This window comes from Zea mays, chromosome 9 (genome assembly GCF_902167145.1).
Source record: "Zea mays cultivar B73 chromosome 9, Zm-B73-REFERENCE-NAM-5.0, whole genome shotgun sequence".
Lineage (NCBI taxonomy): Eukaryota > Viridiplantae > Streptophyta > Magnoliopsida > Poales > Poaceae > Zea > Zea mays.
In genome coordinates, this window is record NC_050104.1 from 55618189 (window position 1) to 55762367 (window position 144179).

The window sequence follows — 144179 nt, forward strand, 5'->3', positions numbered from 1 at the left end:
TCCTCCCTCTCAGCGGGGAACAAACCAATGGGGTGGGTAGCCAGCTCCAAAGGATGGAATCCGCAGAAAGTAGTCAATCCATGCAGAGCGATCGCCTCGATTATGTCCTATGCTCGGTATCCGAAAGACTCTGAATCCAAAGAGCGCCAGCCTGGCTGCAGGGGATGAGGCTCCAAAGTCATCCTCACCCTACAGCGAGGCACTCGGTGCTTCTCGAACTGCTGTACCGCGTACTGAGGGGGTGTCGCGTACCCGGCCCCCTGAAGTACCTCCCACAAAATGCGGGGAAAGCCCTCTCGTGCAAGTCCGTCCGTGTGGGTCAGTGCATTTCCGTCATCGGAGGATCCGTGGGAAGTCATCTGTGTACGGTTAAGCGTAAGTAAAAGAAAAAGAATTATAAAAAGAACAAAGAAAAATAAAACTCAGCCCTTCTCTTGTTAAATGAAAAGGCACTGGAGACCTAGTTGGTTGTTATCTTGTTTTTAAGTCCTTTACTCAGTTATCCATTTGCTTAATTATGAATGCATGCATGCTCGTCCTCTGTGGTGGTACAAGCTCCGATACCAGCTGTGGCGGAACTGCCCGAATTATTTCAACTTAAGGGCCTAAGCCCCGCCTTAGAGGCTAGACCACACTTAAATGGGAATAACCCGTCAATCCCTCGGATCTAGTCCGACATGGCCACTGACAGGATCAAGTACCACAATCTCACTCGAAGGTGAGTCACAGAGCAAATACAATAAAGCACAAAACCATACATGCCAGAGTATTAAATTATTACATCACCATCATCATCATCGGAGTTTTTGCAAAAGTAATCATCATTGTTCGAAGTGCAGCGGAAATGAACTAACGGTAAATAAATGGAGAGATGGGGAAGCCTGTCCCATCACTCCTCATGCTCCTCCTCAGCCAAGGCAGGGTCCCACTCGACAGTCCAACCCGGTGGCAAGGTGGACGGCCAAGTTATTCCAGCAACCATTTCCTCCAGAGAACCTATAAAAAATTATGCCACAAGCAAGGCTGAGTATACTAATACTCAGCTAGACTTACCCGGTGTGAGGAGTCTACTCCTCTACCTCTAGACATGCAGCTGTTTGGCTGTGGGGTTTGGTTGCCAAAAGCACTAGCTGAGTTTCTAAATCAAGATTTTAACTTAGTCAAAATTAAGTGTGACTCTCTTAAGGCTAAAAGTGAACTATCTATTCATACATGGTAGCAAGCATTATTAGCAATCAACATCTTATATCAACTCATCATATTTCCGCTTGTTACTCAATGCAGTACAATGGATCAAGCAGTCTCATTAGCTGCGAGAAGCAGACGATTCGAATCGAGTTTTTATCCTTGCAAGGTAAACCTAAACACACGACATGTAGGGGCACTCCGTCCCCACACACATCAACCGTCCCCATCGATTCCCCGTCAGCAGATCAGGGCTCACCGCCTTGGCGTACAATGCCTCACTGACCCCGACTGGTCGTCGTGCAGTGACCGCACTTGTACCCACCATAACCGGAATGGGAGACCTCGTCTCAGGTCGCGTGAGGGGTAAAGTCCACTGCCAGGTTCAATCAGGTACTAGGCTTACCGATTTACCATATTTCTCGGCATGTGCTTAATACGTTCAAACGCTTGACACAGGTTTCCGCACGTTAATCCTTATTCCATTTTCCATCCCGTAAACAACCAATCCCCATGGATTGTTGTCCACCAACTAGTATCATGACAGTGTGAAAGTGGGTACAATCAATTTCCTGATCTCGCGCGAGTGCTAGAAAAATCACTCGTCTTCTACCGAGATCCTAATTAAATAAAGCAACTACTCGACCTGTCATACTAGTATTCATTTCAAAAGGATTCCTGAGATCATGCAACTAGGGTTTCAAACAATTCCTACACTTAAGTGCACAATCAATCCTACAATCATTAAGTGAAGTAAAATAGCATAAATAACAGGTTATGCATAAAACCGGGGCTTGCCTTCTAAAGCAGTGGCAGGCAGGTCCTCTGGTGCAGGCTCGGGTGCTGGATCTGGGGCTACCTCCTGAGCAGCTCCTTGCTCCGGCACGAGGATGTACTCTCCGTCAGCAAGATTACAGTCTATCGAAATGCAATGAACATGTATGTCATGATTATGCAAGATTTAAGAACATTAAGCTAAAAGAAAACTAAGTCAAGAATAATCTTAGGGTTTCCTCGTTATGTGGGGCTTCTAGTGGTATATATATACATAGACTTATTACCTTTTAAGCTTAGGTTTTCTTTTAGGATAACATAGTGGATTTGTATGGTCTTTATAGATTTCAGTGGACAATCTTATAAAGGTTTTAGGACGACATTAATTTCCATTATTATTTTCCTTTCTTTAATTTCTATTTTAGGTTTTCTAGGGTAGGTTTGAACTATGACAGTGTTTTAATAATTTCCAAAAATTCTGTAAAAATTACAGTGGGTTGTCATTTGTTATTCTAGCTTGTTTTAAGAAGTTGAGGCTTAAAGTACAAAGGCTAGGCTTTAAACAAAAATAACAATAGTTAGGCAAAATGGGCCACTTTACACTACACCTCTTAGTTAGGGGTAGGTTCTGTCCTAAAGGTTATTTTTGCTGGCATCCCATAGTAATAATAGGCCTCTGTGCTAAAAATCTCAGAAAACTAAGGGGTGGTTATTTAGTTATGATTTTCTTAAGTTTAATGTCAAAAAGGCTCTTTCTACTACATTATTATGTGAAAAATGTCAAACAACAGATTTCAAATTTTTCCCAAATTCTCCTTAATCAAACATTAGTTATCCCAAGAGTGGGGGTGTTTTTACCTTGGGGTTATTTTTGTAGAGTTTTTCTAAGTTTCACTTGTTTTATTAAAACAAAAGGGATCCTACTTATTTTATACTAAAACAGGGTGTGATATATTTTTTCAGTGAACTATATTGAACAAGTATCCTAACAAAAATAGAGGTACTCTCTGGTTCATTAATTAAATTACATTTTCTATTTTCCTTATCCTTAAGTATATTATACAATAAGGGGTAAAACTAACTTAAATGGAGTGGACAGAGAGGTTTAGCATTTTTAATTGGTTTAGTAGGTAGATACAAACTTCTCAAAATTTTTCTAACCCCAGTCAACTAGTGCAACTAATTTTGGCCCTATTATTAAGCTTTTGGTCAAAACTATAATTAAATCAGAGCTTTATAGTTTTCTATAGTACATAGGAGGTTTTATATTTTTCTTAAGTAGGTTACATTATTTAGAGTCTGACAAAATTGGTTTGACCAAATTTGGATGTTTTAAACAGAAGTTATGCATTTTCAAAGTTTCTGTCCAATTTAAAAACAGATTTAATAAAGGTTTTCTGGAAAAACAGTTTACACCGAGGTCCCTGGGTTTAAACTAAATCCACCTTCGCAAATCTACCCCCACGCCACTATTCCCCTGTGTCTCTGACATTTCACAAAACCCCCTGACCTTCTCTCCCTCTCACCCGCAGTCCTTCCCCTTATGCAAACAGTAACCGCGGGAAAGAAAAGGGTGGCCGGCTTACCGGCGGCGAGGGAGGTCCGGCAAAGGGTGGGGTAGGCTCGGGGAGACTCTGGCGGTCACGTCGAGGTACGGCTTGACGTCGGAGATGGCCGGAATCGCCCGGTCCACGCATGCAGGCGGGTGTCCTCGTCGGCGGCGAGTATACCGGCCAAACCACGGCGAACTGGTTCAATCCGAGGGCATGGTGAGCTTCACGGGGTAACGTAGCGACCGTGTGCACAAGGAATCGAAGGATGGTGGAGTGGTTTACCCGGTCCACGTACTCCGGCGGGGTTGAGAGCTCCGGCGAGCGTGGACTGGCCTCTCCGGCGAAGCAAACTCCGATTCCTCGCTCGGGGAACTTCACGGAGGTGTGCACAGTCTTCTCCGAGGGCTGGACGGGGTTGGGAATGGCTCCACTGGCCGGTCTACGGTGACAGAGGGATTGGGCGGCCGCGGACTCGCTGCGCACGGGCAAACGGCGACGAGCTAGACTCCGGTGAGGTTTGAGGGTGCGCGGAAGGGTACAATCTAAGTCTGGGAGGGTTTTATAAGCGCGGGCGCGGGCCATGGCGCTGGCTTGGCTCGGGCGCGGCGCTGGGCATGCGGGGGCGCGCGTGAGCGTGCTCAGGCGCGGGCAGAAGGCGTCGAACACGTGGAGGTGTTTTTCTTCTAGTGTTCAAACGTCTCCAGAGATCGCAAACGTGCGAATCTTGCCATGAATCCGGCGCAGGCCTCTTCCTGGCACCTAGGGCTATCTCACATGTGTGAGTTCCAATGGAGGATACGCCCTAGATCAGGAGATAGACGGGCGCCAAATCTGGCTTGTCTCACTGCCCACCTTGCGACAAAACTGATGTCAAGAGCTGTCAAACGTCCGAGTCTCGGTCTCCACTTTTTCCAGGGGGTGCCTTAGGTGGTATACCACATTTTTGGTATAGAACCCAAGTGGTTTTGGCGCCATCTTCAAAGTGAACACGGTTGAATTTTAACTTAGGGTTAGAATTTGACTTAGAGGGAAATAGAGAGCTCTAGCTCTCTCTCCACTTGGAGATTTGAATTGGGGTTTCTCCAGGGGTCTTTTTGCAAAATTTCCCTCCGTTAATTGATGGTTATAAAGTTGCTTAGGGTTTGGGTAAAAGTTACACATACTTTGCATACTTGATCACTCTCTTTCTCCCCTTACCTAGGGTTTTGGAAGACAGGGTTTTAGAAGAGGTCTAGGGTTCTTCTCCCCTCTTATCCAATGTAGTAGTAAGTGAGCAAGGATTGGAGTAATGCTTCTCATGTCATTGGCAACTTTATTAGCACTTGATCTCCAAGTTCTCAAGTGTTGCCCTAAGCCTTTACCCCTTGTGATCACAGCTTCTAGTGCCAAGGTAACACCTGGGGTGTTACAAGTATTCTGCTATATTTCCATGTGAGATACCAGAGGGGCTGCCACATACGAGGAATTGAGCACCAAATTGATCATATTCCTGGTGCATCTTTGCCAAACCGTGCGCCATATAGGACAAATCCGGAGGAAACAAAAGAAATTCAGTGACAAGTGCAAGAACTACTCGACAAAGGTTACATGCGTGTGCTGTTTCGGTTATTTTAGTGCCTAAGAAAGATGGAACATGGCGTATGTGTATTGATTGTAGAGCTATTAATAATATCACCATACAGTATCGACACCCTATTCCACGTTTAGATGATATGCTTGATGAATTGAGTGGTGCTATCCTGTTTTCTAAAGTTGATTTGCGTAGTGGGTACCACTAGATTCGTATGAAATTGGGAGATGAATGGAAAACTGCTTTCAAAACTAAATCGGATTGTATGAGTGGTTAGTCATGCCTTTCGGGTTAACTATTGCACCTAGCACTTTCATGAGATTAATGAACGAGGTTTTGCGTGCCTTCATTGGAAAATTTGTGGTAGTATACTTTGATGACATATTGATCTACAGAAAATCTATGGATGAACATGTTGATCACTTGCGTTCTGTTTTTAATGCTTTACGAGATGCACGTTTATTTGGTAACCTTGAGAAGTGCACATTTTGCACCGATCGAGTTTGAACCAGGAGATTTAGTTTGGTTGCATTTGAGAAAGGAAAGGTTTCCTGAATTGCGAAACTCTAAATTGTTGCCTCGAGCCGATGGACCGTTTAAAGTGCTAGATAAAATTAACGACAATGCATATAGGCTAGATCTGCCTACAGACTTTAAGGTTAGCCCCACATTTAACATTGCAGATTTAAAGCCCTACTTGGGAGAGGAAGTTGAGCTTGAGTCGAGGACGACTCAAATGCAAGAAGGGGAGAATGATGAAGACATCCACACTACTGATACATCTATGCCAATACAAGTACCAATTTCTGGTTCCATTGCTCGCGCTCGTGCTCGTCAACTCAACCATCAGGTGATTACACTCTTTTTAGTTCATGTCCGTCATATTTAGACCATGGAGACCCGTGCACTCTTGTTTTGCTTAGGAACCAGAGAGAAGACCGAAAGGGAAAAGGATTTGAACATGTTGGATTCAGACTACAGAAGAACACCAACTTGTGACGGTCACCACGGTCACATGCGGGCTCGGATTGGAATGTTCAAGCACTACATGGAAAGCTTATCAAGTCTACTTTCATATGAATCTAGAATGATAGTCATATCTGTTCTGAGGCTGCTGTAATCATTGTTTCCTTACTGAGACATTTCTTGCCTTTTCTGCCCATGGTGTTGCGTCACCCTATTTTGGCCCAATGGGTCGTGTATCGAGTTGGGTCCATTAGGGATGCATCCTAGGGTTGCAGCACGACCCCAATACCCTTGTGGTCATCCTCCCATGTTTATAAACCCACTAGCCGCCACCAAGAACAGCAGGTTTTGTTTAGATCAAGTTTAGCTCTCGCTACTTGCTTGTAAGCGCGCGTGCTGGTTCAGCCGCCCGTTTTCTTGTCTTCGGAACCCGACCATATTAGTGTTTGAGTTTGAACCTACATTTACATCTAGTAGTTCAGTACTTGTTCTTGCAAGTTCTTCGATTGCTTACAGGACGAGTGCCCTAGTGGCCGGGGTGTCGCGCTCCACAATATCGTGACAGCCATAGGAGGTGGTGTATCGGTTGCTAAGGCGCATCGTCTTTGTAAGGCTGTAGTGTGGCGGAACTGCCCGAATTGTTCCAACTTAAGTGCCTAAGTCCCGCCTTAGAGGCTAGACCACACTTAAATGGGAATAACCCGTCAATCCCTCGGATCTAGTCTGACGAGGCCACTGACAGGATCAAGTACCACAGTCTCACTCGATGGTGAGTCACAGAGCAAATACAATAAAGCATAAAACCATACATTAAGGAGTACTAAACTTATTACATCATCATCGGAGTTTTAGCAAAAGTAGTCATCATTGTTCGAAGTGCAGCGGAATAAAACTAACGGTAAATAAACAGAGAGATGGGGAAGCCTGTCCCATCACTCCTCATGCCCCTCCTCAGCCGAGGTAGGGTCCCACTCGACTGTCGAACCCGGTGGTCCAGAGACCATGTCCTCCAGAGAACCTGTAAAATTATGCCACAAGCAAAGCTGAGTATACTAATACTCAGCTAGACTTACCTGGTGTGAGGAGTCTACTCCTCTACCTCTAGACATGCAGCTGTTTGGCTGAGGGGTTTGGTTGCCAAAAGCACTAGGTGAGTTTATAAATCAAGTTTTAGCTTTGTCAAGTTTTAGTGTGACTCTCTTAAGACTAAATGTATACCTATCTAATCATACATGGTATCAAACATTTAGAATTCAACAACTTTTGCCAAGTCATCACATTTCCACTTGTTACTCAATGTAGCAGCATGGATCAAGCAGTCTCATTAGCTGTGAGAAGCAGACGATTCGAATCAAGTTTTTATCCTTGCAAGGTAAACCTAAACACACGACGTGGCGAGGCACTTCGTCCCCACACACATCAACCGTCCCCCTCGATTCCCCGTCAGCAGATCAGGGCTCACCGCCTTGGCGTACAATGCCTCACTGACCCCGACTGCCGTCATGCAGTGACCGCACTTGTACCCACCATAACCAGAATGGGAGACCACGTCTCAGGTCGCGTGAGGGGTAAAGTCCACTGCCAGGTTCAATCAGGTACTAGGCTTACCGATTTACCATATTTCTCGGCATGTGTTTAGTACGTTCAAACGCTTGACACACGGTACCACACCTTAATCCTTATTCCAATTTCTGTCTCGTAGACAACGCATTCCCATGGACCGTTGTCCACAGACTATCATCATTACGTCATCAGAATGGATACAATCAATTCCTGACCTCGCGCGAGTGCTAGAAAAATCACTCGACTTCTACTGAGATCCCTAATTAATAAAGCAGCTACTTGACCTAGCATACTAGTATCCATCACAAAAAGGATTCCTGAGATCATGCAACTAGGGTTTCAAACAACTCCTACACTTAAGTGCACAATACAAGCCTACAATCATTAAGTGCAGTAAAATAATATATAGAACTGGTTATGCATAAAACCGGGGCTTGCCTTCCAAAGCAGGGGTAGGCAGATCCTCTGGGGCAGGCTCTGGTGCTGGATCCGGGGCTACCTCCTGAGCAACTCCTTGCTCCGGCACGAGGACGTACTCTCCATCAGCGAGGTTGCAATCTATCGAATGCAATGAATAATAATATGTATGCCATGATTATGCAGGATTTAGTAATCATTATGCTAAGTGAAGAAAAACTAAGTTAGTTAGTAACTTAGGGTTTCCTGATTACACGGGGCTCTTAGTGGTTTATGCTTAGCAATTTAGGTTTGGGTTTTGTCTAGGGATAAGCACAGTGGATTGAAACTTGGATTTCCCTTAGATGTTTTAGTAGGCATTTAAGGGGTTTTGCTGGTTGGGTTAGGCTAACATTAATCTCCACTATTAATTCCCCTTTTTTATTTTCTATTTATGAATTCTAGTGTGGGTTTGAACTACAACAGTGATTTAACTTTTTCCAAAAATTCTATAAAAATTACAGTGGGTTACTAGTTGTCACTGTAATCTATCCTATAAATTTGAGGTGGATACTGATTCAGATACTACTTGTGCAAAATTAACAAAGATAAGTTTTAAAAGGGCATTTTACACTATAGCTGTGATTTAATTGAGGTCTCTGTGCCAAATTTTATTTTTGTCCAGATACATAGGTGATGTTAGGCCTTTGTGTTAAGAATCACAGAAAAAGGCTTAATGGATATTTAGTTGTGAATTTCCAAAGTTTTATGCCAAAAAGTTGCTTATAACTAACTTGTTATTTTAAAAATATCAAACAACAGATTCCATATTTTTCCTATGTTCATAATAACAAAACATTAGTTATCCCAAGGTTTGGGGTGTTTTCTCCTCAGGGTTATTTTTCTAGGGTTTTTCTAAGGTTTCCTTGTTTTTCTAATTTAAAAGGTATCACATTTCTTTTGCACTAAACAAGGGTATAATAATTTTTCTAGTGAACTACACTGAATAAGGAAGCTAACAAAAATGTGGGTGCTTCCTGGTTTTTATTTTAAACCACCTTTTATATTTTCTTCAACTTTAAGCAAAAAGTGATTTAAATGGCAAACTCTACCATAATGGGGTGTATAGAGGGGTTTATTATTTTTAAACATGTTAGGAAACGATTAAGTACCTCTCTAAATTTTCTTAACCCCAGTCAAATAGTGTGGCTATTTTTTCCTTATTTCTTTTAGCTTTTGACCAGTTAATCATTTAAATCAAAACTTTAAAGTTTTCTATAACACTTAGGGGTTTTATATTTTTCCTAAGTAGTTTACATTATTTAGGATCTGGCAAAATTGGTTTGACTCGATTTGGGTAAACCAAACTGAAGTTATGAATTTTTCAAGTTCTGTTTGGACTTAAATCAGAATATTTAAAAGGTTTCCTAGAAAACTACTTTGCATCGAAGACCCTGGGTTCTTTCTAAACTAATTACTTCAGTTATACCCTTGCGCTACTATTCCTCTGAGTCACTGACAGCGCACAAAACCCCCTGGCCTTTTCTCCTTCTCCCCCGAGGTCCCTCACCTTATGTAAACAGTGACCGCGGAAAGGAAAAGGGTGGCGCGGCTTACCGGCGGCGAGAGAGGTCCGACGAGGGGCGGGGTTGGCTTCGGGAGATCCTGGCGGTCACAGCGAGGTACGGCTCGACGACGGTGGTTGCCGGAATCGGCCGGTCCACGTGCGCAGGCGGGTGAACTCGTCGGCGGCGAGTGCTCCGGCCTAACCACGGCGATCTAGTTCAGTTAAACGGCACGATGAGCTCCTCGGGATGACGTAGAGGCTATGTGCGCAGGGAATCGGAAAATGGTGCATAGACTTACCCGGTCTACGTTCACCAGCGATCGGGTGAAGTCCGTCGACCGTGGACTGGGTTCTCCGGCGAGGCAAAGTCCGATTCCTTGCTTGGGGAGCTTCACCGAGGCATGCACGGTCTACTCCGAGGGTCGGGCGCGGCTGGGAAAGGCTCTGCTGGCCGGTCTATGGTGGCGGGGGATCGGGTGGCCGCGGGCACGCCGTGCGCGGGGCAATGCCGGAGATCTGGTGCTCCAGTGAGGTCGAGCGCGCGCGGAGGAGTACGGTCGACGTCTCTGGGGGCTTTATAGACGCGGGTGCGGGCAACGGCGCCGGCTCGGCTTTGGCGCGACGCGGGGCACGCAGGGGCGCGCGTCGGACATGCTCTGGCGTGCTCAGAGCGCGTCGAACACGTGGCTCTTTGTTTCTGTTCTTGTTCTACCCTCTGCTGAGCGGCCAAAACGTGCGAATCTTGCCCTAAGACCTGTGAGAGATCTCTTCCCTGCACCTAGGGCTACCTAGTTCATGTGAGTTCCAAGGGGAGATGTGGCCGGGTTAGAGAGATATGGGGGTGGGAAGTTGTCTTTGTCCTAGCTGTCCAAACCGAGACAAAACTTGTGCCAAGTCGTGTCAAACGACTGAGGCTTGGGTTCAAACTTTTCCAGGGTGTTGTAGAGGTATTTTGGTGCCACTTTGTCAATTGGGCCAAGTGGTTTTAAGTTTGGGATCAAGGTGAACATGTTTGATCTTTGGAAAGGGGGTGGTTTTGGACTTTGAAGAATTCTGATTTTTCTCTTATGCTCAACCCTTTTGTGAATCTTTTGGGGTTTTTCTGAATTCTTTTTGGGGTCACTTTCTTACTATCATTTGTAGGGTATTAAGTGTACTACATCTTTTATAATTGGCCCAAGTCATGATCATGCGGTTTTCATACCCTTTTGTTCATACTTACTTCTAGTGCTCCACTTGTCCAAAGGGGTTTGAATTAGGGTTTGGTCAATTCTCCCCATTATATGTGCATGATAAGTTAAGGCATGACATCTAAGATGGGTGGCACTTACTTAGGGTCTTGAGTTCCAAGTTTGGTGTACTTTGCTCCAGTTAAGCCATATGTGATGATGGGCTTGGCTTGTGTAGTCTTGAGTGAAAACCCTAAGTAACACCTAGGGTGTTACAGCCCTCCCCCCTTAAAGGAATCTCGTCCCGAGATTTTAGTTAGAGTCCTTTGGAGGGGTGCCATGAAGGTGTGCTGGTATGTGGTTTCTTCCTTTATCCCAGTTTCTCTAGTTAACTGCTCTTCGAATGTCATTCTCTTTGCGACTTTAGAAGGATGTCCTTTTTGAGTCATTTCTAAGGTTTACCACACCTTTAGCATCTAAGTTTTTCTTATATTTGAATTCGAAGGGCAGGTGGGGGTGGGGTTTTGGATTACGTACCGACTCCGTTGGGCAGAAAGTCGGGGAAGCGAGAACGTAGAAAATCCTCAGTCTCCCACGTAGCTTCTTCTAGTGAGTGGTGACTCCACTGAACCTTATACATTTTGATCGACTTTGCCCGCATTGATCTCTCCTTTTGGTCCAATACCTTGACGGGGTGCTCTTGATAAGACAAGTCTGGTTCTATGTCAATTTCTAGTTCAGGTAGCACTTCAGTGGGTAAGCGGACACATTTCCGTAGCTGGGATTAAGGCTGACAATGGGCTATAATTTTTGCACTATAAGATTTAAGGATCGAAGCGGGTTAGGATCGGGCTTTATTTCTAGTTATTTTTGAACTATAATTTATTTAGGGCCTTGACATTTTGTGAAGAACTATTTGGATCACGATCCATTACCACCCCTAGCTGGGATACATGGAACACATCATGAACTGCTGATATGTGGGGTGGAAACTTCAACTGATATGCTACGGGTCCACAAGTTTCCTTGATCTCATAGGGTCCAATGTAGCGAGGAGCTAACTTGCCCTTGATTCCAAATCTCTGGACACCTTTGGTGGGTGATACCTTAAGATAAACATGATCTCCCACTTCAAACTGTAGAGGATTCCTTCTCTTGTCATGATAGCTCTTTTGCCTGGCCTGGGCAGCTTCTAGGTTCTTCTTAATAACTCTGACCTTTTCCTCTGCTTCAAGTACCAAGTCTGGTCCAAATATCTCCCTCTCTCCTGCTTGAGACCAATTCAGCGGGGTCCTACACCTTCTTCCATACAAGGCTTCAAAAGGTGCCATCTTCAAACTGGACTGGTAGATGTTATTATAGGAGAATTCTGCCAAAGAAAGACACTTGTCCCAATCCTTTCCATAGTGTAGCACACATGCCCTCAACATGTCTTCCAAAATCTGATTTACTCTTTCTGTTTGGCCATCTGTTTGCGGATGGTACGCTGAGCTTCTGATTACATGGGTTCCAAGTGACTCCTGTAATTGCTCCCAAAATCGTGCCACAAATGGTGCTCCTCTGTCCGACACTATAGTCTGTGGTATCCCATGCAAGCGAACTATCTGGTCAATGTAGATTTTTGCATAGTTCTCCGTCATGTGGGTGGTGTGTACCGACAAGAAATGAGCCGTCTTGGTCAATCTATCCACAATGACCCAAATGGAATCATGGTGTCGGGAGGTATTGGGCAATCCCACGATAAAATCCATGCAAATGTCCTCCCATTTCTAAGATGGTATGGGAAGGGGTTGCAAAGGGCCTGCTACCTTCACATGACTGGCCTTGATTCTCTGGCAGGTGTCACATTCAGAGATATACTTAGCAATTTCCCTCTTCATTCTGGTCCACCAGTATAAGAATCTGAGATCATGATACATCTTGTTACTGCCGGGGTGCATGGAGAATTTTGAAAGGTGAGCTTCATCCAATATCTTCTTTCTGAGCTCAGGGTTCTTGGGAACAACCAATCGGTCTCCAAACCATAGGATTCCTTTGCTGTCCTGACGGAAGCATTTGTATTTTTCTGCCTTCTACTTGATCATTTCCTTAATGACCTGAACACCCTTGTCACCAATCTGTGCCATGACTATTTGCTCTTGTAATGTGGGCTCCACTAAAATATAATTTAAAGCACCGGAGGAAACAACTTCTAGGTTTAGTTTGCACAACTCATCACATAGGGTGGTGACTCTTGCATTCATGTTCATACAATTGCACTGGGCCTTCCTGCTTAAAGCATCTGCCACAACATTGGCTTTACCAGGATGGTAATGCACCTCTAAATCATAGTCCTTGATTAGCTCTAACCATCTTCTTTGCCTCATATTAAGATCAGCCTGGGTGAAGATATATTTGAGACTCTTATGATCAGTGTAAATGTTACAGTGAGCTCCCATCAAGTAATGTCTCCATATCTTGAGAGCATGAACCACAGCTGCTAACTCCAGATCGTGTGTGGGGTAGTTCTGCTCATGGGGTCTAAGTGCTCGGGAGGCATAAGCAATGACTCGGTTGTCCTGCATTAAGACACATCCCAAACCAGTACCAGAAGCATCACAATAAACTTCAAAGGGCTTGGTGTTATCAGGTTGAGCTAGCACTGGTGCTGTTGTCAAATGTTGCCTTAGTGTATGAAAGGCATCCTCACACTTCTGGCTCCAATCATACTTGACTCCCTTCTTCAACATTTCAGTCATTGGCTTGGCAATTCTGGAGAATTCTAGAATGAATCGTCGATAATACCCTGCCAATCCCAGAAAACTCCGATTCTGTCTCACTGTGGTAGGAGGTTTCCAATCCATTACTTCTTGTACCTTCTCAGGATCAACTGATATCCCATCCTGAGAAATTGTGTGACCCAAGAATTTAATTTCCCTTAACCAGAAATCACACTTAGACAACTTAGCATAAAGACGATGATCGTGCAGTCGCTGAAGCACGATGTGTAGATGCTCAGTATGCTCGTCTTCATTCTTGGAATAGACCAGAATATCATCAATGAAAACCACCACAAATTTGTCCAGCTCTAGCATGAATACTGAGTTCATTAGATACATGAAATATGTCGGGGCATTGGTCAGCCCAAAAGACATCACCCAAAACTCATAGAGCCCATATCTGGTAGAGAAAGCCGTCTTCGGAATATCACTGGCACGTATCTTGATTTGATGGTAGCCCGAGCGAAGGTCTATCTTGGAGAACACTTTGGCTCCCACCAACTGATCAAACAAAACATCAATGCGGGGTAGTGGGTATTTGTTCTTGATGGTCACCGCATTGAGAGGGCGGTAATCGACACACATTCTCAGACTTTCATCCTTCTTTACAAACAAGGCTGGACAGCCCCATGGTGAAGTACTTGGGCGAATAAACCCCTTGTCCAACAACTCTTGCAGTTGCTTTTTCAATTCTGCCAATTCCGCTGGAGGCATCCTATAAGGTCTCTTGGATATAGGTGCAGTTCCAGGTTGCAATTCTATTGCGGACTCGATGTCTCTATCGGGTGGCATCCCTGGCAATTCATCCGGAAAAACATATGGGTAGTCACAGACCACAGGGATTCTCTCAACCGGGGACTCTATCATAGTGAATGCACAGGAGCGGGTACAACCCTGATCAGGTAAATATAACGTGGTTTCGCCACAAGTCGGCGAGTGCACCTCAATGGCCCTAGCTGCAATATCAATTACTGCCTGATGTCTTGTTAACCAGTCAGTTCCCAATATGATATCCACGCTATCCAAACCCAATATGAGGAGGGTGGTTTTAATTATCAGACTACCAAACCTTATAGGCACATGTCTGTTGATTTGATAGGTGGCAACCCTGCCTCCTGGTGTTGAAATTGTAATACCCCCATTGGTGTGGTGAAAAGGTAATTGGCACTTGGCACTAAATTTTGCACTGATAAAACTATGTGATGCACCAGAATCGAAAAGAATAATAGCAGGATAATTCAAAACTAAAAAGATACCAGTCATGACGGGTGCTCCCTCTGGAATGTCAGCCATGGTGGTGAAGTTCAGTCTGCCTTGCCTCACTTGCACCTTCTGCCTCTTGCCTTGGTTCTGGTTGGCATTCTGCCCCTGCCTCTGCTGGTTTCTGGGGCAATTCTTAGCATAATGTCCGGTGTTACCACAAGTAAAACACCTGTTGTCATTGGCCTGACGGTACTACTGCTGCTGTGGTTGATTGTTCCTCTGCACTGGAAACTAGGTGTGGTTGGGTGCCTGCTGCTGCTGCTGTGGTCGGATCACCCAACGTCCTTGCTGCTGCTGAGGCCCCTGTTCTGAGTGTCAGATACGATCCTGAAGTGTTGGGGCTGAGCTGAAGGTCCTACCACATGGGTCTTCCTCTTCTTTTCTGCCTGACGAGCTGTGATACAGTCCTCCTGAGAAATGGCCATGTTGACTAACTCATTGTAGCTGTTGGCCCTGACTGTGTTGAGACGGTCACGGAGCTTAATGCTGAGCCCCCTCCTGAACTTGTCCCTCTTCTTCTCATCGGTGTCTGCATGATACCCGGCATACTGGCACAGGTCATTGAAGGCCTGAGCATACTGTAACACTGTCCAGTTTCCCTGAGTGAGTGCCAGAAACTCATTGACCTTGCGGTCCGTAATGCCTGCTGGTATATGGTGCCCCCTGAAAGCTGCCTTGAACTCTCTCCATTCCACCTCATGATCAGCTGGCTGCATAGCAAGAAAGTGGTCCCACCATGTCCGCGCGGGTCCGCGAACCTGCTGGGTGGCGAATCTGACCTTAGTCACCTCTGAACAAATTCCATGGAGTAGCGGGAATTTGGATTCCACTACCCTCAGCCATACATCAGCATCAAGTGGGTGCTTGGCCCTGGTGAACAACGGTGGCTGGGTACTGAGGAACTCCTGATAAGTGACTGCTGCGGGGTGACGCTGATGATCACCACCACCATAATGCTGAGGTGGCGGCTGACGCTGCGCCAACTGTCGTAGAATCTCGTTCTACTGAGCCATCAGCTCCTGCATAGTAGGAGGTGGTGGCGGTGGTGGAGGAATGCGCTCATTCTGTCCACGACGCGCTCTTCCTACCATCTGAAAAATCATGTATATTCTCAACATCACATCTCTGAGGTTCACGGTTCAATCGTGGTGAAAGAGTCAAAAAGGGTAAAACCAATATATTCTTGCATAATTATAACAGATCCCACATGGCTTAAACTTTTCTTCTTAAATTAAAACTGGCATCATTCATCAGCCATACTTCCAAAAGAGTTTGTCATGATTACATCAGTAACTCAAAAGACTCAACTCTATCTAGCCTAGTACCCCAAGGGTGCAAAAGCTAAGCTAGCTTCGAGGAGTTCTACCATCACCGACTTCTAACTCTATCCTTGCGACCTAGTGGGCAAACGAGGCAACGCTTGACTCGGGGGAAGGTGGTCTCCCAGAGCCAGCAGTGTCCAAGCTGGAGGCAGGCTCCTCTCCTCCCTCGATGTCGACATCCTCTTTGGCCTCCATGTCCTGGATCTCCTGGTGGTGCATATCCAGATGCTGGTTAGCCTCCGCGAGCTGCTGCTGAGTGTTGATTAGCTGATCCTCGAGAACCTCAATGGTGTTCTCCCTGGTTCCCACTAACACCTGAAGCTCTTGGATCTCATTAGACAATTGTTCCACCTGTAGGTCTTTTTCCACCATTTCAGTGGACAAGTCTACCACAAGTTCCTCTCTGTTATCCAAAGTGATCTTGGTTGCCTCCAACAATGCCATTAGATGGGACATTGCCTCTCCACGCATCACTTGCAGACGATACAGGGCATTCATGCACTGCACCGTCAAGTGAGCAGTCTGACCTGGATAGATAGCCCATATATCCTTGGCATGCTCCACTCGATCCTTCCACATTGGGTCGTCCTCCTTTTCCACATGGAACAAACCAATGGGGTGAGTGGACAGCTCCAAGGGGTGGAATCCGCAGAAGGTGGTCAGTCCGTGAAGAGCAATTACCTCCATAGTATCCTCAGCCCTGTATCCAAAAGACTCAGAGTCCAGCGAACGCCAGCCTGGCTGTAGGGGATGAGGCTCCAAAGTCATCCTCACCCTACAGCGGGGCACTCGGTGCTTCTCGAACAGCTGCACCGCGTACTGGGGAGGGGTCGTGTAACCAGCTCCCTGAAGTACCTCCCACAAGATACGGGGGAAACCCTCTCGTGCAAGCCCGTTAGTGTGGGACTGTGCATTTCCTTCATCCGAGGATCCGTGAGAAGTCATCTGTGTACGGTTAAGCGTAAGTAAAAGAAAAAGAATTATAAAATCAAAAGGGATCGCAACTCAGCCTCTCTATGACTACGACAATGGTACTGGGGTACTAAAATTGTCATCATTGTATATTTAAGTTCTTACCCGATTATTAAATAGTTTAATTTAAGAATGCATGCATGCTCATCCTAAACGACCTCACATCAACTTAGAGGGAATAGGAAGGAACTCCCATCCCTTATAGTAGCCTGTAGGGCTTACTTAATTAGCCACCTAGCTACCCCTCTATCATCCTAAGGCTTCGCGTCCTAGGTCTATCCTTATCGCCCTGATGATCTATCTAGCATTTGTTTCTAACCAGTTTTACATTGAAAAGGATGGTATTTACAGTTTATTGTTTCCTCTGTGGTGGTACGAGCTCTGAAACCAGCTGTTGCGGAACTGCCCGAATTGTTCCAACATAAGTGCCTAAGTCCCGCCTTAGAGGCTAGACCACACTTAAATGGGAATAACCCGTCAATCCCTCGGATCTAGTCCGACGAGGCCACTGACAGGATCAAGTACCACAGTCTCACTCGATGGTGAGTCATAGAGCAAATACAATAAAGCATAAAACCATACATTAAGGAGTACTAAACTTATTACATCATCATTGGAGTTTTAGCAAAAGTAGTCATCATTGTTCGAAGTGTAGCGGAATAAAACTAACGGTAAATAAACAGAGAGATGGGGAAGCCTGTCCCATCACTCCTCATGCCCCTCCTCAGTCGAGGTAGGGTCCCACTCGACTGTCCAACCCAGTGGCAAGATGGACGGCCAAGTCACTCCAGCAACCATGTCCTCCAGAGAACCTGTAAAATTATGACACAAGCAAGGCTGAGTATACTAATACTCAGCTAGACTTACCCGGTGTGAGGAGTCTACTCCTCTACCTCTAGACATGCAGCTGTTTGGCTGAGGGGTTTGGTTGCCAAAAGCACTAGCTGAGTTTATAAATCAAGTTTTAGCTTTGTCAAGTTTTAGTGTGACTCTCTTAAGACTAAATGTATACCTATCTAATCATACATGGTATCAAACATTTAGAAATCAACAACTTTTGCCAAGTCATCACATTTCCACTTGTTACTCAATGTAGCAGCATGGATCAAGCAGTCTCATTAGCTGCGAGAAGCAGACGATTCGAATCGAGTTTTTATCCTTGCAAGGTAAACCTAAACACAAGACGTGGCGAGGCAATCTGTCCCCACACACATCAATCGTCCCCCTCGATTCCCCGTCAGCAGATCAGGGCTCACCGCCTTGGCGTACAATGCCTCACTGACCCCGACTGCCGTCGTGCAGTGACCGCACTTGTACCCACCATAACCGGAATGGGAGACCACGTCTCAGGTCGCGTGAGGGGTAAAGTCCACTGCCAGGTTCAATCAGGTACTAGGCTTACCGATTTACCATATTTCTCGGCATGTGTTTAGTACGTTCAAACGCTTGACACACGGTACCACACCTTAATCCTTATTCCAATTTCCGTCTCGTAGACAACGCATCCCCATGGACCATTGTCCACAAACTATCATCATTACGATATCAAAATGGATACAATCAATTCCTGACCTCGCGTGAGTGCTAGAAAAATCACTCGACTTCTACCGAGATCCCTAATTAATAAAGCAGCTACTCGACCTAGCATACTAGTATCCATCACAAAAAGGATTCCTGAGATCATGCAACTAGTGTTTCAAACAACTCCTACACTTAAGTGCACAATACAATCCTACAATCATTAAGTGCAGTAAAATAATATATAGAACTGGTTATGCATAAAACCGGGGCTTGCCTTCCAAAGCTGGGGCAGGCAGATCCTCTGGGGCAGGCTCTGGTGCTGGATCCGGGGCTACCTCCTGAACGATGTACTCTCCGTCAGCGAGGTTGCAATCTATCGAATGCAATGAATAAGAATATGTATGCCATGATTATGCAGGAGTTAGTAATCATTATGCTAAGTGAAGAAAAACTAAGTTAGTTAGTAACTTAGGGTTTCCTAATTACACGGGGCTCTTAGTGGTTTATGCTTAGCAATTTATGTTTGGGTTTTGTCTAGGGATAAGCACAGTGGATTGAAACTTGGATTTCCCTTAGATGTTTTAGTAGGCATTTAAGGGATTTTGCTGGTTGGGTTAGGGTAACATTAATCTCCACTATTAATTCCCCTTTTTCATTTTCTATTTATGAATTCTAGTGTGGGTTTGAACTACAACAGTGATTTAACTTTTTCCAAACATTCTGTAAAAATTACAGTGGGTTACTAGTTGTCACTGTAATCTATCCTATAAATTTGAGGTGGATACTGATTCAGATACTACTTGTGCAAAATTAACAAAGATAAGTTTTAAAAGGGCATTTTACACTATAGCTGTGATTTAATTGAGGTCTCTGTGCCAAAATTTATTTTTGTCCAGATACATAGGTGATGTTAGGCCTTTGTGTTAAGAATCACAGAAAAAGGCCTACAGGATATTTAGTTGTGAATTTCCAAAGTTTTATGCCAAAAAGGTGCTTATAACTAACTTGTTATTTGAAAAATATCAAACAACAGATTCCGTATTTTTCCTATGTTCATAATAACAAAACATTAGTTATCCCAAGGTTTGGGGTGTTTTCTGTTTAGAGTTATTTTTCTAGGGTTTTTCTAAGGTTTCCTTGTTTTTCTAATTTAAAAGGTATCTCCTTTCTTTTGCACTAAACAAGGGTATAATAAATTTTTTAGTGAACTACACTGAATAAGGGAGCTAAAAAAAATGTGGGTGCTTCCTGGTTCTTATTTTAAACCACATTTTATATTTTCTTCAACTTTAAGCAAAAAGTGATTTAAATGGCAAACTCTACCTTAATGGGGTGTACAGAGGGGTTTATTATTTTTAAACAGGTTAGGAAATGATTAAGTACCTCTCTAAATTTTCTTAACCCCAGTCAAATAGTGTAGCTATTTTTTCCTTATTTCTTTTAGCTCTTGACCAGTTAATCATTTAAATCAAAACTTTAAAGTTTTCTGTAACACTTAGGGGTTTTATATTTTTCCTAAGTAGTTTACATTATTTAGGATCTGGCAAAATTGGTTTGACTCGATTTGGGTAAACCAAACTGAAGTTATGAATTTTTCAAGTTCTGTTTGGACTTAAATCAGAATATTTAAAAGGTTTCCTAGAAAACTACTTTGCATCGAAGACCCTGGGTTCTTTCTAAACTAATTACTTCAGTTATACCCTTGCGCTACTATTCCTCTGAGTCACTGACAGCGCACAAAACCCCCTGGCCTTTTCTCCTTCTCCCCCGAGGTCCCTACCCTTATGTAAACAGTGACCGCGGAAAGGAAAAGGGTGGCGCGGCTTACCGGCGGCGAGAGAGGTCCAGCGAGAGGCAGGGTTGGCTTCGGGAGATCCTGGCGGTCACAGCGAGGTACGTCTCGACGGCGGTGGTGGCCGGAATCGGCCGGTCCACGTGCGCAGGCGGGTGAACTTATCGGCGGCGAGTGCTCCGGCCTAACCACGGCAATCTAGTTCAATTAAACGGCACGATGAGCTCCACGGGATGACGTAGAGGCTATGTGCGCAGGGAATCGGAAAATGGTGCAGAGACTTACCCGGTCTACGTTCACCGGCGATCGGGTGAAGTCCGGCGACCGTGGACTGGCTTCTCCGGCGAGACAAAGTCCGATTCCTTGCTTGGGGAGCTTCACTGAGGCATGCACAGTCTACTCCGAGGGTTGGGCGCGGCTGGGAAAGGCTCTGCTGGCCGGTCTACGGTGGCGGGGGATCGGGTGGCCGCGGGCACGCCGTGCGCGGGGCAATGCCGGTGATCTGGTGCTTCGTTGTGGTCGAGCGCGCGCGGAGGAGTACGGTCGACGTCTCTGGGGGCTTTATAGGCGCGGGCGCGGGCAACGGCACCAGCTCGGCTTTGGCGCGACGCGGGGGCGCGCGTCGGGCGTGCTCTGGTGAGCTCAGAGCGCGTCGAACACGTGGCTCTTTGTTTCTGTTCTTGTTCTACCCTCTGCTGAGCAGCCAAAACGTGCGAATCTTGCCCTAAGACCTGTGAGAGATCTCTTCCCTGCACCTAGGGCTACCTAGTTCATGTGAGTTCCAAGGGGAGATGTGGTCGGGTTAGAGAGATATGGGGGTGGGATGTTGTCTTTGTCCTAGCTGTCCAAACCGAGACAAAACTTGTGCCAAGTCGTGTCAAACGACTTAGGGTTGGGTTCAAACTTTTCCAGGGTGTTTTAGAGGTATTTTGGCGCCACTTTGTCAATTGGGCCAAGTGGTTTTAAGTTTGGGATCAAGGTGAACATGTTTGATCTTTGGAAAGGGGGTGGTTTTGGACTTAGAAGAATTCTGATTTTTCTCTTATGCTCAACCCTTTTGTGAATCTTTTGGGGTTTTTCTGAGTTCTTTTTGGGGTCACTTTTTACTATCATTTGTAGGGTATTAAGTGTACTACATCTTTTATAATTGGCCCAAGTCATGATCATGTGGTTTTCATACCCTTTTGTTCATACTTACTTCTAGTGCTCCACTTGTCCAAAGGGGTTTGAATTAGGGTTTGGGCAATTCTCCCCATTATATGTGCATGATAAGTTAAGGCATGACATCTAAGATGGGTGGCACTTACTTAGGGTCTTGAGTTCCAAGTTTGGTGTACTTTGCTCCAGTTAAGCCATATGTGATGATGGGCTTGGCTTGTGTAGTCTTGAGTGAAAACCCTAAGTAACACCTGGGGTGTTACATGTAGTCGGGTCGTGAACGTCGTCTCCTCCACCAATCGAGTTGTTCCACACCCTCTCATCGAAAGATCGGGTATTCACCCAACGGGTGCACATCATGAGGCTATGGATGGGATGAGTCTTTTGATTGATGGCTTGAGGTGTTATGGTGGCATGTATTTATATAGGCTGGGAGGTGGGTAGTTACATGATAGATCTAATCTGGTACTTATCTGTTACAACCATATCCTATATATTAGGAACTCTAACAAACTCGAAAAAAATATGTTACATGATAGATCTAACAAACTCGAAAAACAATCATACTCTATCTATTAGGAACTCTAACAAACTCGAAACCAAATCCGTCTAATCTGGTACTTATCTGTTACAATCCTATCCTATCTGTTAGGAACTCTAACTTATCTCTTTTATTCCAATAATATTGTTGTTATTTGTACTAATCATATTAGTCCTTCAATTTAAATAAATCTTAGAATATATTTTTATTTAAATTTTTTAATTTATTTTTTTGGATGTTACACGCGAGCTGAAAGGAGTATTTTCTTAAATATCTTATTGCGATATCCTAATTTATATCAACTTTATCTAAAGGATGTCGTGTACAAACAAACCAACCAAACATACATCGATCCATTATATTAGCATATATTTCTAATTTTTGCTTTCTATTTTAAATTTAAATTCAAGTCTAATTTAGAGACGAGTTAAACTTTCTATTTCAAGCATAAATTGCAACAAACAAAAACCCAACATGAATGCAAAACAATTTATTAATTAATTTATCCATTTAAGCAAATAAAAATTAGTAGGAATAATTCATGTAAGATATTTTACAATAATAATTATTTAAGAAAATATTCAAACACATAGCCACATTTTAGAAGTACAATAAAATAAATTTATAATCTTCACAAAAGATATATTTTTTTATGTAAATCTATATTAAGAGATAGTTTAACTTAATTCTTTTTTGGAGAATAAATCTTTAACACAAAGGATAGTTCACATAAGAATCTTTTAGATAATCTATTATTTGAAAACACATTTATTTAAATCATGAAATGAGTTTTCCTAATTTATCAAAAATAGGATTTTGGAGTGTTACAAATTCTACCCCCTTAAAAATAATCTCGTCCTCAAGATTAGTAAGAAAGGGATGTAAAAAGCCTTATTTATAGTTTAGCTTTTAGTTTCTAATTAGTTTGAGAATAAGAAGTTTCATGTTAATTAGAAAGTGATTAGGAAAGCATGGGTATCTTCTATGCCTAGCCACTTTTTAGGCAATATGAGATTTGGTTAGAGCAAGGATAGATGATGGTAAGAAGTACTGGGTAACGAAAGACTTCATCCTGGTTGGTGGATCATGACTACTTTCGTGATCCAATTGACTCTTTTATCCTTTGCTGATGAGGTTAATCTCTATCCTTTTTGGGTCTTGGTGTCTCCATTCGAGTTAGGAACATGTGGTTAAGACAGATTTGTAGATGACAAGTAGGTAGAGTAGCTAGTTTAGTTGGTGGCTATGAGTTACATGAGATTAGTCAGAATCTGGTTTGGTTGTTTGCTTCTAGATTGGTTGGACAGGTTATGTAACCTATTATGTAGGTCAAGTTGTTGTTCATGGCCAAATTGGTATATGGCCCCAAATTTAGGTTAAAACAGGTTTATAGCCTATGACTAAAATTCACGGAAGTCCAGACTTCACGGAGGATGAGCCAGGCACAATTTGGTTCAGGAACAGGATATGTGTTCCTGAGATTGACAGCCTCCGTGAAACCATCCTGAAGGAAGCCTATGACTCTGATTACTCTATTCATCCTAGTAGCACCAAGATGTATCAAGATCTGAAGCAAAAGTATTGGTGGTATGGGCTGAAAAGAGATGTAGCTGCACACGTGGATGTATGTGATGCAAAAGTAGCTGCACACGTGTCAAAGAGTCAAAGCTTGTCACACCCGAATTTTAGGGGCACCAAAACCTGGGCGCGAAATAATCACCAAGTGTGCTAGGAACAAGTCTTACACATATGATGACTCATGGTACAGTAATGAATGTCACAACATTAATATATAACAGAGTTCTATAAAAAATAGTTAAATAATTACATCATACGAAGACAATGATCCAGCAACCAAAGTTGATTGGGAGATGACGGCCTAGACCTTTCACGATCTCATTGCAGCATCCTCCACGCGCCTCATCTTGTGGTACCTGTTCTTGACCTGGGGGATGTAAGTACAACAAGGGTGAGCTCACATACGTTCATCGCTCAACAAGTTGTGGGGAATAATGTGCATGAACTCACCAAAGGTGGGAGTTCATGTGAAGTGTAAGGCTTACCAAAGGAGATGGTTAAAGCTGAGCATCACATTTAGAATTGGTCAAAATTTTATTAGCAGTTACTAATACTACCTTTAGATTAGTTTTGTTTCGTCCCATAGTCCACAAAAAGCCAAAAAAATTACGATCAGTTTATTCTGACCTAAAACCATCGCCTTAGCCTTTGCACAATTCAGTTTTAGAGTCCGCATTTCTGAGTTCGTGTTCTAGTTGAGTTTGGTTGCTAGATTAGATTTGTTTTGGTTCAGTTGGATTGTGTCCATCCGCTTCCATCCTACAAAACCGACCCTATCTACAAAACAGATCCTATCTCTACAACCGACCCTATCCAGAAAACAGAGTCTATCTCTACAACCGACCCTATCCACAAAACAGATCCTATCTCTAAAACCGACCATATCCACAAAACAGATCCTGTATCTAAACCAATCATATCTAGAAAACAATACCTATCTCTAAAATTGACCCTGTGCTCCATAGCCGCCGCTTCGGTTCCTGCTGATTTGTGCCTTTGAAAACCATAACTTGAGTTACCTTCCATAAAACAGGCATAACTTTTCGCTCGGTGCTCCGTTTGAGCTCAAATTTTTACAGCAGATTCCTGACTCCATTCCGGGGTGACCCAAACTGTTTGGTTCGGTCAAAAAATTCAAAAAAAATCGGGAAGATAATTAAAAAAATTGTTTAAGTGTTTTCAGGAATTTCAGAGATCCTTTGTGAATTTCTCTAGGCCACAATACAACTCTGTTTCAAGTGAAATTTTGTGTGCTTCCATCCTTTGTGTTTTTGGATCAGTGGTAAAAAATCAGAATATTTAGAGCTCTTTTCATGGTACTCCTTTTGAAACGCGCCTTTGATTTCTACTAGTGCTGAAAAATCTGCCCTATTTACAGAACTGCCTTTCCAACTAGATACTTATACCTCCTTTCTTGTGCTTTGGTCCAAATGTTCTTTTACATTTTCTAGGACAACAACTAGGACGAGTACTTGGAACACTAATTCAACATTGCTATCTGTTACTGACTTGTGTGCCACATATATATATTTAGTCAGCCTTCCCATAGCTCCAATTTTCTCTCGAGCAGAACATGTACTCCTTTGCAATCACACCCACGCTGCAGTGCTGGTAAGAACATTGTAAGAGCGGGGTAAGACACTTCATTATTTGTATTCCGCCACCTCCACCACCACCCCTGAGAGATAGTTGTAGGGTTCACATTGTTTCTTGCCTTTTTGTCTCTGTTTTGTGCTAACAATGACAGGACCAAAGAATCAAATGGACAAGGACAAGGGGCCTAAACTTAACGACGATGAGTGTGTCTCTCAAATGGAATTGAAGGAGATGATGCGCGCGATGACTGAAGCTTTTAAAAAATATTAGGACTCAGCCTCGACATCCTATGAGCAGCTTGATCGACGAGTTGCTGAACTTGTTACACGCATGGACGTACTGGAGGCTCATCCCCCACCACCAACTCCAGCCCCAGCTCACTCTCCTGTGGACGACAACGACGACGATGACGATGATGTTTATGCACCGCTGCGACAACGCCTTGCACGTAATCGACATGGTATGGGAGGTAATGGTAGACGTCGTCATCATAATCCTGAACCAGACCATGATCCATTTGCTAAGATTAAGTTTTCTATTCCACCGTTCATGGGTTCTTATGATGTTGAAGTTTACTTAGACTGGGAGATGACGGTAGAACAAAAATTTAATTCCCATCTTGTTCCTGAGCAGCATAGGGTTAGACAAGCCACTAGTGAATTTAGAGATTTTGCTATCATTTGGTGGAATGAACTTGTTAACACACATGCTGCACCACAAACATTGAATGCGTTAAAAGAGGAGATGCGAGCTCGCTTTGTTCCCCCTTCTTATAGACATGATCTTCAAAAAAATTGCAACGCTTAGATCAGGGAGACATGTCGGTACAGGAATACTACCAAGAGCTTCAGAAAGGTATGTTACGATGTGGGGTAGTTGAGGATCCAGAGGATCAAATGGTTAGGTTTTATGGGGGATTGAGGCGGGAGATTCAGGATATTGTTGATTATAAAGAATATCATTCTATACAATGCTTGTTCCATCTTTCTATGTTGGCAGAAAAAGAATTGCAGGGTCGTCAACAACGGAGGAGCAGCACTTTCGCTCCACGCCTGCCACCGGTGCCAGCCAAGGCGTCATCATCTTCGGGCGTACGGACGTCCACATCTTCCGCTGTGCCTTCGGGTTTTGCAGCAAAACCTGCTACGACCACCTCTTCCACAGGCCGCTCCTTCGACATCAAGTGTCATCGCTTCCAGGGACTTGGTCATATTCAGCGAGATTGCCCCAGCAAACAGGCATACATTGCTACTGGTGATGGTGGGTATGTTAGTGCTTCTGATGTTGAAGATGAAGATACTGTTGGAGCTAACATTGCAGATACTTATGATGGTGATGAAGAGGTTCTTGGTACAACAGCGACCGAGACCTATAAGGCCTTGATTGTGCAACGAGATTTGAGTACCACGGCTAGTGACGATGATAACAGACAGCGCCAAAACCTTTTCAACATGTTCCGCATCGTCAAGGACTGCCGTGTACATACCATCATTGATGGTGGTAGCTGCAACAACTTGGTGAACGTTGAGGTGGTCAAGAAGCTTGGCTTGACCACACGAGAGCATCCCCACCCTTATCACATTCAATGGTTTAACAACAGCGGTAAGTTCAATGTAACAAAAACAGCAAGGGTGCATTTTTCTATTGGCTCTTACCATGACTTTGCTGATTTCGATGTGGTGACTATGGATGCTTGCTCTCTTTTATTGGGACGTCCTTGGGAGTTTGATACTGATGCTATTCACCATGGTAGATCTAATAAATATACTTTCATGCATAAGGGAAAGAAAATTGTGTTAAAAACTCCTACTTTGCTAGCCACTAAATCTGATCTTGATGAGTTACATGCCTCTCTTGGACTTTGCTATGCCTTAGTGTGCAAAAATGCTTTCTATTCCATTGATGATACATCTATTGTCTTGCCACCTACTATTGCTAACCTTTTGCAAGAGTATATGGATGTGTTTCCCTCTGAGATACCCCCTGGATTGCCACCTGTGTGAGGCATTGAGCACAAGATTGATTTAATTCTAGGGGCGAGCTTGCCCAACCGTGCTGCCTACAGGACCAACCCCGAGGAGACTAAGGAGATTCAGCGCCAGGTCCATGACCTTCAGGACCGCGGGTACATTCGTGAGAGCCTTAGTCCTTGTTCTATTCCTATTCTTTTGGTTCCTAAGAAAGATGGCACTTGGCGCATGTGTGTTGATTGTAGAGCCATTAATAACATCATAATTCGGTACAGATATCTTATTCCTAGATTAGATGATATGCTTGATGAATTAAGTGGTTCTATTGTTTTCTCTAAAATTGACTTGCGTAGTGGATACCACCAGATTCGTATGTCTTTAGGTGATGAATGGAAAACTGCATTTAAAACTAAGTTCAGTCTTTATGAGTGCTTAGTCATGCCTTTTGGGTTAACTAATGTGCCTAGCACTTTCATGAGATTGATGAACGAGGTTTTACGTGCTTTCATTGGTAAATTTGTGGTGGTCTATTTTGATGATATTCATATCTATAGTAAGTCTCATGATGATCATATTGAACATTTACGTGTTGTTTTTGATGTTTTGTGTGATGCACGTTTATTTGGTAACCTTGAGAAGTGCACCTTCAGCACCGATCGTGGATATGTTGTGACATCGCAGGGCATTGAGATGGATGAGGCAAAAATTGTTGCCATCACGAGCTGGCCACTTCCAACCACGGTCACGCAGGTTCGACGTTTTCGTGGTCTTGCAGGATTCTACAGGCGATTTGTACGGGATTTCAGCACCATTGCAGCACCTCTCCACGAGTTGACAAAGAATGGAGTGCCGTTTCGTTGGGGACCATCACAACAACAAGCTTTTGATGCCCTCAAGTCGAAGCTCACACAAGCACCATTGCTGCAACTTCCTGATTTTGACAAGACATTCGAGCTCGAGTGTGACGCGAGCGGCATTGGGATTGGAGGAGTGCTCATTCAAGGAGGTAAACATGTTGCTTTCTTTAGTGAAAAATTGCATGGTCCAACTCTGAATTATTCTACATATGACAAAAAATTATATGCTTTAGTACGAGTTTTACAAACTTGGCAACATTATCTATGGTCTAAAGAATTTGTCATACATTCGGATCATGAATCTTTGAAGTATCTTAAGGGACAATCTAATCTAAACAAACGACATGCTAAATGGATTGAATTCATAGAATCATTTCCTTACATTATTAAGCATAAAAAAGGAAAGGATAATGTAATTGTTGATGCTTTATCTAGACGTTATACTATGTTGTCCCAACTTAATCATAAAATATTTGGTTTGGAGACTATAAAGGAATTATATGCTGCTGATTTGGACTTCAAAGATGCTTTTGAAAATTGCAGAGAGGGAAGAACGTGGCAAAAATTTATGCTGCGTGAAGGCCTTCTCTACCGTGCTAACAAGTTGTGTGTTCCAGCTAGCCCCGTTCGTCTTCTACTCTTGCAGGAAGCACATGGAGGTGGCTTGATGGGACATTTTGGTGTTAAGAAGACCGAGGATGTGTTGTTTACTCATTTCTATTAGCCTCGGATGCGGCGAGATGTTGAGCGCTACGTCTCTCGTTGCACCACGTGCAACAAAGCTAAGTCCCGACTTAACCCCCATGGTCTTTATTTGCCTCTTCCTGTTCCTCGTGCGCCTTGGGAGGATATTTCTATGGATTTTGTTTTGGGATTGCCTAGAACAAAGAGGGGGAGTGATAGTGTTTTTGTCATTGTCGATCGTTTTTCAAAGATGGCACATTTTATACCCTGTCACAAAACTGATAATGCTTCACATATTGCTGATTTGTTCTTCATTGAGATTGTGTGTTTGCATGGTGTGCCAAATACTATTGTTTCTGATAGGGATGCTAAGTTTTTAAGTCATTTTTGGAGAACTTTGTGGTTTAAATTGGGAACAAAGTTGTTGTTTTCTACTACTTGTCATCCCCAAACTGACGGGCAAACAGAGGTTGTTAATCGCACTTTACCTACCATGTTGCGGGCTATTTTGAAGGATAATTTGAGGTTGTGGGAGAAATGTTTGCCACATATTGAGTTTGCTTATAACAGATCGATTCATTCCACAACCAAGCTTAGTCCATTTATGGTAGTATATGGTTTTAATCCTCATGCCCCAATTGATTTGCTACCTTTACCACATTCTGAAATAGTGAACTTGGATGCTACACAACGTTCTGAATTCATTCTTAAGTTACATGAAACAACTAAGTTGCAAATTGAAAAGATGAATGAAAAGTATCGTATTGCTGCTAATAAAGGCAGGAAGGAAATGAAATTGGAACCTGGTGACTTGGTGTGGGTTCATTTGAGAAAGGATAGGTTTCCTGAATTGAGAAAGTCTAAACTTATGCCACGAGCTGCAGGTCCTTATAAAGTTCTTGCAAAAATTAATGATAATGCATATACACTTGAGTTGTCGCTAGATTTTTGGGGTTAGTCCCACCTTTAACATTTCAGATTTGAAGCCATATATGGGTGACAAAGATGAGACCGAGTCAAGGACGACTCCAATTCAAGAGGAGGAGGATGATGAGGACATCACTTCTATACATACAATGAATGGACCGATAACACGATCACGTGCACGACAGCTAAATCTCTAGGTACGTTCTACCCTAGTCAATTGTGTTTCAGAGCTTACGCTTGGGGCCATGGATGTTTTGATGATTAGGAACCTTGGAGAGGACCAGCAAGGACTTGGGAAGGCCTAGGTGTTGAGGAGGAGCAGCAAGGGCGCCCACGACAGGAAGGAGATCAAGTCTGACTCGGCTGGGGCTCCATCTCGGGTTCCAGGACCAGTCTGCACTAAAATAAATGTCCAAGATGCATCCGGACTCCGATTGCGGTGGACTTGATATGGTTGGAAAGATAAGGAGATTATCTAACCAACCCAACTAGTTCCACCCTAAAATTCGTCCGGAGTCAACGGGAATCATCGAAACAAGTCAGCATTCAGATTCTGTTTTTGGTGCTGCGACATCGTCTATTGGGCCGTGTATCGCGTCGGAGCCCATTAGGGGCGAGTCCAGTGGTCACGCACGCCCTAATACTCTATTTATTCAGTAGCCGCCGCCATGTTATGTTTGGGTTTTGCTTAGATCAATTCTGTCATCGAACAGTGTCGCCGTCATCGGCTTGTGAGATCCCATCCCGTAATCAATACAATTCTGGTTGCGTTTCTTTCCTATTCTTGCTTGTGTTCTTGATTGCGCTTGCAGGGATAAGCCTTCGTGGTAAGGTCATTCGTGTGTCACGGGTGATAACCAACGGAGCCGTGGTGTAGTGATTGCGAGGAACCGTTCGCTCGGAGCCTTGGATCATCAACGTCGAGATCTCCACTCAATCAAATTATCGTATCTCACAGAGGATCGGGCCGCATCTACTATCAGCAGTGGTGGCAGCTCACATTAACATGGGGACATATTCTTAGCTAAGGTACCTCACCCTGAGGGCCTCCACACTGACTTGGAAACCTTAGCGGGTTGCTTTGTATTAAGTGTATTTTGTGAAAGCCTCATAATGGATCCCTAGCCATTCACCTCGACAGTTTTTATGGGTCTGATCAACCCAGGCTAGATGGGATACATGGCTTGTGGGTAAAGTTGTACCACCTCTGCAGAGTGTAAAACTGATATGTCAATCGTGCTCACGGTTAAGAGCAACCTGGACCCTCACATGATAATTGAACTTAAAGATGGACAATAAATCGAGATCTGAAGATCTGCCAATGGTTTGCTTAATTGGTTTCACTTAAGTGTTTTTGATATACTCTTATACCTTTGCTTAAATGGAATACTTTGGATACACTCTTATTAGTAAGACAGGTGTTTCTAATAAAATATTGACCAACTAAAATGCTTACTGCTTAACCTTAGCCTCACCTTATTAAACTTGCATTAATTTTTCCCCCACTTGCTGAGCCCCGACCATAAGTGAGCTCACCCTTGCTAATATTTTGATCACAGGGTGATGAAGAAGACCTTGATGGAGATTTCGATGAATATTGAGTCTAACGATGCGCCGGTCATCTTCCTGTGGGAGATTACCCATGTTATTTTCGCTTTACTTTGATGATACATTTTAAGACACTATTATCTGGATGTTGTAATAAAGACTATTCTACTCTTTTTATGCCTTTATTGCATTGTCTTTTGATATACTACACTCGTGACGTCAACATATGTGTGGAAAATGGATCTTGGCACACATATGCTATACATTCGGTTTTGCCCCCAGAACCGAGTGTGACATATACTTCATGCTTCAACACATTGTTTCGTAATCCAGATATCTTCGTAGGATCATTTTCCCTTTCCACAATTTTCTTGATGATGCAATATGATGTATGATGTAATGCTATGCAAAATGATGTTATGGTATGATGCAACATGATGTTTATGCCGATAGCACACACCCACACAAGAACACACCCAGACTCTGCATTCCCTTAGGAATGACTTTGGAGTCTCTTCACCCTTTATTTAGGTGGTATCTTAGCTCTGCATTCCCTTAGGAACGACTTTGGAGCTTCGAAACTTACTCTGCGCTCTCTTAGGAACGACTTTGTAGCTTCCGGGCCTCTTTAGTAAATGTGCTTTGATTCAAGCACAGTGTTATTTATTGTGCAAGCTTCGGACTCCTCCTGAAGGTCACGTTGTTACTGAGCATGGCTTTGCCCTTTGTGACGGAACCTCCCAAGTAATTAGGCCCACCTACAGTTGTCCTTGTCCGACAGACATCAGACAACCCTATAGATGTTCCTGAATCACTCGACAAGTTCGGTATCTTCTTTCTTACCTTTCCAGGAACGTTTCACCCGTCTTGCAGACTGTTGGGGACTCGTTCTCAAATGCTCTGCCTTGGCAAAGATTGGTTCCCGAATGATTGGTTCCCGACAGACATCAGACAACCCTATAGACGAAGCTCCAGTTTGAAGCCTACTTCGTCAGAAGAAATAGCTTCAGAAGAAAAAGCATTTAGTTCCCAAAAAATTCAGAGTTAAATGGCCAGAGTGCGTTCTACCGCTAGGGTTGAGCGTGAGGGAGGCGAAGCTGAAGGATCGGAGACTGTTCCCATCTCCGAAGCAATGCAACGATCCGGACTGGTAACCCCGGAAGAAATCCCCACTGCTGAGACAGAACAGGCGACTGCCGAAGCAGAAGAAGGAAACATTGAGGAAACTGATTCCGAAGATGATTATCGTATTGCCATGCCAAGTAAGCCCAGCCACTTGGACTTCGGAAAGTCGATTGTTTCGAAGGCTGATCTCTCCAAGATGATGAAGTCGGGTTATTTCAGTGAAAGTCAGAAGAAGCTACTACGCTTCGGGGGGGAAGAAACTACCCCGAAGCCAGAGAAGGATGAAATAGTCATTTTCAAGAGCTTTCTAAAGGCTGGGTTGAGATTCCCCCTGCATGGGATTATTGCAGATGTATTGAAGAGGTTTGGGATCTACTTTCATCAGCTGACTCCTAACGCTATCGTTAGGCTTAGCGTCTATATCTGGGCCCTCCGAAGCCTGGCGGTGGAGCCGTTTGCCGACAGCTTTTGTCGAGTTCATGAGCTGCATTATCAGACGAAGGCTAGAAAAGATGGATTGTATGATAACTTTGGTTGCTATAATTTTGCCTATCGGAAAACCACAAAGTTTCCTGTCATCAGCTATCGAAGCAAGTGGCCGGCAGGCTGGAAATCGGAATGGTTCTACGTCAAGGTTGATGACGACAAGGAGAAGCTTGTGCAGAGTCCGCTTGAACTAATCTTCGGAGAAACCCGACCTCATTGCAACATGACACCAGAAGGTCCAACCCAAAAAGCGTTGGCTGAGTTTAAAATTATTTCAGAGCATATCAACACAAGAGACCTGGTTCAAGAGTTTTTGGCTTTCAGGGTTTTTCCTACCTTAAAAGAATGGGAAATGCCGAAGCTAGAGGGGGAGAAGAAAGAAGGGGAACTTGTGCGGTTACCTTACTATTACAAGTTTAAGAAATATTTTAAAACACCTTGCCAAGAGTGGCTGGACACAATTGAAATAATGTGCAATGAAATACTCGGTAATTACTCCAAAAAAGAGGATCAGTTGATGACTGCGGCCTTCGGTACCCGTCCGAAGCGAAGACTGAATCGAGTGCTGGACACCCTGGGTTTTGAATACCCTGACTACGAAAATCTGAATAAAGGTGTCGAAGGCCGGAAAAGGAAAAGGGTAGCCAAAGCTTTAAATGAAGATGAGAAAGAACCGCCAAAAAAGAAGAATATTCCGAAGAAGAGGAAAGTATCATCTCCGAAGCAAAAAGTATCCGACGAAGAGGAGACTCCCGCATCACGCTCTGCCACTGACATGGAAGAGATTTTGAAGGTAATGACTGAATCCCTGCCTGCGAAGCTAAGTCCATTGAGGCCTCAACTGACAAAGTTTTTTCAGAAGGAAAAGGAGCCCAAAAAACGAAGAAAACAACTAAAACAAAGAGACAAAGAATCATCGCAGTGACAGAAGTCATTGACAAGACACCACCGAGAGCTTCAGCTCAGAAGATACCAGCGGCTGAGGAAATAACAAATATTGAAGTCACACCTTCGGAGGTCGCGGCTACCGAAGCTACCTCAACTGAAGATTTGAATTTGGCAAGCACAATCGAACACATCGACAAAATGCTGCTAAACATGGCCACAGAAGAAGCCACTACTGCTGCCGAAGAGGCCATGGCCGCAGCGTCTGAGAAAGAAAAGGAAATTGCTGACGAAGCTTCAGAGGACGAAGCCTTCATGTTTCAAAATTTAGTTGGACAAGAATTGTCAAAAACCGAAATAGAAGAGCTTAAAGAATATGCCAAATCTTGCGGATATAAACCAGGAGCACTCCTCTTCGGGGGTATTGACGATGAAAAACTAGACTGTATCCGGGATCAAACTGGAGCTAAGGTTATCGGTACTCTATCAAAGAGTATCGGTTTTCCGAAGCTGGAAACGGACATTAGCCGCTACCGACGACAACATATCGTTGGTAGTTTATTTTATTCCAATTTCAAGGTGAACTACTTTTCCCTTGACTTTTATTGTTTTTAATAATGAAGACATGTCTAACGAAGGTTGTTTACGTGCAGAGTATGCTGTTGAGCAAGGCTTTGAAAATGCAGCAAGATCTAGAAGACAAAAAACACGAGGTTATAATTGAAAATTTAGAGAGCAAAATAAAAGAGCAATCAGCTACTATTGAAAAGAAAAACTTCGAGCTTCAGACAACTGAAAGCTTATTGGCAGAAGCCGAAGCTAAAGTAGCAGAATTGAATACGAAGCTTCTCTGCCAATCTGAACAGTTTGAAAAAGAAAAGCAAGAACTTAATACGAAACTTGAAGCCGAAGTCCAACAAAATTCAGATTTGAAAAAATTATTGGCAAGCCTTCAAGACAAATGTTTGGAGTTTAGCAATAAATGTATTCAACGACTGAGAAAAATCTTCCACTCAGTCGGGGCCAGCAGTGGGAAGTTCACCCCGTCAACTGAAGATTTACCAAAGACCTTCGAACATATTGAGGGTGAAATTGATGAGCTTGACGAAGTTATAGCCGGGCACGGTGACTTCTGTGCCTGGGTAGCTTCTCGGGGCACTGCTGCAGCTTTTCTGAAAGCTGGCTGCGACCATGGAAAAATTGTTAATAGGCCCAATTTCACTCTATCACCATCAATTTTAGATGATATTCCTGACCTCACCCGAAGCATTTCTAATAGATTTGTAAAGATGATATGGACAAAAGGCGGGCGAGAAAAGGCTGGAGACGAAGCTCGGAGTCATCTTGAACTAGTAAGAAATCATACCTTGTGCTTACCTTTTCCTTCAAGCTCGGTTTTGACCCACAACAACTTAATTCATGTAGGATGACGAAGCCGAGACCGATGCTTAAAGAGTATGACGCCGAAGCTGAGGCCTCATGAAGATCAGTAGGAGTAGACTGTAGACAAACTCAAGAAACTTTTGAAATAACTTTTGTAAATATGCTAAATTGTTATTAATGAATTCTGTTCATACCTTGTAATATGCTCTTACCCTTCCATTAATGTATGAGAGACGCTTTGATGTGGATGAAATTATCTTTTTGAGCCGAAGGCGAAAAAACACCTTCCCTTCTTTTCGTACACAGCGAAGCATAAAAAACAACTTTTCCTTTTTTCCGAAGCTCTTCTTTTCGTACACGACGAAGTACAAAAGACAATTTTTTCCTTTTTGCCGAAGCAACTACTTATGCTATGATGATGGTTATCCTACATATGCCTGGATGAATGTTTATGAATGCAAATGTTATGATGTAATGTGATGTGCAAATGAATGTCCAAACACATATCCGAAGCCATAATCACAACCGTTATTTCCTTAGAAACAATCACATATCAGCGCTGACTTTTCGCTGTAAGCTCTGCATTCCCTTAGGAACGTCTTTGGAGCTTCTTTGCCTTTTACTTTCGGCGGAATCAGCGTTTATTTTTCGCTGTAAGCTCTGCATTCCCTTAGGAACGTCTTTGGAGCTTCTTCGCCTTTTACTTTCGGCGGAATCAGCGTTTATTTTTCGCTGCAAGCTCTGCATTCCCTTAGGAACGACTTTGGAGCTTCTTCCCTGTTTCTTTCCGGCACTCGATGGTGCGTTCTCAGCTTTTACATTTACATCTTTGGGGGATTTTGCTCTTATAGAGCTAAAAAAGGAAATTACATGTGATGGCCCCATTAAAAACCTTTCTCCCCCTTCAGAAAGGAAAAGGGTGCCATGAAAGAAAAAATATAAAATTTAAAATATAAAAAATTACATCAAGTTATACATAATATCGCCGAAGTTCATCCGCATTCCAAGATCTAGGAATGTCGTTGATGTCCATATCCTTCAATCTGTATGAACCGGGTCTTGACGAAGATACTACCAAAAAAGGTCCCTCCCATTTCAACTGCAACTTGCCCACTGTATCTGGGTTAGCCACTCTCCGAAGCACCAAATGTCCTGGCTCAATATTCTTTAGCCAAACCTTTCTATCACGCCATTTGATTGTTTCGGCTTGATATTTATTGATGTTCTCCACAGCTTGAAGCCTGATCCCTTCTATAGCATCTTTTTCCATAGAATGATCAGCTTCAGGATCTGATTCTGCCGAAGCTACTACTCTTATTGATCCAGTTTTAGCTTCTTCCGGGGTTATTGCTTCGTCACCAAACAATAATTTGAATGGAGTAAAGCCTGTTGACCTTGATGTTGTTGTGTTGTGGCTCCATACCACTTTGATTAATTGATCTGGCCACTTTCCCCTGGGTTGATTGAAGATTAACTTCATTATTCCTATCATTATGATGCCATTGGCTCTTTCAACGAGTCCATTGACTCCGGATGCCTGACTGATGCAAAATGGATCTTCGTGCCAATTTGATCACAGAATTCTCTGAAAGCTTCGGAGTCGAACTATGTTCCATTATCTACAGTGATGGCCTTTGGTACTCCGAAATGACAAACAATATTCTGCCAGAAAAACTTTTGAATGGTGGCCGAAGTTATTGTGGCTAAAGGCTTTGCCTCAATCCATTTAGAAAAATATTCCACAGCCACTACCACATATCTTAAGTTTCCTTGGGCCGGTGGTAACGGACCTAACAAGTCAAGGCCCCACCTTTGCAATGGCCAGATGGGTTGTATCAGCTGAGTTAGGGACGAAGGTTGTTTTTGATCTCTTGCACATTTTTGACAACCTTCGCACTTTTGAACTAATTCCGCTGCATCCGAAGCTGCCTTCGGCCAATAAAACCCTTGACGAAAAACTTTTCCAAGTAACGGCCTAGATCCAATGTGAGATCCACACAGGCCTGCATGTATTTCTTTCATCAATTCTATGCCTTCGGCTCTGGATAAACACTTGAGTAATGGAACACAAACTCCATGCTTGTACAACTCCCCTTCTATCATGACATATGGACGAGCTCTTGCCTCTATCCTCCTGTTGTAAGTTTCGTCATCTGAAAGAAAATTACCCTAAAGGTAAGAGATAATCTCAGTTCTCCAGTCTTCACTATAAACAGGAGATATATTGAGGACTGCTCTTTCAAGAAGTTCCACTGAAGGTGCTTTTATTGTTTCGAAGACCACATCCGAAGGTAAGGGCAGCCCCTGTGCTGCTGACTAAGCTAGCAAATCAGCATGCTCATTTTGTCCTCGAGGGATATTTTTGACAGAAAATCATTCGAAGGAAGCTTCAATCCTTCGGACCGTGTCTAGATATTTTTCAAGCTTCGGATCTTTAGCCTTACAACTCTTGTCGATATGACCCGAAACAACCTGGGAATCAGTTTTAAGAATGGCCCTTCTGATTCCCATTGCTTTTAACTTCCGAAGGCCCAAAAGCAGGGCTTCGTACTTAGTAATATTGTTAGTACAACTAAAATCGAGTCTTGCTGCATAACAAGTTTTAACTTTGGATGGTGAGACCAACACAGCGGCTGCTCCTGCTCCGAAGGTTCCCCAAGACCCATCGCAAAACACTGTCCATACTTCGGCATCTTTATTTGTTTCTTCATCCTGAGCCCCTGGCGTCCAGTCAGCAATGAAATCTGCCAACGCTTGAGACTGGATCGAAGATCTATGCACATAATCAATGCAAAATTCATTGAGCTCTGCAGCCCATTTTCCAATCCGTCCAGTAGCTTCTCTATTTCTCATAATATCCTTCAACGGTTGTGAAGAAGGAACAACAATATTGTATGCTTGAAAGTAATGCCGAAGCTTCCTGGATGCCATCAAAACAGCATATAACACCTTCTCCAATTCTATATAGTTTTTCTTTGATATACTAAGAACTTCAGATACAAAATACACTGGGACCTACTTCTTGACTTGGCCATCAAGCTTCTCCTGGACAAGTGCTGCACTTACCGCTGAATGCGAAGCTGCCACATATAATAACAAAGGAGCCCCTGGCGTTGGTGGAGTTAATGTTGTTAAATCTATCAAATATTGCTTCAGTTCCTCGAAGGCTTTTTGTTGGCTTGGTCCCCATTGAAAGACTTCGGCCGATTTCAGCACTTCGAAGAATGGTAAATTTCTCTCTGCTGATCTGGATATGAATCTATTGAGAGATGCCAGCCTCCCTGTCAATCTTTGGGCCCCCTTTTTTGTAGTTGGTGGCTCCATTCGAAGTATAGCTTCAATTTTACTTGGATTAGCTTCAATTCCCTTTGTTGAAACCAAGCATCCAAGAAATTTCCCCTTCTTTACTCCGAAGACACATTTTTCTGGATTCAACTTTAGACCAGCTTGTCTAAAACTGGCGAAGGTCTCCTGCAAATCAGCAATGTGATTTTCCTGTTTCGTGCTTTTTACAATGATATCATCAACATAAGTTAGCACATTTCTGCCTATCTGAGACTGGAGAACCTTCGCAGTCATTCTGCTGAAACTTCCTCCAGCGTTCTTGAGCCCCTCATGCATCCGAAGGTAACAATATGTTCCACTAGGGGTTATGAAACTGGTCTTCGGCTCATCCTCCTTCTTCATCCAAATTTGATGATAGCCTGAATAACAATCGAGAAGACTCATAAGCTCTGACGAAGCTGCTGCATCAACTAAGGAGTCTATCCTTGGCAATGGGAATTCGTCCTTCGGACAGGCCTTGTTGAGATCCGTAAAATCGATACACATTCGCCATTTGCCATTGGCCTTTTTTACCATAACAGTGTTAGCTAGCCATTCTGGGTACTTTACTTCTCTGATAACTCCTGCACTGAGGAGTCTTTTGACTTCATTCCGAGCGCCTTCGGCCTTGTCATCAGACATTTTCCGAAGCCTCTGCTTTCTGGGTCTGAAAGATGGGTCAACATTGAGCGAGTGTTCAATAACATCCCTGTTAACTCCGCAAAGATCATTGGCTGACCATGCAAAAACATCTTTGTTGTTGAACAAAAACCTTATCAAGGTTTTCTCCTGTTCTTCGGATAATTGAGAGCCCAACAGCACCTTCTGCTCTGCTATGTACTCACATAAGAGCATGGGCTTCGGCTGATCTGCTGAAGCTGCTTTCTCCCTTCTGAATTTGTACTGTTCACAAGCTTCAGCTCCATCTATGTTATGGATTGCTTTTGAGTCAGTCCAGTTTCCCTCGGTCCTTCTCGCAACTTCCTGATTTCCATGAATAGCAATGGGTCCTTGATCCGAAGGTATCTTCATGCAAAGGTAAGCAGGATGAAGAATTGCTTCGAAAGCATTGAGGGTGCCACGACCAATAATTGCATTGTAAGGGTATTCCATGTCAACAATGTCAAACACAACTTGCTCGGTTCTGGTGTTGTTGATGAAGCCGAAGGTCACTGGCATGGTGATCTTGCCTAGTACTACAATCTGTCTTCCTCCGAAGCCACAGAGAGGGTGTGTAGCATCATGAATCTTGTCTTCTGGCTCTTGCATTTGTCTGAAGGCCTTAGCAAATATAATATCAGCTGCACTGCCTGTATCAACCAAAACATTGTGGACCAGAAATCCTTTGATAACGCAAGAAATAACCATAGCATCGTTATGAGGAAAATCTTTGAGCTGAAGATCCTCTTGGGAGAAGGTGATTGGAATGTGTGACCATCTTGACTTGATGAAGGGTCCCTGCACTCCAACATGTTGTACCCTTCTCTGCGCCTCTTTCTTCTGCTTTTTGTTGGCTGGTTCTGAGCACGAACCGCCTGTTATCGGGAACACTAGCTTCGAGGCCGAAGCAGCTCCAGCTTGATCGTTAATCGAAGTCATCAGCTCAAAAAGTGGAAGTGAGTTGACCGGAGGTGGGCGCCAATGTTGGGGACTCGTTCTCAAATGCTCTGCCTTGGCAAAGATTGGTTCCCGAATGATGCGATTGCAAATACAGGAAAATGCGTGAACAGTAAAGGAATACTGTTCACTATTTATAGGCACAGGACACAGCCTGTGGGGAATTACAATTATGCCCCTTATAAGGGATTACAACAGCGACCCAAACATTTATGGACTAAAAGGTCATTCTACTTTTAAGTCGGTTTGTAATTCTGAAGCTTCATGAAGAGGATCCTTCGGTCATCTCATGCGGACAGCTTCAGCCGAAGCTGCTTCTTCCTACAAGACCTTCGGCGACGAAGCATAGTCCCAACAGTAGCCCCTTTCGCGGCGCTAGATCGTTTTTCGTAACGAGCTTGATTCGTGAAAAAAGTCTCTTAAGCTTCGGGAAGCCGAAGGTCCAGAAAACACCTTCCCTGAGCTCGTTGTCGAGAAACGATTCAGTTTCTGAGCGCGTAGTGGTCCCACCTTGCAGAGCTACTGTTTGGTCTCTGCGGTCCACCGCGCAGCGAGTGCAAGCGGCTGTCCGCCTGGTGTAAAAATCCTGGCGATTCACCTTCTTACCTGCATCACTATATAAACAGACGAGTAGGTGTGAAGTTACCACAGCATTCATTGCTATTTGCACTGTTTTGCTGCCAAAATTTTTAACCATAGCCGAAGCTTGACTCTCAGAATCAGACGAAGCTCCAGTTTGAAGCCTACTTCGTCAGAAGAAATAGCTTCAGAAGAAAAAGCATTTAGTTCCCAAAAAATTCAGAGTTAAATGGCCAGAGTGCGTTCTACCGCTAGGGTTGAGCGTGAGGGAGGCGAAGCTGAAGGATCGGAGACTGTTCCCATCTCCAAAGCAATGCAACGATCCGGACTGGTAACCCCAGAAGAAATCCCCACTGCTGAGACAGAACAGGCGACTGCCGAAGTGGAAGAAGGAAACATTGAGGAAACTGATTCCGAAGATGATTATCGTATTGCCATGCCAAGTAAGCCCAGCCACTTGGACTTCGGAAAGTCGATTGTTTCGAAGGCTGATCTCTCCAAGATGGTGAAGTCGGGTTATTTCAGTGAAAGTCAGAAGAAGCTACTACGCTTCGGGGGGGAAGAAACTACCCCGAAGCCAGAGAAGGATGAAATAGTCATTTTCAAGAGCTTTCTAAAGGCTGGGTTGAGATTCCCCCTGCATGGGATTATTGCAGATGTATTGAAGAGGTTTGGGATCTACTTTCATCAGCTGACTCCTAACGCTATCGTTAGGCTTAGCGTCTATATCTGGGCCCTCCGAAGCCAGGCGGTGGAGCCGTTTGCCGACAGCTTTTGTCGAGTTCATGAGCTGCATTATCAAACGAAGGCTAGAAAAGATGGATTGCATGATAACTTTGGTTGCTATAATTTTGCCTATCGGAAAACCACAAAGTTTCCTGTCATCAGCTATCGAAGCAAGTGGCCGGCAGGCTGGAAATCAGAATGGTTCTACGTCAAGGTTGATGACGACAAGGAGAAGCTTGTGCAGAGTCCGCTTGAACTAATCTTCGGAGAAACCCGACCTCATTGCAACATGACACCAGAAGGTCCAACCCAAAAAGCGTTAGCTGAGTTTAAAATTATTTCAGAGCATATCAGCACAAGAGACCTGGTTCAAGAGTTTTTGGCTTTCAGGGTTTTTCCTACCTTAAAAGAATGGGAAATGCCGAAGCTAGAGGGGGAGAAGAAAGAAGGGGAACTTGTGCGGTTACCTTACTATTACAAGTTTAAGAAATATTTTAAAACACCTTGCCAAGAGTGGCTGGACACAATTGAAATAATGTGCAATGAAATACTCGGTAATTACTCCAAAAAAGAGGATCAGTTGATGACTGCGTCCTTCGGTACCCGTCCGAAGCGAAGACTGAATCGAGTGTTGGACGCCCTGGGTTTTGAATACCCTGACTACGAAAATCTGAATAAAGGTGTCGAAGGCCGGAAAAGGAAAAGGGTAGCCGAAGCTTTAAATGAAGATGACAAAGAACCGCCAAAAAAGAAGAATATTCCGAAGAAGAGGAAAGTATCATCTCCGAAGCAAAAAGTATCCGACGAAGAGGAGACTCCCGCATCACGCTCTGCCACTGACGTGGAAGAGATTTTGAAGGTAATGACTGAATCCCTGCCTGCGAAGCTAAGTCCATTGGGGCCTCAACTGACAAAGTTTTTCAGAAGGAAAAGGAGCCCGAAAAAACGAAGAAAACAACTAAAACAAAGAGACAAAGAATCATCGCAGTGACAGAAGTCATTGACAAGACACCACCGAGAGCTTCAGCTCAGAAGATACCAGCGGCTGAGGAAATAACAAATATTGAAGTCACACCTTCGGAGGTCGCGGCTACCGAAGCTACCTCAACTGAAGATTTGAATTTGGCAAGCACAATCGAACACATCGACAAAATGCTGCTAAACATGGCCACAGAAGAAGCCACTACTGCCGCCGAAGAGGCCATGGCCGCAGCGTCTGAGAAAGAAAAGGAAATTGTTGACGAAGCTTCAGAGGACGAAGCCTTCATGTTTCAAAATTTAGTTGGACAAGAATTGTCAAAAACCGAAATAGAAGAGCTTAAAGAATATGCCAAATCTTGCGGTTATAAACCAGGAGCACTCCTCTTCGGGGGTATTGACGATGAAAAACTAGACTGTATCCGGGATCAAACTGGAGCTAAGGTTATCGGTACTCTATCAAAGAGTATCGGTTTTCCGAAGCTGGAAACGGACATTAGCCGCTACCGACGACAACATATCGTTGGTAGTTTATTTTATTCCAATTTCAAGGTGAACTATTTTTCCCTTGACTTTTATTGTTTTTAATAATGAAGACATGTCTAACGAAGGTTGTTTACGTGCAGAGTATGCTATTGAGCAAGGCTTTGAAAATGCAGCAAGATCTAGAAGACAAAAAACACGAGGTTATAATTGAAAATTTAGAGAGCAAAATAAAAGAGCAATCAGCTACTATTGAAAAGAAAAACTTCGAGCTTCAGACAACTGAAAGCTTATTGGCAGAAGCCGAAGCTAAAGTAGCAGAATTGAATACGAAGCTTCTCTGCCAATCTGAACAGTTTGAAAAAGAAAAGCAAGAACTTAATACGAAACTTGAAGCCGAAGTCCAACAAAATTCAGATTTGAAAAAATTATTGGCAAGCCTTCAAGACAAATGTTTGGAGTTTAGCAATAAATGTATTCAACGACTGAGAAAAATCTTCCACTCAGTCGGGGCCAGCAGTGGGAAGTTCACCCCGTCAACTGAAGATTTACCAAAGACCTTCGAACATATTGAGGGTGAAATTGATGAGCTTGACGAAGTTATAGCCGGGCACGGTGACTTCTGTGCCTGGGTAGCTTCTCGGGGCACTGCTGCAGCTTTTCTGAAAGCTGGCTGCGACCATGGAAAAATTGTTAATAGGCCCAATTTCACTCTATCACCATCAATTTTAGATGATATTCCTGACCTCGCCCGAAGCATTTCTAATAGATTTGTAAAGATGATATGGACAAAAGGCGGGCGAGAAAAGGCTGGAGATGAAGCTCGGAGTCATCTTGAACCAGTAAGAAATCATACCTTGTGCTTACCTTTTCCTTCAAGCTCGGTTTTGACCCACAACAACTTAATTCATGTAGGATGACGAAGCCGAGACCGATGCTTAAAGAGTATGACGCCGAAGCTGAGGCCTCATGAAGATCAGTAGGAGTAGACTGTAGACAAACTCAAGAAACTTTTGAAATAACTTTTGTAAATATGACTAAACTGTTCTTAATGAATTCTGTTCATACCTTGTAATATGCTCTTACCCTTCCATTAATGTATGAGAGATGCTTTGATGTGGACGAAATTATCTTTTTGAGCCGAAGGCGAAAAAACACCTTCCCTTCTTTTCGTACACAGCGAAGCATAAAAAACAACTTTTCCTTTTTTCCGAAGCTCTTCTTTTCGTACATGACGAAGTACAAAAGACAGTTTTTTCCTTTTTGCCGAAGCAACTACTTATGCTATGATGATGGTTATCCTACATATGTCTGGATGAATGTTTATGAATGCAAATGTTATGATGTAATGTGATGTGCAAATGAATGTCCAAACACATATCCGAAGCCATAATCACAACCGTTATTTCCTTAGAAACAATCACATATCAGCGCTGACTTTTCGCTGTAAGCTCTGCATTCCCTTAGGAACGTCTTTGGAGCTTCTTCTCCTTTTACTTTCGGCGGAATCAGCGTTTATTTTTCGCTGTAAGCTCTGCATTCCCTTAGGAACGTCTTTGGAGCTTCTTCGCCTTTTACTTTCGGCGGAATCAGCGTTTATTTTTCGCTGCAAGCTCTGCATTCCCTTAGGAACGACTTTGGAGCTTCTTCCCTGTTTCTTTCCGGCACTCGATGGTGCGTTCTCAGCTTTTACATTTACATCTTTGGGGGATTTTGCTCTTATAGAGCTAAAAAAGGAAATTACATGTGATGGCCCCATTAAAAACCTTTCTCCCCCTTCAGAAAGGAAAAGGGTGCCATGAAAGAAAAAATAAAAAATAAAAAATAAAAAATATAAAAAATTACATCAAGTTATACATAATATCGCCGAAGTTCATCCGCATTCTAAGATCTAGGAATGTCGTTGCCGTCCATATCCTTCAATCTGTATGAACCGGGTCTTGACGAAGATACTACCAAAAAAGGTCCCTCCCATTTCAACTGCAACTTGCCCACTGTATCTGGGTTAGCCACTCTCCGAAGCACCAAATGTCCTGGCTCAATATTCTTTAGCCGAACCTTTCTATCACGCCATTTGATTGTTTCGGCTTGATATTTATTGATGTTCTCCACAGCTTGAAGCCTGATCCCTTCTATAGCATCTTTTTCCACAGAATGATCAGCTTCAGGATCTGATTCTGCCGAAGCTACTACTCTTATTGATCCAGTTTTAGCTTCTTCCGGGGTTATTGCTTCGTCACCAAACAATAATTTGAATGGAGTAAAGCCTGTTGACCTTGATGTTGTTGTGTTGTGGCTCCATACCACTTTGATTAATTGATCTGGCCACTTTCCCCTGGGTTGATTGAAGATTAACTTCATTATTCCTGTCATTATGATGCCATTGGCTCTTTCAACGAGTCCATTTGACTCCGGATGCCTGACTGATGCAAAATGGATCTTCGTGCCAATTTGATCACAGAATTCTCTGAAAGCTTCGGAGTCGAACTGTGTTCCATTATCTACAGTGATGGCCTTTGGTACTCCGAAATGACAAACAATATTCTGCCAGAAAAACTTTTGAATGGTGGCCGAAGTTATTGTGGCTAAAGGCTTTGCCTCAATCCATTTAGAAAAATATTCCACAGCCACTACAACATATCTTAAGTTTCCTTGGGCCGGTGGTAACGGACCTAACAAGTCAAGGCCCCACCTTTGCAATGGCCAGAAGGGTTGTATCAGCTGAGTTAGGGACGAAGGTTGTTTTTGATCTCTTGCACATTTCTGACAACCTTCGCACTTTTGAACTAATTCCGCTGCATCCGAAGCTGCCTTCGGCCAATAAAACCCTTGACGGAAAACTTTTCCAAGTAACGGCCTAGATCCAATGTGAGATCCACACAGGCCTGCATGTATTTCTTTCATCAATTCTATGCCTTCGGCTCTAGATAAACACTTGAGTAATGGAGCACAAACTCCATGCTTGTACAACTCCCCTTCTATCATGACATATGGACGGGCTCTTGCCTCTATCCTCCTGTTGTAAGTTTCGTCATCTGAAAGGAAATTACCCTGAAGGTAAGAGATAATCTCAGTTCTCCAGTCTTCACTATAAACATGAGATATATTGAGGACTGCTCTTTCAAGGAGTTCCACTGAAGGTGCTTTTATTGTTTCGAAGAACACATCCGAAGGTAAGGGCAGCCCCTGTGCTGCTGACTTAGCTAGCAAATTAGCATGCTCATTTTGTCCTCGAGGGATATTTTTGACAGAAAATCCTTCGAAGGAAGCTTCAATCCTTCGGACCGTGTCTAGATATTTTTCAAGCTTCGGATCTTTAGCCTTACAACTCTTGTCGATATGACCCGAAACAACCTGGGAATCAGTTTTAATAATGTCCCTTCTGATTCCCAATGCTTTTAACTTCCGAAGGCCCAAAAGCAGGGCTTCGTACTCAGTAATATTGTTAGTACAACTAAAATCGAGTCTTGCTGCATAACAAGTTTTAACTTTGGATGGTGAGACCAACACAACGGCTGCTCCTGCTCCGAAGGTTCCCCAAGACCCATTGCAAAACATTGTCCATACTTCGGCATCTTTATTTGTTTCTTCATCCTGAGCCCCTGGCGTCCAGTCAGCAATGAAATCTGCCAACGCTTGAGACTGGATCGAAGATCTATGCACATAATCAATGCAAAATTCATTGAGCTCTGCAGCCCATTTTCCAATCCGTCCAGTAGCTTCTCTATTTCTCATAATATCCTTCAACGGTTGTGAAGAAGGAACAACAATATTGTATGCTTGAAAGTAATGCCGAAGCTTCCTGGATGCCATCAAAACAGCATATAACACCTTCTCCAATTCTATGAGCAGCTTGATCGACGAGTTGCTTGTTCGACGAGTTGCTGGATGCCATCAAAATATTAGGACTCAACCTCGACATCCTATGAGCAGCTTGATCGACGAGTTGCTGAACTTGTTACACGCATGGACGTACTGGAGGCTCATCCCCCACCACCAACTCCAGCCCCAGCTCACTCTCCTATGGACGACGACGACGACGATGACGATGATGTTTATGCACCGCTGCGACAACGCCTTGCACGTAATCGACATGGTATGGGAGGTAATGGTAGACATCGTCATCATAATCCTGAACCAGACCATGATCCATTTGCTAAGATTAAGTTTTCTATTCCACCGTTCATGGGTTCTTATGATGTTGAAGTTTACTTAGACTGGGAGATGACGATAGAACAAAAATTTAATTCCCATCTTGTTCCTGAGCAGCATAGGGTTAGACAAGCCACTAGTGAATTTAGAGATTTTGCTATCATTTGGTGGAACGAACTTGTTAACACACGTGCTGCACCACAAACATGGAATGCGTTAAAAGAGGAGATGCGAGCTCGCTTTGTTCCCCCTTCTTATAGACATGATCTTCAAAAAAATTGCAACGCTTAGATCAGGGAGACATGTCGGTACAGGAATACTACCAAGAGCTTCAGAAAGGTATGTTACGATGTGGGGTAGTTGAGGATCCAGAGGATCAAATGGTTAGGTTTTATGGGGGATTGAGGCGGGAGATTCAGGATATTGTTGATTATAAAGAATATCATTCTATACAACGCTTGTTCCATCTTTCTATGTTGGCAGAAAAAGAATTGCAGGGTCGTCAACAACGGAGGAGCAGCACTTTCGCTCCACGCCTGCCACCGGTGCCAGCCAAGGCGTCATCATCTTCGGGCGTACGGACGTCCACATCTTCCGCTGTGCCTTCGGGTTTTGCAGCAAAACCTGCTACGACCACCTCTTCCACAGGCCGCTCCTTCGACATCAAGTGTCATCGCTTCCAGGGACTTGGTCATATTCAGCGAGATTGCCCCAGCAAACAGGCATACATTGCTACTGGTGATGGTGGGTATGTTAGTGCTTCTGATGTTGAAGATGAAGATACTGTTGGAGCTAACATTGCAGATACTTATGATGGTGATGAAGAGGTTCTTGGTACAACAACGACCGAGACCTATAAGGCCTTGATTGTGCAACGAGATTTGAGTACCACGGCTAGTGACGATGACAACAGACAACGCCACAACCTTTTCAACATGTTCCGCATCGTCAAGGACTGCCGTGTACATACCATCATTGATGGTGGTAGCTGCAACAACTTGGTGAACGTTGAGGTGGTCAAGAAGCTTGGCTTGACCACACGAGAGCATCCCCACCCTTATCACATTCAATGGTTTAACAACAGTGGTAAGTTCAATGTAACAAAAACAGCAAGGGTGCATTTTTCTATTGGTTCTTACCATGACTTTGCTGATTTCGATGTGGTGACTATGGATGCTTGCTCTCTTTTATTGGGACGTCCTTGGGAGTTTGATACTGATGCTATTCACCATGGTAGATCTAATAAATATACTTTCATGCATAAGGGAAAGAAAATTGTGTTGCTTCCTATGACTCCCACTGAGATTGTCCACTTTGAACATGAGAAAAAGACTAATGCTAAGCAAAAAGGTGTTTTGAACTCTGAAAATCAGCAACCTATTAAGTTAAAAACTCCTACTTTGCTAGCCACTAAATCTGATCTTGATGAGTTACATGCCTCTCTTGGACTTTGCTATGCCTTAGTGTGCAAAAATGCTTTCTATTCCATTGATGATACATCTATTGTCTTGCCACCTACTATTGCTAACCTTTTGCAAGAGTATATGGATGTGTTTCCCTCTGAGATACCCCCTGGATTGCCACCTGTGTGAGGCATTGAGCACAAGATTGATTTAATTCTAGGGGCGAGCTTGCCCAACTGTGCTGCCTACAGGACCAACCCCGAGGAGACTAAGGAGATTCAGCGCCAGGTCCATGACCTTCAGGACCGCGGGTACATTCGTGAGAGCCTTAGTCCTTGTTCTATTCCTATTCTTTTGGTTCCTAAGAAAGATGGCACTTGGCGCATGTGTGTTGATTGTAGAGCCATTAATAACATCACAATTCGGTACAAATATCCTATTCCTTGATTAGATGATATGCTTGATGAATTAAGTGGTTCTATTGTTTTCTCTAAAATTGACTTGCGTAGTGGATACCACCAGATTCGTATGTCTTTAGGTGATGAATGGAAAACTGCATTTAAAACTAAGTTCGGTCTTTATGAGTGCTTAGTCATGCCTTTTGGGTTAACTAATGTGCCTAGCACTTTCATGAGATTGATGAACGAGGTTTTACGTGCTTTCATTGGTAAATTTGTGGTGGTCTATTTTGATGATATTCATATCTATAGTAAGTCTCATGATGATCATATTGAACATTTACGTGTTGTTTTTGATGTTTTGTGTGATGCACATTTATTTGGTAACCTTGAGAAGTGCACCTTCAGCACCGATCGTGGATATGTTGTGACATCGCAGGGCATTGAGATGGATGAGGCAAAAATTGTTGCCATCACGAGCTGGCCACTTCCAACCACGGTCACGCAGGTTCGACGTTTTCGTGGTCTTGCAGGATTCTACAGGCGATTTGTACGGGATTTCAGCACCATTGCAGCACCTCTCCACGAGTTGACAAAGAATGGAGTGCCGTTTCGTTGGGGACCATCACAACAACAAGCTTTTGATGCCCTCAAGTCGAAGCTCACACAAGCACCATTGCTGCAACTTCCTGATTTTGATAAGACATTCGAGCTCGAGTGTGATGCGAGTGGCATTGGGATTGGAGGAGTGCTCATTCAAGGAGGTAAACATGTTGCTTTCTTTAGTGAAAAATTGCATGGTCCAACTCTGAATTATTCTACATATGACAAAAAATTATATGCTTTAGTACGAGTTTTACAAACTTGGCAACATTATCTATGGTCTAAAGAATTTGTCATACATTCGGATCATGAATCTTTGAAGTATCTTAAGGGACAATCTAATCTAAACAAACGACATGCTAAATGGATTGAATTCATAGAATCATTTCCTTACATTATTAAGCATAAAAAAGGAAAGGATAATGTAATTGCTGATGCTTTATCTAGACGTTATACTATGTTGTCCCAACTTAATCATAAAATATTTGGTTTGGAGACTATAAAGGAATTATATGCTGCTGATTTGGACTTCAAAGATGCTTTTGAAAATTGCAGAGAGGGAAGAACGTGGCAAAAATTTATGCTGCGTGAAGGCCTTCTCTACCGTGCTAACAAGTTGTGTGTTCCAGCTAGCTCCGTTCGTCTTCTACTCTTGCAGGAAGCACATGGAGGTGGCTTGATGGGACATTTTGGTGTTAAGAAGACCGAGGATGTGTTGTTTACTCATTCTATTAGCCTCGGATGCGGCGTGATGTTGAGCGCTACGTCTCTCGTTGCACCACGTGCAACAAAGCTAAGTCCCGACTTAACCCCCATGGTCTTTATTTGCCTCTTCCTGTTCCTCGTGCGCCTTGGGAGGATATTTCTATGGATTTTGTTTTGGGATTGCCTAGAACAAAGAGGGGGAGTGATAGTGTTTTTGTCATTGTCGATCGTTTTTCAAAGATGGCACATTTTATACCCTGTCACAAAACTGATAATGCTTCACATATTGCTGATTTGTTCTTCATTGAGATTGTGTGTTTGCATGGTGTGCCAAATACTATTGTTTCTGATAGGGATGCTAAGTTTTTAAGTCATTTTTGGAGAACTTTGTGGTTTAAATTGGGAACAAAGTTGTTGTTTTCTACTACTTGTCATCCCCAAACTGACGGGCAAACAGAGGTTGTTAATCGCACTTTACCTACCATGTTGCGGGCTATTTTGAAGGATAATTTGAGGTTGTGGGAGAAATGTTTGCCACATATTGAGTTTGCTTATAACAGATCGATTCATTCCACAACCAAGCTTAGTCCATTTATGGTAGTATATGGTTTTAATCCTCATGCCCCAATTGATTTGCTACCTTTACCACATTCTGAAATAGTGAACTTGGATGCTACACAACGTTCTGAATTCATTCTTAAGTTACATGAAACAACTAAGTTGCAAATTGAAAAGATGAATGAAAAGTATCGTATTGCTGCTAATAAAGGCAGGAAGGAAATGAAATTGGAACCTGGTGACTTGGTGTGGGTTCATTTGAGAAAGGATAGGTTTCCTGAATTGAGAAAGTCTAAACTTATGCCACGAGCTGCAGGTCCTTATAAAGTTCTTGCAAAAATTAATGATAATGCATATACACTTGAGTTGCCGCCAGATTTTGGGGTTAGTCCCACCTTTAACATTTCAGATTTGAAGCCATATATGGGTGACAAAGATGAGACCGAGTCAAGGACGACTCCAATTCAAGAGGAGGAGGATGATGAGGACATCACTTCTATACATACAATGAATGGACCGATAACACGATCACGTGCACGACAGCTAAATCTCTAGGTACGTTCTACCCTAGTCAATTGTGTTTCAGAGCTTACGCTTGGGGCCATGGATGTTTTGATGATTAGGAACCTTGGAGAGGACCAGCAAGGACTTGGGAAAGGTCTAGGTGTTGAGGAGGAGCAGCAAGGGCGCCCACGACAGGAAGGAGATCAAGTCTGACTCGGCTGGGGCTCCATCTCGGGTTCCAGGACCAGTCTGCACTAAAATAAATGCCCAAGATGCATCCGGACTCCGATTGCGGTGGACTTGATATGGTTGGAAAGATAAGGAGATTATCTAACCAACCCAACTAGTTCCACCCTAAAATTCGTCCGGAGTCAACGGGAATCATCGAAACAAGTCAGCATTCAGATTCTGTTTTTGGTGCTGCGACATCGTCTATTGGGCCGTGTATCGCGTCGGAGCCCATTAGGGGCGAGTCCAGGGGTCACGCACGCCCTAATACTCTATTTATTCAGTAGCCGCCGCCATGTTATGTTTGGGTTTTGCTTAGATCAATTCTGTCATCGAACAGTGTCGCCGTCATCGGCTTGTGAGATCCCATCCCGTAATCAATACAATTCGGGTTGCGTTTCTTTCCTGTTCTTGCTTGTGTTCTTGATTGCGCTTGCAGGGATAAGCCTTTGTGGTAAGGTCATTCGTGTGTCACGGGTGATAACCAACGGAGCCGTGGTGTAGTGATTGCGAGGAACCGTTCGCTCGGAGCCTTGGATCATCAACGTCGAGATCTCCACTCAATCAAATTATCGTATCTCACAGAGGATCGGGCCGCATCTACTATCAGCAGTGGTGGCAGCTCACATTAACATGGGGACATATTCTTAGCTAAGGTACCTCACCCTGAGGGCCTCCACACTGACTTGGAAACCTTAGCGGGTTGCTTTGTATTAAGTGTATTTTGTGAAAGCCTCATAATGGATCCCTAGCCATTCACCTCGACAGTTTTTATGGGTCTGATCAACCCAGGCTAGATGGGATACATGGCTTGTGGGTAAAGTTGTACCACCTCTGCAGAGTGTAAAACTGATATGTCAGTCGTGCTCACGGTTAAGAGCAACCTGGACCCTCACATGATAATTGAACTTAAAGATGGACAATAAATCGAGATCTGAAGATCTGCCAATGGTTTGCTTAATTGGTTTCACTTAAGTGTTTTTGATATACTCTTATACCTTTGCTTAAATGGAATACTTTGGATACACTCTTATTAGTAAGACAGGTGTTTCTAATAAAATATTGACCAACTAAAATGCTTACTGCTTAACCTTAGCCTCACCTTATTAAACTTGCATTAATTTTTCCCCCACTTGCTGAGCCCCGGCCATAAGTGAGCTCACCCTTGCTAATATTTTGATCACAGGGTGATGAAGAAGACCTTGATGGAGATTTCGATGAATACTGAGTCTAACGATGCGCCGGTCATCTTCCTGTGGGAGATTACCCATGTTATTTTCGCTTTACTTTGATGATACATTTTAAGACACTATTATCTGGATGTTGTAATAAAGACTATTCTACTCTTTTTATGCCTTTATTGCATTGTCTTTTGATATACTACACTCGTGACGTCAACATATGTGTGGAAAATGGATCTTGGCACACATATGCTATACATTCGGTTTTGCCCCCAGAACCGAGTGTGACATATACTTCATGCTTCAACACATTGTTTCGTAATCCAGATATCTTCGTAGGATCATTTTCCCTTTCCACAATTTTCTTGATGATGCAATATGATGTATGATGTAATGCTATGCAAAATGATGTTATGGTATGATGCAACATGATGTTTATGCCGATAGCACACACCCACACAAGAACACACCTAGACTCTGCATTCCCTTAGGAATGACTTTGGAGTCTCTTCACCCTTTATTTAGGTGGTATCTTAGCTCTGCATTCCCTTAGGAACGACTTTGGAGCTTCGAAACTTACTCTGCGCTCTCTTAGGAACGACTTTGTAGCTTCGGAACTTACTCTGCGCTCCCTTAGGAACGACTTTGTAGCTTTGGAATTTACTCTATGCTCCCTTGGGAACAACCTCCACAATCGATGATGTAACCAAAGTATTATTATTACATCAAATTGGATATTAATTCTTCCTGAATTGTCTTTCTTGCAAGAAAATATAAAGGCAGAAAAATTTAAGATACATCATATCAGGATATTCTTTAGTCACATCACTATAGCCTCTTTAGTAAATGTGCTTTGATTCAAGCACAATGTTATTTACTGTGCAAGCTTCGGACTCCTCCTGAAGGTCACGTTGTTGCTGAGCGTGGCTTTGCCCTTTGTGACGGAACCTCCCAAGTAATTAGGCCCACCTACAGTTGTCCTTGTCCGACAGACATCAGACAACCCTATAGATGTTCCTGAATCACTCGACAAGTTCGGTATCTTCTTTCTTACCTTTCCAGGAACGTTTCACCCGTCTTGCAGACTGTTGGGGACTCGTTCTCAAATGCTCTGCCTTGGCAAAGATTGGTTCCCGAATGATGCGATTGCAAATACAGGAAAATGCGTGAACAGTAAAGGAATACTGTTCACTATTTATAGGCACAGGACACAGCCTGTGGGGAATTACAATTATGCCCCTTATAAGGGATTACAACAGCGACCCAAACATTTATGGACTAAAAGGTCATTCTACTTTTAAGTCGGTTTGTAATTCCGAAGCTTCATGAAGAGGATCCTTCGGTCATCTCATGCGGACAGCTTCAGCCGAAGCTGCTTCTTCCTACAAGACCTTCGGCGACGAAGCATAGTCCCAACAGTAGCCCCTTTCGCGGCGCTAGATCGTTTTTCGTAACGAGCTTGATTCGTGAAAAAAGTCTCTTAAGCTTCGGGAAGCCGAAGGTCCAAAAAACACCTTCCCTGAGCTCGTTGTCGAGAAACGATTCAGTTTCCGAGTGCGTAGCGGTCCCACCTTGCAGAGCTACTGTTTGATCTCTGCGGTCCACCGCGCAGCGAGTGCAAGCGGCTGTCCGCCTGGTGTAAAAATCCTGGCGATTCACCTTCTTACCTGCATCACTATATAAACAGACGAGTAGGTGTGAAGTTACCACAACATTCATTGCTAATTGCACTATTTTGCTGCCAAAATTTTTAACCATAGCCGAAGCTTGACTCTCAGAATCAGACGAAGCTCCAGTTTGAAGCCTACTTCGTCAGAAGAAATAGCTTCAGAAGAAAAAGCATTTAGTTCCCAAAAAATTCAGAGTTAAATGGCCAGAGTGCGTTCTACCGCTAGGGTTGAGCGTGAGGGAGGCGAAGCTGAAGGATCGGAGACTGTTCCCATCTCCGAAGCAATGCAACGATCCGGACTAGTAACCCCGGAAGAAATCCCCACTGCTGAGACAGAACAGGCGACTGCCGAAGCGGAAGAAGGAAACATTGAGGAAACTGATTCCGAAGATGATTATCGTATTGCCATGCCAAGTAAGCCCAGCCACTTGGACTTCGGAAAGTCGATTGTTTCGAAGGCTGATCTCTCCAAGATGATGAAGTCGGGTTATTTCAGTGAAAGTCAGAAGAAGCTACTACGCTTCGGGGGGGAAGAAACTACCCCGAAGCCAGAGAAGGATGAAATAGTCATTTTCAAGAGCTTTCTAAAGGCTGGGTTGAGATTCCCCCTGCATGGGATTATTGCAGATGTATTGAAGAGGTTTGGGATCTACTTTCATCAGCTGACTCCTAACGCTATCGTTAGGCTTAGCGTCTATATCTGGGCCCTCCGAAGCCAGGCGGTGGAGCCGTTTGCCGACAGCTTTTGTCGAGTTCATGAGCTGCATTATCAGACGAAGGCTAGAAAAGATGGATTGCATGATAACTTTGGTTGCTATAATTTTGCCTATCGGAAAACCACAAAGTTTCCTGTCATCAGCTATCGAAGCAAGTGGCCGGCAGGCTGGAAATCGGAATGGTTCTACGTCAAGGTTGATGACGACAAGGAGAAGCTTGTGCAGAGTCCGCTTGAACTAATCTTCGGAGAAACCCGACCTCATTGCAACATGACACCAGAAGGTCCAACCCAAAAAGCGTTGGCTGAGTTTAAAACTATTTCAGAGCATATCAGCACAAGAGACCTGGTTCAAGAGTTTTTGGCTTTCAGGTTTTTCCTACCTTAAAAGAATGGGAAATGCCGAAGCTAGAGGTGGAGAAGAAAGAAGGGGAACTTGTGCGGTTACCTTACTATTACAAGTTTAAGAAATATTTTAAAACACCTTGCCAAGAGTGGCTGGACACAATTGAAATAATGTGCAATGAAATACTCGGTAATTACTCCAAAAAAGATGATCAGTTGATGACTGCGGCCTTCGGTACCCGTCCGAAGCGAAGACTGAATCGAGTGCTGGACGCCCTGGGTTTTGAATACCCTGACTACGAAAATCTGAATAAAGGTGTCGAAGGCTGGAAAAGGAAAAGGGTAGCCAAAGCTTTAAATGAAGATGAGAAAGAACCGCCAAAAAAGAAGAATATTCCGAAGAAGAGGAAAGTATCATCTCCGAAGCAAAAAGTATCCGACGAAGAGGAGACTCCCGCATCACGCTCTGCCACTGACGTGGAAGAGATTTTGAAGGTAATGACTGAATCCCTGCCTGCGAAGCTAAGTCCATTGGGGCCTCAACTGACAAAGTTTTTTCAGAAGGAAAAGGAGCCCAAAAAACGAAGAAAACAACTAAAACAAAGAGACAAAGAATCATCGCAGTGACAGAAGTCATTGACAAGACACCACCGAGAGCTTCAGCTCAGAAGATACCAGCGGCTGAGGAAATAACAAATATTGAAGTCACACCTTCGGAGGTCGCGGCTACCGAAGCTACCTCAACTGAAGATTTGAATTTGGCAAGCACAATCGAACACATCGACAAAATGTTGCTAAACATGGCCACAGAAGAAGCCACTACTGCCGCCGAAGAGGCCATGGCCGCAGCGTCTGAGAAAGAAAAGGAAATTGCTGACGAAGCTTCAGAGGACGAAGCCTTCATGTTTCAAAATTTAGTTGGACAAGAATTGTCAAAAACCGAAATAGAAGAGCTTAAAGAATATGCCAAATCTTGCGGATATAAACCAGGAGCACTCCTCTTCGGGGGTATTGACGATGAAAAACTAGACTGTATCCGGGATCAAACTGGAGCTAAGGTTATCGGTACTCTATCAAAGAGTATCGGTTTTCCGAAGCTGGAAACGGACATTAGTCGCTACCGACGACAACATATCGTTGGTAGTTTATTTTATTCCAATTTCAAGGTGAACTACTTTTCCCTTGACTTTTATTGTTTTTAATAATGAAGACATGTCTAACGAAGGTTGTTTACGTGCAGAGTATGCTGTTGAGCAAGGCTTTGAAAATGCAGCAAGATCTAGAAGACAAAAAACACGAGGTTATAATTGAAAATTTAGAGAGCAAAATAAAAGAGCAATCAGCTACTATTGAAAAGAAAAACTTCGAGCTTCAGACAACTGAAAGCTTATTGGCAGAAGCTGAAGCTAAAGTAGCCGAATTGAATACGAAGCTTCTCTGCCAATCTGAACAGTTTGAAAAAGAAAAGCAAGAACTTAATACGAAACTTGAAGCCGAAGTCCAACAAAATTCAGATTTGAAAAAATTATTGGCAAGCCTTCAAGACAAATGTTTGGAGTTTAGCAATAAATGTATTCAACGACTGAGAAAAATCTTCCACTCAGTCGGGGCCAGCAGTGGGAAGTTCACCCCGTCAACTGAAGATTTACCAAAGACCTTCGAACATATTGAGGGTGAAATTGATGAGCTTGACGAAGTTATAGCCGGGCACGGTGACTTCTGTGCCTGGGTAGCTTCTCGGGGCACTGCTGCAGCTTTTCTGAAAGCTGGCTGCGACCATGGAAAAATTGTTAATAGGCCCAATTTCACTCTATCACCATCAATTTTAGATGATATTCCTGACCTCGCCCGAAGCATTTCTAATAGATTTGTAAAGATGATATGGACAAAAGGCGGGCGAGAAAAGGCTGGAGACAAAGCTCGGAGTCATCTTGAACTAGTAAGAAATCATACCTTGTGCTTACCTTTTCCTTCAAGCTCGGTTTTGACCCACAACAACTTAATTCATGTAGGATGACGAAGCCGAGACCGATGCTTAAAGAGTATGACGCCGAAGCTGAGGCCTCATGAAGATCAGTAGGAGTAGACTGTAGACAAACTCAAGAAAATTTTGAAATAACTTTTGTAAATATGCTAAATTGTTCTTAATGAATTCTGTTCATACCTTGTAATATGCTCTTACCCTTCCATTAATGTATGAGAGACACTTTGATGTGGATGAAATTATCTTTTTGAGCCGAAGGCAAAAAAACACCTTCCCTTCTTTTCGTACACAGCGAAGCATAAAAAACAATTTTTCCTTTTTTCCGAAGCTCTTCTTTTCGTACACGACGAAGTACAAAAGACAGTTTTTTCCTTTTTGCCGAAGCAACTACTTATGCTATGATGATGGTTATCCTACATATGCCTGGATGAATGTTTATGAATGCAAATGTTATGATGTAATGTGATGTGCAAATGAATGTCCAAACACATATCCGAAGCCATAATCACAACCGTTATTTCCTTAGAAACAATCACATATCAGCGCTGACTTTTCGCTGTAAGCTCTGCATTCCCTTAGGAACGTCTTTGGAGCTTCTTCGCCTTTTACTTTCGGCGGAATCAGCGTTTATTTTTCGCTGTAAGCTCTGCATTCCCTTAGGAACGTCTTTGGAGCTTCTTCGCCTTTTACTTTCGGCGGAATCAGCGTTTATTTTTCGCTGCAAGCTCTGCATTCCCTTAGGAACGACTTTGGAGCTTCTTCCCTGTTTCTTTCCGGCACTCGATGGTGCGTTCTCAGCTTTTACATTTACATCTTTGGGGGATTTTGCTCTTATAGAGCTAAAAAAAGGAAATTACATGTGATGGCCCCATTAAAAACCTTTCTCCCCTTCAGAAAGGAAAAGGGTGCCATGAAAGAAAAAATATAAAATTTAAAATATAAAAAATTACATCAAGTTATACATAATATCGCCGAAGTTCATCCGCATTCCAAGATCTAGGAATGTCATTGCTGTCCATATCCTTCAATCTGTATGAACCGGGTCTTGACGAAGATACTACCAAAAAAGGTCCCTCCCATTTCAACTGCAACTTGCCCACTGTATCTGGGTTAGCCACTCTCCGAAGCACCAAATGTCCTGGCTCAATATTCTTTAGCCGAACCTTTCTATCACGCCATTTGATTGTTTCGGCTTGATATTTATTGATGTTCTCCACAGCTTGAAGCCTGATCCCTTCTATAGCATCTTTTTCCACAGAATGATCAGCTTCAGGATCTGATTCTGCCGAAGCTACTACTCTTATTGATCCAGTTTTAGCTTCTTCCGGGGTTATTGCTTCGTCACCAAACAATAATTTGAATGGAGTAAAGCCTGTTGACCTTGATGTTGTTGTGTTGTGGCTCCATACCACTTTGATTAATTGATCTGGCCACTTTCCCCTGGGTTGATTGAAGATTAACTTCATTATTCCTGTCATTATGATGCCATTGGCTCTTTCAACGAGTCCATTGACTCCGGATGCCTGACTGATGCAAAATGGATCTTCGTGCCAATTTGATCACAGAATTCTCTGAAAGCTTCGGAGTCGAACTATGTTCCATTATCTACAGTGATGGCCTTTGGTACTCCGAAATGACAAACTATATTCTGCCAGAAAAACTTTTGAATGGTGGCCGAAGTTATTGTGGCTAAAGGCTTTGCCTCAATCCATTTAGAAAAATATTCCACAGCCACTACAACATATCTTAAGTTTCCTTGGGCCGGTGGTAACGGACCTAACAAGTCAAGGCCCCACCTTTGCAATGGCCAGATGGGTTGTATCAGCTGAGTTAGGGACGAAGGTTGTTTTTGATCTCTTGCACATTTCTGACAACCTTCGCACTTTTGAACTAATTCCGCTGCATCCGAAGCTGCCTTCGGCCAATAAAACCCTTGACGGAAAACTTTTCCAAGTAACGGCCTAGATCCAATGTGAGATCCACACAGGCCTGCATGTATTTCTTTCATCAATTCTATGCCTTCGGCTCTGGATAAACACTTGAGTAATGGAGCACAAACTCCATGCTTGTACAACTCCCCTTCTATCATGACATATGGACGAGCTCTTGCCTCTATCTTCCTGTTGTAAGTTTCGTCATCTGAAAGAAAATTACCCTAAAGGTAAGAGATAATCTCAGTTCTCCAGTCTTCACTATAAACAGGAGATATATTGAGGACTGCTCTTTCAAGAAGTTCCACTGAAGGTGCTTTTATTGTTTCGAAGAACACATCCAAAGGTAAGGGCAGCCCCTGTGCTGCTGACTTAGCTAGCAAATCAGCATGCTCATTTTGTCCTCGAGGGATATTTTTGACAGAAAATCATTCGAAGGAAGCTTCAATCCTTCGGACCGTGTCTAGATATTTTTCAAGCTTCGGATCTTTAGCCTTACAACTCTTGTCGATATGACCCGAAACAACCTGGGAATCAGTTTTAAGAATGGCCCTTCTGATTCCCATTGCTTTTAACTTCCGAAGGCCCAAAAGCAGGGCTTCGTACTTAGTAATATTGTTAGTACAACTAAAATCGAGTCTTGCTGCATAACAAGTTTTAACTTTGGATGGTGAGACCAACACAGCGGCTGCTCCTGCTCCGAAGGTTCCCCAAGACCCATCGCAAAACACTGTCCATACTTCGGCATCTTTATTTGTTTCTTCATCCTGAGCCCCTGGCGTCCAGTCAGCAATGAAATCTGCCAACGCTTGAGACTGGATCGAAGATCTATGCACATAATCAATGCAAAATTCATTGAGCTCTGCAGCCCATTTTCCAATCCGTCCAGTAGCTTCTCTATTTCTCATAATATCCTTCAACGGTTGTGAAGAAGGAACAACAATATTGTATGCTTGAAAGTAATGCCGAAGCTTCCTGGATGCCATCAAAACAGCATATAACACCTTCTCCAATTCTATATAGTTTTTCTTTGATATACTAAGAACTTCAGATACAAAATACACTGGGACCTGCTTCTTGACTTGGCCATCAAGCTTCTCCTGGACAAGTGCTGCACTTACCGCTGAATGCGAAGCTGCCACATATAATAACAAAGGAGCCCCTGGCGTTGGTGGAGTTAATGTTGTTAAATCTATCAAATATTGCTTCAGTTCCTCGAAGGCTTTTTGTTGGCTTGGTCCCCATTGAAAGACTTCGGCCGATTTCAGCACTTCGAAGAATGGTAAATTTCTCTCTGCTGATCTGGATATGAATCTATTGAGAGATGCCAGCCTCCCTGTCAATCTTTGGGCCCCCTTTTTTGTAGTTGGTGGCTCCATTCGAAGTATAGCTTCAATTTAACTTGGATTAGCTTCAATTCCCTTTGTTGAAACCAAGCATCCAAGAAATTTCCCCTTCTTTACTCCGAAGACACATTTTTCTGGATTCAACTTTAGACCAGCTTGTCTAAAACTGGCGAAGGTCTCCTGCAAATCAGCAATGTGATTTTCCTGTTTCGTGCTTTTTACAATGATATCATCAACATAAGTTAGCACATTTCTGCCTATCTGAGACTGGAGAACCTTCGCAGTCATTCTGTTGAAACTTCCTCCAGCGTTCTTGAGCCCCTCATGCATCCGAAGGTAACAATATGTTCCACTAGGGGTTATGAAACTGGTCTTCGGCTCATCCTCCTTCTTCATCCAAATTTGATGATAGCCTGAATAACAATCGAGAAGACTCATAAGCTCTGACGAAGCTGCTGCATCAACTAAGGAGTCTATCCTTGGCAATGGGAATTCGTCCTTCGGACAGGCCTTGTTGAGATCCGTAAAATCGATACACATTCGCCATTTGCCATTGGCCTTTTTTACCATAACAGTGTTAGCTAGCCATTCTGGGTACTTTACTTCTCTGATAACTCCTGCACTGAGGAGTCTTTTGACTTCATTCCGAGCGCCTTCGGCCTTGTCATCAGACATTTTCCGAAGCCTCTGCTTTCTGGGTCTGAAAGATGGGTCAACATTGAGCGAGTGTTCAATAACATCCCTGTTAACTCCGCAAAGATCATTGGCTGACCATGCAAAAACATCTTTGTTGTTGAACAAAAACCTTATCAAGGTTTTCTCCTGTTCTTCGGATAATTGAGAGCCCAACAGCACCTTCTGCTCTGCTATGTACTCACATAAGAGCATGGGCTTCGGCTGATCTGCTGAAGCTGCTTTCTCCCTTCTGAATTTGTACTGTTCACAAGCTTCAGCTCCATCTATGTTATGGATTGCTTTTGAGTCAGTCCAGTTTCCCTCGGTCCTTCTCGCAGCTTCCTGATTTCCATGAATAGCAATGGGTCCTTGATCCGAAGGTATCTTCATGCAAAGGTAAGCAGGATGAAGAATTGCTTCGAAAGCATTGAGGGTGCCACGACCAATAATTGCATTGTAAGGGTATTCCATGTCAACAATGTCAAACACAACTTGCTCGGTTCTGGTGTTGTTGATGAAGCCGAAGGTCACTGGCATGGTGATCTTGCCCAGTGCTACAATCTGTCTTCCTCCGAAGCCACAGAGAGGGTGTGTAGCATCATGAATCTTGTCTTCTGGCTCTTGCATTTGACTGAAGGCCTTAGCAAATATAATATCAGCTGCACTGCCTGTATCAACCAAAACATTGTGGACCAGAAATCCTTTGATAACGCAAGAAATAACCATAGCATCGTTATGAGGAAAATCTTTGAGCTGAAGATCCTCTTGGGAGAAGGTGATTGGAATGTGTGACCATCTTGACTTGATGAAGGGTCCCTGCACTCCAACATGTTGTACCCTTCTCTGCGCCTCTTTCTTCTGCTTTTTGTTGGCTGGTTCTGAGCACGAACCGCCTGTTATCGGGAACACCAGCTTCGAGGCCGAAGCAGCTCCAGCTTGATCGTTAATCGAAGTCATCAGCTCAAAAAGTGGAAGTGAGTTGACCGGAGGTGGGCGCCAATGTTGGGGACTCGTTCTCAAATGCTCTGCCTTGGCAAAGATTGGTTCCCGAATGATGCGATTGCAAATACAGGAAAATGCGTGAACAGTAAAGGAATACTGTTCACTATTTATAGGCACAGGACACAGCCTATGGGGAATTACAATTATGCCCCTTATAAGGGATTACAACAGCGACCCAAACATTTATGGACTAAAAGGTCATTCTACTTTTAAGTCGGTTTGTAATTCCGAAGGTTCATGAAGAGGATCCTTCGGTCATCTCATGCGGACAGCTTCAGCCGAAGCTGCTTCTTCCTACAAGACCTTCGGCGACGAAGCATAGTCCCAACAGTAGCCCCTTTCGCGGTGCTAGATCGTTTTTCGTAACGAGCTTGATTCGTGAAAAAAGTCTCTTAAGCTTCGGGAAGCCGAAGGTCCAGAAAACACCTTCCCTGAGCTCGTTGTCGAGAAACGATTCAGTTTCTGAGCGCGTAGCGGTCCCACCTTGCAGAGCTACTGTTTGGACTCTGCGGTCCACCACGCAGCGAGTGCAAGCGGCTGTCCGCCTGGTGTAAAAATCCTGGCGATTCACCTTCTTACCTGCATCACTATATAAACAGACGAGTAGGTGTGAAGTTACCACAGCATTCATTGCTATTTGCACTGTTTTGCTGCCAAAATTTTTAACCATAGCCGAAGCTTGACTCTCAGAATCAGACGAAGCTCCAGTTTGAAGCCTACTTCGTCAGAAGAAATAGCTTCAGAAGAAAAAGCATTTAGTTCCCAAAAAATTCAGAGTTAAATGGCCAGAGTGCGTTCTATCGCTAGGGTTGAGCGTGAGGGAGGCGAAGCTAAAGGATCGGAGACTGTTCCCATCTCCGAAGCAATGCAACGATCCGGACTGGTAACCCCGGAAGAAATCCCCACTGCTGAGACAGAACAGGCGACTGCCGAAGTGGAAGAAGGAAACATTGAGGAAACTGATTCCGAAGATGATTATCGTATTGCCATGCCAAGTAAGCCCAGCCACTTGGACTTCGGAAAGTCGATTGTTTCGAAGGCTGATCTCTCCAAGATGGTGAAGTCGGGTTATTTCAGTGAAAGTCAGAAGAAGCTACTACGCTTCGGGGGGGAAGAAACTACCCCGAAGCCAGAGAAGGATGAAATAGTCATTTTCAAGAGCTTTCTAAAGGCTGGGTTGAGATTCCCCCTTCATGGGATTATTGCAGATGTATTGAAGAAGTTTGGGATCTACTTTCATCAGCTTACTCCTAACGCTATCGTTAGGCTTAGCGTCTATATCTGGGCCCTCCGAAGCCAGGCGGTGGAGCCGTTTGCCGACAGCTTTTGTCGAGTTCATGAGCTGCATTATCAGACGAAGGCTAGAAAAGATGGATTGCATGATAACTTTGGTTGCTATAATTTTGCCTATCGGAAAACCACAAAGTTTCCTGTCATCAGCTATCGAAGCAAGTGGCCGGCAGGCTGGAAATCGGAATGGTTCTACGTCAAGGTTGATGACGACAAGGAGAAGCTTGTGCAGAGTCCGCTTGAACTAATCTTCGGAGAAACCCGACCTCATTGCAACATGACACCAGAAGGTCCAACCCAAAAAGCGTTAGCTGAGTTTAAAATTATTTTAGAGCATATCAGCACAAGAGACCTGGTTCAAGAGTTTTTGGCTTTCAGGGTTTTTCCTACCTTAAAAGAATGGGAAATGCCGAAGCTAGAGGGGGAGAAGAAAGAAGGGGAACTTGTGCGGTTACCTTACTATTACAAGTTTAAGAAATATTTTAAAACACCTTGCCAAGAGTGGCTGGACACAATTGAAATAATGTGCAATGAAATACTCGGTAATTACTCCAAAAAAGAGGATCAGTTGATGACTGCGTCCTTCGGTACCCGTCCGAAGCGAAGACTGAATCGAGTGTTGGACGCCCTGGGTTTTGAATACCCTGACTACGGAAATCTGAATAAAGGTGTCGAAGGCCAGAAAAGGAAAAGGGTAGCCGAAGCTTTAAATGAAGATGAGAAAGAACCGCCAAAAAAGAAGAATATTCCGAAGAAGAGGAAAGTATCATCTCCGAAGCAAAAAGTATCCGACGAAGAGGAGACTCCCGCATCACGCTCTGCCACTGACGTGGAAGAGATTTTGAAGGTAATGACTGAATCCCTGCCTGCGAAGCTAAGTCCATTGGGGCCTCAACTGACAAAGTTTTTTCAGAAGGAAAAGGAGCCCGAAAAAACGAAGAAAACAACTAAAACAAAGAGACAAAGAATCATCGCAGTGACAGAAGTCATTGACAAGACACCACCGAGAGCTTCAGCTCAGAAGATACCAGCGGCTGAGGAAATAACAAATATTGAAGTCACACCTTCGGAGGTCGCGGCTACCGAAGCTACCTCAACTGAAGATTTGAATTTGGCAAGCACAATCGAACACATCGACAAAATGCTGCTAAACATGGCCACAGAAGAAGCCACTACTGCCGCCGAAGAGGCCATGGCCGCAGCGTCTGAGAAAGAAAAGGAAATTGTTGACGAAGCTTCAGAGGACGAAGCCTTCATGTTTCAAAATTTAGTTGGACAAGAATTGTCAAAAACCGAAATAGAAGAGCTTAAAGAATATGCCAAATCTTGCGGTTATAAACCAGGAGCACTCCTCTTCGGGGGTATTGACGATGAAAAAGTAGACTGTATCCGGGATCAAACTGGAGCTAAGGTTATCGGTACTCTATCAAAGAGTATCGGTTTTCCGAAGCTGGAAACGGACATTAGCCGCTACCGACGACAACATATCGTTGGTAGTTTATTTTATTCCAATTTCAAGGTGAACTACTTTTCCCTTGACTTTTATTGTTTTTAATAATGAAGACATGTCTAACGAAGGTTGTTTACGTGCAGAGTATGCTATTGAGCAAGGCTTTGAAAATGCAGCAAGATCTAGAAGACAAAAAACACGAGGTTATAATTGAAAATTTAGAGAGCAAAATAAAAGAGCAATCAGCTACTATTGAAAAGAAAAACTTCGAGCTTCACACAACTGAAAGCTTATTGGCAGAAGCCGAAGCTAAAGTAGCAGAATTGAATACGAAGCTTCTCTGCCAATCTGAACAGTTTGAAAAAGAAAAGCAAGAACTTAATACGAAACTTGAAGCCGAAGTCCAACAAAATTCAGATTTGAAAAAATTATTGGCAAGCCTTCAAGACAAATGTTTGGAGTTTAGCAATAAATGTATTCAACGACTGAGAAAAATCTTCCACTCAGTCGGGGCCAGCAGTGGGAAGTTCACCCCGTCAACTGAAGATTTACCAAAGACCTTCGAACATATTGAGGGTGAAATTGATGAGCTTGACGAAGTTATAGCCGGGCACGGTGACTTCTGTGCCTGGGTAGCTTCTCGGGGCACTGCTGCAGCTTTTCTGAAAGCTGGCTGCGACCATGGAAAAATTGTTAATAGGCCCAATTTCACTCTATCACCATCAATTTTAGATGATATTCCTGACCTCGCCCGAAGCATTTCTAATAGATTTGTAAAGATGATATGGACAAAAGGCGGGCGAGAAAAGGCTGGAGACAAAGCTCGGAGTCATCTTGAACTAGTAAGAAATCATACCTTGTGCTTACCTTTTCCTTCAAGCTCGGTTTTGACCCACAACAACTTAATTCATGTAGGATGACGAAGCCGAGACCGATGCTTAAAGAGTATGACGCCGAAGCTGAGGCCTCATGAAGATCAGTAGGAGTAGACTGTAGACAAACTCAAGAAACTTTTGAAATAACTTTTGTAAATATGACTAAACTGTTCTTAATGAATTCTGTTCATACCTTGTAATATGCTCTTACCCTTCCATTAATGTATGAGAGACGCTTTGATGTGGACGAAATTATCTTTTTGAGCCGAAGGCGAAAAAACACCTTCCCTTCTTTTCGTACACAGCGAAGCATAAAAAACAACTTTTCCTTTTTTCCGAAGCTCTTCTTTTCGTACACGACGAAGTACAAAAGACAGTTTTTTCCTTTTTGCCGAAGCAACTACTTATGCTATGATGATGGTTATCCTACATATGCCTGGATGAATGTTTATGAATGCAAATGTTATGATGTAATGTGATGTGCAAATGAATGTCCAAACACATATCCGAAGCCATAATCACAATCGTTATTTCCTTAGAAACAATCACATATCAGCGCTGACTTTTCGCTGTAAGCTCTGCATTCCCTTAGGAACGTCTTTGGAGCTTCTTCGCCTTTTACTTTCGGCGGAATCAGCGTTTATTTTTCGCTGTAAGCTCTGCATTCCCTTAGGAACGTCTTTGGAGCTTCTTCGCCTTTTACTTTCGACGGAATCAGCGTTTATTTTTCGCTGCAAGCTCTGCATTCCCTTAGGAACGACTTTGGAGCTTCTTCCCTGTTTCTTTCCGGCACTCGATGGTGCGTTCTCAGCTTTTACATTTACATCTTTGGGGGATTTTGCTCTTATAGAGCTAAAAAAGGAAATTACATGTGATGGCCCCATTAAAAACCTTTCTCCCCCTTCAGAAAGGAAAAGGGTGCCATGAAAGAAAAAATAAAAAATAAAAAATAAAAAATATAAAAAATTACATCAAGTTATACATAATATCGCCGAAGTTCATCCGCATTCCAAGATCTAGGAATGTCGTTGCCGTCCATATCCTTCAATCTGTATGAACCGGGTCTTGACGAAGATACTACCAAAAAAGGTCCCTCCCATTTCAACTGCAACTTGCCCACTGTATCTGGGTTAGCCACTCTCCGAAGCACCAAATGTCCTGGCTCAATATTCTTTAGCCGAACCTTTCTATCACGCCATTTGATTGTTTCGGCTTGATATTTATTGATGTTCTCCACAGCTTGAAGCCTGATCCCTTCTATAGCATCTTTTTCCACAGAATGATCAGCTTCAGGATCTGATTCTGCCGAAGCTACTACTCTTATTGATCCAGTTTTAGCTTCTTCCGGGGTTATTGCTTCGTCACCAAACAATAATTTGAATGGAGTAAAGCCTGTTGACCTTGATGTTGTTGTGTTGTGGCTCCATACCACTTTGATTAATTGATCTGGCCACTTTCCCCTGGGTTGATTGAAGATTAACTTCATTATTCCTGTCATTATGATGCCATTGGCTCTTTCAACGAGTCCATTTGACTCCGGATGCCTGACTGATGCAAAATGGATCTTCATGCCAATTTGATCACAGAATTCTCTGAAAGCTTCGAAGTCGAACTGTGTTCCATTATCTACAGTGATGGCCTTTGGTACTCCGAAATGACAAACAATATTCTGCCAGAAAAACTTTTGAATGGTGGCCGAAGTTATTGTGGCTAAAGGCTTTGCCTCAATCCATTTAGAAAAATATTCCACAGCCACTACAACATATCTTAAGTTTCCTTGGGCCGGTGGTAACGGACCTAACAAGTCAAGGCCCCACCTTTGCAATGGCCAGAAGGGTTGTATCAGCTGAGTTAGGGACGAAGGTTGTTTTTGATCTCTTGCACATTTCTGACAACCTTCGCACTTTTGAACTAATTCCGCTGCATCCGAAGCTGCCTTCGGCCAATAAAACCCTTGACGGAAAACTTTTCCAAGTAACGGCCTAGATCCAATGTGAGATCCACACAGGCCTGCATGTATTTCTTTCATCAATTCTATGCCTTCGGCTCTAGATAAACACTTGAGTAATGGAGCACAAACTCCATGCTTGTACAACTCCCCTTCTATCATGACATATGGACGAGCTCTTGCCTCTATCCTCCTGTTGTAAGTTTCGTCATCTGAAAGAAAATTACCCTGAAGGTAAGAGATAATCTCAGTTCTCCAGTCTTCACTATAAACATGAGATATATTGAGGACTGCTCTTTCAAGGAGTTCCACTGAAGGTGCTTTTATTGTTTCGAAGAACACATCCGAAGGTAAGGGCATCCCCTGTGCTGCTGACTTAGCTAGCAAATCAGCATGCTCATTTTGTCCTCGAGGGATATTTTTGACAGAAAATCCTTCGAAGGAAGCTTCAATCCTTCGGACCGTGTCTAGATATTTTTCAAGCTTCGGATCTTTAGCCTTACAACTCTTGTCGATATGACCCGAAACAACCTGGGAATCAGTTTTAATAATGTCCCTTCTGATTCCGATTGCTTTTAACTTCCGAAGGCCCAAAAGCAGGGCTTCGTACTCAGTAATATTGTTAGTACAACTAAAATCGAGTCTTGCTGCATAACAAGTTTTAACTTTGGATGGTGAGACCAACACAGCGGCTGCTCCTGCTCCGAAGGTTCCCCAAGACCCATCGCAAAACATTGTCCATACTTCGGCATCTTTATTTGTTTCTTCATCCTGAGCCCCTGGCGTCCAGTCAGCAATGAAATCTGCCAACGCTTGAGACTGGATCGAAGATCTATGCACATAATCAATGCAAAATTTATTGAGCTCTGCAGCCCATTTTCCAATCCGTCCAGTAGCTTCTCTATTTCTCATAATATCCTTCAACGGTTGTGAAGAAGGAACAACAATATTGTATGCTTGAAAGTAATGCCGAAGCTTCCTGGATGCCATCAAAACAGCATATAACACCTTCTCCAATTCTATGAGCAGCTTGATCGACGAGTTGCTTGTTCGACGAGTTGCTGGATGCCATCAAAATATTAGGACTCAGCCTCGACATCCTATGAGCAGCTTGATCGACGAGTTGCTGAACTTGTTACACGCATGGACGTACTGGAGGCTCATCCCCCACCACCAACTCCAGCCCCAGCTCACTCTCCTGTGGACGACGACGACGACGATGACGATGATGTTTATGCACCGCTGCGACAACGCCTTGCACGTAATCGACATGGTATGGGAGGTAATGGTAGACGTCGTCATCATAATCCTGAACTAGACCATGATCCATTTGCTAAGATTAAGTTTTCTATTCCACCGTTCATGGGTTCTTATGATGTTGAAGTTTACTTAGACTGGGAGATGACGATAGAACAAAAATTTAATTCCCATCTTGTTCCTGAGCAGCATAGGGTTAGACAAGCCACTAGTGAATTTAGAGATTTTGCTATCATTTGGTGGAATGAACTTGTTAACACACGTGCTGCACCACAAACATGGAATGCGTTAAAAGAGGAGATGCGAGCTCGCTTTGTTCCCCCTTCTTATAGACATGATCTTCAAAAAATTGCAACGCTTAGATCAGGGAGACATGTCGGTACAGGAATACTACCAAGAGCTTCAGAAAGGTATGTTACGATGTGGGGTAGTTGAGGATCCAGAGGATCAAATGGTTAGGTTTTATGGGGGATTGAGGCGGGAGATTCAGGATATTGTTGATTATAAAGAATATCATTCTATACAACGCTTGTTCCATCTTTCTATGTTGGCAGAAAAAGAATTGCAGGGTCGTCAACAACGGAGGAGCAGCACTTTCGCTCCACGCCTGCCACCGGTGCCAGCCAAGGCGTCATCATCTTCGGGCGTACGGACGTCCACATCTTCCGCTGTGCCTTCGGGTTTTGCAGCAAAACCTGCTACGACCACCTCTTCCACAGGCCGCTCCTTCGACATCAAGTGTCATCGCTTCCAGGGACTTGGTCATATTCAGCGAGATTGCCCCAGCAAACAGGCATACATTGCTACTGGTGATGGTGGGTATGTTAGTGCTTCTGATGTTGAAGATGAAGATACTATTGGAGCTAACATTGCAGATACTTATGATGGTGATGAAGAGGTTCTTGGTACAACAGCGACCGAGACCTATAAGGCCTTGATTGTGCAACGAGATTTGAGTACCACGGCTAGTGACGATGACAACAGACAGCGCCACAACCTTTTCAACATGTTCCGCATCGTCAAGGACTGCCGTGTACATACCATCATTGATGGTGGTAGCTGCAACAACTTGGTGAACGTTGAGGTGGTCAAGAAGCTTGGCTTGACCACACGAGAGCATCCCCACCCTTATCACATTCAATGGTTTAACAACAGCGGTAAGTTCAATGTAACAAAAACAGCAAGGGTGCATTTTTCTATTGGTTCTTACCATGACTTTGCTGATTTCGATGTGGTGACTATGGATGCTTGCTCTCTTTTATTGGGACGTCCTTGGGAGTTTGATACTGATGCTATTCACCATGGTAGATCTAATAAATATACTTTCATGCATAAGGGAAAGAAAATTGTGTTGCTTCCTATGACTCCCACTGAGATTGTCCACTTTGAACATGAGAAAAAGACTAATGCTAAGCAAAAAGGTGTTTTGAACTCTGAAAATCAGCAACCTATTAAGTTAAAAACTCCTACTTTGCTAGCCACTAAATCTGATCTTGATGAGTTACATGCCTCTCTTGGACTTTGCTATGCCTTAGTGTGCAAAAATGCTTTCTATTCCATTGATGATACATCTATTGTCTTGCCACCTACTATTGCTAACCTTTTGCAAGAGTATATGGATGTGTTTCCCTCTGAGATACCCCCTGGATTGCCACCAGTGTGAGGCATTGAGCACAAGATTGATTTAATTCTAGGGGCGAGCTTGCCCAACCGTGCTGCCTACAGGACCAACCCCGAGGAGACTAAGGAGATTCAGCGCCAGGTCCATGACCTTCAGGACCGCGGGTACATTCGTGAGAGCCTTAGTCCTTGTTCTATTCCTATTCTTTTGGTTCCTAAGAAAGATGGCACTTGGCGCATGTGTGTTGATTGTAGAGCCATTAATAACATCACAATTCGGTACAGATATCCTATTCCTAGATTAGATGATATGCTTGATGAATTAAGTGGTTCTATTGTTTTCTCTAAAATTGACTTGCGTAGTGGATACCACCAGATTCGTATGTCTTTAGGTGATGAATGGAAAACTGCATTTAAAACTAAGTTCGGTCTTTATGAGTGCTTAGTCATGCCTTTTGGGTTAACTAATGTGCCTAGCACTTTCATGAGATTGATGAACGAGGTTTTACGTGCTTTCATTGGTAAATTTGTGGTGGTCTATTTTGATGATATTCATATCTATAGTAAGTCTCATGATGATCATATTGAACATTTACGTGTTGTTTTTGATGTTTTGTGTGATGCACGTTTATTTGGTAACCTTGAGAAGTGCACCTTCAGCACCGATCGTGGATATGTTGTGACATCGCAGGGCATTGAGATGGATGAGGCAAAAATTGTTGCCATCACGAGCTGGCCACTTCCAACCACGGTCACGCAGGTTCGACGTTTTCGTGGTCTTGCAGGATTCTACAGGCGATTTGTACGGGATTTCAGCACCATTGCAGCACCTCTCCACGAGTTGACAAAGAATGGAGTGCCGTTTCGTTGGGGACCATCACAACAACAAGCTTTTGATGCCCTCAAGTCGAAGCTCACACAAGCACCATTGCTGCAACTTCCTGATTTTGATAAGACATTCGAGCTCGAGTGTGATGCGAGCGGCATTGGGATTGGAGGAGTGCTCATTCAAGGAGGTAAACATGTTGCTTTCTTTAGTGAAAAATTGCATGGTCCAACTCTGAATTATTCTACATATGACAAAAAATTATATGCTTTAGTACGAGTTTTACAAACTTGGCAACATTATCTATGGTCTAAAGAATTTGTCATACATTCGGATCATGAATCTTTGAAGTATCTTAAGGGACAATCTAATCTAAACAAACGACATGCTAAATGGATTGAATTCATAGAATCATTTCCTTACATTATTAAGCATAAAAAAGGAAAGGATAATGTAATTGCTGATGCTTTATCTAGACGTTATACTATGTTGTCCCAACTTAATCATAAAATATTTGGTTTGGAGACTATAAAGGAATTATATGCTGCTGATTTGGACTTCAAAGATGCTTTTGAAAATTGCAGAGAGGGAAGAACGTGGCAAAAATTTATGCTGCGTGAAGGCCTTCTCTACCGTGCTAACAAGTTGTGTGTTCCAGCTAGCTCCGTTCGTCTTCTACTCTTGCAGGAAGCACATGGAGGTGGCTTGATGGGACATTTTGGTGTTAAGAAGACCGAGGATGTGTTGTTTACTCATTCTATTAGCCTCGGATGCGGCGTGATGTTGAGCGCTACGTCTCTCGTTGCACCACGTGCAACAAAGCTAAGTCCCGACTTAACCCCCATGGTCTTTATTTGCCTCTTCCTGTTCCTCGTGCGCCTTGGGAGGATATTTCTATGGATTTTGTTTTGGGATTGCCTAGAACAAAGAGGGGGAGTGATAGTGTTTTTGTCATTGTCGATCGTTTTTCAAAGATGGCACATTTTATACCCTGTCACAAAACTGATAATGCTTCACATATTGCTGATTTGTTCTTCATTGAGATTGTGTGTTTGCATGGTGTGCCAAATACTATTGTTTCTGATAGGGATGCTAAGTTTTTAAGTCATTTTTGGAGAACTTTGTGGTTTAAATTGGGAACAAAGTGGTTGTTTTCTACTACTTGTCATCCCCAAACTGACGGGCAAACAGAGGTTGTTAATCGCACTTTACCTACCATGTTGCGGGCTATTTTGAAGGATAATTTGAGGTTGTGGGAGAAATGTTTGCCACATATTGAGTTTGCTTATAACAGATCGATTCATTCCACAACCAAGCTTAGTCCATTTATGGTAGTATATGGTTTTAATCCTCATGCCCCAATTGATTTGCTACCTTTACCACATTCTGAAATAGTGAACTTGGATGCTACACAACGTTCTGAATTCATTCTTAAGTTACATGAAACAACTAAGTTGCAAATTGAAAAGATGAATGAAAAGTATCGTATTGCTGCTAATAAAGGCAGGAAGGAAATGAAATTGGAACCTGGTGACTTGGTGTGGGTTCATTTGAGAAAGGATAGGTTTCCTGAATTGAGAAAGTCTAAACTTATGCCACGAGCTGCAGGTCCTTATAAAGTTCTTGCAAAAATTAATGATAATGCATATACACTTGAGTTGCCGCCAGATTTTGGGGTTAGTCCCACCTTTAACATTTCAGATTTGAAGCCATATATGGGTGACGAAGATGAGACCGAGTCAAGGACGACTCCAATTCAAGAGGAAGAGGATGATGAGGACATCACTTTTATACATACAATGAATGGACCGATAACACGATCACGTGCACGACAGCTAAATCTCTAGGTATGTTCTACCCTAGTCAATTGTGTTTCAGAGCTTACGCTTGGGGCCATCGATGTTTTGATGATTAGGAACCTTGGAGAGGACCAGCAAGGACTTGGGAAAGGCCTAGGTGTTGAGGAGGAGCAGCAAGGGTGCCCACGACAGGAAGGAGATCAAGTCTGACTCGGCTGGGGCTCCATCTCGGGTTTCAGGACCAGTCTGCACTAAAATGGATTCCCAAGATGCATCCGGACTCCGATTGCGGTGGACTTGATATGGTTGGAAAGATAAGGAGATTATCTAACCAACCCAACTAGTTCCACCCTAAAATTCGTCCGGAGTCAACGGGAATCATCGAAACAAGTCAGCATTCAGATTCTGTTTTTGGTGCTGCGACATTGTCTATTGGGCCGTGTATCACGTCGGAGCCCATTAGGGGCGAGTCCAGGGGTCACGCACGCCCTAATACTCTATTTATTTAGTAGCCGCCGCCATGTTATGTTTGGGTTTTGCTTAGATCAATTCTGTCATCGAACAGTGTCGCCGTCATCGGCTTGTGAGATCCCATCCCGTAATCAATACAATTTTGGTTGCGTTTCTTTCCTGTTCTTGCTTGTGTTCTTGATTGCGCTTGCAGGGATAAGCCTTCGTGGTAAGGTCATTCGTGTGTCACGGGTGATAACCAACAGAGCCGTGGTGTAGTGATTGCGAGGAACCGTTCGCTCGGAGCCTTGGATCATCAACGTCGAGATCTCCACTCAATCAAATTATCGTATCTCACAGAGGATCGGGCCGCGTCTACTATCAGCAATGGTGGCAGCTCACATTAACATGGGGACATATTCTTAGCTAAGGTACCTCGCCCTGAGGGCCTCCACACTGACTTGGAAACCTTAGCGGGTTGCTTTTTATTAAGTGTATTTTGTGAAAGCCTCATAATGGATCCCTAGCCATTCACCTCGACAGTTTTTATGGGTCTGATCAACCCAGGCTAGATGGGATACATGGCTTGTGGGTAAAGTTGTACCACCTATGCAGAGTGTAAAACTGATATGTCAGTCGTGCTCACGGTTAAGAGCAACCTGGACCCTCACATGATAATTGAACTTAAAGATGGACAATAAATCGAGATCTGAAGATCTGCCAATGGTTTGCTTAATTGGTTTCACTTAAGTGTTTTTGATATACTCTTGTACCTTTGCTTAAATGGAATACTTTGGATACACTCTTATTAGTAAGACAGGTGTTTCTAATAAAATATTGACCAACTAAAATGCTTACTGCTTAACCTTAGCCTCACCTTATTAAACTTGCATTAATTTTTCCCCCACTTGCTGAGCCCCGACCATAAGTGAGCTCACCCTTGCTAATATTTTGATCACAGGGTGATGAAGAAGACCTTGATGGAGATTTCGATGAATACTAAGTCTAACGATGCGCCGGTCATCTTCCTGTGGGAGATTACCCATGTTATTTTCGCTTTACTTTGATGATACATTTGAAGACACTATTATCTGGATGTTGTAATAAAGACTATTCTACTCTTTTTATGCCTTTATTCCATTGTCTTTTGATATACTACACTCGTGACGTCAACATATGTGTGGAAAATGGATCTTGGCACACATATGCTATACATTCGGTTTTGCCCCCAGAACCGAGTGTGACATATACTTCATGCTTCAACACATTGTTTCGTAATCCAGATATCTTCGTAGGATCATTTTCCCTTTCCACAATTTTCTTGATGATGCAATATGATGTATGATGTAATGCTATGCAAAATGATGTTATGGTATGATGCAACATGATGTTTATGCCGATAGCACACACCCACACAAGAACACACCCAGACTCTGCATTCCCTTAGGAATGACTTTGGAGTCTCTTCACCCTTTACTTAGGTGGTGTTTCATCTCTGCATCCCCTTAGGAACGACTTTGGAGCTAAGCTCTGCATTCCAGTAGGAACGACTTTTGAGCTTCTTCACCTCTGATTTAGGTGGTATTTTAGCTCTGCATCTCCTTAGGAACGACTTTGGAGCTTCTTCACCTTTTATTTAGGTGGTATCTTAGCTCTGCATTCCCTTAGGAACGACTTTGGAGCTTCGAAACTTACTTTGCGCTCTCTTAGGAACGACTTTGTAGCTTCGGAACTTACTCTGCGCTCCCTTAGGAACGACTTTGTAGCTTTGGAATTTACTCTATGCTCCCTTGGGAACAACCTCCACAATCGATGATGTAACCAAAGTATTATTATTACATCAAATTGGATATTAATTCTTCCTGAATTGTCTTTCTTGCAAGAAAATATAAAGGCAGAAAAATTTAAGATACATCATATCAGGATATTCTTTAGTCACATCACTATAGCCTCTTTAGTAAATGTGCTTTGATTCAAGCACAGTGTTATTTACTGTGCAAGCTTCGGACTCCTCCTAAAGGTCACGTTGTTGCTGAGCGTGGCTTTGCCCTTTGTGACGGAACCTCCCAAGTAATTAGGCCCACCTACAGTTGTCCTTGTCCGACAGACATCAGACAACCCTATAGATGTTCCTGAATCACTCGACAAGTTCGGTATCTTCTTTCTTACCTTTCCAGGAACGTTTCACCCGTCTTGCAGACATTACAGAACATCGGAGATATAGAAATGCGGAATAGATTACATAAACTTACATTTATTTAGAAAGTAAGATCAAGTTACTTAATTATAGACCAGAGTTATAGAACGAGTGCTGAGTAGTATTATTACAATACCAAGGGAGGCAAAAACTCCTCCCATAAAGTTTTTAAACAAAAGTTCTAATGGAGGATCCTTTCCTCCCGTACTTCATTCCTTGTGTTCTTCTTTTGGCACCACCTTAGAGCAAAAGCAACAAAAATTTGTTGCTTCCTCACCTAAAAACAACGGGGTAATAAACCCTGAGTATGGAATTACTCAGCTAGTCTTACCTGACTAAAGAAAAGACTCTCAAGGGTATGCTGGTTAAGGGAGTCAAGGTAAGGCTTCTCAATAATCAAGGACTCAGTTTTGCAGAAATGCTTACTGAAGTGGATCCTTAAAAATCCAGTTTTATTTGTCAAGTTAAGTAAAATTACCTGCAACTAGAGTTCTTTCTACCCTAGTTTAATAACTTGTCCTGCACTAGCCAATTTCTTAACAAACCATCATCTTTAGTGGACTGCTACGTGTAAGTCAGTGACCAAGGCTTCATAACCGTGAAGGTACGGCAATCCGAATCGATTATACTCAGCTGAGGATCTCCAATCACACGACATATGTAGCACTTAACCCTTGCATATGTCAACCCGCCACCGGGGTTCTTAAGACCAGATCAGGTTCACGCAAACCGAGAGCACAGATACACCACCGTCCACCCTCTTGCTACGGAGGGTACACGCTACTCCCACCACCGCTCCACGCCCATTTCGTGTTATCTTATTCTGGCCTTAGTCTGCCCGAGGCAAGGCTTACCCATGACGAGGCATGTGACCAGTTAAAGGGTCCTCGGTCAGCAAGCCCACATCGACACGGTCCTTAATCGACTCAGACGGAGACACTACACCAAGACTCTCTTCTCGTGCAAGTCACCCGCCCGGTCTCAGCTTAATCATTAAACCCAAAAACTTGGTACCTGGCAGAGGTACATCTTTTCCGATGTTGAATCCATCACGGCCGTGATGGATTCACCATCAAGTTTTATTTTCAAAAAACATCCCTCCCACTTTGCCAATCATCTTTTGTAAAACAAATCCTTTTGTTTTTCTAAAAGCAATACTAAGCATAGAAAAACCTTTTTGTAAAAACAGGGTTTCAAGGAAGGTAATCAAGTTCAAGGAAGGTAATGCAGGAATTGTTTAAGCATTCAACTCCTATCACCTAATGCAGCGATCAAGTGAGAAAAATTTTAAAAACATCAAGGAAGGTGGCAAATGCACCGGGGCTTGCCTTCGTTAGTAGGTGAGTCATGCTCGGACCCGCAGATATCGAAGTAGAAACAATTTCCGGCCTGAGATTCCGAAGGTGGTGGTGTCTTCTCTTCGGTCACTTCGATCTCTTCTTCGTTTTCTAAATATAACCATATAGGTATATATAAGAATGAATGCCATGTAATGCTCATGAGAGTGCAAAGATAATAAAGATTTATTATCTAAGTCTTGAATACAACTTTCCTTCACGGAACTCCGAGAACTTAGGGTTTCTGGAGTGAGTAAAGGAGTTCAAAGGGCAGGGGATAGGGTTTTGGGTTCTAGTTATCAAACAAGGTCCAAATCAACCCAAACTCTACCCAAGGCTTCTAAATAATGTGTAGAGCTTATATAAAAAGTTTGAGCAATTTTGGGATTACTATCTATTTTCTAAAATTCCAGAACTAATACTTTCAACTACTTTAAATGCCTTAAAATTCCTTATTTAATCTAAAAATCATGAAACTAATTTTATTAAATACTATGGAAAATAAGAAGTCTAGGAAAATTGGTTTGGCGATTTTAGGATTTTTCTACATTTTTCTATAATTGTTTTAGCTCTGGAATAAAAAGAAAAGGAAAAACTTGTGAATAGTATTTGGCTGATTTCAGCCCAGCTGACCCAACAGTGGACAGAAGCGCGCCCGCGCGCTGGCAATCTTGCAGAAGGACCCTCGGCTTACCGGCTAAACTGAAGTAGGTTCATTTACTGTTTAACACAGTCGCTGACAGTTTGCAGTATGGTCCCTGGATTTCTATTTCTTTACCGCACGAAGTCCACGACGATGGCAGCGCGGAGGATGAACTCCGGTGAGGTTGTGCCGGCGGATTTATGCAACGGCCGGTGCTCCCGAGCGGCATACACCGAATTAAACCCTCCCCGAGTATTTCCCCTAACTTAATTCGAAGAATGGTAACCTAATTTGCCCTGGCCACGGCGACCGTGAACATTGCGGACAAAGGAATGTGTTCCCGGCGATAGGTGATGGTCTAGTTCAATTGAAGGGGTCGAAGAGCTTAAGGAGGACCTAGGGATGCTAGAACAAGCAGCAGAGGGACTTGAGCTCACCTGAATCGAGCTGGCCACGGTGAGGTATTCTTTGCGGTGGCGGAAACCGAATTAGGGGGAATTCGAAATTCACGAGCTCTAGCGAACGATTGAGGGTGGGATTGGGGGCTCTGGTTTTGCGATGAGGTAGCGTAGCTAACCGGGGGCTCAATTTATAGGAGGCTTCGATGGTGGCGCTCAATTTGATCGAACAACGCGGGCGGTCGGAGATAAGAAAGGACCCTGGCGCCGTGGGTTCGTGTCCTCAGTCGTGGCGAGCTCACCGGCGATGATTTAACGGCTGTAAAGAGTCACGGTGACGCGACAGAGGTGCTCGGATATGTGGCGTAAGGCCGAGCGATGGCGATCCCCGGCGGGCTTATCTGCTCAAGCCGCACGGTAGAGGGGAAGTACTGGGGGGTTCACCGGAGTGCCGTCCAGCGCATGGCTTTACCGAGCGGTCTTATCTGGTCACCGACGACGTGAATCACAACGGCGGCGGCGTGAAGGTTGACGCGGAGGAGTCGCCGGCCGTGAGGATCCAACGCTGGCAGTCTGATCCTTATCAGACTACAGTACCATCGAAATAGGATTCAGTTGGCCTGACAGTCAATGTTTAGGCTTGATTTGCTCACAAATCCCTATGGTAACATACTCTATGCTCTGTAGCAATGTTGGAGAGCTATATACCACCTATATTTCGACTATAGTGACTGAACTCATTTGATCACTAGATCAAGGTTGAATTCACACTCAAAGCTGGCTCTGTTCCACTGAATATTTGAATTTCAGAATGGAACCAGCCTGACAGCCAAGCTTTAGGCTTAATTATCTCCCAAATTTTATTAATAACTATGCTCACAACCTTAAGCAAAGTTGTTCTCCTATGTTTGCTCTACAACTTTGATGTGGTGCCCTAGGGCAAAAACCTTATACTTTGAAAGTTACAAAGCCCCAAAGTTAAGCTTATAACCTGAAATTCAGACTTACTATAGAACTCAATTGAGGTTTATTTTGCAATTAAGTCCAAAACTTAGGGTTTGGCATGTAAATCTTCCCAAATGTGAACCATGGGACTTTATATGTCTTGACATTATAGTTTTTACACTTTAGTCCAAATGTGCACAATTTTTGCACATAGGCCCCTAGGGTTTGGACTTAGGGTTTTCCAGGGTTCCAAGGGGGGTTTTTGGTATCCCAGGGGTATACATGTGATTCAAGTTCATTCTTGGGAACATTTTATGACTATTCCCCTAAAGCTTTTAGGTTTTCTCAATTTGGGTAAGTTTACCCCCTATAATCCCTATTTAAGGTTAAGCTCCCAATCCAGGGTTATATTTGCAAAATGCTATAACAACACAACTTGTTTGAAATTTTTACCTAGTAAATGCACTCTAGGTGTGTCAAACATATGCAATGCCAATGTTTATGATGTCATGCTCAAGTTTTAGTTGTAGTAACATCAGGGGTGTTACATCCTTCCCCCCATAAAAGAATCTCGTCCCGAGATTAAAAAGTCCTAGGGTAAGTAATGGAAAAGGAAATGTGTCACATTCTTATTTCCTTATTTCTGGTACAAGGCAGGGGTGGTTTGGGACTCACTCCTTTATTACAACAGCTATACATGCTTTACAAATTACAAGAGGCTAAAAAGCTTGGGAAATTCTTATCTAAGAAGTCTTGAGTTTCCCATGTAGCCTCATCTTCGGAATGTTGGTTCCACTGTATCTTATAAAACTTGAGAGTTTTTCTCCGGGTAACCCTGTCCTTTTGATCCAAGACTCGAATAGGGTGCTCAGAATATGTCAAGTCTGGTTCAAGGACAACATCTGTCACTTCAACGGTTCGATCGGGAACCCGAAGACACTTCTTCAATTGTGACACGTGGAACACATTATGCACAACATACAATGTTTCGGGTAGTTGGAGTCGGTATGCCACTGGTCCACATTGCTCAAGTATAGGGAATGGACCAATGTACCTGGGTGCAAGCTTTCCTTTAACCCCGAAACGCGATACTCCCTTCATTGGTGAAACCTTCAGGTAGACATAGTCCCCTTCAAGAAAATACAAGGGCATTCGCCGTTTGTCTGCATAACTCTTTTGACGAGCTTGAGCTTTCTTCAAATTATGAATTATCCTTTGAACTCTTTCTTCAGTCTCTTTCACCATATCAGGCCTGAAGAAGTACCTTTCACCAGGTTGAGACCATGCCAATTTAGCGGAGTACGACATCGTCGTCCATATAAAGCTTCAAAGGGTGCTGTTGGGGACCTTCGGCATCCGAAGGTCCTCAAAAACAGGATTTAACAGTATTTCTGGAGTATAATGTGTGAACAGGTATCTTCGGACTCAATTCGGCATCACAGTAGACCAGAATAATACGAAGGTTGGTGCAGCACCGAAGGTGTGAGCAGGAAAGCTTCGGCGTGACATCAGAAGGTGAAACCGACTTAAAGATGAAAAGGCTATTTAGACCTCGACAGATTACCATAGAATTATTATCAAGTGTAAAGGGCATGAATGTAATTTTGTATGGGTTGTGTCCCGCGCCTATAAATAGGTGCACAGTACCCCCGTACTGGACACGCTGACTGGGCATTCGCTTTTTGCGTCACACTTGTAATATCATCTCCTTACAGTTGGAGGTACACTTGTAACTCATCGATATTTTTGTTTATGTCTGATAGTAATATATAATTGTTTATGTTATCTTTCATATTCATTACATTTCATCCTTCGTCATTGTATAATAAATTTATGACGGTACGCCCTTCATAACCTTCGTCCGAAAATCATTATATCCTAAGGGAAATAATGCTTCGAAGGACGAAGGACTTTAACGATTAACATTTTCTATGTTGCCTTGTTCTTAACTCCTAGCATTTGAGAACAAGTCCCCAACATTGGTGCCCACCTCCGGTGAACTCACTTCCACTCTGAGTTTTTCGAACACCTTCGGCGATCATAAACCTTCGTTATGGCGCCGAAGAAAGCTTCAGCGACTGGGGCTGCAGCTCTGCAACCACTGGACCACAATCAGGAGACAGTCTCCCTGCGGGAGGCCCGAAGCCAGAAAAGGAAGGCTGTCAGTCCGACACCACCAGAGGACGAGATAGATCAAGAAATCAGAGATATGGAGATGCTTCATCAACAAGTACAGAGGAAGAAAGAAAAGATGGCCAGGCTAGCTGAACTGCAGAGGCAAATAGACGAAGCCTCTGAAGAAGTTCGTCATCTTGCCCAGGATGAGCAACACCGAAGGCCTCAGCACCAAGACCTTCATCAGGAGGGTTTTCCCAACGAAGATGACTGGTATGACAATTTCCATCATGGGAATTTTGTTTTTGATGATGCTTCTCCTCTGTCCGCTGAGTTGCAGGCTACACCTTGGCCTCCGTCCTACAAGCCGCCTCAGCTTCCTGTATTCGATGGCCACTCAGACCCGAAGCAGTTTTTGATGAGCTACGAAGCAACAGTATCTTCGTATGGTGGCAATGCTGCAGTCATGGCCAAATCTTTCGTTATGGCTGTCAGGAGTGTTGCTCAAACCTGGTATTCCTCCCTTCGACCAGGAACGATTACTTCATGGCAGAAGCTGAAGGACTTGTTGTTAACTAGTTTCCAAGGGTTTCAGACGAAGCCGGTCACTGCTCAAGCTCTGTTTCAGTGCACCCAGGATCACGAAGAATACCTTCAGGCGTATGTCCGAAGGTTCTTGCATTTGAGGGCACAGGCACCAACGGTGCCCAATGAAATTGTCATTGAGGCCATGATCAAGGGGCTTCGGCCAGGACCGTCAGCTCAGTACTTCGCTAGGAAGCCCCCCCCCAAACTTTGGAGAAGCTGCTCCAGAAGATGGACGAGTACATTCGGGCCGATAATGATTTTCGCCAAAGAAGGGAGGAGGCTTTCAGGTTTTCTGAAATGACCAGGGGCTTCGGAGGGAGGTTCTACCCGAGGCACGTTAGATCAATTCACAATTCTACACAAAATGATGATAGAGGGAGCTAACAGCAAAGACCACTATGTTCCTCACAAGCTTCGGGGCAACAGCAAGGCTCCTTCCGACCACCAGCTCCAAGAGGCAGAGGCGCCAGGGGCTTCGGAGGAAGATTTGGCGACCAACCGAGAAGAATCTTCTGCTTATTCTGTGGTGAGAACAAAGGTCATACCACCAGGATGTGTCATGTTACCATCCAGAAGCAAAAAGAAATAGCCGAAGCAGCAGCGCAACAGGCTCAGCCGAAGCAGGTCATGCACACTGCTTCGTATCATTCGCCTTACATCCCAGAGTATGTAGGCAATCACCCTGCAGTCTCTGTTGCTTCGGCGAGCCAACCTCAGGCTTCCTGGCAACAACCTCCGCCTCCACCACCGCTGCAACAAGGCCAGCAGCCAGAAGGGAGCCAATATGCCCCACACCAAAGGGACTTCAGAGAGCAGTCCGAAGCTCGCACAGTCAACAGCACTGTGCCAGAGTCAAAGCACATCTATTGACAAATATCCTACCTTAATAGCAATCTTTTTTTTTCATTCAGTTTTATTTTCTATAATAAAGGACATTGTTTAGGTTTCATGTAAATAGTTTCGTCGATTCCCACAAGGAAAATATATTTTCTTCACAGGTTTAAATTGTTGAAAGACTTGTGACAACAAAGATTCACAGGCTTAAATTGTTGAAAGACTTGTGACAACAAAGAGGACCTTCGAACTATTGAAAATTCTTCGAAGTAACAAAAAGTCGTTCTAAGGAACGCAGAGTAAGTTTGCCGAAGTCACAAAAAGCCGCTCCAGAGGGAGCGCAGTGTAAGTTTTCTGCTCCAAAGTCGTTCCAAAGGGAATGCAGAGCATACAGCGAAAAGTCAACGCCGATACCGCCTAAGTAAAAGGCGAAGCGCGAAAAGTCAACGCGAATACCGCTGAAAGTAAAAGGCGAAGAAGCTCCTAAGGGAGGCTTACAGCGAAAAATAAACGCTGATTCCGCTGAAGTAAAAGGCGAAGAAGCTCCTAAGGGAGGCTTGTAAAAAATTATGTGTTTTATTGCAGGGATGCGTGTGCATCTTCGGAATACGCATCGCATCACATAACATAACATCATCGCATCATTTTGCATAGCATAAGCATCATACATCATGTTGCATATGGCACAAGAGGTGGACACAATATCAATCTACAGAAGAACGTTTTGAAAAAAGGGAAAAATCATAATGTCACAAGGAGATACATTATCGATCTTCGGAGGTGTAGCTTCGGAAAATATTTTCACGAAGCCTGGATATTATTCATCAGAACACTGGATATTGTTGAAAAATTCTTCTTCACGAAGCATGAAAAGAAGGGAAGGTGTTTTTTCGTCAAAGACTCAAAAGCGGTACGTGTAAAGTTTCATGCATCGTAAAGAATTAAGCAAGAAAATCAGGTATATTACATTCAGAATTACGAAATGTTACAATATATATTACATTTCAGAAGTTTTTACAATAATACTTAATCCTCTCTCAAGACGACTTCTGCAGCCTCGTTTAGAAGTCGATTGATGACTTCGTCCATAATAGCTTCAGCCATCTTTTTTATTTCGTCGTCTCCTTTCGGCTGAGTGTCCGAAGGGGCTTTAGCAGAATCTGAAGTAGAACAGGATACGACTACATTGCTATGACAAATTGCAAACGAATCTTAAAACCTAAAATTACAGCACAATAAAAACTATTAGATAATACCTAATTGACCTTCGGGCTCTGTGCTCTTCTCAGCAGCCTCAGCTACTTCTCTAGCATCGTGAATGCCCTTTTCGCTTCTTTGAATAATCTCTCGGGCCATTTCTCGGCCGCCATTATCCCAGATATCGGTGAAAATTTTTCCACCAACCATGCTAGCTTCGGCCGATGGATCCCTTGCATCTTCAAAGGACAAAGCACCTTCGGATTGCGCTAGAATCTTTACATGTTCGCAGCCTTTTTTCTCTAAAATAGTGGCAATTCCTCTGGCACCCGAGAAGGCACATATATCTCCACGGCTATTTAAAATTTCTTCGAAGGCTTCAGCTTCGTGGTCGATCCATTCGATGGGACCTTCGGGATTGCCTCTCGTAAAGTTTTCCTCACTTGAGAATGCGCCGACCTTGGCGAAGCTAGCCTTTAGCTTCTTAACACATTCTATAGATTTGTTATAGCATCTCTTTTTGGACGACCGAAGCTCTTCAACAGTTCCTTCTAAGTGATCTGCCCATTGGTCGCTGAGTTCTCGCTTTGTTTCTTCAAGTATACGTTCTTCATTGGCTCTGGCCAGTTGTTTCCGAAGATCTTCAAGTTCGCGTTTATGAGCTCCAGCTTGACCTTTAAAAACAGCTTCGTCTTCCTTTATTTTATTTATCAATGAGTGTAATATTTTATCCTTCTCCAGACCTTCGTTCCTCAGTTCAATTACTTCGGAACGAAGGTTGCTCAGGGCTATAGTACACCCTTCGTCTTCAGCATCTTTCTGTGCCCTGAGGGCATTGCTAAGTATCAGGCCCTGCAAAGAGAAATATGTGTGTGTCAATAGGTTTAAACAAACGAAAAATTTTGGTCTCAACAAAAAATGCAAAGATTCCATTTGTTGCACCTTCAAGCTATTATACGCCAGGCTGTCGGCCAAATCATTTTTCGATAGCACTGAGAGCCCGTCTTCCAGTGTTGGGAATCCGAAGCTCTTGCTCATCTCCCGACAGACAGAAATCTCTTTGCTGTCAAGGAGACAATACAAAAAGTCTTCTTCTCCACTGCCATTGAATATTAATGCCCCCTTTGGATACTTCAGTTTTTGGGCGTAAAGTTGGGCCTCTTCTTTTTCTTTTTCTGATAGTTGTTTCCCCGAAGCATGGCGAATAATATAATCAAGGACTTTGGGAGATGCTTCGGGGGCAGCAGCACTGATTTCTTCAACAAAAGCTGGCTCTGCAATTTTTTCTTCCTCAAATTCCAGGGATTTTATTTTCGTGGGTTCTGAGGACCCAGCTTCGGCTTCAGTTTCTTGTTCTGGAGCTTTAGTATCAGAGATTTCAGTTTTTTCTTCGGGGATGACAGCAGTCTCCTTCGGAGGTGTGCTTGAAGATTTAATTGTCTCCAGAACATCTAGCACGTTGACCATTCTCTTCCTTTTTGGAGTCACTTCTGGCACCTTTTGGTTTTTTACTGCCTCAATATTTGCTGCAGGACTCAAAACTTCTGATGTTTTTGATCCCTCAGTTGCTTCTTTTACTTCTTCCATTTTTTCTGTGAACGACGCTTCGGCCTTCTCTTTCGTTTCTGATAACAAAGTCTTTGATTGTTCCAATTCCATTTTTGTTGGCATTTCGGCCGTTTCTGTGACTTCTGGCAGCAAGGTTGGCTTGGTTGGTTTTTCAGCTTCGGTGGCCGAAGAGGTCTCTCCGGTAAACTCAGGCACCGAAGCTGGTTCAATATAGCGCGGCCGATGTGTGAGGACCTTTATCTTCTTTCTTTTCGGTTCTGGCTCGCTAGGAGCAGTTGCAGCTTCTTCTTTTGCAGAGGTTGTGTTTTTTCTCTTCAGCCTTCGAATGGGATAGCAATAGTCAGGGTAGACAAACCCGATTGCATCAAATACCCGATTTAGCCTCTTCTTTTTTCGGCCTCCGAAGGCTGCTGACATTGCAGTGTCTTCGGCCTTCGAATAAGCCCCAAGCAGTTCATCACTTAAATTTTCAATGCTTTTTAACCAGTCATCATCTGGCTCAACGAATTTATCTCCAAATTTAAAAGTGTACTTCAACCTGATAAGCCCACCTTCGTCGGCCTCTTTTATGGTTTCTTGTGGCATTTCCCATTTCTCCGCGAGCGGCCATACCCTGAAGGCAATATGCTCTTGTACTAAGTCTCTCGTTCCAATAAAAGAACAGATAACGCCGAAGGCCCTCTGGCATTCTTCGGCAACTTCATTCATTTCAACCTTCGGCCTCCGAAGGCCGAAGCTTTGCCAAATAGGGCGCATAATTATACCTTTGATATCTTCTCGTACTGTCAGATCATTCTTCACATAAAACCATTCTGTCATCCAGTCGCCGGGCCATCTCTTCCGAAAGGTTGGCACGGGGCAGCTTGACCCGGACCGAGAAATGAAACTGTAGCAGCCAAAATTATTGTGATACTGTTCCTTACCCCAAGGTTTTGTTTCATATGATAATTCATGTATATTGCAGAAGCTTTTTGCGTCAGGCTTCAGACCTTGGCTTCTCACGGCCCACACGAAGATATTCAGCCTTATAATTGCCTCGGGGGTAAGTTGATGGAGATAGACTTCGAATATTTTCAGCACCTCTACAACGAAGCTGCTCAAGGGAAATCGCAGTCCAGCTTTCAAAAAGCTTCGGTACACTACGACTTCATTCTCTTCAGGGTGTGGGCAAGTTTTTTTCCCCTTCATCGGCCCTCACAATGGACAAATCCCGAAAATACCTTCCTCTCATGTTGACAAGATGATTCTCTTTGATAGTTGATTTACCATAAACTGAATGGCTTGGTCGCCAGGGACGATCTTCGGAGTCTTCACCACCACTGTCCACATCATAGCTGTCACTGTCACCAGTATCTTCAGACAAACCTTCCAGAATCTCCTTGGTAATTTTTTCTGTGTTGGTCTTTGACATCGCTATAAGAAACCCCAAGTTTTTCTCTTCGTCAAGGCTCAGCTTCATCTCAGCAGCAGTCTTCTTATCTTCAGACATCTTCGGAGACACTAAAAAACTATTTTCAAAGCCGAAGCTTCAAAACTAAAAGCTTAGCAAATCGTAGTGCACAAGAGCTAAAAATTGAGCGAGCGGGAGCAGTTGGCCAGAGAGCGTGTCAAATGAGTTCGCGGTATGGCCGTATTTATACGCCAAGTGCGTTGAAAATTGAAAGACCCCGCTTGTCAGTGAATGTTGCTATTCTAGCAAAGGGAAGGTGTTTTTTCGGACCTTCGGCGTAAAGCCTTCGTCCATGTCGCAATCTAAATTCATTATTTTAAACAAATTAATATTGCGAGGGGCTACTGTTGGGGACCTTCGGCATCCGAAGGTCCTCAAAAACAGGATTTAACAGTATTTCTAGAGTATAATGTGTGAACAGGTATCTTCAGACTCAATTCGGCATCACAGTAGACCAGAATAATACGAAGGTTGGTGCAGCACCGAAGGTGTGAGCAGGAAAGCTTCGGCGTGACAGCAGAAGGTGAAACCGACTTAAAGATGAAAAGGCTATTTAGACCTCGACAGATTACCATAGAATTATTATCAAGTGTAAAGGGCATGAATGTAATTTTGTATGGGTTGTGTCCCGCGCCTATAAATAGGTGCACAGTACCCCCGTACTGGACACGCTGACTGGGCATTCGCTTTTTGCGTCACACTTGTAATATCATCTCCTTACAGTTGGAGGTACACTTGTAACTCATCGATATTTCTGTTTATGTCTGATAGTAATATATAATTGTTTATGTTATCTTTCATATTCATTACATTTCATCCTTCGTCATTGTATAATAAATTTATGACGGTACGCCATTCATAACCTTCGTCCGAAAATCATTATATCCTAAGGGAAATAATGCTTCGAAGGACGAAGGACTTTAACGATTAACATTTTCTAGGTTGCCTTGTTCTTAACTCCTAGCATTTGAGAACAAGTCCCCAACAGGTGCCATCTTGATGCTTTCTTGATAGCTATTATTATATGAAAATTCCGCTAACGGCAAACATTCATCCCATTTTTGTGGAAATTCCAGAACACATGCCCGCAGCATATCTTCAAGTATTTGCTTCACTCTCTCAGTCTGTCCACTGGTTTGAGGATGATCGGCCGAATTGTGGAGCAGTTTAGTACCCAGGGATCTATGAAGTTCTTCCCAAAATTTGGATACAAATTGTGGTCCACGATCCGACACTATAGTCTTTGGAACACTGTGCAAACTGAGAATACGGGCAATGTATAATGCTGCATAAGTGGCCACTGAATACTTTGCCTTAACAGGTAAAAAGTGGGCAATCTTTGTAAGTCTATCGATGATAACCCAAATGGAGTCAAAGCCTTTTGCTGTTCTGGGTAATCCCATAATGAAGTCCATACTAATATCTTCCCATTTCCATGTTGGGATCGGCAAAGATTGTAATGGACCAGCAGTCTTCATGTGTATGGCCTTGACACGTCTGCAAGTGTCACACTTAGCCACATAGCGTGCAATTTCAATCTTCATCTTCGTCCACCAGTAGTGCTGCTTTAGATCATGATACATCTTAGTGCTTCCCGGATGAATAGAATAGCGACTAAGATGTGCTTCATCTAAGATTTGCTGGCGGAGTTCTTCATTATTCGGCACCACTATGCAGTTATTGAACCATACCACACCTTGATCGTCTTCTTTGAAACATTTGGCTGTTCCAGCCGTTATCTTCCCATGTATGTGCTTCATACCCTCATCATCTTTTTGTGCGTCAATTATTCTTTGTAAGATGATTGACTCCAGCTTCAAATGATTTGAAGTCCCATGTTGAATCATTCCTAGGTTCAATTTCTCCATCTCCTGGCATAATGTAATGTTAGAAGTCCTCACTGTTAGACAATGACAGGAAACCTTGCGACTGAGCGCATCTGCCACTGCATTTGCTTTTCCTGGGTGATAATGGATTTCTATTTCATAATCCTTGATCAGCTCGAGCCATCGCCTTTGTCTCATATTCAATTCTGACTGGGTGAAGATATATTTCAAGCTTTTATGGTTTGTACAAATATGACAGACATTACCCAGCAAATAATGACGCCAGATCTTTAGGGCATGAACCACCGCAGCTAACTCCAGATCATGAGTAGGATAATGTTCCTCATGTCGGCGCAACTGCCTTGAAGCATATGCAATTACTCGGCCTTCTTGCATTAGCACACAGCCGAGGCCACTGCTTGATGCGTCACAATACACATCAAAGGGCTTATTAATATCCGGTTGAGCCAATACCGGAGCAGTGGTTAATAATATCTTCAATTGTTCAAAAGCTTCATCACACATTGAAGACCAATTGAATTTAATATCATTCTTCAATAAACTTGTGATTGGCTTCACAAGCTTAGAAAAATCTGGTATGAATCGGCGGTAATATCCAGCCAGTCCAAGGAAACTTTGGACCTGATGAACCGTGGTCGGGGGCTTCCACTCCAAAATGTCCTTGACTTTGCTGGGATCTACCGCAATCCCCCTGGCAGACAGTACATGTCCTAGAAATTGAATTTCCTCCAGCCAAAACGCGCATTTGCTGAACTTGGCATATAACTGATGTTCTCTCAAGCGCGTTAACACGATCCATAAATGCTGGGCATGCTCCTCTTCATTCTTGGAATATATCAAAATATCATCAATGAAGACCACCACAAACTTGTCCAACTCGGGCATGAATACCGAGTTCATCAAATACGTGAAGTGGGCAGGAGCATTTGTCAATCCGAAAGACATTACCAGATATTCAAATAATCCATACCGCGTAGTAAATGCGGTCTTTGGTATATCTTCGGGCCGAATACGGATCTGGTGATAGCCCGATCTGAGATCAATCTTGGAGAAGACCCTCGCTCCAGTCAGTTGATCAAATAGAATGTCAATCCTTGGAAGAGGGTACTTATTTTTGATAGTGACCTCATTCAGGGGTCGATAATCCACACACATCCGTAAAGTTTGATCCTTCTTTTTGACGAATATGGCTGGACAACCCCATGGCGATGAGCTTGGCCGGATAAATCCTTTCTCAAGTAGGTCTTGTAATTGAATCTTCAGTTCTGCCAATTCATTAGGAGGCATTTGGTACGATCTTCTAGATACTGGAGCCGTACCGGGCTTCAACTCAATTACAAACTCTACCTCCCGTTCAGGTGGCAATCCAGGCAAATCCTCTAGAAAGACATCGGAAAACTCGCGTACTACCGGAATATCCTTGATCTACGGTATAATAGCTTCATAAACTCTGCCAGTAGCTTTGGTTGGAATGGGGATAGGCAAAAGAATTTCTTCCTGGTTATGACTCAACCTGATAATTCGCTGATCAGTGTTGAGGGTTGCTTTGTGTCTGGTTAACCAATTCATGCCCAAAATGACATTTATATCTTGGCCTTTCAGAACGATCATATTAGTAGGAAAGTCCCGTCTGGCCAATGTTACGGGCACTTGATAGGCCACTACTCTAGTAAATATTTGTCCCCCTGGTGAGTGAATTTTAAACCCTTCTTTTGATTCATGGCATTAGATGCAAGGTTGCTCCACTAATTTCTTGCTGATGAATGTATGCGAAGCACCAGAATCAAAGAGAATAACTGCTGGATGATTGGCCACAAGAAACGTACCCATCATTACCGACTCACCGTCCAGTGTAGTGGCCACTTGCGTATAATATATGCGTCACGTCTTCTTTGTATTTTTGCCCATAGTATTTCCCTTGGCTTGAGATGAATTCCCAGATCCTTGCTGATTATTTGACTAGTTCTGCTTTGGATAAGGGCAATCCTTGATAAAATGCCCAGACTTCCCACAATTGAAACATCCTGTTGAGGAACTGGGAAGGGCAGGGAATCGAGTGCCTGGGGCACCCGGCTGATTTGATGCAGTGGGGGCATTATTGGGACGAATAAATACTGGCTGCTTAAAAGGGAAGGAGGGTGGACGAGAGAAAGAACGATTCTGGTTGGAAGGTCGGATGACAAACCGTTGCCTCTTCACCGGGCCCTAACTAGGCCTGTCACCTCCAAAACCCTTGGATTTTCCAGCGCCTGCATACTTCGCTTCTACTGCCAGTGCTGTACTGAGAGCTCTTCCATAAGTAAGATCTATGCAGGTTGCCATCTTTCTTTGCAGTCGATCATTTAAACCTCTCATAAAGCAATTCTTCTTCTTCAAATCAGTGTTCACTTGATCGATTGCATATTGCGACAAATGATTGAACTTATTGAGATACTGATTAATAGTATCCCCTCCTTGTTTCAGCTTCATAAATTCTTCTTGCTTCATGTGAAGAACACCTTCTGGTATATAGTGTTCGCAGAAGGCCACCTTGAATTCTTCCCATGTTATCTGATGATTGGCCGGTTGAATGGCCACAAAATTTCCCCACCAAGTGCTGGCAGGGCCACGCAGTTGCTGGGCTACGAATAAGGGCTTCTGGGTTTCCGAACATCGCAGAAGTCCGAACTTTTGCTCGATAACACGAAGCCATTCGTCTGCCTCTAACGGGTCTTCGGCTTTGGCAAACAGCGGTGGTCGTGTCTCTGAGAAGTCCAATGTGGCGGAACTGCCCGAATTATTCCAACTTAAGTGCCTAAGTCCCGCCTCAGAGGCTAGACCACACTTAAATGGGAATAACCCGTCAATCCCTCGGATCTAGTCCGACACGGCCACTGACAGGATCAAGTACCACAATCTCACTCGATGGTGAGTCACAGAGCAAATACAATAAAGCATAGAACCATGCATGAAAGAGTATTAAATTATTACATCATCATCGGAGTTTTTCAAAAGTAGTCTTCATTGTTCGAAGTGCAGCGGAATAAAACTAACGGTAATTAAACGGAGAGATGGGGAAACCTGTCCCATCACTCCTCATGCTCCTCCTCAGCCGCGGTAGGGTCCCACTCGACAGTCCAACCCAGTGGCAAGATGGACGGCCAAGTCACTCCAGCAACCATTTCCTCCAGAGAACCTGTAAAAATTATGCCACAAGCAAGGCTGAGTATGCTAATACTCAGCTAGACTTACCCGGTGTGAGGAGTCTACTCCTCTACCTCTAGACATGCAGCTGTTTGGCTGTGGGGTTTGGTTGCCAAAAGCACTAGCTGAGTTTCTAAGTCAAGTTTTAACTTTGTCAATTTAAGTGTGACTCTCTTAAGGCTAAAAGTGTATTATCTGCTCATACATAGTAGCAAGCATTATTAGCAATCAACACCTTATATCAACTCATCACATTTCCACTTGTTACTCAATGTAGCAGCATGGATCAAGCAGTCTCATTAGCTGCGAGAAGCAGACGATTCGAATCGAGTTTTTATCCTTGCAAAGTAAACCTAAACACACGACATGCAGGGGCACTCCGTCCCCACACACATCAACCATCCCCATCGATTCCCCGGCAACAGATCAGGGCTCACCGCCTTGGCGTACAATGCCTCACTAACCCCGACTGTCGTCGTGCAGTGACCGCACTTGTACCCACCATAACCGGAATGGGAGACCACGTCTCAGGTCGCGTGAGGGGTAAAGTCTGCGGGCAGGTTCACTCAGGTACTAGGCTTACCGATTTACCATATTTCTCGGTATGTGTTTAGTACGTTCAAACGCTTGACACACGGTACCACACCTTAATCCTTATTCCAATTTTTATCCCGTGAACAACCAATCCCCATGGATTGTTGTTCACCAACCAACCTCATTATGATAAGAAAGTGGATACAACCAATTTCCTGGCCTCGCGCGAGTGCTAGAAAAATCACTCGTCTTCTGCCGAGATCCTAATTAATAAAGCAGCTACTCGACCTAGCATACTAGTATTCATCTCAACAGGATTCCTGAGATCGTGCAACTAGGGTTTCAAACAATTCCTACACCTAAGTGAACAATCAAACCTACAATCATTAAGTGAAGTAAAATAGCATAAATAACAGGTTATGCATAAAGCGGGGCTTGCCTTCCAAAGCAGTGGCAGTCAGGTCCTCTCGTGCAGGCTCTGGTGCTGGGTCCGGGGCTACCTCCTGAGCAGCTCCTTGCTCCGGCACGAGGACGTACTCTCCGTCAGCAAGGTTACAGTCTATCGAATGCAATGAACATGTATGTCATGATTATGCAGGATTTAATAACATTATGCTAAAGAGAAGCTAAGTCAAGAAGTAACTCAGGGTTTCTTAGTCATGCGGGGCTTCCAGTGGGTTATGCTTATTACTTTTTAGGCTTAGGTTTTCATTGAGGATAACATAGTGGATTTGTATTGTCTTTATACATTTCAGTGGACAAATTACAAGGGTTACTAGGATGACACTAATTACCATTATTCATTTTTTCCTTTCTTTAATTTCTCCTTATGGTTTCTAGTGTAGGTTTGAACTACGACAGTGGTTTAATATTTTCCAAAAATTCTGTAAAAATTACAGTGGGTTTCCATTTGCTATTCTAGCCTGTTTTAAGGATTTGAGGCTCAACATATAAAGGCTATGCTTAAGACAAAAAGAATAAAAATTGGGTAAATGAGCCACTTTGTACTACAACTCTTAATTAGAGGTGGGGTCTGCCCTAAGGGTTATTTTTGTTGGCATCTAACAGTAATAATAGGCTTCTGTGCCAAAAACCACAGAAGGCTAAGGGGTGGTTATTTAGTTATGATTTTCTAAAGTTTAATGTCAAAAAGGCACTTTCTACTACATTGTCATTTTAAAAATGTCAAACAGCAGATTTCATATTTTTCCTAAGTTCTTAATAACAAAACATTAACTATCCCAAGAGTGGGGGTGTTTTCACCTTGGGGTTATTTTTGTAGGGTTTTCTAAGTTTTCCTTGTTTTATTTAAATAAAAGGTATCCCACTTATTTTATACTAAACCAGGGTATGATAGATTTTTCCAGTGAACTACATTGAATAAGTACCTTAACAGAAATAGGGGTGCCCTCTGGTTCATTATTTAAATCACATTTTCTATTTTTCTTAACCTTAAGCATATTATAGAATAAGGGGTAAAAACTAACTTAATGGAGTGGACAGAGAGGTTTAACATTTTTAAACAGGTCAGTAGGTAGATATAAACTTCTCCAAATTTTTCTAACCCTAGTCAAATAGCACAACTATTTTTTTTCTATTATTGAGCTTTTTGCCAAAACTATAATTAAATCAAAACCTTAAAGTTTTCTATAGTACCTAGGGGGTTTTATATTTTTCTTAAGTAGGTCACATTAATTAGAGTCTGGCAAAATTAGTTTGACCAAATTTGGATGAACTAAACAGAAGTTATGAGTTTTTAAAGTTTCTGTTCAAATTAAAAACAGATTTAATAAGAGTTTCCTACACTGAGGTCCCTGGTTAAAGCTAAATCAATCTTCGCAGTTCTACCCTTGCGCCACTATTCCCCTAAGTCGCTGAGAGTTCAAAAAGCCCCCTGACCTTCTCTTCCTCTCACCCGCAGTCCTTCCCCCAATGTAAACAGTACCCGCGGGAAAGAAAAGGGTGGCGCGGCTTACCGGCGGCGAGATAGGTCCGGCGAAGGGCATGGTTGGCTCGGGGAGGCTCTAGCGGTCACAGCGATGTACGGCTCGACGGTGGGGATGGCCGGAATCGCTCGGTCCTCATGCGCAGGCGGGTGTTCTCGTCGGCGGCGAGTGTACCGGCCAAACCACGACGACCTAGTCCAATCCAACGGCACGGTGAGCTTCCTGGGGTGATGTAGAGGCTATCTGTGCAGTGAATCGAGAAATGGCTCAGTGATTTACCCGGTCCACGCACTCCGGAGGGGTTGTGAACTCCGGCGACCGTGGACTGGCCTCTCCGGCGAAGTAGGCTTCGATTCCTCGCTCGGGGAGCTTCACTGGGGCGTGTACACTCATCTCCGAGGGTCGGACGGGGTTGGGAAAGGCTGGGCTGGCCGGTCTACGGCGGCAGTGGCTCGGGTGGCCGCGGGCACGTCGCGCACGGGCAAACGGCGGTGAACTGAGCTCCGGTGAGGTTTGAGCGTGCGCGGAAGAGTGTAGCCAACGCCTGGGTGGGCTTTATAGGCGCGGGCGCGGGACAGGGCGCCGGCTGGCCGTTGGCGCGACGCGGGGCGCGCGCGGGCGTGCTCTGGCGCACACAGAGCGCGTCGAACACGTGGACTTTCATTCTGCCCGTGTTCCACAGCTCACTCAAGTCGCAAACGTGCAAATCTTGGCAAAAATCCTGCGCGAGTCTTTTCCTGGCACCTAGGGCTGTCCCTCATCCGTGAGCTGCCATGGCAGATATGGCCTAGATAGGGAGATCTCTGGTCGCCAAATCGGGTGTGTCACACTGCCCACTTCGTGACAAAAACCATGCCAAGGCATGTCAAACTTCCAAGTCTCGGGCTCAGCTTTTTCCAGTGGGTGCCTTGGGTGGTATGCCACATTTTTGGTATAGGACATAGGTGGATTTGGTGCCAGCTTCGAGGTGAACACGACTGATCTTTAGTGTAGGTGTAGTTTTTAACTTAGAGAGAAATAGAGAGCTCTAGCTCTCTCTCCACTTGGAGATTTGATTTGGGGTTTCTCCAGCGGTCTTTTTGCAATATTTCCCTCCCCTAATTGCTGGTTATAAGGTTGCTTAAGGTTTGGGTAGAGATTACTCATGTTTTGCACATTTGCTCACTCTCTTTCCCTTCTTATCCATAGTTTTGGGAGATAGGGTTTAAGAGAGGTCTAGGGTTTTTCTCCCCTCTTATCCAAGGTAGTAAGTGTGCAAGGATTAGAGTAATGCTTCTTAGGTCATTGACAACTTTGATTAACACATGATCTCCAAAGTTCTTATGTGTTGCCTTAAGCCTCTACCACATATGATCACAGTCCTTAGTGCCAAGGTGTGCTCTAGCCATGGTAACACCTGGGGTGTTACAGCCCTCCCCCCTTAAAGGAATCTCGTCCTGAGATTTTAGGTAGAGTCCCTTGGAGGGTGCTTGAAGGTGTGTTGGTGCTACTCTTTCTTTATACTCAAGTTTCTCTTGTTAACTGCTCTTCGAATGTCATTCTCTTTGCAACTTCAGAAGGAAGCCCTTCTTAAGTTAAATCCACAACTTAGACTATCCTTGTTATCTAAGTTTTTCTTATAATTGCATTCAAAGGGCAGGTGGGGGTGGGGTTCTGGGGTTACGTACCGACTCCTTTGGGCAGAAAGTCGGGGAAGCGAGAGCGTAGAAAATCCTCAGTCTCCCATGTAGCTTCTTCTGCTGAATGGTGATTCCACTGAACCTTATACATTCTGACCGACCTTGCCCGAGTTGATCTTTCCTTTTGATCTAATACCTTGACGGGGTACTCTTGGTAGGACAAGTCTGGTTCTATCTCAATATCTGGTTCTAGCAGCACTTCAGTGGGTAGGCGAACACATTTCCACAGCTGAGATACTTGGAACACATTGTGAACTGCTGACATGTGAGGTGGCAATTCCAGTTGATAGGCTACAGGTCCACAAGCCTCCCTGATCTCGTAGGGTCCAATGTAGCGAGGAGCTAACTTGCCCTTGATCCCAAATCTCTGGACACCCCTGGTGGGTGATACCTTAAGATAAACATGATCTCCCACCTCAAACTGTAGAGGCTTCCACCTCTTGTCATGATAGCTCTTTTGCTTGGCCTGAGCAGCTTCTAGGTTCTTCTTGATGATCCTGACCATTGCCTCTGCTTCAAGTACCAAATCTGGCCCAAAAATTTCCCTCTCTCCCGCTTGAGACCAATTTAGTGGGGTCCTACACCTTCTCCCATATAATGCCTCAAAGGGTGCCATCTTCAGACTGGACTGATAGCTGTTATTGTAAGAAAATTCTGCCAAGGAAAGACACTTGTCCCAATCCTTTCCGTAGTGTAGTGCACATGCCCGCAACATGTCTTCCAAAATCTGATTTACCCTTTCTGTCTGGCCATCGGTTTGGGGATGATAGGCTGAGCTTCGTATGACCTGGGTCCCAAGTGATTCCTGCAATTGCTCCCAAAATCGTGCCACAAATGGTGCTCCTCTGTCCGAGACTATAGTCCTTGGTATCCCATGCAGACGAACTATTTGGTCAATGTAGATCTCTGCATACTTCTCTGTCCTGTGGGTGGTGTGCACTGGTAAGAAATGAGCAGTCTTAGTCAATCTGTCCACAATAACCCAAATAGAATCATGGTGCCTGGATGTATTGGGCAATCCCACTATAAAGTCCATGCAAATGTCCTCCCATTTCCAAGATGGTATGGGAAGGGGTTGCAAAGGGCTTGCTGCCTTCAAATGACTGGCTTTGATTCTTTGGCAGGTGTCACATTCTGATATGTACTTGGCAATTTCCCTCTTCATTCTGGTCCACCAATACAAAGATCTGAGATCATGGTACATCTTGTTGCTACCAGGGTGCATGGAGAATTTGGAAGGGTGAGCTTCATCCAATATCTTCTTTCTGAGCTCCGGGTCCTTGGGAACAACTAATCGATCTCCAAACCATAGAATTCCCTTGCTGTCCTACCGGAAACACTTGTACTTTTCTGCCTTTTGCTTGATCATGTCTTTGATAACCTGAACACCCTTATCCTCAACCGGTGCCCTGACTATTTGCTCTTGCAATGTGGGTTCCACCGAGATATAATTTAATTCACCGGAAGGAATAACTTCTAGGTTCAGCTTGCACAGTTCATCACACAGGGTGGTAACCCTTGCATCCATGCTCATACAATTGCACTGGGCCTTTCTGCTCAAAGCATCTGCCACAACATTGGCTTTACCAGGATGGTAATGCACCTCTAGATCATAATCCTTGATTAACTCCAACCATCTTCTCTGCCTCATGTTCAAATCTGCCTGAGTGAAGATGTATTTGAGACTCTTGTCATCAGTGTAGATGTTACAGTGAGCTCCCATCAAATAGTGTCTCCATATCTTAAGAGCATGAACCACAGCTGCCAATTCTAGATCATGTGTAGGGTAGTTCTGCTCATGGGGTCTGAGTGCTCGGGAAGCATAAGCAATGACTCTGTTCTCTTGCATCAAGACACATCCCAATCCAGTACCAGAAGCATCACAATAAACTTCAAATGGCTTGGTGTTGTCAGGTTGAGCCAGCACTGGGGCTGTTGTCAAATGCTGCCTCAACGTGTGAAAGGCATTCTCGCACTTTTGGCTCCAATCATATTTGACTCCCTTCTTCAACAGTCCAGTCATTGGTTTGGCAATTCTGGAGAAATCCGGAATAAATCGTCGATAATACCCTGCCAATCCCAGAAAACTCCGAATTTGCTTCACTGGAGTCGGGGGTTTCCAATCCATCACCTCTTGTACCTTCTCAGGATCCACCGATATCCCATCCTGGGAAATTGTGTGACCCAAGAATTTAATCTCCTTCAGCCAGAATTCACATTTAGACAATTTAGCATACAACTGATGGTCACGCAGTCTCTGAAGTACAGTATGCAAATGCTTGGTGTGCTCGACTTCATTCTTGGAATAGACCAGAATATCATCAATGAAAACGACCACAAACTTGTCTAATTCTGGCATGAACACTGAGTTCATTAGGTACATAAAATAAGCCGGGGCATTGGTCAGCCCAAAAGACATCACCAAAAACTCATACAGCCCATATCTGGTTGAGAAAGCCGTTTTGGGAATATCACTGGTACGGATCTTGATTTGATGGTAACCCGAACGAAGATCTATTTTGGAGAACACTTTGGCTCCTACTAACTGATCAAACAGAACATCAATACGGGGCAGCGGGTATTTGTTCTTGATGGTCACCGCATTGAGAGGGCGGTAGTCAACACACATTCTCAAACTCTCATCCTTTTTCTTCACAAATAATGCTGGACATCCCCATGGTGAAGTACTTGGGCGAATAAACCCCTTGTCTAACAACTCTTGCAGTTGCTTTTTCAGTTCTGCCAATTCCGCGGGAGGCATCCTATAGGGTCTCTTAGAGATAGGAGCAGTCCCGGGTTGCAATTCGATGGCGAACTCAATATCTCGGTCAGGTGGCATCCCTGGCAATTCATCCGGAAACACATCCGGGTAGTCACAGACCACGGGGATCTGTTCCACTGGAGACTCTATCATAACGAAGGCACGGGAATGGGTACATCCCTGGTCGGGCAAATATAATGTAGTTTCACCACAGGTTGGTGAGTGCACCTCAATGGCCCTGGCTGCAATATCAATAACTGCTTGATGCCTGGTTAACCAGTCAGTTCCTAATATAATATCCACACTATCCAAACCCAAAATGAGGAGGGTGGTTTTAATTATTAGACTACCAAACTTTATGGGCACATGTCTGTTGATTTGATAGGTGGCAACCCTGCCTCTAGGTGTTGAAATTGTGATGCCCCCATCGGTGTGGTGAAAGGGCAACTGGCACTTGGCACTAAACTTGGCACTGATAAAACTATGTGATGCACCAGAATCAAAAAGAACAATAGCGGGATAATTTAAAACTGTAAAGATACCAGTCATGACGGGTGCTCCTTCTGGAATATCAGCCATGGTGGTGAAGTTTAGCCTGCCCTGCCTCACTTGCACCTTCTGTCTCTTGCCTTGATTCTGATTAACATTCTGCCCCTGCCTCTGCTGGTTCCTGGGGCAATTCTTGGCATAATGTCCGGTGTTGCCACATGTGAAACACCTGTTGTCATTTGCCTGGCAGTACTGCTGCTGCTGCTGGTTGTTCCTCTGAGTTGGAAACTGGGTACGGTTGGGTGCCTGCTGCTGCGGCTGTGGTCGGATCACCCATCTCCCTTGCTGCTGCTGGGGTCCCCTGCTCTGAGTGTCGGACACAATCCTGAAGCGTTGTGGCTGAGCTGAAGGTCCTGCCACAGGGGTCTTCCTCTTCTTCTCTGCCTGTCGAGCTGTAATGCAGTCCTCCTGGGAGATAGCCATGTTGACCAACTCATTGTAGCTGTTGGCCCTGACGGTGTTCACACGATCACGGAGCTTAGTGCTGAGCCCCCTCCTGAACCTGTCTCTCTTCTTCTCATCCGTGTCTGCGTGATACCCAGCATACTGGCACAAGTCATTAAAAGCCTGGGCATACTGCAACACTGTCCTGTTGCCCTGAGTGAGTGCCAAAAACTCATTAAGCTTCCGGTCCATAATCCCGGCTGGTATATGGTGTCCCCTGAAAGCTGCCTTGAACTCTCTCCACTCCACCTCTCGATCCTCTGGCTGCATGGCAAGAAAATGGCCCCACCAAGTCCTTGCGGGTCCGCGAAGCTGCTGGGTGGCGAACCTGACTTTAGTGACTTCTGAGCAAGCTCCATGGAGTAGTGGGAATTTGGATTCCACCACTCACAACCACACATCTGCATCAAGGGGGTCCTCTACCCTTGTGAACAATGGGGGCTGGGTACTGAGGAACTCCTGGTAGGTAGCTGCCGCGGGGTGACGCTGATGGTCTCCACCACCATAGTGCTGAGGTGGTGGCTGACGCTGAGCTAGCTGCCTCAAGATCTCATTCTGCTGAGCCATCAGCTCCTGCAGAGTGGGAGGCGGTGGCGGGGGTGGAGGAACACGCTCATTCTGGCCACGACACTGCCTCCCGGCCATCTGAAAAACCACATACATACTTAACACCATATCTCCAAGTTCAAGCTTTAATCGCGGCGAAAAAGAGTCAAAAGCAAAATGATAGACTCCAACTTCAACAAAAGGATTTAAAAAGGCATAGATTTTTCCTTCCAAAATTTAAACTGATAACAGCATCCATCAAACATGCTTCCACGAGAGTTTATCATGATTACATCAATTGTCCCAAAAAGACTCAACTCTATCTAGCCTAGTACCCCAAGGGTGCAAAAGCTAAGCTAGCTGTGAGGAGTCCTACCATCCGACTTCTAACTCTGTCCTGAACACCTAGTGAGCGAACGAGGCAACACTCGACTCGGGGGAAGGTGGTCTCCCTGAGCCAGCAGTGTCCACACTAGAAACAGGCCCCTCTCCTCCCTCGATGTCGACGTCCTCGTTGGCCTCCATGTTCTGGATCTCCTGGTGATGCATATCCAGGCGCTCATTAGCCTCGGCAAGCTGCTGCTGGGTGTTAATGAGCTGATCCTCGAGAACCTCGATGGTGTTCTCCCTGGTGCCCACTAATTCCTCCAACTCCTGGATATCAGTGGATAGCTGCTCCACCTGCAAATCCTTCTCCACCATCTCAGTGGACAAATCAACCACGAGCTCCTCTCTGTTGTCCAGGGTGATCTTTGTGGCCTCCAACAATGCCATCAGATGGGACATCGCCTCACCGCGCATCACTTGCAGACGGTACAGGGCATTCATGCACCGTACGGTCAAGTGCGCAGTCTGTCCTGGGTAGATGGCCCAAATATCCTTGGCATGCTCCACCCTATCCTTCCACATTGGGTCGTCCTCCCATTCGGCGGGGAACAAGCCAATGGGGTGGGTAGCCAGCTCCAAAGGATGGAATCCGCAGAAAGTGGTCAACCCGTGAAGAGCGATCGCCTCGATCGTGTCCTCAGCTTGGTATCCAAAGGACTCAGAGTCCAAAGAGCGCCAGCCTGGCTGCAGGGGATGAGGCTCCAAGGTCATCCTCACCCTACAATGGGGCACTCGGTGCTTCTCGAACTGCTGCACCGCATACTGAGGGGGTGTCGCGTATCCGGCCCCCTGAAGTACCTCCCACAAAATGCGGGGAAAGCCCTCTCGTGCAAGCCCGTCAGTGTGGGACAGTGCATTTCCATCCTCTGAGGATCCGTGGGAAGTCATCTGTGTACGGTTAAGCGTAAGTAAAAGAAAAAGAATTATAAAAAGAACAAGAAAAATAAAACTCAGCCTTTCTCTAGTTAAATAAAAAGGCACTGGGGACCTAGTTGATTATTATCTTGTCTTTAAGTCCTTACTCAGTTATCCATTTGCCTAATTAAGAATGCATGCATGCTCGTCCTGAACGACCTCACCAATATAAGGGGATAGGGAAAAACTCCCACCCCTTAAGGTGGCCTATAGGGCCTAATTACGTAGCCACCTAGCTACCCTCCTATCACCCTAAGGCTTCACGTCCTAGGTCTATCCTGCTCGTTCTACTATCTATCCAACATTGTTTCTATCAAATTTTATTTTGGAAAAATGATGGTATTTACATTTTATTGATTCCTCTGTGGTGGTACAAGCTCTGATACCAGCTATGGCGGAACTTCCCGAATTATTCCAACTTAAGTGCCTAAGTCCCGCCTCAGAGGCTAGACCACACTTAAATGGGAATAACCCGTCAATCCCTCGGATCTAGTCCGACACGGCCACTGACAGGATCAAGTACCACAATCTCACTCGATGGTGAGTCACAGAGAAAATACAATAAAGCATAGAACCATGCATGAACGAGTATTAAATTATTACATCATCATCAGAGTTTTTCAAAAGTAGTCTTCATTGTTCGAAGTGCAGCGGAATAAAACTAACGGTAATTAAACGGAGATATGGGGAAACATGTCCTATCACTCCTCATGCTCCTCCTCAGCCGAGGTAGGGTCCCACTCGACAGTCCAACCCGGTGGCAAGATGGACGGCCAAGTCACTCCAGCAACCATTTCCTCCAGAGAACCTGTAAAAATTATGCCACAAGCAAGGCTGAGTATGCTAATACTCAGCTAGACTTACCCGGTGTGAGGAGTCTACTCCTCTACCTCTAGACATGCAGCTGTTTGGCTGTGGGGTTTGGTTGCCAAAAGCACTAGCTGAGTTTCTAAGTCAAGTTTTAACTTTGTCAATTTAAGTGTGACTCTCTTAAGGCAAAAAGTGTACTATCTGCTCATACATAGTAGCAAGCATTATTAGCAATCAACAGCTTATATCAACTCATCACATTTCCACTTGTTACTCAATGTACCAGCATGGATCAAGCAGTCTCATTAGCTGCGAGAAGCAGACGATTCGAATCGAGTTTTTATCCTTGCAAGGTAAACCTAAACACACGACATGCAGGGGCACTCCGTCCCCACACACATCAACCGTCCCCATCGATTCCCTGGCAACAGATCAGGGCTCACCGCGTTGGTGTACAATGCCTCACTGACCCCGACTGCCGTCGTGTAGTGACCGCACTTGTACCCACCATAACCGGAATGGGAGACCACGTCTCAGGTCGCGTGTGGGGTAAAGTCTGCGGGCAGGTTCACTCAGGTACTAGGCTTACCGATTTACCATATTTCTCGGTATGTGTTTAGTACGTTCAAACGCTTGACACACGGTACCACACCTTAATCCTTATTCCAATTTTTATCCCGTGAACAACCAATCCCCATGGATTGTTGTTCACCAACCAACCTCATTATGATAAGAAAGTGGATACAACCAATTTCCAGGCCTCGCGCGAGTGCTAGAAAAATCACTCGTCTTCTGCCGAGATCCTAATTAATAAAGCAGCTACTCGACCTAGCATACTAGTATTCATCTCAACAGGATTCCTGAGATCATGCAACTAGGGTTTCAAACAATTCCTACACCTAAGTGCACAATAAAACCTACAATCATTAAGTGAAGTAAAATAGCATAAATAACAGGTTATGCATAAACCGGGGCTTGCCTTCCAAAGCAGTGGCAGGCAGGTCCTCTGGTGCAGGCTCTGGTGCTGGGTCCGGGGCTACCTCCTGAGCAGCTCCTTGCTCCGGCACGAGGACGTACTCTCCATCAGCAAGGTTACAGTCTATCGAATGCAATGAACATGTATGTCATGATTATGCAGGATTTAATAACATTATGCTAAAGAGAAGCTAAGTCAAGAAGTAACTTAGGGTTTCTTAGTCATGCGGGGCTTCCACTAGGTTATGCTTATTACTTTTTAGGCTTAGGTTTTCATTGAGGATAACATAGTGGATTTGTATTGTCTTTATACATTTCAGTGGACAAATTACAAGGGTTACTAGGATGACACTAATTACCATTATTCATTTTTTCCTTTCTTTAATTTCTCCTTATGGTTTCTAGTGTAGGTTTGAACTACGACAGTGGTTTAATATTTTCCAAAAATTCTGTAAAAATTACAGTGGGTTGCCATTTGCTATTCTAGCCTGTTTTAAGGATTTGAGGCTCAACATATAAAGGCTATGCTTAAGACAAAAAGAATAAAAATTGGGTAAATGAGCCACTTTGTACTACAACTCTTAATTAGAGGTGGGGTCTGCCCTAAGGGTTATTTTTGTTGGCATCTAACAGTAATAATAGGCTTCTGGGCCAAAAACCATAGAAGGCTAAGGGGTGGTTATTTAGTTATGATTTTCTAAAGTTTAATGTCAAAAAGGCACTTTCTACTACATTGTCATTTGAAAAATGTCAAACAACAGATTTCATATTTTTCCTAAGTTCTTAATAACAAAACATTAACTATCCCAAGAGTGGGGGTGTTTTCACCTTGGGGTTATTTTTGTAGGGGTTTTCTAAGTTTTCCTTGTTTTATTTAAATAAAAGGTATCCCACTTATTTTATACTAAACCAGGGTATGATAGATTTTTCCAGTGAACTACATTGAATAAGTACCTTAACAAAAATAGGGGTGCCCTCTGGTTCGTTATTTAAATCACATTTTCTATTTTTCTTAACCTTAAGCATATTATAGAATAAGGGGTAAAAACTAACTTAATGGAGTGGACAGAGAGGTTTAACATTTTTAAACATGTCAGTAGGTAGATATAAACTTCTCCAAATTTTTCTAACCCTAGTCAAATAGCACAACTATTTTTCTTTCTATTATTGAGCTTTTGGCCAAAACTATAATTAAATCAGAACCTTAAAGTTTTCTATAATACCTAGGGGGTTTTATATTTTTCTTAAGTAGGTCACATTAATTAGAGTCTGGCAAAATTGGTTTGACCAAATTTGGATGAACTAAACAGAAGTTATGAGTTTTTAAAGTTTCTGTTCAAATTAAAACAGATTTAATAAGAGTTTCCTGGAAAAACTTTTTACACCGAGGTCCCTGGGTTAAAGCTAAATCAATCTTCGCAGTTCTACCCTTGCGCCACTATTCCCCTGAGTCGCTGACAGTTCAAAAAGCCCCCTGACCTTCTCTTCCTCTCACCCGCAGTCCTTCCCCCAATTTAAACAGTACCCGCGGGAAAGAAAAGGGTGGCGCGGCTTACCGGCGGCGAGATAGGTCCGGCGAAGGGCAGGGTTGGCTCGGGGAGGCTCTGGCGGTCACAGCGGTGTACGGCTCGACGGCGGGGATGGCCGGAATCGCTCGGTCCTCGTGCGCAGGCAGGTGTTCTCGTCGGCGGCGAGTGTACCGGCCAAACCACGGTGACCTAGTCCAATCCAACGGCACGGTGAGCTTCCTGGGGTGATGTAGAGGTTATCTGTGCAGTGAATCGAGAAATGGCTCAGTGATTTACCCGGTCCACGCACTCCGGCAGGGTTGTGAACTCCGGCGACCGTGGACTGGCCTCTCCGGCGAAGTAGGCTTCGATTCCTCGCTCGGGGAGCTTCACTGGGGCGTGTACACTCGTCTCCGAGGGTCGGACGGGGTTGGGAAAGGCTGGGCTGGCCGGTCTACGGCGGCAGTGGCTCGGGTGGCCGTGGGCACGTCGCGCACGGGCAAACGGTGGTGAACTGAGCTCCGGTGAGGTTTGAGCGTGCGCGGAAGAGTGTAGCCAACGCCTGGGTGGGCTTTATAGGCGCGGGCGCAGGACAGGGCGCCGGCTGGCCGTTGGCGCGACGCGGGGCGCGCGCGGGCTTGCTCTGGCGCACACAGAGCGCGTCGAACACGTGGAGCTTTCATTCTGCCCGTGTTCCACATCTCACCCAAGTCACAAACGTGCGAATCTATGCAAAAATCCGGCGCGAATCTTTTCCTGGCACCTAGGGCTGTCCCTCATTCGTGAGCTGCCATGGCAGATATGGCCTAGATAGCGAGATCTCTGGTCGCCAAATCGGGTGTGTCACACTGCCCACTTCGCGACAAAGACCATGCCAAGGCATGTCAAACGTCCAAGTCTCGGGCTCAGCTTTTTCCAGTGAGTGCCTTGGGTGGTATGCCACATTTTTGGTATAGGACATAGGTGGATTTGGTGCCAGCTTCGAGGTGAACACGACTGATCTTTAGTGTAGGTGTAGTTTTTAACTTAGAGAGAAATAGAGAGCTCTAGCTCTCTTTCCACTTGGAGATTTGATTTGGGGTTTCTCCAGGGGTCTTTTTGCAATATTTCCCTCCCCTAATTGCTGGTTATAAGGTTGCTTAAGGTTTGGGTAGAGATTACTCATGTTTTGCACATTTGCTCACTCTCTTTCCCTTCTTATCCATAGTTTTGGGAGATAGGGTTTAAGAGAGGTCTAGGGTTTTTCTCCCTTCTTATCCAAGGTAGTAAGTGTGCAAGGATTAGAGTAATGCTTCTTAGGTCATTGACAACTTTGATTAACACATGATCTCCAAAGTTCTTATGTGTTGCCTTAAGCCTCTACCACATATGATCACAGTCCTTAGTGCCAAGGTGTGCTCTAGCCATGGTAACACCTGGGGTGTTACATCCAAGTAAGAGGTTTCACGGGGACCCTGTTGATAACCCCGCCCGCCTTGCTGTTGAAACTGTTGACCTGCCATCTCTCTCAGAAAACGGGTATTATCCGTGGTTGCATTTACCAAGGCGGCAATCGCCTCGGCCAGTGTGGGAGGAACATGAGGTGGATTCGGGGTAGACTCCCTCCCACTAGAAGTTCCAGCTGCATCCTGTGATCGGGTCTTGGATGGCATTTGTGGCAACAACATTTGGAAACAATATGATATGCCAAAGAAAAACCATCCATTTTACATTACCAAAAAGAGTAATGTTACAGACTCAGATTTTTACAACAGGATACATTACCTATTATACAAATACACTACCTATTATACAATAGTACAACCTATTATACAATACACCACTTCTATTTCTATTACTACACCACTATTCCTGCTTCCGGTTGCTTTTGGTAGCCTCGTCGTCGGGTGTGGGAGACCATTCATCGACCAGCCTCATAGAAGGAGGGGGCTGAAAAAGGTCCAACTCACCACCAAGCGCTTGTCCCGCAACATGCGAGGGTCCGGCTTCCGACTCAACTGGATTCGTAGGCTCACTGGGATGCAGTTGCGAATATAATACATGAACTTCTTCATGTAAGGTATTGCAATATGTCTGCAGGTCTTCAACGGCCAAGTTGAGCTCAGCTACTCGAGCTTGGGCCTTTTGCTCCTTGTCCCATGCAAGCGAACGAGATTGAACAACCCAGTCGAGTGCCAAATCCCGGTCCGCGAGCTGATCTCGCAGATGGCGAACGTCTCTTCTCAACTCATTTATGCGATCGCCATCTACGACCCATATAGCTGTCCTGCGGCGGAGTTCCGCTTGGAGCCGACTTACTTCTGCTTCGAGATCCCCTATAGGATCGTTACTTCCGCTACTACTATTATCATGTCTTGGGGCCAGCTAGTGACACGGCACACCAATCGGTCCAGTATGTTTGCGCGCTGTTCTCCTTGTGCGCGACGGCATTTTCTAAGGGGGAAAATTTGATTAGTATGGTTCTTACCATGATGCATGTATAATTACAGAATCAACCTTAGTTGATTCACACCTTCTATATGTTGCACTCTTACTACCTGGTCTTTAAGATAGACTCTTCAGAATACTTAGGTAAGAAGGGAAGAGAGTTTCTAGGTAAGTCTTTTAGAAAATCCTTTTGAAGATGCCTCATAATATATGCAAAGAAGGGCTTCGCTCCGATACCAGCTGTGACGGAACCTCCCAAGTAATTAGGCCCACCTACAATTGTCCTTGTCCGACAGACATCAGACAACCTTGTAGATGTTCCTGAATCACTCGACAAGTTCGGTATCTTCTTTCTTACCTTTCCAGGAACGTTTCACCCGTCTTGCAGACATTACAGAACATCGGAGATATAGAAATGGGGAAGCGATTACATAAACTTACATTTATTTAGAAAGTAAGATCAAGTTACTTAATTATAGACCAGAGTTATAGAACGAGTGCTGAGTAGTATTATTACAATACCAAGGGAGGCAAAAACTCCTCCCATAAAGTTTTTAAACAAAAGTTCTAATGGAGGATCCTTTCCTCCCGTACTTCATTCCTTGTGTTCTTCTTTTGGCACCACCTTAGAGCAAAAGCAACAAAAAATTGTTGCTTCCTCACCTAAAAACAACGGGGGAATAAACCCTGAGTATGGAATTACTCAGCAAGTCTTACCCGACTAAAGAAAAGACTCTCAAGGGTATGCTGGTTAAGGGAGTCAAGGTAAGGCTTCTCAATAATCAAGGACTCAGTTTTGCAGAAATGCTTACTAAAGTGGATCCTTAAAAATCCAGTTTTATTTGTCAAGTTAAGTAAAATTACCTGCAACTAGAGTTCTTTCTACCCTAGTTCAATCACTTGTCTTGCACTAGCCAATTTCTTAACAAACCTTCATCTTTAGTGGATTGCTACGTGTAAGTCAGTGACCAAGTCTTCATAACAGCGAAGGTACGGCGATCCGAATCGATTATACTAAGCTGAGGATCTCCAATCACACGACATATGTAGCACTTAACCCTTGCATATGTCAACCCGCCACCGGGGTTCTTAAGACCAGATCAGGTTCACGCAAACTGAGAGCACAGATACACCACCGTCCAGGCTCTTGCTACAGAGGGTACACGCTACTCCCGCCACCGCTCCACGCCCATTTCGTGTTATCTTATTCTGGCCTTAGTCTGCCCGAGGCAAGGCTTACCCATGACGAGGCATGTGACCAGTTAAAGGGTCCTCGGTCAGCAAGCCTACATCGACACGGTCCTTAATCGACTCAGACGGAGACACTACACCGAGACTCTCTTCTCGTGCAAGTCACCCGCCCGGTCTCAGCTTAATCATTAAACCCAAAAACTTGGTACCTGGCAGAGGTACATCTTTTCCGATGTTGAATCCATCACGGCCGTGATGGATTCACCATCAAGTTTTATTTTCAAAAAACATCCCTCCCACTTTGCCAATCATCTTTTGTAAAACAAATCCTTTTGTTTTTCTAAAAGCAATACTAAGCATAGAAAAACCTTTTTGTAAAAACAGGGTTTCAAGGAAGGTAATCAAGTTCAAGGAAGGTAATGCAGGAATTGTTTAAGCATTCAACTCCTATCACCTAATGCAGCGATCAAGTGAGAAAAATTTTAAAAACATCAAGGAAGGTGGCAAATGCACCGGGGCTTGCCTTCGTTAGTAGGTGAGTCAGGCTCGGCCCCGCAGATATCGAAGTAGAAATAATTTCCGGCCTGAGATTCCGAAGGTGGTGGTGTCTTCTCTTCGGTCGCTTCGATCTCTTCTTCGTTTTCTAAATATAACCATATAGGTATATATAAGAATGAATGCCATGTAATGCTCATGAGAGTGCAAATATAATAAAGATTTATTATCTAAGTCTTGAATACAACTTTCCTTCACGGAACTCCGAGAACTTAGGGTTTCCGGAGTCAGTAAAGGAGTTCAAAGGGCAGGGGATAGGGTTTTGGGTTCTAGTTATCAAACAAGGTCCAAATCAACCCAAACTCTACCCAAGGCTTCTAAATAATGTGAGCTTATATAAAAAGTTTGAGCAATTTTGGGATTACTATCTATTTTCTAAAAATCTAGAACTAATACTTTAAACTACTTTAAATGCCTTAAAATTCCCTATTTAATCTAAAAATCATGAAACTAATTTTATTAAATACTATGGAAATAAGAAGTCTAGGAAAATTAGTTTGGAAATTTTAGGATTTTTATACATTTTTCTACAATTGTTTTAGCTCTGGAATAAAAAGAAAAGGAAAAACTTGTGAATAGTATTGGGCTGATTTCAGCCCAGCTGACCCAACAGTGGACAGAAGCGCGCCCGCGCCCGCGCGCTGGCAATCTTGCAGAAGGACCCTCGGCTTACCGGCTAAAATGAAGTAGGTTCATTTACTGTTTAACACAGTCGCTGACAGTTTGCAGTATGGTCCCTGGATTTCTATTTCTTTACCGCACGAAGTCCACGACGACGGCATCGCGGAGGATGAACTCCGCTGAGGTTGTGCCGGCGGATTTATGCAACGGCCGGTGCACCCGAGTGGCATACACCGGATTAAACCCTCCCCGAGTATTTCCCCTAACTTAATTCGAAGAATGGTAACCTAATTTGCCCTGGCCACGACGACCGTGAACATTGCGGACAAAGGAATGTGTTCCCGGCGATAGGTGATGGTCCAGTTCAATTGAAGGGGTCAAAGAGCTTAAGGAGGACCTAGGAATGCTAGAACAAGCAGCAGAGGGACTTGAGCTCACCTGAATCGAGCTGGCCACGGTGAGGTATTCTTTGCGGTGGCGGAAACTGAATTGGGGGGAATTGGAAATTCACGAGCTCTAGCGAACGATTGAGGGTGGGATTGGGGGCTCTGGTTTCGCGATGAGGTAGCGCAGCTAACCGGGGGCTCAATTTATAGGAGGCTTCGACGGTGGCGCTCAATTTGATCGAACAACGCGGGCAGCCGAAGACAAGAAAGGACCCTGGCGTCGTGGGTTCGTGTCCTCAGTCGTGGTGAGCTCACCGGCGATGATTTAACAGCTGTAAAGAGTCACAGTGACGCGACAGAGGTGCTCGGATATGTGGCGTAAGGCCGAGCGACGGTGATCCCCGGCGGGCTTATCTGCTCAAGCCGCACGACAGAGGGGAAGTACTAGGGGGGTTCACCGGAGTGCCGTCCAGCGCATGGCTTTACCGAGCGGTCTTATCTGGTCACCGGCGACGTGAATCGCAACGGCAGCGGTGTGAATCTTGACGCGGAGGAGTCGCCGGCGGTGAGGATCCAACGCTGGCAGTCTGATCCTTATTGGACTATTGTACCATCGAAATAGGATTCAGTTGGCCTGACAGTCAATGTTTAGGCTTGATTTGCTCACAAATCCCTATGGTAACATACTCTATGCTCTGTAGCAATGTTGGAGAGCTATATACCACCTATATTTCGACTATAGTGATTGAACTCATTTGATCACTAGATCAAGGTTGAATTCACACTCAAAGCTGGCTCTGTTCCACTGAATATCTCAATTTCAGAATGGAACCAGCCTGACAGCCAAGCTTTAGGCTTAATTATCTCCCAAATTTTCTTAATAACTATGCTCACAACCTTAAGCAAAGTTGTTCTCCTATGTTTGCTCTACAACTTTGATGTGGTGCCCTAGGGCAAAAACCTTATACTTTGAAAGTTACAAAGCCCCAAAGTTGAGCTTATAACCTGAAATTCAGACTTGGTGTAGAACTCAATTGAGGCCTATTTTGCAATTAAGTCCAAAACTTAGGGTTTGGCTTGTAAATCTTCCCAAATGTGAACCATGGGACTTTATATGTCTTGACATTGTAGTTTTTACACTTTAGTCCAAATGTGCACAATTTTTGCACATAGGCCCCTAGGGTTTGGACTTAGGTTTTTCCAGGGTTCCAAGGGGGGTTTTTGGTATCCCAGGGGTATAAATGTGATTCAAGTTCATTCTTGGGAACATTTTATGACTATTCCCCTAGAGCTTTTAGGTTTTCTCAATTTGGGTAAGTTTACCCCCTATAATCCCTATTTAAGGTTAATCTCCCAATCCAGGGTTCTATTTGCAAAATGCTATAACAACACAACTTGTTTGAAATTTTAACCTAGTAAATGCACTCTAGGTGTGTCAAACATTTGCAATGCCAATGTTTATGATGCCATGCTCAAGTTTTAGTTGTAGTAACACCAGGGGTGTTACACCCTTCTGGCTACTGATTGTGACCCAAGACAGGTGCTAGCGGTGGTGGTGGTGGCAACTAGGCACATGAAGCTTGAGAATGGCTTGCCGAAGCAATAGAGGCCATAGGCTGTTGGTTGCCTACATACTCCCGGACATAAGGAGAATAGCACGAAGCAGTGTGGAGGACTTGCTTCGGCTGATTCTGCCGCGCTTCAACTTCAGCAATTTCCTTCTGTTTCTGAATGGTAACATGGCATGTCCTTGTTGTGTGGCCTTTGTCCTCGCCATAAAAAAGGCAGTACAACTTTCGGGGTTGATTGCCAAACCTTCCACCACCAAAACTTTTTCCTCCTCTACCTTTCGGAGCTGGTGGTCTGAAATAAGTCTGTTGCATGCTTGAAGTCTGAGAACTATGATGGCTATGTTGAGCATTGTTGGCCCTTTCATCGTTGGTATTGGAGTTGTGGATTGATCGAACATGCCAGGGGTGAAGTCTTCCTCCGAAGCCCCTAGTCATCTCAGAAAACCTGTAGGCCTCCTCCCTTCGATGGCGAAAATCATTGTTAGCCCGAATGTACTCATCCATCTTCTGAAGAAGCTTCTCCAGAGTTTGTGGAGGCTTCCTGGTGAAATATTGAGATGTAGGTCTAGGCTGAAGCCCCTTGATCATGGCCTCAATGACAATTTCATTGGGCACTGTGGGCGCTTGTGCTCTTAAGCGCAAAAACCTTCGAACATATGCCTGAAGGTATTCCTCATGGTCCTGTGTACATTGAAACAAGGCTTGAGCTGTGACTGGCTTCGTCTGAAAGCCTTGGAAACTGGTGACCAGCATGTCCTTGAGCTTCTGCCACGATGTAATTGTCCCTGGCCAGAGAGAAGAGTACCATGTTTGGGACACATTTCGGACTGCCATGACGAAGGACTTTGCCATGACGACAACATTACCCCCATACGAAGATATTGTTGCTTCATAACTCATCAAGAATTGCTTTGGATCCGAGTGCCCATCATACATGGGCAACTGATGTGGCTTGTAGGATTGTGGCCATGGGATAGCCTGCAATTCTGCCGCCAGAGGAGAAGCATCATCAAAGCTAAAGCTACCGTGATGGAAGTTATCATACCATTCTTCTTCGTTGAATGAGATTTCCTAACGAAGTTCCCTGTGCTGAGGCCTTCGGTCATGGTCATCTTGGGTAAGGTGGCACATTTCTTCATCGGCTTCATCGATCTTCTTCTGAAGGTCGGCCAGCTGGGCCATCTTCTCCTTTTTCCTTTGCACCTGCTGATGAATGACTTCCAGGTCCCTAATTTCCTGGTGTAGCTCCTCCTCCTAAAGTGTTGGGCTGGTAGCCTTCCTCTTCTGGCTTCTGGCTTCTCGGAGAGAGATCGTCTTCTGGTTTGTGTCCAGTGGTTGCAGTGCAGCCCCTAGCGCTGTTGTCTTCTTCGGTGGCATGACGAATGTTGATGCTTTGCCAAAGGTTGTGGAAGTGAGTACACCGGAGGTGGGCGCCACTGTTGGTCACTTGTTCTCAAATGCTATAAATCAAGAACAAGGCAACACAATCGTTTATAGTTAAAGACCTTCGTCCTCCGAAGCATTATTTCCTTTCGAATATAATGATCTTCAGACGAAGGTCATGAAGGACATGCTTTCATCATTTTAGCATATAATCATAAATGTAAATAAGGATGCGAAAGAACCTTAAATAGATAATGATTAGGTCTTCGCAGTTAATTTATATTTATATCCATAGACAAGAATAAACTTAATAATATTCATAACACAATAATACCTTTGGTTCGCCAGAAGGTGTGAATGCAAAGATGACACAAGAGAGAGATTACAATCCAGCATGAACAACACAATGCTACTATTCATCTATTTATAGGCACGGGACGCAGCCCGGATAAGATTACATCCATGCCCCTGACATTTACTCTTAGTCATAATGTGAGTTATCAAGGACTAAGTAGTCTTTTCCCCCTTAGGGCGGTTTTGTCCTTCATCTTTGCTATCATACCAAACCAAAGCTCCTTTAGCCATAGCTTCGTCGCCCATCCATGTCACCTTCGGGTTGTATCTTCATATCACACACAACTTTGTCATGAGAGAACTTTCATCCCAAAGCCGGAGCCTCCTGTAATAGTCTATGTCATACTAAAAACATATGGTTTAGTCACGTTTTTTAGGACCTTCATAAGAGGAAGGCCCCCAACAGATCTCGTTATCAAGATGCATACAATCAATGCCTGACCTTGCGCGAGTGCTAGAAAAATCACTCGACTTCTACCGAGATCCTTATTTAGCAAAGCAGCTATTCGACCTAGCATACTAGTATCCATCTCAAAAAGGAATCCTGAGTTCATGCAACTAAGGGTTTCAAGCAACTCCTACACTTAAGTGCACATTACAAACCTACAAACATTAAGTGTAGTAAAGTAGTATATATAAACGGTTATGCACAAAACTGGGGCTTGCCTTCAAAAGCTGAGGCTACAGGGAGATCCTCGGTGGCAGGATTTGGAGCTGGCTCCTGGACTTCCTCTTGGGCAGCTCCTTGCTCGGGAATAAGCATGTACTCTCCGTCAGCGATGTTGCAATCTAAATGAATGCAATGAATAAGAGATATGTATGCTATGTTATGTAATTTAGTAATGATAATGCAAGATGAAATGATTAAGTTAGTGATATAAAACCAAACCCTTCTATTGGAGGTTTTAGTAGCAGACTTGGTCATTTTAAAAGCAGGTATGGTCAAGTTTAAGTGGTCAGATTATTTTGGTATTCCACTGACTTTTAGTGTCTTAGTGAAAAGTTTATCAAGATCTTTGCTGAAACCATTATGGGTAAGATTTATCACTTTTACTAATTCTCTCTTTTTCCTCTTTCCATTTACACCTTTAGAGTAGGTTTGAACTACAACACTGATTTAAAAATTTACAAATATTCTGTAAACATTTCAGTGGCTTGTCACTGGTGTATATATTTCAGTATAAAAAATTGAGGCCTAGAATGATACTGGTTCTCTCTGCACAAAAATATTAAGATTTAGGGCAGAGGGGGTACTTTGAACTACAACTCTCCTCTAGGAGTGATCTTTTTCCTAAGGTTTATTTTTGCTGGTATTTAGGTGCAATAATATGACTTTGTGCCAAAATTTAGCTAAAGATACCTACTGTTTATTTTATGGGGATTTTTCAAAGTTTTAGAGCTTAGTGGTGCTTTTCTACTACTACTATATTTGAAAAATGTCAAACAACATATTTCCTAATTTTCCTATCTCCTTTGTGCAAGAGCAATCATTCTTGAAGTTGGTTAATTTTGCTCATGGAGAAGGGGTTGTAAAATTTCTTAGAATATATGGTCTTTTTCATGGGGTAAGGGGTGAGGTATACTACATTATATTTCTATCTTATTATTATATTTTTTTCTGGTAGTTTACATCATAAGTACTTGGGTAAAAATTTGGTTGCTCACGGTTTCCCATTTTTAGCCTTTCTTTTGATTTATTTAAAATATTGGCAAATTCCAAGTTCTATTTGTTTGACTCACTTACTGTGATGGTTTGAGGTGCTTACCATTTTTGCAGTGGTACATTCGTGGTTAGGGGTCTACTGAATTTTTCTTGCCATTATTGCATGTGCCCAAATATTTTTAACTATGGCCTTTGCTGACTTCTTAATGCCTAAATAAAATTATATTCCTAGATTACACTAGACTAGGGTTCCATATATTTTTCCTATGATCTATATCACTTAGGCATACTAGGAAAAATATGGTCACTCTCTGGTTTCTATTTTCTATTTTTTTTCATTTTTCTAAAGTTTGGGCAGAAATAGTCTTTAATGGATATCTCTGGTTTATTCTTGTATACTGGGGTGTTCATTATTTTTAAACAGTGTATATACTGGGTGAGTATCTCCACAATTTTTCTCAAGTCCAGTATAGAAGTATTTCTATTTTTCTTTGTATTATTAAGGTTTGGGCAGTTTTCTAATTTAATTCAAAACTCTAAAAAATCATACAGAAAAATGGGGTTCAATTTTTTTGTTTGAAAGCTCTTATTTTACAAAATCTAGCAAAATTTGTTTGACCAAATTTGGATGAATATTTTTCAATTTATACATTTATCAAGTTTACAGCAGATTTAATTAACTTAATATTCGAAAAGGGAAAGGAAAATACATTTTGCACTCGGGTCCCTGGTGTACATTTCCCTTTTTCCTTACAGACTAGTCCTCGGGTCACTATTCAATCGAGTCACTGACAAAGCAGAAAACCACCTAGGGTTAACCTAAATCTAACCCATGGTCCCTGGGTTTTTGGAACAGTGGTCGGGGCAAAGATTACGGCGGCGAGACTTACCGGCGGTGATTTAGCTCCGGTGAAGTGGTCGACAACGTCGGGGAGGTCACAACGGTCACGTCGGTGTGCGGGTCGGTGTCGGAGATGGCCGGAGTTGGTCGGTCCTCGCGCGCAGTCGGGGGAGCTCGTCGGCGGCGAGTGATTCGGCCTAACCACGGTGGGATAGCTCAATCCAGTGAGTTGGGGAGCTTCACGAGAGGTTAGGGAGGTTGTAGGCACAAGGAATTTGTAAATGGCTTACCTGGTAGCTCGATCTACGTGCGGTGGCGGGGGGCCGATGTCCGGCGAGGTTGCGCTCGCTTCTCCAGCGAGGCAGGGTCTCGGCTCAAGCTTGGGAAAGCTTCATAGCCTCTGGGGGAAGCTGTCCAAGGGCTTGGGCGAGGCTGGGAGTCGACAGGAAAGGCTGGCCATGGTGGTCGTGCTCGGGTAGTGGTGGCGGGCGATGGCGCTTGCCATTCACGGCGAACTCTGGTGATCACTGGCTCGGGCGGGGCTCTGGGTGCACAAGTGATTACGACTAAGACCTTGGTGCACTTATAGGTGGGGGCGAGTCGCAGGCACGTGGGGCGGGGCAATCGCGTGCGGTGCCCGCGCTGCCTTGGCCAGTCCGCGCTCGGTCGATCAGGCAAGCCATCGAGCGTGTGGCAGCGCTCGGTTTGGTCATTTCCAAGCGCTAATTGGCTCGCGATCCTCTCGTAACTCTCCCAAATCCCTGCACATGATTTCTTCTTTGTCATTTACTCTTTGTTTCTCTTACAACACTTGAGTGGATTAGATCTCGGAATTGCGAGATACGACGGGGCGAAGTTGGGTCTGTCGCCCAGCTGGAATCCGAGACCAAAGTCAAGCCAAATCGTGTCAAACGATTTTGGTTTGATTTCAAACTTTGCCAGAGTGTGATCAAGTTAATTTGACGCCACTTTTATATTTGGATTATGTGGATTTGAGTTTTGGAATTTAGAATACGCGGCCGAACTTTATGAAGAGGTCAAAATTCCGATTTATGAATTTTCTGAATTTCCCATTGAGTTTTCACTTGAGGGGTCATTTTGGGAGTTTTGCAAATCCCTTTGATCAAACTTACTTACTATATTTTGTAGCTTATTTAGTGTACTATAACTTTTTTATTTGGTCCTCATCATCATTTTATGTTTTTCATAGTCTTCTCACTAAATTCCCTTTTGTGTTCAAATGACTTAATTACGGTAGTACTAGGGTTTTGAACATTTTTCTCCCTTGAGGTGCATGATGAGTTTATGGTATGTTTCTTGAGATGAAAATCACATTTTTGAGTTTTTGCTTTTCAATTTGGTGCCTTTTGCTCAATCACATTCACATGTGATAATGTTCACAAATGTGGGTGTGGAGAGAAAAAGCCTGAGTAACACCCGGGGTGTTACAATCTTCAGGGAATACATCTAGAAATTCGCACATAACCAGGATGTCTTGTATCTCTTGCACTAAGGCTTCAAAAACTTGTCCAGATACTTTGACTAGGACAGATACAGGAATAGACAACTTGACTTCTTCTTGTCCATGACTTAACTGAATAGTCCTTTGATCAGCATTAATAATAGCCTTATTATGGGATAACCAATTCATGCCCCGAATCACATCTACGTCTTGCCCCTTTATAACTATCATATTGGTGGGGAAACCATATCCGGCTAAATTCATGGGTACGTGGAAGACTACTTCCTTAGTAAAAGATTGACCCCTAGGTGATTGAATAACAAGACCCTTCTTTGATGACACTAGGGCCCTGTTTGGAATTGTAGTATTTTTGCAGTTTTGAAACAATACTATGGTATTTGATGATACTATAGTATTGGAGCTCAAAAGGTGTTTTGTTTGTACAGACAAAACTCGGTTTTAAATACCATGGTTTACCCAAAACTATGGTATTTTTGGAGTTTCCGAAACTCCACTCAGGACCTCAGTTTTCTTCTCTTCTCTCTACATATACTCTGTTTTTCCAATAGAACCAAACAGATCTCGGTTTTGAGCAATACTGCAGTTTTACTGTGGTAAAGCAATACCGTAGTATTTATGTCACGTACACTTGTAAACTATGGTATCTCAAAACTACAGTATTTTAAAACTACATTCCTAAACAGGCCCTAGGTATGCAATGCTTCTCAATAAAAGTCTTGCTCATGAAAGTTTGTGATGCACTAGAATCAAAAAGAATGATGGTGGGATGATTGGCAACGGAAAACGTACCCATCATCACAGGCTCTCCTTCCGGGGTGGTAGCCACTTCAGTATAGTAGACACGTCTAGTTTCCGTTTGATCTTTGCTTGCCTGAGTGCTTGCCACATTTCCCTTGCCTTGAGATGTGCTTCCAGAAGCCTTTTGGAAATTGGATTTATTTTGCTTTGGATAGGGACAGTCATTGATGAAGTGTCTAGACTTCCCACAATTAAAGCAAATGTTAGATGAACTGGGTAAGGCAGGGAAACAAGTACCAGGGGCACTCGGCTGATTGTTTTGAGCAGGGGCAGGAGTGGGATGGATGAAAACTGATTGTCTGAAAGGATAGGCGGGTGGACGAGGAAAAGAGCAATTTGGGTTAATAGGACGAATTATCAACATCGACCGCTTCTCGGATCCTTGAGAGGATCCTTCAGCCCCTTCACGCCAAATCTTTTTGTCTTTCCCTGCCCCAAATTCTTGGCTTCCAATGAAAGTGTTGTGCTCACGGCCCTGCTGTAAGTGAGATCTAGGCAAGTGGCCATCTTTTGTTGTAGTCGATCATTCAGACCTCTCATGAAACATTTTTTCTTTTTCAAGTCCGTGTCCACTTGCTCTATAGCATACTAGGAGAGATGGTTGAATTTGGCGAGGTATTGCATCATCGAGTCTCCTCCTTGCTTTAAGCGAACAAACTTCCAGTTTCATCTATAGAACACCATATGGAATGTAGTGTTCCCTAAACGCTTGCTTGAACTCTACCCATGTGACAAGATGTCCTTTAGGTTGAACAACTACAAAGTTTGCCCACCAGGTATTGGCGGGACCTCTCAGTTGTTGGGCAGCGAACATGGGTTTCTAGGTCTCTGTACACCGAATCAGTCCAAATTTCTGCTCCATGACCCGAATCCATTCGTGCGCCTCCAAAGGTTATTCTGCTTTAACGAAAAGAGGTGGACGAGTTTCTAAAAACTCCATGTACGTAGTGTCTCTGGGGGCTTGGTGTTAACCATTGCCTCCCTGCTGATGAATTTGATTCCCAGCCTTTTCTCGAAGAAAATGAGCGTTATCAGTAGTGGCAATGATTAAGGCAGCGATAGCCTCTACCAGCGTGGGAGGTACAGGAGGCGGGTTCAGAGTTTCCTCGCCACCACGGGAAGTTCCAGCCCCATCCTGAGCACGAGTTCTGGACGGTATCTGAAGAAGAAAACATACTTGATTATTACATGCCACTATTACACAACCTCGGTTACATTATTCCAAACTTGTTCTAATTATACATACTCAACTTATACAACTCAATTTTCCTTATTTAAATTACATAAGGAAACCACATACTACTACACTAATCTAGTTATCTGTGTCCTTGGCTGCTCCCGCTCCACAGCTAGCTTCGTGAGAACGATCATCCGTGAGGTTCATGGAAGGAGGGCCTCCAAAGAGATCCAACTCCCCATAAGGTCCTCCGCCAGCTGCTCCTGATGTTCCAGCTCCCATGGAAGCAACCTCTGGTGGCACGTTCGGATGCAACTGGTCATACATCACATGCACTTCCTCGTGCAAAGTGTTATTATATGCTTGCAGATTTTCTAGGGCTACGCTTAGCTATTCCACCTGGGCTTGGGCAATCACCTCGCAATCCTAGGCTATAGATCGTGTATTTACAACCTAGTCAATAGACTTATCCTGCTCCACAATCTCCCACTGCAAATGGTAAACCTCTCATGACAACATAGCGATGCGGCGGCTATCACGCGCACGCTTCCTGTTTCCATGACGCAGTTCCATCGTTAGACGTTCAACTCTAACCTCCAGATCCCCTATGGGATCATTACTTCCACTACTGCTCCCCTCATGTCGAGGAGCCAACTGGTGCTGAGGTACACCCCGAGGTCCGGTCGCCTTCTGCTGGGTAGTCTTGGTGCGTGCCATGTCTCTATAAGAGGGGAAGATTACTTATTATTGTTTAAATATGATGCATGCACGACCTACGATTATGGAATCGACCTCTTGTTGATCCCATACCTCCTATGTATAACCTATTATTTGGTAATTTTTTTACCCGACTTCAGAAGATAAGTTGCTATAAGAAAGGATCAAGGTAAGAATGAAAGAATGTTCAAAGGTAAGTATTTTAAAATCATTGAAGCACAAGTAATGTCCGAAGAAATGGACTTCGCTCCGATACCAGCTGTCACGGAATCTCCCAAGGTATTAGGCCCACCTATAAATGTCCTTGTTCTTAGGACCTCAGACAATCATGCAGGTGCGCACAATGACTCGGCAGGTCCGGTTATCTGTATCTCCATCACATCGCCCATGAGCGCTTATCCCATAACGCAGGCATTACAGACCATCAGAGTAAGCAAAAGGATTACAATAACATAATTTACATTAATAAGTAAAATATAAAAAGAGTTGATTATTACATATCCGGGTACTGAGTGCTTAAACTTATTATTACGTCATAGGAAGGCAAAACACCTTCCCCAGGTAATTCTTAGTTCTCCTCATCCTGCTTGGGGACCACCTTGGGACAGAAACCGCATAATTTAGCAGTTTCATCACCTACAACAACATGGGTTTGAAAACCCTGAGTACGAAGTGTACTTTCGCAAGCCTTACCCATCAAAGGAAAAAGAGTCTCAAGGATATGTTGGCCTTTGGGAATCAAGGTAAAGCTTATCAAGATTCAATGACTCTTTTACAGAAAAGCTTACTTTGAGTGGATCCTTAAGAATTTATTTTACTTATCAGGTTAAGTAGTTACTTGCATCTAGATTTCTTTCTATTCTAGATCAAGCACTTGGCCTATACTAGCTATCTTTTTATCACCCTTTCAGTTCACTTGTTGCTACGTGTAGGTCAGTGACCAAGTCTTCATGTCCGAGAAGTAACGGCGATCCAAATCGATTAATACCCATCCGTGGATCTCCAACCACACGACATATGTAGCTCTTAACCCTTGCATATGTCAACTCGCACCCGGGTTTCTCAAGACTAGAATGGGTTCACGCAAACTGAGAGCACAGATACTCCACCATCCAGCCTCTTGCCATGGAGGGTACACGCTACTCTCACCATCTCTCCACTCCCATTGCGTGATAGCCTTTCTAGTATTGGTCCGACCGAGGTAAAGCTTACCCATGACGAGGCATATGTCCAGTTAAAAGGTCCTCTATCAGCATGCCTACATCGGCTCGGTCCTTAAGCGACTCAGACGGAGACACTACACCAAGACTTCCTTCTCGTGCAAGTCACCTGCCCGGTCTCGTCTTTATCGTTTAAAACCCAAAGTTTGGTACCTCGCAGAGGTACTTCTTTTCAGATGTTCAATCCATCATGGTCGTGATGGATCCACCATCATCAGTCTTTTCTTTATAAAATCTCCCATCCCATGTGAAGCATCACCTTTTTCAAAACAAAACATTTTTGTTTTCTATAGCAGACTAAGCATTAGAAAACTTGTTTAAATAAAACAGGCAAACAAGAAATGGTAACCAATTTTCCAAGGAAGGAAATGCATCAACTGTTTAACACCCAATTCCTATCACCTAATGCATCATATAAGGTGATAAATATTTTAAAACAACAAGGAACAAGGATAATGCACCGGGGCTTGCCTTGTGTTGCAGGAGTTTCTGTTTCCACACCATAGATGTCGAAGTAAAAGTTGTTCTCAGCTAGAGGATTCTTAGTCTGAAAGAGAACTTCTTCCTCTACTACGAAATCTTCTTCGTGTTCTATACATGATAATACATGAATATGAATGCTTAAGCTATGTCATAAATATGCAATTATACAATAGAAATATAGTCAGTTGTGTCTTGAATACAACTTTCCTTCATGGTACAACCCAATCAATAAGGTTTTCTAGTTAGGTATTCCTTTAGGATTAGTATTAAGTAGTTAATCCTATGAAGCTAGTTATTGAGTTTCTGGTCAAACACTGTCCAAACTATTTCAATCTTCACTCAACATTTCTGATCATCATATGAAGTCTACCTAAAAAGTTTTATGATTTTTGGAATTATTAAACTATTTCTAAAATTCTAAAAGACTTTATTTAAGCATCTTTAAATGCTACATAATTCCAGGTTTGAACTAAAAAAATCTTGGGATTGTTTTTATTAAATACTACTTAGTTTTAGAAGTCTAACAAAATTGATCTCATAATTTTACCATTTTTCTACTATTTTGTATAGATTTCCCAAGTTATCAGAAAAAAGAAAAAGAAAAATGATGAACAGGGTAGGGCCGAATTTAGCCCGAGTCGGCCCGCGAACAGGGAAAAAGTGCGTGCCCCTGTGCCCACGTTGTTTACTTTGCGTCGGGGTCCCTAGGGTTTGAAACAATCGCGAAGCGCCCTCTGGTACTGTTCTAATGTGTCATTTACATCTTCACTTAGACCCCTCCCTTCTATCTCCTTTACAACATCATGCCCCCGCGCTCGACTCCGGTTGAATACCTGGCTCTGGCCGCGAGTCTCATCGCCGGCGACCCCATCACTGGTAGTAAGCACACCTTCATCACCCTAGAGGCTCCCCAAGTCTGTTCCGAGACCGACTCGACGGACCGGCCCTCGGACCTTGTCTGCCCGCAACGATGGCGGAGCCAGAGCTTTGGCAAGTCTGTTCCGAGCAATAGAATGCGATCGTGTTTAAATTAAGGGTAAGACAAGTATCACTAACTCACCAGAGGTGTGGTACATGCGCGAATTTGGATGGAGCAGGCGTGGGAGAGTGGGTCGGCGTGCAAGGTGTCCACGATGGCGTTCCTAGCGACGATGCGTTGTTCTAGGAGCTCTGGGCGGTAGCGTTCAATCAGCCGGCCCAGTGAGCAGCCAGAGACTAATGGCATGCCAAAACAAGGATTAGATGGGTATGAACTGACCTATTGGGCTCCTCACGACGGTGCCGGTGACGACTCTTGGAGAAATTCGATGATTATGAGCTATGGTGAACGAGGTGAGGTGTTTGCTGGTGGACTGGATGCGCAACAGAGAGGCGGAGCGAGGGAAGCACTCAATTTAAAGAGATGGGACACAACTTGATCCAATTTTGGATGAGAGTGATTCATATTGCCACGACGGAATGACTACAGAGACCTACCGTGGAGCTCATGCATTCAGCGGTCTACGGGCACGACTTAGAGAGTGCCACTGTCACAATACTACAGTGAATCAAGCAGCTATGTGGTGTTTACAGAGAACAACAGCGAGCTCTGTAGCGACATCTACTCAGGCAAGTGGGTATGGTGAACCGACCGGTGACAGGGCTCGAGCTCATCTCTATGCCGAGATCTTTTACCCTCTGGTGTTATCCACTTCACCCTACGCATGAATCTTACTGGCGAGCGTGGATCACCGCGCGGATTCACTGGCAACGGGTGCACTGCACCTGAGATATTCTTCAGATATTGTTCATTCTGAATTTCCCTTCGAAACTATCTGACAGAGCAAGTTTGGGTTACTTTTACTTCGATTTTCATTTAGCAAACCACCAAGTCGACTATATCAAAGTTGTTCCCCTATATACCAGCTTCAATTTGGACATAAGGATTCTAGTCATTTGGTCACTAAATGAACCATAATCTGGCTTCAAAGTTGATCCAATAGAACTGATAGTCTGATTTCAGATTAGAACTTGACTAACAGCCCAACTTCTAGGGCATTTTAATCCAATTTCTGTACCATTCTTGGGCTAGGTCACTTAATCAAACTTAAAGTATTATAATAGCTCTACAACTTTGTTATGGTGACCCATGACAAAATCCTCATAGATCAAGATATACAGAGGCTTGAAGTTGGCCTAGTAACACTGTTTTTCAGAGTTAAGCATATGGGTGCCCTTGGCTCTTTTGCAATTTACCCCAATTTGCACCACAGAACTTGGAAATCCCGTTACATGAAAGTTGTTTAACATTAGTTACTCCATCACTTTGATACATACATTTTTTACTAAAAGTGCATAGAGTTTGAAATCACCCAATAGGGCACTAATTAGGGTTTCAGGGTTCCAAATTAGGGTTTTGAGGGTTCTAAGGTACATGTGACACTTAAGCTCTCTAAACATAACCTTCCTTGAACATTTCTACTAACTTGTTGAGATCATTCCTTAGTGCCCATTTTCCAAGGCCATAGTTCTCTAATCCTTAAAGAGAGATACTCTAACCTAGGGTCAGGAATCCCTTTTACCAAGTTAGAGCATCACATCACATGTTTATATTAAAATTTTTGCCTAGTGGAAACATCATAGGTGTATCATACATAATGAATTGCCAATGCAGATGATGTCATGTCAAAGTTTTAGTTCTCGTAACACCAGGGGTGTTACATGCGGGATTCAGTTTTTATAGCCCAAGGGCGGGAGTACAATGGCCATGGCCTAGGTGGGCGAGCGGTTGTCGGAGCTCGGCCATGCAAAGCAAAGTGCGAGGTTCGCGGGAGGTTGGTGATGCACCTGATGAAGTGGTACCACATGCCAATCACACAGCACGCGGGCTGACAGGTAGGTCCCAAGCGTCGGTGAGGCAGTGAAATTGGATGACACACGGGTTCCGCCCACTAGTGAGCGAGAGCACGCGAGGCAGTAGGCTGAGCGCGTGCGAGGCAATGGGCCGAGGCAGGGATTTACTAGGCCGCGAGATAGAATTCCGGACCAGCCAAGTTTGTCACCTTTCTTTTTCTTTTTTATTTTCTTTTCCATGTTGAATTTGAATCCAAATTTGTTCTAAATTCAAGTCTAATGCACAAATGGAACTCCAACATAATGTGCAATAATTATATTAATCTATTTAGTTACTTTATTTAGTATTATTATTTTATTTTAAGTAATACTTTCAATATGAGATACACACCGTATTTGTTGGGGACTTGTTCTCAAATGTTATAAGTTAAGAACAAGGCAACACAGAAATGTTAGTGGTTAAAGCCCTTCGTCCTTCGAAGCATTATTTCCCTTGGGATATAATGATCTTTAGACGAAGGTCATGAAGGACGTACCTTCATCATCACAGTTTATATTAATGAAAGAAGAAGCATATGAAACATCAGAAATAACATGAATAATCATATGACATCAGCATAAATCTTTATTATATCATCATGAATAAACATGAACAATATTAAATTACATTTGTACATTCGGCTTGACAGAAGGTAAGAGTCCAAGTGTGACGCACAAGTGAATACCGGTCAGCGTGAACAGTACCAGGGTACTGTTCACCTATTTATAGGCACGGGACGCAGCCCGGTCAAAACTACATTTATGTCCTTGATAACTATTTACAATCATGACACAAATTATCATGGACTGATTGGTCTTTTCCTCTTTAAGTCGGTGCAGCCCTTCGTCTCAAGGTGGGCCACTATGCCTGTGGCGGAACTGCCCGAATTATTCCAACTTAAGTGCCTAAGTCCCGCCTTAGAGGCTAGACCACACTTAAATGGGAATAACACGTCAATCCCTCGGATCTAGTCCGACTAGGCCACTGATAGGATCAAGTACCACATTCTCACTCGATGGTGAGTCACAGAGCAAATACAATAAAGCATAAAACCATACATTAAGGAGTATTAAATTTATTACATCATCATCATCGGAGTTTTAGCAAAAGTAGCCATCATTGTTCGAAGTGCAGCGGAATAAAACTAACGATAAATAAACAGAGAGATGGGGAAGCCTGTCCCATCACTCCTCATGCTCCTCCTCAGCCGAGGTAGGATCCCACTCGACTGTCCAACCCGGTGGCAAGATGGACGGCCAAGTCACTCCAGCAACTATGTCCTCTAGAGAACCTGTAAAATTATGCCACAAGCAAGGCTGAGTATACTAATACTCAGCTAGACTTACCCGGTGTGAGGAGTCTACTCCTCTACCTCTAGACATGCAGTTATTTGGCTGTGGGGTTTGGTTGCCAAAAGCACTAGCTGAGTTTATAAATCAAGTTTTAGCTTTGTCAAGTTTTAGTGTGACTCTCTTAAGACTAGATGTGTACTATCTACTCATTCATGGTATCAAGAAAATTTAGCAATCAACATCTTTTGCCACATCATCACGTTTCCACTTGTTACTCAATGCAGTACAATGGATCAATCAGTCTCATTAGCTGCGAGAAGCAGATGATTCGAATCGAGTTTTATCCTTACAAGGTAAATCTAAACACACGACGTGGCGAGGCACTCCGTCCCCACACACATCAACCGTCCCCATCGATTCCCCGTCAACAGATCAGGGCTCACCGCCTTGGCGTACAATGCCTCACTGACCCCGACTGCCGTCGTGCAGTGACCGCACTTGTACCCACCATAATCGGAATGGGAGACCACATCTCAGGTCGCGTGAGGGTCAAAGTCTACTGCCAGGTTCAATCAGGTACTAGGCTTACCGATTTACCATATTTCTCGGCATGTGCTTAGTACGTTCAAACGCTTGACACAGGTATCCGCACGTTAATCCTTATTCCAATTTCATCTTGTAGACCACGCATCCCCATGGATCCGTGTCCACAGACCAATCATCAATATGATATCAAAGTGGGTACAACCAATTCCTGACCTCGCGCGAGTGCTAGTAAAATCACTCGACTTCTACCGGGATCCCTAATTAGCAAGGCAGCTACTCGACCTAGCATACTAGTATCCATTTCAACAAGGATTTCCTGAGTTCATGCAACTAGGGTTTCAATCAACTCCTACACTTAAGTGCACAATGCAAGCCTACAAACATTAAGTGTAGTAAAATATCATAAAAAACAGGTTATGCATAAAACCGGGGCTTGCCTTCCAAAGCTGGGGCAGGCTCTGGTGCTGGATCCGGGGTTACCTCCTGAGCAACTCCTTGCTCCTGCACGAGGACGTACTCTCCATCAGCGAGGTTGCAATCTATCGAATGCAATAAATAAGAATATGTATGCTATGATTATGTAGGATTTAATAATCATTATGCTAAGTAAAGAAAAACTAAGTCAGTTAGTAACTTAGGGTTTCCTGGTTATACGTGGCTCTTAGGGGTTTATGCTTATCAACTTTAGGTTTGGGTTTTGCCTAGGGATAAGCATAGTGGATTGAAACTTGGATTTCCCTTAGATGTTTTAGTAGCCATTTAAGGGGTTTTGCTGGTTGGGTTAGGGTGACATTAATCTCCACTATTAATTCCCCTTTTTCATTTTCTATTTATGAATTCTAGTGTGGGTTTGAACTACAACAGTGGTTTATCTTTTTCCAAAAATTCTAAAAAAATTACAGTGGGTTAATATTTGTCACTGCAGGCTGTCTTATAAATTTAAGGTGGATACTGATTCAGATACTACTTGTGCAAAATTAACAAAAATAAGTTTTAAAAGGGCATTTTACACTATAGCTGTGATTTAATTGAGGTTTCTGTACCAAATTGTATTTTTGTCCAGATACATAGGTGATATTAGGCCTCTGTGTTAAAAATCATAGAAAAAGGCCCACTAGATATTTAGTTGTGAATTTCTAAAGTTTTATGCCAAAAAGGTGCTTATAACTAACTTGTTAATTGAAAAATATCAAACAACAGATTTCATATTTTTCCTATGTTCATAATAACAAAACATTTGTTATCCCAAGGTTTGGGGTGTTTTCTCCTTGGGGTTATTTTTCTAGGGTTTTTCTAAGTTTTCCTTGTTTTCCTAAAATAAAAGGTATCTCATTTATTCTGTACTAAACAAGGGTATAATAAATTTTTCTAGTGAACTATACTGAATAATTAAACTAACAAAAATGTGGGTGTTCCCTGGTTTTTATTTTAAACTACCTTTAATATTTTCTCTAACTTTAAGCAAAAAGTGTTTTAAATGGCAAACTCTATCTTAATGGGGTGTACAGAGGGGTTTATTATTTTTAAACAGGTTAGGAAATGATTAAGTACCTCTCTAAATTTTCTTGACCCCAGTCAAATAGTGTAGCTATTTTTCCTTATTTTTTTAGCTTTTGACTAGTTAATCATTTAAATCAAAACTTTAAAGTTTTCTGTAACACTTAGGGGTTTTATATTTTTCCTAAGTAGTTTATATTATTTAGGATCTGGCAAAATTGGTTTGACTCGATTTGGGTAAACCAAACTGAAGTTATGAATTTTTCAAGTTCTGTTTGGATTTAAATCAGAATATTTTAAAAGGTTTCCTGGAAAACTACTTTGCACCGAAGACCCTGGGTTCTTTCTAAATCAATCCATCAATTTCTATCCCTGCGCTACTATTCCCCTGAGTCACTGACAGCGCACAAAACCCCCTGGCCTTTCCTTCTTCTTCCCCGAGGTCCCTCCCCTTATGTAAACAGTAGCCGCGGAAAGGAAAAGCGCGGCGCGGCTTACCGGCGGCGAGAGCGGTCCAGCGAGGGGCGGGGTTGGTTTCGGGAGGTCCTGGCGGTAACAGCGAGGTACGGCTCGACGGCGGTGGTGGCCGGAATCGGTCGGTCCACGTGCGCAGGCGGGTGAACTCGTCGGCGGTGGGTGCTCCGGCTTAACCACGGCGATCTAGTTCAATTAAACGGCACGATGAGCTCCACAAGATGACGTAGAGGATATGTGCGCAAGGAATCGAGAAATGATGCAGAGACTTACCCGGTCTACGTTCATCGGCGATCGGGTGAAGTCCGCCAACCGTGGACTGGCTTCTCCGGCGAGGCAAAGTCCGATTCCTTGCTCGGGGAGCTTCACTGAGGCATGCACAGTCCACTCCGAGGGTCGGGCGCGGCTGGGAAAGGCTCTGTTGGTCAGTCTACGGTGGCGGGGGATCGGGTGGCCGCGGGCACGCTGTCTACAGGGCAAACGCCGGTGATCTCTAGCTCCGGTGAGGTGGAGAGCACGCGGGGGAGTACGGTTGAAGCTTCGGTGGGCTTTATAGGTGCGGGCGCGAGCAGGAGACACGGGCGCGGCTCGGCACGGCGTGGGGCACCCGGGGTCGGGCGCTGGGCGTGCTCTGGCGCGCTCAGAGCGCGTCGAACACGTGGAAGTGTTCTTCTGCCCTCGTTCAACAGCTCGCCGAGATCGCAAGCTTGTGAATCTTGGCAAAAATCCGGCGCAGGCCTCCTCCTAGCACCTAGGGCTGTCTCTTGTATGTGAGTCCCCATGGCAGATATGCCCTAGGTAGGGAGATTTGCGGACGCCAAATCTGGCTTGTCCCTCTGTCCACCTCGCGACAAAAATCGTGCCAAATCTTGTCAAACGTCTTGGGCTCGGTTTCAAACTTTTGCAGTGGGTGACTTAGGTGGTATGACACATTTTTGGTATACAACTCAAGTGGTTTTGGTGCCATTTACTAAGTGAACACGGTGGACCGTTAGATTAGGTTCAAAATTTAACTTAGAAAGAATTAGAGAGCTCTAGTGTGCTCTCTCCTTAAGGGGGAAATTTGGTGTCTTCAAGGGGCCTTTTTGCAATGTTCCCACCCTGCATTTGCTAGGTTACAAGGTTACTAAAAGTTGTTTAAGAACTAAGATCATGCTTTGGCAATTTGGTTGACTTAACCACTAATCCCTGGCTTGGAAGTCTAGTGCTCTTAGGTGCCCTTTTTAGGGTTTAATCTTCTTGGCTCCAAATGACCATTGTTCCACTTTTGTGGTTGAAACCCTTGCCATTCACTTTTATTAGTTAACCCATGTTTCCAAGGTTTTATGCTCTTCTTCTCAATTCTCTTCCACATGTGATGACAGTCATTAGTGCATAAATGTGCCATGGCCATGGTAACACCTGGGGTGTTACAGCCCTCCCCCCTTAAAGGAATCTCGTCCCAAGATTTTAGGTAGAGTTCTTTGGAGGGGTGCCATGAAGGTGTGTCGGTGTGTTGCTCCTTCTTTTATCCAAGTTCTCTAGTTAACTGCTCTTCGAATGTCATTCTCTTTGCGACTTCAGAAGGAAGTCCTTTTTGAGTCATTTCCAAAACTTACACTACCCTTAACATCTAAGTTTTTCTAATATTTGAATTCAAAGGGCAGGTGGGGGTGGGGTTTTGGGTTGTGTACTGACTCCGTTGGGCAGTATGTCGGGGAAGCGAGAGCGTAGAAAATCCTCAGTCTCCCACGTAGCTTCTTCTACTGAATGGTGACTCCACTGAACCTTATACATTTTGATCGACTTTGCCCGCGTTGATCTCTCCTTTTTGTCCAATACCTTGATGGGGTGCTCTTGATAAGACAAGTCTGGTTCTATCTCAATTTCTGGTTCAGGTAATACTTCAGTGGGTAAGCAGACACATTTCCGTAGCTGAGATACATGGAACACACTTTGAACTGCTGACATGTGGGGTGGCAAGTCCAACTGATAGGCTACGGGTCCACAAGTGGCTTTGATCTCATAGGGTCCAATATAGCGAGGAGCTAACTTGCCCTTGATTCCAAATCTCTGGACACCTTTGGTGGGTGACACCTTAAGATACACATGATCTCCCACATCAAATTGCAGAGGCTTCCTTCTCTTGTCATGATAGCTCTTTTGCCTGGCCTGAGCAGCTTCTAGGTTCTTCGTAATAACTCTGACCTTTTCCTCTGCTTCAAGTACCAAGTCTGGTCCAAATATTTCCCTCTCTCCAGCTTGTGACCAATTCAGCGGTGTCCTACATCTTCTCCCATACAAGGATTCAAAAGGTGCCATCTTTAGACTAGACTGGTAGCTGTTATTATAGGAGAACTCTGCCAAGGAAAGACACTTGTCCCAATTTTTACCATAATGTAGCACATAGGCTCGCAACATGTCTTCGAGGATTTGATTCACTCTTTCTGTCAGGCCATCTGTCTGCGGATGGTATGCTGAGCTTCTTATTGCATGGGTCCCAAGTGATTCTTGGAGCTGCTCCCAAAAGCGTGCCACAAAAAGTGCTCCTCTGTCAGATACAATGGTCTTCGGAATGCCATGCAAACGCACTATTTGACCAATATAGATTTTTGCATACTTCTCTGTCTTGTGGGTGGTATGCACTGGTAAGAAATGAGCAGTCTTGGTCAACCTATCCACAATGACCCAAATATAATCATGGTGCTGGGAGGTATTTGGCAATCCCACGATAAAATCCATGCAAATGTCCTCCCATTTCCAAGATGGTATGGGAAGGGGTTGCAAAGGGCCTACTACCTTCAAATGAATGGCCTTGATTCTCTGGCAGGTGTCACATTCAGATATATACTTAGCAATTTCCCTTCATTCTGGTCCACCAGTATAAGGATCTGAGATCATGATACATCTTATTGCTGCCCGGGTGCATGTTGAATTTTGAAAGGTGAGCTTCATCCAATATCTTCTTTCTGAGCTCAGGGTTCTTGGGAACAACCAATCGATCTCCAAACCATAGGATTCCTTTGCTGTCCTGACGGAAGCATTTGTATTTTTCTGCCTTCTGCTTGATCATTTCCTTAATTACCTGAACACCCTTGTCTCCAATCTGTGCCATGACGATTTGCTCTTGTAATGTGGGCTCCACTGAAATATAATTTAAAGCACCTAAGGAAACAACTTCTAGGTTCAGTTTGCACAACTCATCACACAGGGTGGTGACTCTTGCATCCATGTTCATACAATTGCACTGGGCTTTCCTGCTTAAGGCATCTGCCACAACATTGGCTTTGCCAGGATGGTAATGCACCTCCAAATCATAGTCCTTGATTAACTCTAACCATCTTCTCTGCCTCATATTAAGATCCGCCTGAGTGAAATTGTATTTGAGACTCTTATGATCAGTGTAAATGTTATAGTGAGCTCCCATCAAGTAATGTCTCCATATCTTGAGAGCATGAACCATAGCTGCTAACTCTAGATCATGTGTGGGGTAGTTCTGCTCATGGGGTCTGAGTGCTCGGGGGGCATAAGCAATGACTCGGTTGTCTTGCATTAAGACACATCCCAATCCAGTACCGAAAGCATCGCAATAAACTTCAAAGGGCTTGGTGTTGTCCGGTTGAGCTAGTACTGGCGCTGTTGTCAAATGCTGTCTTAGTGTATGAAAGGCATCCTCACACTTCTGGCTCCAATCATACTTGACTCCTTTCTTCAACAATTCAGTCATTGGCTTGGCAATTCTGGAGAAATCAGGAATGAATCATCGATAATACCCTGCCAATCCCAGAAAACTCTGAATCTGTCTCACTGTGGTAGGAGGTTTCCAATCCATCACTTCTTGTACCCTTTTAGGATCAACTAATATCCCATCCTGAGAAATGGTGTGACCCAAAAATTTAATTTCTCTTAGCGAGAAATCACATTTAGACAACTTAGAATATAGACGATGATCCCGCAGTCGCTGAAGCACGATGTGCAGATGCTCAGTATGCTCGTCTTCTGTTGGGACCATGCTTCATCGCTGAAGGTCCTGCAGAAAGAAACAGCTTCGGCTGAAGCTGCTAGTACGTGATGCCGAAGGTGCCATTTCGTGAAGCTTCGGAATTACAAACCGACTTAAAGATAGAATGACCTTTTAGTCTATAAGAATCCGAGTCATTGTTGTAAACTTTTATGAGGGGTACGATTGTAATTCCTCACGGGTTGTGTCCTGTGCCTATAAATAGTGAACAGTATTCCTTTACTGTTCACGGATTCCTGCCATTGTAATCGCATCACTCGGAAATTATCCTTTGTCAAGGCAGAGGTATAAATGTGTCTAAATATTATGTTTGAACATCTTAAATTTATATAGTATATAAATGATGCTATTTATTTCCAATTTACTTGTCTTTAATGCTTTATGCCTTATGTTATTTTATATTATCTGTGTGAGTTCAATTATGAAGGTATAACCTTCGTAGTTCTGCCATTATAACCTTCGTCCGGAGTACATCCTTGGGGAAATAATGCTTCAGCGGGCGAAGGGCATTGATATTTAACATTTTATGTTGTCTTGTTCTTAATTCATAGCATTTGAGAACAAGTCCCCAACATTGGCGCCCACCTCCGCTGAACTCACTTCCACTTTCTTGAGCTGATGGCTTCGTTCAACGATCAAGCTGGAGCTGCTTTGGCTCCGAAGCTGGTACTCCCGATAACAGGCGGTTCATGCTCAGAGCCAGCCAACAAGAAGCAGAAGAAGGAAGCACAGAGAAGGGTACAACACGTTGGGGTGCAAGGACCCTTCATCAAGTCAAGATGGTCTCACATTCCAATTACCTTCTCTCAAGAGGATCTCCAACTCAAGGATTACCCACACAATGATGCTATGGTTATGTCTTGTGTGATCAAAGTATTCCTAGTCCATAATGTTTTGGTTGATACAGGCAGCGCAGCTGATATCATATTTGCTAAGGCCTTCAGACAGATGCAAGAGCCCGAGGATAAAATTCATGATGCCACACATCCCCTTTGTGGCTTCGGAGGAAGGCAGATCGTAGCACTTGGAAAAATCACAATGCCAATAACCTTCGGATTCATCAACAACACAAGGACTGAACAAGTTGTATTTGATATTGTTGATATGGAATACCCTTACAATGCAATCATTGGTCGTGGTACTCTCAATGCCTTCGAAGCAATCCTTCATCCAGCCTATCTTTGCATGAAGATACCTTCGGACCAAGGGCCCATTGCTATTCATGGAAGTCAGGAAGCTGCCAGAAGGGCCGAAGGAAATTGGACAGACTCAAAAGCAATCCATAACATAGATGGAGCTGAAGCTTGTGAGTAATACAAGTTCAGAAGGGATAAAGCTGCTTCGGCTGATCAGCCGAAGCCCATGCTCTTATGTGAGGACATAGCAGAGCAGAAGGTGCTATTGGGATCTCAACTGTCCGAAGAGCAGGAGAAAACCTTGTTAAGGTTTTTGTTCAACAACAAAGATGTTTTTGCTTGGTCAGCAAATGATCGTTGCGGAGTAAACAGGGATGTTATTGAGCACTCGCTCAATGTTGATCCATCCTTTAGACCAAGAAAGCAAAGGCTTCGGAAGATGTCTGATGACAAAGCCGAAGGTGCTCGCAACGAAGTGAAAAGACTCCTCAGTGCTGGAGTTATCAGAGAGGTAAAATATCCAGAATGGTTGGCTAACACTATTATGGTAAAGAAGGCCAATGGTAAATGGAGAATGTGCATCGATTTTACTGATCTCAATAAGGCCTGTCCGAAGGACGAGTTTCCATTACCAAGGATAGATTCCTTAGTCGATGCAGCAGCTTCATCAGAGCTTATGAGTCTGCTGGATTGCTATTCAGGCTATCACCAAATCTAGATGAAGAAGGAGGATGAACCGAAAACCAGCTTCATAACCTCCAGTGGAACATATTGTTACCTTCAGATGCCTGAGGGGCTCAAGAATGCCGGAGGAAGTTTCAGCAGAATGACAGCAAAGGTCCTCCATTCTCAGATTGGCAGGAATGTGCTAACTTATGTTGATGATATCATTGTAAAAAGCACGAAGCAAGATAACCACATTGCTGATCTGCAGGAGACCTTCGCTAATTTTAGACAGGCTGGCTTAAAGCTGAATCCAGAAAAATGTGTCTTCGGAGTAAAGAAGGGGAAATTTCTTGGTTGCTTAGTTTCAACAAAGGGAATTGAGGCTAATCCAAGCAAAATCGAAGCTATACTTCGAATGGAACCACCAAGTACAAAGGAGGGGGCCCAAAGATTGACAGGAAGGCTGGCATCTCTCAACAGATTCATATCTAGATCAGCAGAGAGAAATTTACCATTTTTCGAAGTGCTGAAGTCAGCCGAAGTTTTTCAATGGGGACCAGTTCAGCAGAGAGCCTTCGAAGAACTGAAGCAATATTTGATAGATCTAACAACATTAACTCCGCCAACGCCAGGGGCTCCTTTGTTATTATATGTGGCAGCTTCGCACTCAGCGGTAAGTGCAACACTTGTCCAGGAGAAGCTTGAAGGCCAAGTTAAGAGGCAGGCCCCAATATATTTTGTATCCGAAGTTCTTAGTTTATCAAAGAAAAATTATACAGAATTGGAGAAAGTACTGTATGCTGTTTTGATGGCCTCCAGGAAGCTTCGGCATTATTTTCAAGCTTACAACATAATTGTTCCTTCTTCACAACCTCTAAAGGATATTATGAGAAACCGAGAAGCTACTAGAAGGATTGGAAAATGGGCTGTAGAGCTCAATGAATTTTGTATTGATTATGTCCATAGATCTTCGATTCAGTCCCAAGCGTTGGCAGACTTCATTGCTGACTGGACGCCAGGGGCTCAGGAGGAAGAAACGAATAAAGATGCCGAAGCATGGACAGTGTTTTGTGATGGGTCTTGGGGAACCTTCGGAGCAGGAGCAGCTGCTGTGTTGGTTTCACCTTCCAAAGTTAAAACTTGTTATGCGGCAAGACTTGATTTTAGTTACACAAATAATATCGCTGAGTACGAAGCTCTGCTCTTGGGTCTTCGGAAGTTAAAGGCAATGGGAATCAGAAGGGCCATTCTTAAAACTGACTCCCAAGTTATTTCTGGTCATATCGACAAGAGCTATAAAGCAAGAGACTCGAAGCTTGAAAAATATTTAGATACAGTCCGAAGGATTGAGGCTTCCTTCGAAGGATTCTCTGTCAAAAATATTCCTCGTGGAGAAAATGAATACGCTGATCTATTGGCCAAGTCAGCAGCACAGGGGCTGCCTTTACCTTCGGAAGTATTTTTCAAAACAATAAAAGCACCTTCGGTCGAGCTTCTTGAAAGAGCGGTTCTTAACATATCCCCTGTCTATAGTGAAGATTGGAGAACTGAAATCATCTCTTTCCTTCAGGGTAATTTTCTTTCAGATGACGAAGCTTATATCAAGAGGATAGAAGCAAGAGCTCGACCATATGTCATAATAGAAGGGGAACTATACAAGCGAGGGGTCTGTTCCCCGTTGCTTAAGTGTTTATCCAGATCCAAAGGCATAGAATTGATGAAGGAAATACATGTAGGTCTGTGTGGATCTCACATTGGATCTAGGCCTTTGCTTGGGAAAGTTTTTCGTCAAGGATTTTATTGGCCAAAGGCAGCTTCGGATGCAGCGGATTTAGTCCAAAAGTGCGAAGGTTGTCAGAAATGTGCAAGAGATCAAAAACAACCTTCGTCTTTAACTCAATTAATACAACCCACTTGGCCGTTGCAAAGGTGGGGCCTTGATTTGCTAGGCCCATTACCACCAGCACAGGGGAACTTAAGATATGTGGTAGTGGTAGTGGAATATTTTTCCAAGTGGATTGAGGCAAAGCCCTTAGCCACAATAACTTCATTTACTATTCAAAAGTTTTTCTGGCAAAACATTGTTTGTCGCTTCGGAATGCCGAAGGCCATTACTGTTGACAATGGGACACAGTTTGATTCCGAAGCCTTCAGAGAATTTTGTGATTAAATTGGCACGAAAATCCATTTTGCATCAGTCCGACATCCAGAGTCAAATGGACTTGTCGAAAGAGCTAATGGGATCATAATGACGGGAATAATGAAGTCAATCTTCAATCAGCCCAGGGGAAAGTGGCCAGACGAGTTAATCAAAGTGGTGTGGAGCCATAACACAACCATGTCAAGATCAACAGGTTTTACGCCCTTCAAACTATTGTTTGGTGACGAAGCAATAACCCCGGAGGAGGCCAATGCAGGATCAATAAGAATAGTAGCTTCGGCAGAAGGCGAAGACGAAGCTGATTGCTCTGTAGAAAAAGATGCTATAGAAGGGATCAGACTTCAAGCTGTGGAAAACATCAATAAATATCAAGCTGAAACAATAAAATGGCGTGACAGAAAGGTCAAGCTGAAGAACATTGAACCAGGACACTTGGTACTTCGAAGAGTAGCCAACCCTGAGACAGTAGGCAAATTACAGCTGAAGTGGGAAGGCCCCTTTTTGGTAGTATCTTCGTCGAGACCTGGTTCCTACATATTGAAGGATATGGACGGCAACGACATTCCTAGATCATGGAATGCGGATGAGCTTCGGCGATATTATGTTTAGCTTGATGTAATTTTTTCTATTCTTTTTTGTGGCACCCTTTTCCTTTCCAAAGGGGGAGAAAGGTTTTTAATGGGGCCACAACATGTAATTTTCCTTATTTCAATTCTATGAGAGTGATATCCCCCAAAAAATGTAAATGTAAATGCAAAGGGAAAAAGAAAAGGAAACAGGGAGAAGCTCAAAAGTCGTTCCTAAGGGAATGCAGAGCTTACAGCAAAAAATAAACGCTGATTCCGCTGAAAGTAAAAGGCGAAGAAGCTCCTAAGGGAGGCTTACAGCGAAAAATAAACGCTGATTCCGCTGAAAGTAAAAGGCGAAGAAGCTCCTAAGGGAGGCTTACAGCGAAAAGTCAACGCTGATACACCGAAAAGTAAACGGTGAAGCCGAAAAGTAAACGGCAAAAAGATTTGAATCATTCCTAAGGGGATGAAGGGCTGTGATTATGGTTTTTAACATGTGTCCCAATATTCATTTGCACAATACATTTCATCATGTCATTTGCATTCATAAACATTCATTTAGACATATATAGAATCATCATACCACACAAAAAAGACAGGTGCTTCAGCAATGAAGAAAAACTTCGAAGGAAAATTTTTTATGCTTCGTTGTGTACGAAAAAGAAGGGAAGGTGTTTTTCGCCTTCGGCTCAAAAGAGAAGTTTCGTCCACAACAAAGCACATTGTACACAGTTAGCAGAAACAAAATATATTACAAGGTATGTACAAATTTACATGAGTTGTTCCATGACTATATTACAAAAGTTTCTCCAGAATTTTTGCAGGAAAGTATATTGTAAGCAACTATCAAGCTTCGGGCTAGGCTTCGTCAAACTTCAGCTTCGTCATTCTTCAGCTTCGTCATCCTGCGTATATCAAACAGCAGAATAAGAAAGGTGCAAATTTCAAGAAGGTAAAAGTAACAAATATAAGTTTCTTACCGGCTTAAGATGACTTCGAGCTTCGTCACCCGCCATTTTTCGCCCGCCACTTACCCAGATCTGGGTCATGAATCTATTTCCAATGCTTCGGGCCAGGCTTGGGATATCTATCAGATCTGATGCTGATAAGCTGAAGTTTGGTCTATTCACAATATTTCCATGCGTACAGCCAGCCTTCAGAAAAGCGGTAGCTGTGCCCCGAGAAGCTACCACGGCGTAGAAGTCGGCATGCCCACCAATAACTTCGTCAAGAGCATCAACCTCGCCTTCAATATATTCTAATGTGCTGGGCAGATTTTCAGCTGAAGGTGTAAATTTTTCAGAGCTGGCTCCGATAGAATGAAACACATCCTTCAGCCGCTGCACGCATCGACTGCCGAAGCTTAGGCACTTCCCTTGAAGTTCCTTCAAGGATTTTTGCAAATTTGAATTTTTATCCATCTCAGTTTTAAGGCTTGCTTCAAGGTGTTTCTTTTCCTGCTCAAATTTTTCTGATTGTTTCAGTAATTCATTCTTTAAACTGTCGTTCTCTGCTTGGACTTCAGCCAAGGAGCCTTCTATAGACTGGATAACAAAGTCTTTCTTTTCTAATGCACCTTTGTGCTCTCTAACCATGATTTCAAGGTCTTGGATGGTGAAGTCCTTCTTTTTCAGATCAGTTTCGTAATTTTCAACTTTTTCAGCCAAATCTTGGATGATGGCTTTGTTCTTCTCGTCTTCAAGATCTTGTTGCATTTTTAGAACCTTACTTAACAATATGCTCTGTCAAAACAATCTTCGTTAAAAAACGACCTAAATAATAATAATAATAATAATAAAATAGCAATAATATTTGTTACCTTAAAATTAGCATAAAGTAAGCTTCCGGTGATATGGTGTCGTTGGTAGCGGCAGAGGTCCGCTTCCAGCTTCGGCGGGCCAATGTTTCTAGAGAGCGTTCTAACAATTTTAGCTTCGCTGCGGTTTCAAAGGCATCTCAGCTTTCCTTCGTTAACCCCACCAAACAGTGTAGCCCCTGGCTTATATCCACAGGATATGACATATTTTTTAAGCTCTTCTTTTTCAGCATCTGTCAATTCTTGCCCAAGTAAATCCTGAAAGTTAAAATCTCTTTCTTCCAAAATGTTTTCAACTTGCTTTTTCCCCTTTTCAGTAGTTGTGCTCGCTGCAGCCACAACAGTTTCTTCCTCAGCCATTTTCAAGAGTATATTATCAATAACTTCAAGTGTGTCTTCCAGGTTCGGATCTTTTGTGACCCAGGTTTCGGCCCCGGTAGCTTCGGCTGCGCCGGTTTCAGCTTCGGGGGCTTCCACTCTGGTGGCTTCGACTGCGGCGCATTTGGCTTCGGCGGTCTTGACAAAAGCAACTTTTGACACTGTCGCCGGTGGCGGCGTCTGATGAATCACATCTGCTATCTGAATAATTCTTCGTTTTTTCGGCAGTGCAGGACCTTCTGCCGAAGCTACTTCGTCCTTCTGAAAAAACTTCGTCAGTTTCGGCGCCAGCGGACTTAGCTTGACAGGCAAGGGTTCAGTCATTACCTTCATAATCTCTTCTACATCGGCAGCAGAAGGCGTTGCAGGAGTATCTTCTTCTCGAACCAACGTTTTTGGTTCTGGAGATGCAGTTTTTCTCTTTCTTGCAGCAGCCACCTTCGGCTCAGGGCTCAACTTTTCAGGACTCAGTTTTTCAGAAATCTCCTTTTTCTTTTTGGCCACTTTAGTGCTCTCTTCGTCAACAGCGCTGGCAATTCTTTTTCTCTTTGGGCCGCCAGCATCTCCGCCCAATCGCCCATAGTCAGGATATTCGAAGCCTATAGCATCAAGTACTCTGTTTAGCCTTCATTTCGGCCAGGTGCCGAAGGCTGCTGTCATCAATTGGTCCTCTTTTTTAGAGTAATTTCCAAGAATTTCAGTACTCATTATTTCGATCGTATCGAGCCATTCTTGGCAGGGTGCCTTAAAATATTTCTTGAACTTATAATGGTAGGGTAGCCGGACAAGCTCCCCCTTTTTCTTCTCCCCTGTAAGCTTCGGCATAGTCCACTCCTTCATAGTTGGAAATACTCTGAAGGCCAAAAATTCCTGCACTAAATCTCTAGTGCCAATGTGCTCTGCAATAGTCCTGAATTCAGCCAGCGCGATCCGGGTTGGACCTTCTGCTGTCATATTGCATCGGGGTCTGGTTTCTCCAAAGATCAGTTCAAGTGGACTCTGTACAAGCTTTTCCTTGTCATCGTCAACTTTGACGTAGAACCATTCTGATTTCCAGCCTGCCGGCCACTTGCTTCGGTAGCTGATCACAGGAAATTTTGTGGTTTTCCGATAGGAAAAATTATAACAACCAAAATTTTCGTGTAACCCATCCTCTCTGGCCTTGGTTTAGTAATGTAGCTCGTGTACCCGGCAGAAACCTTCGGCAAATGCCTCAACCGCCTGGCTTCGGAGAGCCCAGATATAAACACTAAGCCTAACAATGGCGTTAGGAGTCAGTTGGTGAAAATAGATCCCAAACTTTTGTAGCACATCAGCAATCATCCTATTCAAAGGAAATCTCAAGCCAGCTTTAAAAAAAACTCTTGAAAATCACTATTTCATCCTTCTCTGGCTTCGGGGTAGTTTCCTCTCCACCGAAGCGAATCAGCTTTTTCTCATCTTCGCTGAAGTAACCCGACTTCACCATCTTGGGAAAATCAGCCTTGGAGATAGTCGACTTTCCGAAGTCCAGATGGCTAGGCTTGCTCGGTACTGTGATATTGTAATCACTGTCAGAATCAGCCTCCTCAATATCTCCTTGTTCTGCTTCGGCAGCGCCTTGTTCTGCTTCAGCAGCGGGAACTTCTTCCGATGTCACCAATCCAGATCGCTGCATTGCTTCTGAGATAGGAACAATCTCCACACCTTCGGCTTCGTCTCCCTCACGCTCAACTCTAGCAGTAGAGCGTACTCTGGCCATTTAATTTTGAATTTATTGAAAGATTTCATGGAAATTAATAACCTTTTCTTCCGAAGCTCTCCTTCTGACGAAGCAAACGCCAAACAGGAGCTTCGTTTGAATGCGAAAGTCAAGCTTCGGCTATGGTTAAAATTTTTGGCAGCAAAACAGTACAATAGCAATGAATGCTGTGGTAACTTCACACCTACCTGTCTGTTTATATAGTGCTGCAGGTAAGAAGGTGAATCGTCAGGATTTTTACACCAGGCAAACAGTTGCTCGCACCCGCTGCGCGGTGGGCCGCAAAAAACAAATAGTGAACCTGCACTATGGGACCGCTCTGCGCTCAGAAACTGTATCGTTTCTCGACAACGAGCTCAGGGAAGGTGTTTTTCGGACCTTCGGCTTCCTGAAGCCTAAGAGACTTTTTTCACGGATAAAGCTCGTTACGAAAAACGATCTAGCACCGCGAAGGGGCTACTGTTGGGACCATGCTTCGTCGCCGAAGGTCCTGCAGAAAGAAACAGCTTCGGCTGAAGCTGCTAGTACGTGATGCCGAAGGTGCCATTTCGTGAAGCTTCGGAATTACAAACCGACTTAAAGATAGAATGACCTTTTAGTCCATAAGAATCCGAGTCATTGTTGTAAACTTTTATGAGGGGTACGATTGTAATTCCTCACAGGCTGTGTCCTGTGCCTATAAATATTGAATAGTATTCCTTTACTGTTCACGGATTCCTGCAATTGTAATCGCATCACTCGGAAATTATCCTTTGTCAAGGCAGAGGTATAAATGTGTCTAAATATTATGTTTGAACATCTTAAATTTATATAGTATATAAATGATGCTATTTATTTCCAATTTACTTGTCTTTAATGCTTTATGCCTTATGTTATTTTATATTATCTGTGTGAGTTCAATTATGAAGGTATAACCTTCGTAGTTCTGCCATTATAACCTTCGTCCGGAGTACATCCTTGGGGAAATAATGCTTCAGCGGGCGAAGGGCATTGATATTTAACATTTTATGTTGCCTTGTTCTTAATTCATAGCATTTGAGAACAAGTCCCCAACATCTTCACTCTTGGAATAGACCAGAATATCATCAATGAAAACCACCACAAATTTGTCCAGCTCTGGCATGAATACTGAGTTCATTAAGTACATGAAATAAGCCAGGGCATTGGTCAGCCCAAAAGACATCACCAAAAACTCATAGAGCCCATATCTGGTAGAGAAAGCCGTCTTCGGAATATCACTGGCACGAATCTTGATTTGATGGTAGCCAGAGCGAAGGTCTATCTTGGAGAACACTTTGGCTCCCACCAACTGATCAAACAAAACATCAATGCGGGGCAGTGGGTATTTGTTCTTGATGGTTACCGCATTGAGAGGGCGGTAATCAACACACATTCTCAAACTCTCATCCTTTTTCTTCACAAATAGGGCCGGACATCCCCATGGTGAAGTACTTGGGAGAATGAACCCCTTGTCCAACAACTCTTGTAGTTGCTTTTTCAATTCTGCTAATTTCGCTGGAGGCATCCTATAAGGCCTCTTGGATATGGGAGCAGTCCTAGGCTGCAATTCAATCGCGAACTCTATATCTCTATCACGTGGCATCCCTGGCAATTCATCTAGAAAAACATCTGGGTAGTCACAGACCACCGGGATTCTCTCAACCGGGGACTCCATCATGGTGAATGCACAAGAACGGGTACAACCCTGATCAGGTAGGTACAAGGTGATCTCGCCATCCAGTGGGGAGTGGATTTCTATGGCTCTGGCTGCGACATCAATCACCGCGTGGTGTCGCGATAACCAATCAGTCCCCAGGATGATATCCACACTATCCAATCCCATTATCAAGAGAGTGGTTTTAAATATGAAACTACCCAACTTAATTGGTACGTGTCTATTGATCTGATAGGTGGCAACCCTGCCTCCGGGTGTAGAAATTGTGATACCCCCATTGGTGTGGAGAAAAGGTAACTGACACTTGGCACTAAATTTGGTACTGATAAAACTGTGTGATGCACCAGAATCAAAAAGAATAATTGCGGGGTAATTCAAAACTGAAAAGATACCAGTCAAGACGGGTGCTCCCTCTGGAATATCATCCATGGTGGTGAAGTTCAGCCTGCCCTGCCTCACTTGCACCTTCTGTCTCTTGCCTTGATTTTGGTTGGCATTCTGTCCCTGCCTCTGCTAGTTTCTGGGGCAATTCTTGGCATAATGCCCAGTGTTACCATAAGTGAAACACTTTTGTCATTGGCCTGGCGGTACTGCTACTGCTGTTGATTATTCCTCTGCACTGGAAACTGGGTGCGGTTGGGTGCCTGCTGCTGCTACTGTGGTCGGATCACCCAACGTCCTTGCTGCTGCTGAGGTCCTCTATTCTGAGTGTCAGACACGATCCTGAAGCGATGTGGCTGAGCTGAAGGTCCTGCCACAGGGGTCTTCCTCTTCTTCTCTGCCTGACAAGCTGTGATACAGTCCTCCTGAGAAATGGCCATGTTGACTAACTCATTATAGCTATTGGCCCTGACTGTGTTGAGACGGTCACGGAGTTTAGTGCTGAGCCCCCTTCTGAACCTGTCCCTCTTCTTCTCGTCAGTGTCTGCATGATATCCGGCATACTGGCACAGGTCATTAAAGGCCTGAGCATACTGTAACACTGTCTGGTTTCCCTGAGTGAGTGCCAGAAACTCGTTGAGCTTGCGGTCCATAATGCCTGCTGGTATATGGTGCCCCCTGAAAGCTGCCTTGAACTCTCTCCATTCCACCTCATGGTCAGCTGGCTACATAGCAAGATAGTGGTCCCACCATGTCCACGCGGGTCCGCGAAGCTGCTGGGTGGCGAAACTGACCTTTGTCGTCTCTGAACAAACTCCATGGAGTAGCGGGAATTTGGATTCCACTACCCTCAGCCATACATCAGCATCAAGTGGGTCCTCTGCCCTGGTGAACAACGGTGGCTGAGTACTGAGGAACTCCTGGTAAGTGGTTGCGGCCGGGTGACGCTGATGGTCACCACCACCATAGTGCTGAGGTGGCGGCTGACGCTGAGCTAGGTGTCACAAGATCTCGTTT